This window comes from Gorilla gorilla, chromosome 5 (genome assembly GCF_029281585.2).
Source record: "Gorilla gorilla gorilla isolate KB3781 chromosome 5, NHGRI_mGorGor1-v2.1_pri, whole genome shotgun sequence".
NCBI lineage: Eukaryota > Metazoa > Chordata > Mammalia > Primates > Hominidae > Gorilla > Gorilla gorilla.
In genome coordinates, this window is record NC_073229.2 from 44,803,863 (window position 1) to 44,946,530 (window position 142,668).

The 142,668-nt window shown below is 43.1% G+C and overlaps 3 protein-coding genes, 1 long non-coding RNA gene, 15 other non-coding genes and 2 pseudogenes across 19 annotated transcripts; 11 read left to right on the forward strand and 10 right to left on the reverse strand.

Moving 5' to 3' along the window:
* Window positions 1–5,021: 5,021 nt before the first annotated feature.
* TRNAV-CAC (transfer RNA valine (anticodon CAC)) lies at window positions 5,022–5,094 on the reverse strand. The gene has a single exon. It is a non-coding gene; the product is annotated as a tRNA-Val (tRNA).
* Window positions 5,095–8,783: 3,689 nt separating this feature from the next.
* On the forward strand, window positions 8,784–8,865 carry TRNAS-CGA (transfer RNA serine (anticodon CGA)). The gene has a single exon. It is a non-coding gene; the product is annotated as a tRNA-Ser (tRNA).
* Window positions 8,866–10,198: 1,333 nt separating this feature from the next.
* Window positions 10,199–10,644, forward strand: LOC109027304 (large ribosomal subunit protein uL16-like; annotated as a pseudogene).
* Window positions 10,645–12,835: 2,191 nt separating this feature from the next.
* On the reverse strand, window positions 12,836–12,908 carry TRNAR-ACG (transfer RNA arginine (anticodon ACG)). The gene has a single exon. It is a non-coding gene; the product is annotated as a tRNA-Arg (tRNA).
* A 1,290-nt stretch (window positions 12,909–14,198) lies between these two features.
* On the forward strand, window positions 14,199–14,271 carry TRNAR-ACG (transfer RNA arginine (anticodon ACG)). Its single transcript has one exon. It is a non-coding gene; the product is annotated as a tRNA-Arg (tRNA).
* Window positions 14,272–32,388: 18,117 nt separating this feature from the next.
* Window positions 32,389–32,472, reverse strand: TRNAL-UAA (transfer RNA leucine (anticodon UAA)). Its single transcript has one exon. It is a non-coding gene; the product is annotated as a tRNA-Leu (tRNA).
* A 4,549-nt stretch (window positions 32,473–37,021) lies between these two features.
* TRNAV-AAC (transfer RNA valine (anticodon AAC)) lies at window positions 37,022–37,094 on the forward strand. The gene has a single exon. It is a non-coding gene; the product is annotated as a tRNA-Val (tRNA).
* Window positions 37,095–39,062: 1,968 nt separating this feature from the next.
* TRNAI-AAU (transfer RNA isoleucine (anticodon AAU)) lies at window positions 39,063–39,136 on the reverse strand. The gene has a single exon. It is a non-coding gene; the product is annotated as a tRNA-Ile (tRNA).
* Window positions 39,137–51,225: 12,089 nt separating this feature from the next.
* Window positions 51,226–59,883, forward strand: PRSS16 (serine protease 16). Its single transcript, XM_004043448.4, has 12 exons — window positions 51,226–51,295; window positions 51,370–51,536; window positions 52,335–52,434; window positions 52,591–52,720; window positions 54,142–54,265; window positions 54,501–54,578; window positions 54,676–54,723; window positions 55,233–55,523; window positions 56,291–56,432; window positions 58,174–58,353; window positions 58,467–58,612; window positions 58,729–59,883. The coding sequence occupies exons 1-12, from the start codon at window positions 51,226–51,228 to the stop codon at window positions 58,795–58,797; spliced, it is 1,545 nt and encodes a 514-aa protein (XP_004043496.1). The 3' UTR covers window positions 58,798–59,883.
* An 11,685-nt stretch (window positions 59,884–71,568) lies between these two features.
* Window positions 71,569–72,719, forward strand: LOC101144337 (cell division cycle-associated protein 7-like; annotated as a pseudogene).
* Window positions 72,720–77,280: 4,561 nt separating this feature from the next.
* LOC134758722 (uncharacterized) lies at window positions 77,281–79,807 on the reverse strand. The gene is made up of 2 exons (XR_010134215.1): window positions 79,125–79,807; window positions 77,281–77,759 (listed from the first exon to the last, which is right to left on the reverse strand). It is a non-coding gene; the product is annotated as an uncharacterized lncRNA (long non-coding RNA).
* TRNAI-AAU (transfer RNA isoleucine (anticodon AAU)) lies at window positions 77,377–77,450 on the forward strand. Its single transcript has one exon. It is a non-coding gene; the product is annotated as a tRNA-Ile (tRNA).
* Window positions 79,808–80,244: 437 nt separating the features above from the next.
* On the reverse strand, window positions 80,245–80,318 carry TRNAI-AAU (transfer RNA isoleucine (anticodon AAU)). The gene has a single exon. It is a non-coding gene; the product is annotated as a tRNA-Ile (tRNA).
* Window positions 80,319–85,371: 5,053 nt separating this feature from the next.
* TRNAV-CAC (transfer RNA valine (anticodon CAC)) lies at window positions 85,372–85,444 on the reverse strand. Its single transcript has one exon. It is a non-coding gene; the product is annotated as a tRNA-Val (tRNA).
* A 10,277-nt stretch (window positions 85,445–95,721) lies between these two features.
* Window positions 95,722–95,794, forward strand: TRNAV-UAC (transfer RNA valine (anticodon UAC)). The gene has a single exon. It is a non-coding gene; the product is annotated as a tRNA-Val (tRNA).
* A 4,751-nt stretch (window positions 95,795–100,545) lies between these two features.
* On the forward strand, window positions 100,546–100,617 carry TRNAQ-CUG (transfer RNA glutamine (anticodon CUG)). Its single transcript has one exon. It is a non-coding gene; the product is annotated as a tRNA-Gln (tRNA).
* Window positions 100,618–103,107: 2,490 nt separating this feature from the next.
* TRNAS-GCU (transfer RNA serine (anticodon GCU)) lies at window positions 103,108–103,189 on the forward strand. Its single transcript has one exon. It is a non-coding gene; the product is annotated as a tRNA-Ser (tRNA).
* Window positions 103,190–113,503: 10,314 nt separating this feature from the next.
* Window positions 113,504–117,406, reverse strand: POM121L2 (POM121 transmembrane nucleoporin like 2). The gene has a single exon (XM_004043449.5). The coding sequence runs from the start codon at window positions 117,284–117,286 to the stop codon at window positions 114,188–114,190; it is 3,099 nt and encodes a 1,032-aa protein (XP_004043497.4). The 5' UTR covers window positions 117,287–117,406; the 3' UTR covers window positions 113,504–114,187.
* A 12,933-nt stretch (window positions 117,407–130,339) lies between these two features.
* Window positions 130,340–130,991, forward strand: LOC101136992 (vomeronasal type-1 receptor 51-like). The gene has a single exon (XM_004043450.3). It carries the CDS (start codon window positions 130,422–130,424, stop codon window positions 130,989–130,991), a length of 570 nt encoding a protein of 189 aa, XP_004043498.1. The 5' UTR covers window positions 130,340–130,421.
* A 7,674-nt stretch (window positions 130,992–138,665) lies between these two features.
* On the reverse strand, window positions 138,666–138,737 carry TRNAM-CAU (transfer RNA methionine (anticodon CAU)). Its single transcript has one exon. It is a non-coding gene; the product is annotated as a tRNA-Met (tRNA).
* A 1,933-nt stretch (window positions 138,738–140,670) lies between these two features.
* Window positions 140,671–140,743, reverse strand: TRNAK-UUU (transfer RNA lysine (anticodon UUU)). The gene has a single exon. It is a non-coding gene; the product is annotated as a tRNA-Lys (tRNA).
* Window positions 140,744–142,668: the final 1,925 nt, after the last annotated feature.

Consider the following 142,668-nt stretch of genomic DNA (forward strand, 5'->3'; position numbering starts at 1 on the left):
TCTCTTTTTTTTTTTTTTTTTGGAGACTGAGTGTCGCTCTGTCGCCCAGGCTGGAGTGCAGTGGCGCAATCTCGGCTCACTGCAACCTCTGCCTCCCGCTCAGCCTCCTACCTTCCTGTCTCAGCCTCTCGAGTAGCTGGGATTACAGGCGTGCGCTAATTTTGTCAGGCCTGGCTGAATCTTGTATTTTTTTTTTAAAGTAGAGACAGGGTTTCGCCATTTTGGCCAGGCTGGTCTCGAACTACTGACCTCAGGTAGTCTGCCCGCCTCGGCCTTCCAAAGCGCTAGGATTACAGGCATGAGCCACTGCGCCCGGCCCCTAATCTCTTCTTATAAAGACACCAGTAATATTGTATTAGAGCTCATCCATATTCCCTCATTTTACTTTAATAACTTCTTTAAAGATCTTATCTCCACATATAGTCACATTCTAAGGAACTGGGAGTTAGGACTTCAGAATATACATTTTGGGAGAACACAGTTCAGCCAATAACAGTCATAGTGTATAATTCTTTTTCTCTATTACTGTATTCTATTTGATAATATTGTGTTAAAAATTGTTGTATCCGTGTTGATGAGATGTATTGGTCTGCAGTTTTCTTTTTTGTGCTGCCTTTGTCTGCCTTTATTTATTTATTTATTTATTTATTTATTTATTTATTTGAGACGGAGTCTCTCTCTGTCACTCAGGCTGGAGTGCAGTGGCGCGATCTTGGCTCACTGCAAGCTCCGCCTCCTGGGTTCACGCCATTCTCCTACCTCAGCCTCCCAAGTAACTGGGACTACAGGCGCCCACCACCAAGCCCGGCTAATTTTTTTTGTATTTTTATTAGAGAAGGGGTTTCACCATGTTAGCCAGAATGGTCTCCATCTCCTGACCTCGTGATCCGGCCACCTCGGCCTCCCAAAGTGCTCGGATTACAGGCGTGACCCACCGCGCCTGGCCTATTTTTATTTTTTTGAGACGGAGTTTCGCTCGTGTTGCCCAGGCTTGAGTGCAATGGAAAGATCTCGGCTCGCTGCAACCTCCATTTCCTGGGTTCAAGCGATTCTCCTGCTCAGCCTCCCGAGGAGCTGGGATTAAAGGCGTCCGCCACCATGCCCAGCTAATTTTTGTATATTTAGCAGAGACGGGCTTTATCCATGTTGGCCAGGCTGGTCTCGAAACCGCAGGTTATCAGCCCGCCTCGCCCTCCCAAAGTGCTGGCATTACAGGCGCAAGCCACCTAGCCTGGCCTTAAACAAGTTCTTATAAGAAGAGAGAGGAAAAGTCTCAGGATTCATACTCTTGGGATGTAAATAAATGTCTCCAGAGTGGAAGATAAGATAAGCATCTCCGTGTTTATAAGCCTTAAAATGTCTCCATGGTTCCAGGAGAGAGAAATTGTATTATCCTTCAAATGACATAACACTTTTGAAATGTGAGAAGCAAATTGGTCTAGGGAAACCAGAACATTCACTAATGTGTCAATTTCCCTTGCCCAGAAAGCCAAACCATGCAGAACATGAAAATATTCACTTCCTGACAACACCTTTCAAAAAGAGAGATTTAAGGTAGTCTGATGTCTCATTCTATTTTCACTAATTATTTAAATATGAAGGCTTTTTCTTTTTTTCTTTTCTTCCTTTTTTTTTTTTCCAGATAGGGCCTTATTCTGTCACCCAGGCTGGAGTGCAGTGGAGTGATCTTGGCTCACTGCAACCTCCATCTCCCAGGTTTAAGTGATCTTTCCTCCTCAGCCTCCCAAGTAGCTGGGACTACAGGAGTGCTCCACCACACTCAGCTAATTTTTTGTAGAGATAGGGTTTCACCATGTGGCCCAGGCTGGTGTTAAACTCCTGAGCTCAAACGATCTGCCGGCCTCGACTTCCAAAGCATGCTGGGATTATAGGTGTAAGCCACCATGCCCAGCCTTGAGAACATATTTTCAAATGTATTTTACATTTTACATTTGCCCAGTTTTCCAATTTTTAGGCAAAACATTTACCAAACAAAAGATGGCATCTTAAGCAGTTTTTTCTTTCTTATTTTATTGGTCCTTAAGGCTGATTACTCCTTTTGTGAGCTATTTCTGAAGACAGTTATTTGTCAGAAGACTGTGGGGATTTTTCTCTTATACTTATTCATTTATACAATCCAGAAATTAGCAGGATCAAAACCAGTGGAAACACATAGACACTTACAGCTTTTTATTTTAAGGTCAAAGTACTTACAACATTTTAATTTTAATTTTAATTTTTTGAGATGGAGTCTCACTCTGTTGCCTAGGCTGGAGTGCAGTGTCATAATCTCAGCTCACTGCAACCTCCACCTCCCAGGTTCAAGCAATTCTTTTGCCTCAGCCTCCTGAGTAGCTGGGATTACAGGCATCTACCACCACATCCAGCTAATTTTTGTATTTTAAGTAGAGACGAGGTTTCATCATGCTGGCCAGCCAGGCTGGTCTTGAACTCCTGACCTCAGGTGATCCTGACCTCAGCCTCCCAAAGTGCTGGGATTACAGGCGTGAGCCACCGTGCCCGGCCTTAAAACATTTTTAATAAGCCCACAGAGTCATTTAGCAAAGGAAGCCCACTCTTCCTTCACCCTGCAAAGTTAGTATACCGCTGCCAGAAAGAAAGACGGCTAAACTTCATCCTCTGCAAGCTATCTGTTTTTTAAACATTATCCTTATGGCCTAAGCAAGGGAGAAAAACAACATCTTTTCTCACCAAGTTCATGGCTGAGGCCTCTATAACAAAATACAGATTAAACAAGAGAAAAGCATACAAGTGTATTTAACATAAGTTTTGTGTGATATGAGAGACTAGAAATGAAGACCTAAAGAAACAGGGAAACATTTGTAGTTTTATGATAGGTTGACGAAAAGAAGATAGTTATGCAGAAGTATAATTGTACAAAGAGGGTGTGATGTAAGGATAATAAACTGGGGGAATTTAGCAAGGCTTACTTGTTCAGGTTCTTCTGTGTGTCCCTGTGTCTTCAGAGAAAAACATGTTCCTTTCCTCCAGTTATAGGAAGGGCACCTCTGGAATGAAGATCTCCTGACCTGCTTTAGGGCAGAAGGGCTACAGAAAAGTGAGAGTGACCTACTTGCTTCTGTGGTTTTGTCAAATGTCAAGATGTCATATCTCGGGGTAGCATGTTCTGAACTCCATCATCTGAATTATCTTATTTAGTTATTTACTTGGTGGTTGCAAGAAAGCTCCCCAAAACAGGAACTCTGTTTTATTCATGACTATATCTCCAGAGCTTTTTGCCACAAATTCCTATGTAGTGTTTGCATTTCTGACCATTTGCTTGAATTACCTCTACTATTGTTTATTCCATAACTACTCTTTTGGCTTCTGTGATGTCAGTTGTCCTGACTTTCTTTCTATTCCTCTGATACTTGTCATAGTCTTCTTCATAGGACCCTCTTCTCATAAAACTGCAGGATCGAAACTCTTTTTTTTTTTTTTTTTTTTTTTTGAGACAGCATCTTGCTCTGTCACCCAGGCTAAAGAGTGTAGTCGTGCGATCTCGGCTCATTGCAACCTCTGCCCCTCAGGTTCATGCGATTCTCCTGCCTCAGCATCCTGAGTAGCTAGGATTACAGGCACGCACCATGACGCTTGGCTGATTTTTTGTATTTTTAGTAGAGACAGGGTTTCACCATGTTGGTCAGGCTGGTCTCCAACTTCTGGCCTCAGGTAATTCACCCACCTGGGCCTCCCAAAGTGCTGGGATTACAGGCGTGAGCCAAGGCACCCGGCTGAAACTCCTTTTAAACCACTTAGATTGGAATGCTGCTGTTGAAATTGAATTGGGTGATCTTTACTATCTCTTGAAGAGCTACTTTTAAAAAATAGTAACAGTTGTATTAATCAGGGTTCTCCAGAGAAACAGAACCAATAGGAGGTGTGTATATACAGAAAGATATTTATTTTAAGGCATAGGTTCACACAACTGTGGAGGTTGACAAAGATTATTTGTTTGGTCAAACTTTAGTCAGGCTCCTGAACTGTCTCCAGGGCCCATCTGTGTTCTTCCTTGTAAAACCAGTTTTAGCAAGTACCCTGATAAATCAGTTTAACAAGAATCCCCTACCCTTGATATCTGCTCCCCCTCGATAGCTGATCAGGTTCCTCATCCTCCACCATCCCCCAGGTAAGGTCTGATGGCCCTGGCCTGTCTTCAGCAAGAATCCTGTTAGGTCTGTTCAGCCAGAATCCCCTTACCCCTGATGCTTCCTCTTAGTAATTTTCCATCCACTGACCACCCACCACCCTGATCCTTGGCTATAAATTCCCACTTGTCCATGCAGTATTCAGAGTTGAGCCCAATCTCTTCTCTACTGCAAGACTCCTTTGTGGACCCTATTACCTACCATGGTGGTCCTGAATAAAGTCTCTCTTACCATGATTTAATAAGTGTCCTTAACTGAAGAGCCTCAGATCGCAGCCCGCTGCCACCTGCGTCCTGGGCTAAGAGGCAGCATCAAGGATAAGGGGGATTCCGGCTAAACAGACTTAACAGGATTCTTGTTACTTGCCCGAGGTCCTTGTCAGTTCTTAAGGACAGGTGCTTTGCATTATCCTCCAGCACTCTCCCACCCACTGCAACATTCCCCTCTCACCATGCAGGTGGTAAGTAAATTTTGGTTGAAAATATTTATCCAGCAAGAGATAAATTGCCGGGCTAATGTCACCGCCGGACGCCCGGGTAGTCGCCACTTGGTTTAAAGGCGGAGCTGTTCTTGCATTTCAAAGAAATCCAGATTCCGAAAGTAAGTAACAACCATGCCCGTGGCCCGGTTCCTTTCTCTTACACTCTTCCAAGGACCCCTTTTAGACGTAGAGGAAACCCCGCAGAAGTGATAGGGAGAGGGGGAAAGCTCTTTTACAGTGGCGAAACCACGTGGCTGCGAGGGCTTCTCAGGGAGAGCTCCTGTTTTCAAAGTCTGGCAAATTTATCAGTTTGATTTTTCTTAAACATTTATATTTTTATGGAGTAGAAAATCTACCAAACGAGTAAAGAATGTTTCCGCCCGGTTTCAAACCGGGGACCTTTCGCGTGTGAGGCGAACGAGATAACCACTCCACTACGGAAACAACTGTGGGAAAGGGTTACCCACATCCCCCCCGCCCCCATCCCCACCCCCTCGCTTAACTAAGAGGGCTTTGCCTGAAGGGCCTGGACTGCCTTATACGTCTGTTTAGAAAATGATCGTTGTGGTGCAGTTCTCTCCTTTTACTGTTTTCGAAAACAAAAGCAATTCATAACCAAGCTTCCCCAGGGCTCCAATTCCCGCACAAATTTCAAACACGGAAAGCTAGAACGGAATGCTAGAGAATTTTATTTCAAGACCTCCCTATGCTGTCTATGCACGTTTGTTTATCTGCAAAACCCGCCCCGATAGTCATATCTTGGTGACTTTTGGGAAAACCATGAAGGAGCGACCTGAGACCAGGAGATAATTGGAGGCCATCAGCACTTTCTGCCATAGCTGCTCTCATCATTTTGTTTGCAGTCAAATAACTAGAAGTAGTCATGGCTTCTGGGAAATATAGGGAAGCAGATGAAACATGCAAAGAACACCACCAACTCTGCTACAGAAAGCAAATGCAAAAAGATACAGTCTTTGCCCCCAAGGAAATCAGAGTCTAGTAATGTCTTCCTTATAAGATCATGATGATATATTTTTTCTATTGTCTTATTGCCCAAAGGTATAGCCATTGAAGACAAGAATCAAAACAAGATTATAGTTCATCTAACTTTTGAATCTTATGCTCTTTCTAGCATAATTGTACTGGACACATTATATTAAGGCAAAATATTTTAAGTCATCTTGGACTTGTAGCCTCTAGAACTGTGAGAAAAGTAATTTTTGTTCAATCCACCCAGTCTGTGGTATCTTATGGCAGCTCAAGTTTACTAATACAGGTGTGTTTACTATAATGAGTACAAGCAGTAATCAGAATAGTCTGACTCAGAGATCTTTGACATTGATGACTATACTATATAACATCCCTAGAATTAAAATAAGTATGCAACTTATTAATATCTTACTTGATCTGTATAAGCAGAAAAGTCTAGTAGATAGAAGTCTGACCTGAATCAGCAAAACAGAGAATCATGGCCTCCCAACCAATTCCCAGATATGAGCCAGCTTTGACTGAGGAGAAGGTAAGCTTCTCTTGAAAAAGAATACTCATAGCTTAGTACAAATTTATACTGTCATTCTTCCTCCCTTCTCTAAAGGGGCCTGTGTCCATTTACCAGAGTGACTGTGCTTTGGGAAAGGGGAAATAGGCAGACTTTTCAGGAATTACTAAACAAAGATCCTGAACTGACATTAATTCCTAGAGATACTAAGCATCACTATTGTCCACCTGGCAAATTAGGGACTCAGAGAGGTCAGACAATCAATGAAATTTTGCCTCTGGTGCATTTCACTATAGGCACAGCAGATCCCTGAACCTACTCTGTAGTTATTTTCCCAATTCCAAACAGAATATTTATATTGTTTCTATGAGTGATAGAGTGCAGGCTATTATGGTATAAAAGGCCAAGAGGAAGCCACTGGAAATTCCTCTACCTATGAAAATTATAAACCGAAAGGAATATTGTACTCCTGGAGGGATTGCAGAAAGGATGGCACCATCAAGGACTTGAAAGATGCAGGGCTGGTGGTTCTTACCATATCTCTATTCAACTCATTATTCAACTGCGGAAGACAAATGGATTATGGAGAATGATGGTGAATTATTGAAAATTTGGTCAGGTAAATATTCCAATTGCATCTGCTATTCCAGATGTGGTTTCATTAATGGAAATATTAACACATCTCCTGGTACCTGCTATGCTGTTATTGATATGGTTAGTTCTTTTTTCTCTATACTTAATCATTAAGACCATCAGAAGCAGTGGTCTTTTAGCTGGCAAGGCCAGCAGTACACCTTATCTGCCCTACTGTTGCAGGACTTTTCCTTAGTTCAGCTAAAGATGGGGTTCTTTGTCCCACGGCCATGAAAATTCAGGGTTGCAGACAATTTGGTGAGTAAGACAGGGTTTTATTGGGTGAAAAGGGAAAAAGGGGGAAACAGGGACTCTCGCAAGGCCAGAGTCCCTCCACTAGAGCGCTTCTACTTCCCGCCCAGGAGTTGGAATCCCAGGTTCCACATAGGAAGAGGAAGGGCCAGGATCCTCCCAGCTGCAAACATCATGAACTTCCTGAGGCTCCACCTCAGTGGGTAGGCTGGTTGGAATCCAGGGACCCCCTCCCACCTGGCTGTCTCACTACCTTGGGGATATATTGAGTCTCTAACCCTGTGTCACCAACTAGTCCACAGGGAGGTTTATCACCTTACCATTCCATAGAACATCATACTGGTCTCTTACATTAATTATATTTTTAGTGACAAGAAGGTAGCAACTACTCTATAACATTGGTAAGACATTTGTATGCCAGACGGTGGGAAATAAACCTCACAAAGAATCAGAGCCTTACTACCTCAGTGAAATTTCTAGGTGTCCAATTGTCAGAAACATTATGAGTTGCTGCATCTGATACCTTTTCTTATTAAGAAAGCAGTGGCCGGGCGCGGTGGCTCACTCCTCTAATCCCAGCACTTTGGGAGGTCGAGGCGGGCGGATCACGAGGTCAGGAGATCGAGACCATCCTAGCTAACACAGTGAAACCCCGTCACTAATAAAAAAAAAAAATACAAAAAATTCGCCAGGCGTGGCGGGCCCCTGTAGTCCCAGCTACTCGGGAGGCTGAGCCAGGAGAATGGCGTGAACCCGGGAGGCGGAGCTTGCATTGAGCCGAGATCGTGCCACTGCACTCCAGCCTGGGCGACAGAGCGAGACTCTGTCTCAAAAAAAAAAAAAAAAAAAAAAAGAAAGAAAGTGGTACAATACTGAGTAGAACATACTGAGTAGAACTCTTTGGATTTGGGAGGCAACATTTGGGCACGCTGCACCAAACCATTTATCAAGTAACCTGAAAATATCCCAGTTTTGAGTGGGGGCCTAGAACAGGAAATGGTTCTGCAACAGGACCACGTTGCAGCTCAAGCGACTCTGCCACTGGGACCATAAGAACCAGAAGAGTTGATCTTTCTTCAAGTGTCAGAGAAGAGGGATGTTATCTGGAGGCTTTGGCAAATTTCTACAGGTGAATCACGGCAGAGAACTTTAGAATTTCAGAGCAAAGTTATGCCATCCTCTGTGGGTAACTACTCTTCTTTAGACAAATAGCTTTTACCAGCTTTTTTTTTTTTTAAACCAGGTTCTTAGTACAGTCTGAATGCTTGACCACATACCACCACATTACCATATGGCCTCAGATGCAGATCTTGAACTGGATAGTGTGTGTTACCAAGCCATAAATTTAGACATGCACAGCAGCGTTCCATTATCAAATGGAAATGGGATGTATTAAATAAAGCTTGAGCAGCTCCTAAAGGCACAAGTAGGTTGCATGAGGAAGTGGCACAGCTGTTCATGGCATCTACTCTTGCTATATTGCCTTCTCTTTATTTGTGTGTGTGTGTGTGTGTGTACATCTACATCTATGGCCTCATAAGAGTTCTAAATTACCAGTTGACTGAAGAAGAAAAAACTCAAGAATGGTTTATAGATGTTCTGTACAATATGCAGGCACCACTTGAAAGTAAACAGCTGCAGCCCCACAGCCCCACATACAAATAAACAAGAGAGGCTAGCAGTGAGAATTACAGCATGCCGGGACCTATGCGTATGTGTTTTTGATGCATAAATAGTAACCATTCAGAGGGCTGTGATGGCCGAGTGGTTAAGGCGTTGGACTCGAAATCCAATGGGGTCTTCCCGCGCAGGTTCAAATCCTGCTCACAGTGCTTTTCGGTATCTCTCTCTCTCTCTCTCTCTCTTTTTTTGTTTTTCTAAATCACAAATCGCTGTGACTCTCAGTCTTTCATCTTATTTCACATACAAACTGAGAAGAGGGCCGCGTCCTATCTCGAGCTCTGTGTTGGACCGCGCACCTTTACCCTAAGCACCCGGACCCGCTCCTCCCAGCTGAGCCTCAGTGAACCCTTGAGCCCCGGGCGGTGCTTCCATCAAAGATCTACCTACTCCTCAGAGTCCACAGGAAGCCTGGGGCTTCTTGGGCTTTCACAATAGTTGCTCACTTTGTTTTGAGATTGCTAAATGGGAAAGCAGCGACAGATCCTAATGGCAAAGAGTAAATTTTGCTTTAAAAATACAACTCCCCTCACTCAGGCGCGGTGGCTCACGCCTGTAATCCCAGCACTTTGGGAGGCTGAGGCAGGAGAATTGCTTGAACCCAGGAGGTGAAGGTTGCGGTGAGCCGAGATCAGGCCACTGCAGTCCAGCCTGGGCAACAGAGCGAGACTCCGTCTCAAAAAAATAAATAAAAAATAAAAATAAAAATACGACTCCCCAGGGCGGGCGCAGTGGCTCACACCTGTAGTCCCAGCGCTTTCGGAGGCCAGGCGTGGTGGCGGGCACCTGTAGTCCCAGCTACGCGGGAGGCTGAGGCAGAGAATTGCTTGAACCCGGGGGGCGGAGGTTGCAGTGAGCCGAGATCGCGCCACTGCACTCCAGCCTGGGGCTGGGTGACAGAAAGAGAAAAAAATAAAATAAAAATAAAATAATAATTTAAAAAAACACCAAACAAACAACAACAACAAAAACTCCCTGTACTGATAATAGAAATGTAGGTAAGCATCATTAAGTAGTTCTGTGGTATTAAAAACAAACCAGGCTGATGATAATTTAAAAGATCTAAGATCATAAATATCCATTAGTATGTGTGTGCCTGGCACTCTTAAAAAGAGTGAACAGGCTGGGCACGGTGGCTCACGCCTGTAATCCCAGCACTTTGGGAGGCCGAGGAGGGAGGATCACGAGGTCAGGAGATCGAGACCATCCTGGCTACCACGGTGAAACCCCGTCTCGACTAAAAATACAAAAAAAAAAAAAAAAATTAGCTGGGCGTGGTGGCGGGCGCCTGTAGTCCCAGCTATTCGGGAGGCTGAGGCAGGAGAATGGCGTGAACCCGGGAGGCGGAGCTTGCAGTGAGCGGAGAGCGCGCCACTGCACTCCAGCCTGGGTGACAGATCGAGACTCCGTCTCCAAAAAAAAAAAAAAAAAAAAGTGAATAGAGCTCTTTCCCTTCGGCGTGCCACTGAAGATCCTGGTGTCACCATGGGCCGCCGCCGCGCCCGTTGTTACTGGTATTGTGAAAACAAGCCGTATCCAAAGTCTTGCTTCTGCTGAGGTGTCCCTGATGCCAAGATTCGCATCTTAGACCTGGGAAGCAAGCAAAAGTGGATGAGTTTCCGCTCTGTGGTCACATGGCGTCAGATGAATATGAGCAGCTCTCCTCTGAAGCCCTGGTGGCTGCCCAAATTTGTGCCAATAAGTACATAGTAAAAAGTTGTGGCAAAAATGGCTTTCATATCCGAGTGCGGCTGCACCCCTTCCACGTCATCTGCATCAACAGGATGTTGTCCTGTGCTGGGACTGACAGGCTCCAAACAGGTATGGGAGGTGCCTTTGGAAAGCCCGCAAGGCACTGTGGCCAGGATTCTCATTGGCCAAGTTATCATGTCCATTCGCACCAAGCTGCAGAACAAGGAGCATGTGATTGAGGCCCTTCGCAGGGCCAAGTTCAAGTTCCCTGGACGCCAGAAGGTCCACATTTCAAAGAAGGGGGGCTTCACCAAGTTCAATGCAGATGAATTTGAAGACATGGTGGCTGAGAAGCGGCTCATCCCAGATGGCTGTGGGATCAAGTACATCCCCGATCGTGGCCCTCTGGACAAGGGAGGGCTTTGCGCTCATGAGGGCTTCCACTGTGCTGCCTCCTCTTAATACTCGCCGTAAATCCTACTTCCTGTCCAAAAAAAAGCAAAAACAAAAAAACAAAACCAACAAAAAAAGCAGTGAATAGAAATGAGGAAATTGAGACAAAAGGCGGATACACAACTTAGCCAAGGCTACAAGGAAGGAGTCGGGATAAAGGCTCTGTGCACTGTGGCTGTAATGGGGCCCAAAACTACCGAGCTTCTCACTTTCAGAGGAGAGGACCACCCACCCCCGTTTATAAATACTTCTGCATTTTCACGTGCCTATTTCGCCTACATTGAGTCCTTAAATAATATTTAGCCAATTTATCTAATGATGACTGTTATAATTTAACTTTATATTTATATTAACTCCAAGTTTCTAGGTTGCTAAATGAATTTTGTTGTTAAAATGTTTACCATTTTTTTTCTTTTGAGACGGGCAGGGCAGGGGAGGGGGTGGCGAGCAGCGCCGTGTCTCGCTGTGTTGCCCAGGCTGTTCTCTAAATCTTGGGCTTAAGTGATCCTCCCGCCTATGCCTCCCAAAGTGCTGGGATTACAGGTGTGAGCCACTGTGCCCAGCCAAAATGTTTACCTTTCTTGAATTATTACATCAATTTTACCTAATTTGGGGAAGGAAGATGTTTCTTTCTTTTTTCTTTCCTTTTTCTTTTCTTTTCTTTTTTTTTTTTTTTTTTTTTTTTTTTTTTTTTTTTTTTGAGACGGAGCATCATTCTTGTTGCCCAGGCTGGAGTGCAACGGCGCGATCTAGGCTCACTGCAACCTCCGCCTCCCGGGGTCAAGCGATTCTCCTGCGTCAGCCTCCCGAGCTGGATTACAGGCATGTGCCACCACGCCCGGCTAATTTTTGTGTGTGTTTTTAGTAGAGACGAGGCTTCACCATGTTCGCCAGGCTGGTGTCGAACTCCTGACCTCAGGTGATCCACCCACCTCGGCCTCCTGGAGTGCTGGGATTACAGGCATTAGCCATCGCACCCAGCCTGAGAGATGTTTCTTAAAATCTTTTCTGTTGCATAGAGTCTTATAACTACAGAAGAAATTACTTCCTCTGTAATGGTTTTGTGGTTATGGTTCTTTTGTTATGATTCTTTGGAGAATGAGATGGAAAACATATGATGTATACCCCAAGAATGTATTTTATTCCATTTTCTTTTTCATTATCTCAAAATTTTAAAGTATTTTGATCTCTACTGTTCCACACAAAGCATCAGTATCCAACATAAGTATATTAAAAAATGGAATTATTTAATGAATGAACAGATGAACCGACTGCATAAATTAATGAAGCTTTCGCAAGTGCAATAGACACAAGGGGGCGGTGGCTCACGCTTCTAATCTCAGCACTTTGGGAGGCTGAGGTGGGCGGATCACCTGAGATCGGGAGTTCGAATCCAGCCTGACCAACATGGAGAAACTCTGTCTCTACTAAAAATACAAAATTAGACGGGCGTGGGTGGCGCATGCCTGTAATCCCAGCTACTCGGGAGGCTGAGTCAGGAGAATCGCTTGACCCCGGTAGACAAAGGTTGTGGTGAGCCGAAATTGCCCCATTGAACTCCAGCCTGGTCATCAAGAGCGAAACTCCATTTCAAAAAAAAAGAAAAAAAGGAAAACACACAGGATGATATTTTTCTTTAAAAATTAAAAAAAAAAAAAAAAAAAAAAAAGACCGGGCGCGGTGGCTCACGTCTGTAATCCAAGTACTTTGGGAGGCCGAGGCGCTCTGATCACCTTAGGTCAGGAGTTCGAGACCAGCCTGGCCGACATGGTGAAACCCCGTCTCTACTTAAAATACAAAAATTATCCGAGCGTGGTGGCAGGCGCCTGTATTACTAGCTACTCGGGAGGCTGAGGCAAGAGAATTGCTTGAACCCGGGAAGCGGAGGTTGCAGTGAGCCGAAATCGCGCCATTGCCCTCCAGCCTGGGGGACAAGAGCGATAATTCGTGTGGAGGGGTGGAAAAGAAGTAAGGCTCCGAGCCAGCCAGGAGTCGAACCTAGAATCTTCTGATCCGTAGTCAGACGCGTTATCCATTGCGCCACTGGCCCGTCGTCGTGGGCCTGTCGATTATCTGTTTTTCATTAGGATCACTAAGAAAATAGTTGGTTTGCAATGCAACCAGGCGTACATTGAACAAGACTGTGGATTCTAGCAAAGCGCGATAGTCTTTGTGGTCAATTTAAATAAGTTTCACTCCCTTCAGATATTTATATTTATAAAGAAATTTTCTGCTTTGGAACATCATGTACATAATAGAGTTACTGTCGTTGACATTTGTTTCCTTGATGTGCCCGCTTCTTTCTTTTTTTCTTTTCTTTTCTTTTTTTTTCTTTATGAGACGGAGTCTCCTTCTGTCACCAAGGCTGGAGTGGAGTGGCGCGATCTCGGCTGACTGCAACCTCCGCCTCCCCGGCTCAAGCGATTCTCCTGCCTCAGCCTCTCGATGAGCTGGGATTACAGGCGCGCGCCACCACGCCAGGCTAATTTTTTGTGTTTTTAATAGAGACAGAGTTTCACCATGTTGGCCAGGCTGGTGTCGAACTCCTGACCTCAAGTGATCAACCTGCCTCCCAAAGTGCTGGGATTACAGGCGTAAGCCACGGCGCCCGGCCTGGGAGATGTTTCTTAATGTCTTTTCTGTTGCATAAAGTATGAAATTATTTTCTCTGTAATGATTCTTTGGTTATGTTTCTTTTGTTATGGTTCTTCGGAGAATGAAATGGAAAACATATGATGTATACCTCAAGAAAGTATTTTATTCCATTTTCTTTTTCATTATCTCAAAATTTTTAAAGTATTTGGATCTCTGATCACTGTTCCACACAAAGCATCAGTATTCAACACAAGTATGTTTAAAAAATGAAATTATTTAATGAATGAGCAGATGCACCGACTGCATAAATTAATGAAGCTTTCACAAGTGCAACAGACACAAGGGGGCGGTGGCTCACGCTTGTAATCCCCGCACTTTGGGAGGCGGAGGCGGGCGGATCACCTGATGTCAGGAGCTGGAGACCAGCCTGGCCGACATGGTGAAACCCCGTCTCTACTAAAAATACAAAAATCAGCCGGGAGTGGTGGCGCGCGCCTGTAATCCCAGATACTCAAGAGGCTGGGGCAGGAGAATCGCTTGAACCCGAGAGGCGGAGGTTGCAGTGAGCCGAGATCGCGCCAGTGCACTCTAGACTGGGCGAGAGAGCGGGACTCTGTCTCATTAAAAAACAAAAACAAAAACAAAAACAAAAACAAAAACAAAAACAAAAACAAAAAGCGGGTACATCAATGATAGATAATCGACAGATGCAGACTGACTGGCCAGTAGTCAAAAGCGCAACCGAGGGCCAGTGGCGCAATGGATAACGCGTCTGACTACGGATCAGAAGATTCTAGGTTCGACTCCTAGCTGGCTCGGGTGTCAGTTTTGGCTCTTTTTTTTTTTTTTTTTTTTTTTTAAGAAAAATATCCTGTGTGTTTTCAAACTGATGACAGAAACCGGTTCTTAAAGTCCTTTGAAAGAAAATTCATCTGATCTGGCTCTTCACCTTGCACCGTACTGCTGCACATCACAATCCTGACCTTTAAGTCTGGTTTAAAGTTAAGTATCAAACTGAAATTTGAGACCTTAAGTCTCTTCGGAAATTGCTTTTTTTCTTTTTTTTTTTGAGACAGAGTCTCGCTCTGTCGCCCAGGCTGGAGCGCACTGGCTGCATCTCGGCACACTGCAACCTCTGCCTCCCGGGTTCAAGCAATTCTCCTGCCTCAGCCTCCCAAATAGCTGGTACTACAGGCTGACGCCGCCAGGCCTGGCTAATTTTTTGTATTTTAGTAGAGACAGGGGTTTCACCGTGTTGCCCAGGCTGGTCGCAAACTCCAGATCTCAGGCAATTCGCCCTCCTTGGCCTCCCCGAAGTGCTGGGATTACAGGCGTGAGCCACCGCGCCCGGCCTGGAAATTGCATTTTTTAAATCTCCCCTTTCCTTTTTTTTCCCAACTGATACTGAGAAATGGGTTGGTTCAAAGAGATCTCTGGAAAGACAACTCAAAAAATTCAAACATTCGACAACAAAAAGAAGTAAAGTTCTAGGCCGGGCATGGTGGCTCAAGTCTGTAATCCCAGTACTTTGAGAGGCCGAGGAGGGCGGATCACCTGGGGTCAGGAGTTCGAGACCAGCCTGGCCAACACAGCTCTACTAAGCATGGCTCTACTAAAAATACAAAAATTAGCCAGACATGGTAATGCGCTCCTGTAATCCCAGCTACTCGGAAAGTTGAGGCAGGAGAATCTCTTGAACCCGGGAGGTGGAGGTTGTAGTTAGCCGAGATGGCGCCACTGCACTCCAGCCTGGGCTGTAGAGCGAGACACTGTCTCAAAATAAATAAATAAAATAAAATAAAATAAAGTTACAATACGTGCTACAAAGTGAATGAACCTTGAAAATACTATGCTAAGGAAAAGAAGCCAAACACGGAAAGCTACATATTGTATGATTCAATTTATAGAAAATGTCTAGAATAGAAAAATCTGTAAAGGTAGAAAGTGTTAATATTTGCCAGGGGCTGGAGAAAGAGGGGAATGAGTAGGGAGTTTGTTTGGGATGATGAGAATGGTTTGAAATTAGATAATGGTGATAGTTGCACAAGTCTGTGAATACACTAAAAAGCAGTGAATTGTACACCTTCAAAAGTTGGATTTTATGTTATGTTAATTATATCTTAATTTTTTAAATCCAAATTAAAAAAACAATATTGACCTACCGACTTTTTTTCTTTTCTTTTGAGTCTGGATCTCCCTTTGTCGCCCAGGCTGGAGTGCAGTGGCTCCATCTCGGCTTACTGCAACGTCCGCCTCCAGGTGTAAGCCCTTCTCATGCCTCAGCCTCCGGAATAGCTGTGACTACAGGTGTCCGCCGCCACCCCCGGCTAATTTTTGTATTTTTAGGCGGAGCGTGGTGGCTCACGCCTGTAATGCCAGCACTTTGGGAGGCCGAGGCGGGCGGATCACTTGAGGTCAGGAGTTTGAGACCAGCCTGACCAACGTGGTGAAACCCTGTCTCTGTTAAAAATACAAAAATTAGCCAAGCGTGGTTGTGGGCGCCAGTAATCCCAGCTACCCGGGAGGCTGAGGCAGGAGAATCGCTTGAACCCGGGAGGCAGAGGTTGCAGGGAGCCGAGATCGCGCGACTGCACTCCAGCTCGGCCCACAAGAGCGAAACCCGCCAAAAACAAAACAAAAGAAAACAAAACAAAAAAGTAGAAAGGAAGGAAGGAAATTTTTAGTAGAGACGGGGTTTCGCCATGTTGGTCAGGTTAGTCTCGAACTCCTGAACTGAAGTGATCCGCCCGCCTCAGCCTCCCAAAGTACAGGGGTTACAGGCCTGAGCTACCGCGACCGACCGACATTTTTCTTTATTCTTTTTTTTACTTTGTTTTTGTTTTTGTTTTTTTTGGTTTTTTGTTTTTTTCAGACGGAGTGTTGCCCTGTTGCCCAGGCTGGACTGGAGTGCAGTAGCAGGATGTCAGCTCACTGCAGCCTCTGTCTCCCGAGTTCCAGCGATTCTCCTGCCTCAGCCTCCCGGGTAGATGGGATTACAGCAGTATGCCACCGCGCTCGGCTAATTTCTTTTTTATTTATTTATTTATTTATTTTTGGTATATTTAGTAGAGATGGGGTTTCGCCATTTTGGCCATGCTGGTCTCGAACTCCTGACCTCAGGTGATCCGTCCGCCTCGGCCTCCCAAAGTTCTGGGATTACAGGCATGAGCCGCCGCCCGACCACTTTTTTTAGTATTTTAAATCAAGTATCTTTTTGTTTGTTTGTTTCTTCTGTGCCTATGCTTACCCAGACAGTTTCTTCATTTATTTTCCCCCGCCTTGGGCAGGCTTTCACTCTTCAGACCCTTTCCTGCGCAACTTTGTCCCTGAGCATAGGTCCTGGACGTAAAAGAAGGGACTTCGTCTGGAGAAATATTGAATCAAGAAAGGCGCGGCTGTGAAGAATAGAAATCAGTGTCTCCCTTAGGCTCTCAGTTCGGCGATCTTGGTAACGCCCTGTCCCATGCCTGCGAACGCGATTCAGCCTCGATATCCCCGTCCAGTCCCACGATCGCACCAAGAGGAGCGTGCGAGCCTCCCTGCTACATACTGACACTAAGAAACCAGACTTGAAAGGGATCCCAGACAAACGTTAAACATGCAACAAGAGGGAGAGGGTGTAAGGAAGAGACATCCTTGGGGCGGTGTCTGATAAAACAGATGGCTCGCCTCTCCCTCTCCCTCTCCCTCTCCCTCTCCCTCTCCCTCTCCCTCTCCCTCTCCCTCTCCCTCTCCCTCTCCCTCTCCCTCTCCCTCTCCCTCTCCCTCTCCCTCTCCCCACGGTCTCCCTCTCCCTCTCTTTCCACGGTCTCCCTCTCCCTCTCTTTCCACGGTCTCCCTCTGATGCCGAGCCGAAGCTGGACGGTACTGCTGCCATCTCAGCTCACTGCAACCTCCCTGCCTGATTCTCCTGCCTCAGCCTGCCGAGTGCCTGCGATTGCAGGCGCGCGCCGCCACGCCTGACTGGTTTTCGTATTTTTTTTGGTGGAGACGGGGCTTCGCTGTGTCGGCCGGGCTGGTCTCCAGCTCCTAACCACGAGTGATCTGCCAGCCTCGGCCTCCCGAGGTGCCGGGATTGCAGACGGAGTCTCATTAACTCGGTGCTCAATGGCGCCCATGCTGGAGTGCAGTGGCGTGATCTCGGCTCGCTGCAACCACCTCCCAGCCGCCTGCCTTGGCCTCCCAAAGAGCCGAGATTGCAGCCTCTGCCCGGCCGACCCCCCGTCTGGGAAGCGTGGAGCGTCTCCGCCTGGCCGCCCATTGTCTGGGATGTGAGGAGCCCCTCTGCCTGGCTGCCCAGTCTGGAAAGTGAGGAGCGTCTCTGCCCGGCCGCCATCCCATCTGGGAAGTGAGGAGTGCCTCTTCCCGGCCGCCATCCCATCTAGGAAGTGAGGAACGTCTCTGCCCGGCCGCCCATCGTCTGAGATGTGAGGAGCGTCTCTGCCCGGCCGCCCCGTCTGAGAAGTGAGGAGACCCTCTGCCTGGCAACCGCCCCGTCTGAGAAGTGAGCAGCCCCTCCGCCCCGCAGCCGCCCCGTCTGAGAAGTGAGGAGCCCCTCCGCCCAGCAGCCACCCCGTCTGGGAAGTGAGGAGCGTCTCCGCCCGGCAGCCACCCCGTCCGGGAGGGAGGTGGGGGGATCAGCCCCCCGCCCGGCCAGCCGCCCTGTCCGGGAGGTGAGGGGCGCCTCTGCCCGGCCACCCCTACTGGGAAGTGAGGAGCCCCTCTGCCCGGCCAGCCGCTCCGTCCGGGAGGGAGGTGGGGGGGTCAGCCCCCCGCCCGGCCAGCCGCCCCGTCCGGGAGGGAGGTGGGGGGGTCAGCCCCCCGCCCGGCCAGCCGCCCCGTCCGGGAGGGAGGTGGGGGGGTCAGCCCCCTGCCCGGCCAGCCGCCCCGTCCGGGAGGGAGGTGAGGGGGTTACCCCCCCGCCTGGCCAGCCGCCCCCGTTCGGGAGGTGAGGGGCGCCTCTGCCTGGCCGCCCCTACTGGGAAGTGAGGAGCCACTCTGCCCGGCCAGCCGCCCCGTCCGGGAGGGAGGTGGGGGGGTCAGCCCCCCACCCGGCCAACCGCCCCGTCCGGGAGGGAGGTGGGGGGGGTCAGCCCCCCGCCCGGCCAGCCGCCCCGTCCGGGAGGGAGGTGGGGGGGTCAGCCCCCTGCCCGGCCAGCCGCCGCATCCGGGAGGGAGGTGGGGGGGTTACCCCCCCGCCTGGCCAGCCGCCCCCGTCCGGGAGGTGAGGGGCGCCTCTGCCCGGCCGCCCCTACTGGGAAGTGAGGAGCCCCTCTGCCCGGCCAGCCGCCCCGTCCGGGAGGGAGGTGGGGGGGTCAGCCCCCCACCCGGCCAGCCGCCCCGTCCGGGAGGGAGGTGGGGGTGTCAGCCCCCCGCCCGGCCAGCTGCCCCATCTGGGAGGGAGGTGGGGGGGTTAGCCCCCCGCCTGGCCAGCCGCCCCGTCCGGGAGGTGAGGGGCGCCTCTGCCCGGCCGCCCCTACTGGGAAGTGAGGAGCCCCTCTGCCCGGCCAGCCGCCCCGTCCGGGAGGGAGGTGGGGGGGTCAGCCCCCCGCCTGGCCAGCCGCCCCCGTTCGGGAGGTGAGGGGCGCCTCTGCCCGGCCACCCCTACTGGGAAGTGAGGAGCCCCTCTGCCCGGCCAGCCGCCCCGTCCGGGAGGGAGGTGGGGGGTCAGCCCCCCGCCCGGCCAGCCGCCCCGTCTGGGTGGGAGGTGGGGGGGTCAGCCCTCCCGCCCGGCCAGCCGCCCTGTCCGGGAGGGAGGTGGGGGGGTCAGCCCCCCGCCCGGCCAGCCACCCCGTCCGGGAGGTGAGGGGCGCCTCTGCCCGGCCGCCCCTACTGGGAAGGGAGGAGCCCCTCTGCCCGGCCACCACCCCGTCTGGGAGGTGTACCCAACAGCTCATTGAGAACGGGCCATGAAGACAATGGCAGTTTTGTGGAATAGAAAGGGGAGAAAGGTGGGGAAAAGATTGGGAAATCGGATGGTTGCCGTGTCTGTGTAGAAAGAGGTAGACATGGGAGACTTCATTTTGTTCTGTACAAAGAAAAATTCTTCTGCCTTGGGATCCTGTTGATCTGTGACCTTACCCCCAACCCTGTGCTCTCTGAAACATGTGCTGTATCCACTCAGGGTTGAATGGATTAAGGGCGGTGCAAGATGTGCTTTGTTAACCAGATGCTTAAAGGCAGCATGCTCGTTAAGAGTCATCACCACTCCCTAATCTCAAGTACCCAGGGACACAAACACTGCGGAAGGCCGCAAGGTCCTCTGCCTAGGAAAACCAGAGAACTTTGTTCACTTGTTTATCTGCTGACCTTCCCTCCACTATTGTCCTGTGACCCTGCCAAATCCCCCTCTGCAAGAAACACCTAAGAATGATCAATAAAAAATAAAAATAAATAAATAAATAAATAAATAAATAAAAATAAAAATTATATAATAAAAAAAATCTTAAGCATTTCACCTGTGCAGCAAAAAAAAAAAAAAAAAAAACAAAAAAAAACAGATGGCTCTCCTTTCCAGGTGTTTCTGAATTTGATCCCCGACGCCTGGGGCATCGTGGAGGAACTTGCATAGGAAATCAAGGTGTCACAGGAAAGAGAACACGCACAAGCAAAAGATACCTTAATTTGTAGTATACTCAATATTTATCGTACAGAAGTGTACCGACGATAGGCAATGTGCGATGTGATGGGTGCTGGGAACTTAACGAACCCTCCACGCGCCTAGACCTCATTGGATCCACTTTCTCTTGGGTTGTGAGCTGGTAAAAAAAAAAAGGGGTGGATGTGGAGGACGGTCCAAAGAATTCGGAGCTCCGTAAAATGCTACTCAAACTTTATTTAGCGCGCTGGAGAATCCCTGAGAAGGAGTATTATACCCAGTTTTCCGGGACTTACCTCCAGTGATTCTACGTCGATTCTTTGATGAGGCCCATTAATTTTTAGCTGGGTGTTGCCTACCAGACTGTAAGTAGCACTGTATTCGTGCATTTTCTTTTATCGCCCGCTTTTTGCAACTAACACCAACAGAGAACTTCCACGGTAGAAGGTGAAAAATTGAGCGTCTACCGGGAGTGGGACTCACAATCTTATGTTACTGGGCTTTAACCAACCGAGGTAATTCACTTCTACTTTCAAGATTTTTATTTTTGTTTTGGTGTTTTATAAACGTGTAGATTTCGTCGCATTGTTTTGTTCTGTTCTGTGGCGGCTTTTTCATAGAAAGACAACACCAACCTGGGCGTGGTGGCGTGACTCTGTAACCATACCCAGCTACTCAGAAGGCTGAGGCGGGAGAATCGCTTAAGGCCTGCAACTGAAGGCCAACTTGGACAACAGAATGAGACCCTCGTCTCTAATAAAATACATAATTTTTTTGAAAAAGACAACATCTCCCCCTTAAACAAAACATTCTCTTCTGAAATTGCATTCTCTTAATCTTTCTTTTACTGATATTGAGAAAGGGGTTGGCTGAAAGAGATCTCTGGAAAGACAACTCAAAAAAATCAAATAAAGAGTATTATTTGGCGGGGTGCGATGGCTCACGCCTGTAATGCCAGCACTTTGGGAGGCTGAGGCGGGTGGATCACCTGAGGTCAGGAGTTCGAGACCAGCCTGGCCAACATGGTGAAACCCCATCTCTACTAACAATACAATAATTAGCCTTGTGTAGTAGCAGCCACCTGTAATCCCAGCTACTTGGGAGGCTGAGGCAGGAGAATCACTTGAACCTGGGAGGCGGAGGTTGCAGTGAGCTGAGATCACCCCATTGCATTCCAGCCTGGGCCATAAGAGCAAAATTCCATCTCAAAAAAAAAAAGTATTATTTATCTATAAAAAGAAATGAAATTCTAATACAAGCTATGACATGAATGAACATTGAAAATATTATACTAAGAAAAAGAAGCCTTTGACCTTTGATATGATAAGCACATTGGGACCCCATCCCACTCCACTGAAAAAACTACAGAGATTGTATTTGAAGATAAAATACTTTCTTTTCCCCTGAGTATTCTAGAGCAGCACTGTCCACAACAGCCACTCACACATATTTCAAAAACATAGTACAAAAACAGAAAGAAAGAAAAAAGAAATCTCATATTTTCTTGATAACATGTTTAAATGATAATATTTGGAGTTAAAATATATTAGAAGTAGCTGGGCACAGTGGTATGCTGTTGTAATCCCAGCTATTCCAGAGGCTGTGGAAAGGGGAATTTCCTGAACCTATGAGTTTGAGACCATCGCGGGCAATACAGCGAGCCCCCTTCTCTTAAAAAAAAAAAATTAAATTAATTTCACTTGTTTAACTCTACTTTCTTAGTATTACTAGAAAACTTAAAATTACCCACTATATGATATTATATGTTAACTCTCACATCTTCTTGTGGTTATTGATGTGGTAACATCAGTAAAGTGCTATCAATTTACCAGGGGCACAGTCCCTTTGAGCAGACTCCAGACTCTATAATGCTGTCATATTGCATTTGTTTTTCATCAATAAATACATATTTTCTTCTCTTAAACCAATTTCTTTTTTTCTGTGTGTGTGTGTGTGTGAGAGAGAGAGAGAGAGAGAGAGACGGAGTCTTGCTGTCGCCCAGGCACTCCATGGCAAAATCTCAGCTCACTGCAACCTCCGCCTCCCGGGTTCAAGAGGTTCTCCTGCCTCAGCCTCCCGAGTAGCTGGTATTACAGGCACCCACCACCATTCCCAGCTAATGTTTGTGTTTTTTAGTAGAGATGGGGTTTCACCATGTTGATAAGGCTGGTCTCAAACTCCTGGCCTCAGGTGATCCACCCGCCTCAGCTTCCCAAATTGCTGGGATTACAGACGTGAGCCACCGTGCCCAGCCTCTCTTAAACCAATTTCTAGTGTGCAAAAATGGTAAACTCTTCATACTAAATTTCTTTTCCTGATTTTCTTTTTTCGTTCAAGAGAGATCTATGGGTTGGCTAAAGAGCTTGCTTAGTAAACTGAAAATCCTGGATTTCAGTTTGGTAGGGCTTTCTATAGGCTTTGTAATTTTTACAAGTGTAGCTCTATCTTTGTTGCATACAGTTTAAGAAATTCATTCTTGATGACATCTGTGTTATTCATTTGTTATATGCTGTGGGAAACTAAAAGGCCTGAGGTCTAGTTCATCAATTTAGTTTTTGAGGGTGGCAGGAAGTCTTTAAGGAAGAAAGGAGGAAAGACTGGATGGAATATGCTACATGATGGAAGCCGCGTGAACAATCATTCCCTACATGGCATGACTAAAGCACTGTCAATTATTTATTGGAAACAAAAAAAATTTAGAATTTTCAGGTCTGGTGCGGTGGCTCATGCCTGTAATCCCAGCACTTTGGGAGGCCGAGGCTGGTGGATCACTTGAGGTCAGGAGTTCGTGACCAGCCTGGCCAACATGGTGAAACCTGTCCCTACTAAAAATACAAAAATTAGCCAGGCATGGTGGTGGGCACCTGTAATTCCAAGCTACTCAGGAGGCTGAGGCAGGAGAATCACTTGAACCCAGGAGGCAGAGGTTGCAGTGAGCCGAGATGGCAGCCCCTGCACTCCAGCCTGGGAGCAAGACTCTGTCTCAAAAAAAAAAAAAAAAAAAAAAAAAATCAGTGTTTTCATCTGATGACAATTTCCTTGTCCTGTACAATAAGATTACCAATGATTTATTTTGCAATCATTGAATATTTTGTCTTTTATCTATGACTTTACCATTTGAGAACACGCAATAAGAACTCCAGTAGTTACTGGAAATCAATTTTGTATGATTTTCAATTACAAAATTTCAATTTTGTATGATCTCCACAAAAATTGTTTTTTTTTTGTTTGTTTTTTTTGTTTGTTTTTTGAGACGGAGTTTCGCTCTTGTTCCCCAGCCTGGAGTGCAATGGCGCGAACTCAGCTCAACCAACCTCTGCCTCCCGGATTCAAAGTGATTCTCCTGTCTCAGCCTCCCAAGTAGCTGGGATTACAGGTGCCCACCACCATACCCAGTTAATTTTTTTTTTCTGTTTTTAGTAGAGACGGGGTTTTGCCATGTTGGTCAGGCTAGTCTCGAATTCTTGTCCTCAGGTGATCCACCTGCCTCAGTCTCCCAAAGTGCTGGGATTACAGGTGTGAGCCACTGCACCCGCCTCCACTTTCTTTTCTCCACTTTCATGGAAGTCAATAGAACGGAGTTGGACACTGGAGAAGTTGAGAGGTCTGCAGGAGCTGCTGGAACCAGAAAGCAAAACTCTTTTCCTCCTGCAAAGTCTCTCCAGCACCCACAACTGACAAAATTCAGTGCCAGCTGGCACAAGAAAAAAAAAAAAAATTAAAGGGCCCAGATCCCATTTCAAAAAGCAGTCTAAAAGGATGAATTGCAGGTTGAAACGTAAAAAAAGCAATCATGGGCACAGATGGCTCCATAATGAGCAAGATTGCAGAGCAGTGCCCCCAAACAGTATCTTCCAACTCATAACACACTGAAAACTGCTAAGTAGGTACCATCAATTATGCACTTTTAAATAGTGAGTGATCCATATATGTGCTGTTGTCTTTTTCTTCTGTCCTTTTTGGGTTTTTTGTTTTTTGTTTTTGAGAGACAGAGTCTTGCTCTGTCACCCAGGCAGGAGTGCAGTGGCAGGATCTCACCTCACTGCAACCTCCGCCTTTCTGATTCAAGCGATTATCCTGCCTCGACTTCCCAAGTAGCTGGAATTACAGGCACCCGCCACCATGGCCAGCTAATTTTTGTATTTTTCTTAGTAGAGACGGGGTTTCACTATGTGTTAGCCAGGCTGGTCTTGAACTCCTGAGCTCAGGTGATCGACCTGCTTCGGCCTCCCAAAGTGCTGGGATTACGGGGGTGAACCACTGCACCCCGCTTGTTCTTTTGTGTGGTTTTTGTTTTTGTTTTTGTTGTTTGTTTGTTTGCTTTGAGACAGAGTTTTGCTCTTGCCGTCCAGGCTGGAGCGCAATGGCACAGTCTCGGCTCACTGCAACCTCCACATCCTGGGTTAAAGCAGTTCTCCTGCCTTCAGCCTCCCAAGTAGCTGGGATTACAGGTGCCTGCCACCAGGCCTGGCTGATTTTTGTATTTTTAGTAGAGATGGGGTTTCACCGTGTTGGCCAGGCTGGTGTGGAACTCCTGACCTCAAATGATCCGCCCGCCCCGGCCTCCCAACGTGCTGGGATTACAGGCATGAGCCACTGCGCCCAGCTTCTTCTGTTCTTTTCAACGCACTTTAGATATTTCTGGATGATTGGTTTATCCTTTCCTCCTCTAGTTCTCTTTTTTCAGGCTAAGCCACATATATGTCCTTTAAAGTTGCCAATCTGACTGAACCTGAAACACCACATGTAGTTTTTGTATACTTTATCGTCAAACACATTTACTTCATATTTAAATTATTTCCTATTAACATAATTTTGATTTCCAAAACCTCTTTTTTGGTTTTTCGTTTTGTTTTGTTTTTGTTTTTGTTTTTTTTGAGACAGAGTTTTGCTCTTGTTGTCCAGGCTGGAGTACAATGGCGCGATCTCGGCTCACCGCAACCTTCGCCTCCCGGATTTAAGTGATTCTCCTGCCTCGGCCTCCTGAGTAGCTGGGATTACAGGCATGTGCCACCGTGACTGGCTAATTTTGTATTTTTAGTAGAGACGGGGTTTCTCCATGTTGGTCAGGTTGGTCTCAAACTCCTGACCTCAGGTGATCCGCCTGCCTCAGCCTCCAAATGTGCTGGGATGGCTTTTTTTTTTTTTTTTTTTTTTTTTTTGGTTTTATGAAAGCTTTTCTTCATTGGATCCTAGTCCTTGTTATTGGGTACAGTATTGTTTCTCTCCCTTCTGAAGATATTAGTGAGATATGATATAATATGATACATGGTATAAAGTTTTTGCTGCAGTTTGTGTCCTTAAATTGTATTTCAAAAATCTCTTTTTATATCCTTCCTCCCTCCCTCCATCTCTCTCTCCCCCCCACCTCTCTCTATATATATATTTGGTGATCCTTGCACTATACACGTTGTATTAGTTTGTTATCACTGCCGTAACAAAGTACCACAGATTTTGTGATTTAAATAATAGACATTTATTTTCTTATATTTCTGGAGGCTAGAGGTCAGAAATTATGGTGTCAACAGGATTTGTTTGTTTGTTTATTTTATGCTTCTCTCCCTGGTTTGCAGATAGCCATCTCCTCCACGTCCTCACATCGTCTTCCTTCTGGGTGTGTCTGTGTCCTAATCTTTTCTTTCAAAGACATGTCATACTGCATTATGGTCAATTCTAAACACCTCATTCAAAGGCCCCATCTCCAAAGATAGTCACATTCTCAATTAGTACGTGTTAGGACTTCAAAATATGAATTTGGTAAAGAGAGGAGGACACAAATTAATCTTTGACACATATATTTAAGAATAGGAGACTAAAATGCTGATTGAGGCTGGGCATGGTGGCTCAAGCCTGTAATCCCAACACTTGAGAGGCCAAGGTGGGTATATCACTTGAGGCCAGGAGTTTGAGATCAGCCTGGCCAACATGGAGAAATTCCACCCCTACTAAAAATACAAAAAAAAAAAAATAGCCGGTTGTGGTGGCACGTGCCTGTAATCCCAGCTACTCAGAAAGCTGAGGCAGGAGAATTGCTTGAACCCCAGCAGGTGGAGGTTGCAGTGAGCTGAGATCCTGCCACTGCACTCCAGCCTGGGCGACAGAGTGAGACTCTGTCTCAAAAAATAAAATAAAATAAAATGCTTATTGAGAAGACAATGTAGTCATATTGTTCCTATCATTCCCACTAAACACAGTTAAAAACCCTGGACATCATATATAAAACAAACATAAGAAGACTTCGAAAAATGGAGAGAAGGCAAACTGGTGGGAGACCTTTTGACCTGAGGAAAGACACGTTGGTAAATTTCTTAATTTTTTTTTTAATTTCATGTATCCTGGACTGAGTGCTGGAGAAGCCAACAACCCATCAACACAGACAAAAAAGCCACAGGAAAAGCAAGCTTTCTCTAGCCAAATGACAAGAAAAAGAGCAGCCTAGCAAGACAAAACTTACAGACAATAATTCTCTATTCCAACAGCACACTACAGAAAACGCTGAACTCCTATATCCCTACTCCCTCATTCTCCATCTGAAAGGCCCAGTCGGGAGCCCAAACTCTCACCTTTGGCCAGCAGCTGAGGTGGTTTCAGAGAAGGCCAATTGTGGAACTGAGATCTTTAACCTCATTTGGTAGTATCACTGCCCACCTTCACACTTGCTAACCCCAGCCTGATCGGAAGCTCAGAGCACTTGAGTGTGGTTCTTAAAGAGAAAAATAACTTTTGATTTATATGGCTGGAACACCGTGGTTGGGAGAAACCTCCACTGTCAGGAGACAGTAAGTAATCTGTAAGGTTCAGTAAGAGGGTTGGGCAGATTTCCAGAAATCAACTTCCAGTCAACCCGGAGATCATAGTCCTAAAAATGAATTGGAGACAAAATAAGGTAAAGTTCCATTGCTTTGTAGGATGTTCTACACATTTCAAATTTGTTAGTCTCCTCCAGGCTAGTGAGCCTCCATATTACTCACTTAATAGAATGGTCTTCTAAATATCCTGCTATAAATTTCCTCCATATTCTGAAACAGAGCAAGGGGCTATATAACTCTAAATTTCCTCAAAATGGCATTAAAACGAGATCTATTTTCACTCTCGTATTCACTACATGTACACAAACGCCACCAATACCTGAAATTTTGGGGGCTGGCTTTCACAAGGTAAGTTATATTCTTTGGCTTTTCCCAATTCTGGCTTAAAGTGAAACTTTCCTTGTGTATCACACTAGTCCTTCTGTTATTTGGTTTTCAGAATTTTGCTACTGCTTTCTACTTTCCCATTATTGTCCTTTTGTACTTATGAACGGCTCTCTCTCCTTTTTTCTTCTTTCTTTCTTTCTTTTCTTCCTTCCTTCCCTTTCTTCTCTCTCTCTCTCTCTCTGAATTTTTGGCTAGAAAGACATCAGATGCCTGTCTTCAATACGCGATTATTGTAAACAGGTCTATTTCTAACTTACTATGATTTTTCATAATGCTTGATATTCAGAGGATTAACAAAATAATACAGTGGGCAATGAAAAGGATGCTATCCTTTATGCTCAGATTAAAATCCTAAAGGGACTCCAGCCTCCACCTAGAATATAGAAAGTTGGAAAGAATATTGCTCCTAATCTAACAATGAAAAAGTCCGCATAGGCCGGGGGCGGTGGCTCACGCCTGTAATCCCAGCACTTTGGGAGGCTGAGGTGGGCGAATCACCTATTACCTGACGTCAAGAGTTTGAGACCAGCTTGGCTAACATGGTGAAACCCTGTCTCTACTAAAAATACAACAACAAAAAAAACTAGCAGGGCATGGTGGAGCATGCCTGTAATCGCAGCTACTCGGGAGGCTGAGACAGGAGAATTGCTTCAACCCGGGAGGTGGAAGTTTCAGTGAGCCGAGATGGAGCCATTGCACTCCAGCTTGGGCGATAAGAGTGAAACTCCATCTCGAAAAAAAAAAAAAGAAAAGAAAAAAGAAAGAAAAAGTCCAGATAGTCTAGAGAAGCATAATTTTCCTTGAACCCATGAAAAAGTTCAGGTCTCAGAGCAACCACGTAGCCTGAAATCTATGGAAAAATAGGTGCTTCCAAGTAGAAATGAGAAATGAATACTGGCTCAACCATAGCAATAGGATGATGATGAGGCTTCCATGCGAGAGGGTAAGAAAAATTCAGCAAAAATTCAATATTTTATGACTTGCTGAATTTAGTCTAAGTGTTTATGTCTAAGAAGGAAATTCTAGAACCCCTAGGATCAAGTACTCAAGAAGAGTTTTCACACTTTTGCAGGCTTTTCTTCACAATTCTCATAGTACTGCTGTCCTCCATGTTGCAGGAGAATTGGTTCCAGGACCCGCAAGAATACCAAAATCCACTGATGCTCAAGTCCCTTATATAAAATAACCTATGCACACCTTCCTGTATACTTTAAATCATCTCTAGATTATTTATAATACCGAATATAATGTAAATCCTATGTAAATTGTTGCTATACTGTATTTTTTTATTGTTGCATTGTTTTTATTTTTTTCAAATATTTTTGATCCTTGGTTGGTTGAGTCTACAGATGTAGAACCCGTGCTCATAAGAAATGATGGAGCAGGGCAAGAGATCAGAGAAAGCCCCTTTCAGTGGAACAGGACTGAGAGAATAGCCTGTCCCTAAAGAAAGAAAGCTTAAACACTTAGGGAGTAGCAGCAAACATGGTTATATCCAGAGAGCAGAAAATTCACAGGAGCTGAAGAAAGTAAAAAAGAATGAAAGTTTCTACTTCAAGGGAGTATTAGGTACAGAATATCAGAGAATGTCAACTTCTGGGAGCAGGCAGAATGACCTCAGAGACCCTGATCACAGAGTCTGCCTGTCTTAGTCTATTTTGGGTTGCTATAACAGAATACCTAAGCCTACGTAATTTGTAAAGAAAAGAGTCTTATTTGGCTTATGATTCTGGTGGCGGGAAGGTTCAACCACATGATCATCTCAACAGACATGGAAAAATATTCAATAACATTCAACACCCATTTATGATTTTAAAAAAATTAGTAAACTGGGAATAGAGAGGAGCTTCTTCAACTTGATAAAAAGCATCTGCAAAAAAAATGTAATATCATACTTAATGGTGAAAGACTGAATGACTTCTCAAGATAGGGAATGTCTGACAAGAATATCTGCTCTTACCACTCTTTTTTTTTTTTTTTTTTTTTTTTTTTTTTTGAGACAGAGTCTCACTCTGTCGCCCAGGCTAGAGTGCGATCTGGGCTTACTGCAACCTCCGCCTCCCGGGTTCACGCTATTCTCCTGCCTCAGCCTCCGGATTAGCTGGGACTACAGGCGCCCGCCACAACGCCCGGCTACCGGCTAATTTTTTGTATTTTTAGTAGAGACGGGGTTTCTAGTAGAGACGGGGTTTCACTGTATTAGCCAGGATGGTCTAGATCTCCTGACCTCGTGATCCGCCCGCCTCGGCCTCCCAAAGTGCTGGGATTACAGGCGTGAGCCACCGCGCCCGGCCTCTTACCACTCTTATTCAACATTGTTTTAGAAGTCCTATTTAATGTAATTACACAAGACAAATAAATAAAAACACACAGATTAAATTGCAAAGGAAGAAATAAAACTCTAGTCATAGGCAACATGATTGTCTATACAGAGAATGCAAAATAATCTAAAATAAAAAATAAATATAACCTAAAATAAATAAAAATAAATAAATATAACCTAAAAATAAAATATCTGAAATAGAATAATAAAAGAATATAGTAAGACTGTGAGATAAAAGGTAAATAAATAAAAATCTATTGTATTTCTATGTACAGAGGTACCTCCACTTACGGTGGGGCTACATTCCAACGAACCTATTTCAAGTTAAGAATATAAATCAAGGCCGGGCGCGGTGGCTCACGCCTGTAATCCCAGAACTTTGGGAGGCCAAGACGGGCGGATCACGAGGTCAGGAGATCGAGACCATCCTGACTAACACGGTGAGACCCCCCCCATCTCTACTAAAAATACAAAAGAATTAGCCGGGCGTTGTGGCGGGCGCCTGTATTCCAGCTACTCCGGAGGCTGAGCCGGGAGAATGGCGTGAACCCGGGAGGCGGAGCTTGCAGTGAGCCGAGATCGTGCCACTGCACTCTATCCCAGCCTGGACGACTGAGCGAGACTCCGTCTCCAAAAAAAAAAAAAAAAAAAAAAGAGTATAAGTCAAAAATGCATTTAGTACCTCCCCCCTAAAAAAACCCATCACAAAGTTTAGAAAATTAAGGCAAACCATGGTAAGTCAGTTACTGTATTAGAAATGAACAATTAGGGCCCGGTGCCATGGCTCACGCTCACGCCTGTAATCCTGGCTAGATCACCTGAGGTCAGGAGTTTGAGACCAGCCTGGCCAACATGGCAAAACCCCGTCTCTACCAAAATTGCAAAAAAATTAGCCAGGCGTGGTGGCAGGCGCCTGTAATCCCAGCTACTCGGGAGGCTGAGGCAGGAGAATCGCTTGAACCCAGGAGGCGGAGGCTGCAGTGAGCTGAGATTGCGCCATTGCACTCCAGCCTGGGCGACAGAGCGAGACTCTGTCTCAAAAAAAAAAATGTCTGATTATTGTAGTTTGCTCAGAAAATATAAGCAGCTCTCAGAACTCAATAATAAGAAAACCAAACAATAACGAATATTTAAGCACACACTTTGCCAAAGATTATATATGGCCAACAGATAAACACATATACATTACGAAAATATACTTTAATCTTTAGGGAAATGCAAATCAAAATCACAGTAAGATACTAATATATTTTTGCTAGAATGGCTAAAAAATTAAAAGATAATTTAAAACAAGCATTGGTGAGAATGAGGGGGAACATAAACTCTAATATATGGTTCCTGGGAATTTAAAACGGTATGAATTGTTGCTGGAAATTTAAGACAGTATGACTGCTTTGGAAAGCAAGTCAGCAGTTTCTCATGAAACTTGTAATACAAAAGTGATAAACACTACATGAAGGTCCAATATCACTGTGAAGAAGGACAGGAGAGAATTCTAAAAATAGCAGGGCTCAAACAACAATTGGTTGCAGTCATCGGATGCAAGGATAGTCTCTCACTAAGTATATACAGCAGTCGGATTACACATATTTTTCTTATATAAAACTATAACCACACCGAGGATCATTTCCTTTCATTTTCCTGTCAAGATTGATTTAGGTTAGCCAACGATCTCCTGCTCGTTGAAATAAATTTAAAAGCACATTATTTACTTATTGATGCTTTCCTATAATGTCTTAGCTGAACATTTCTAGTCTGAAAGACTATTTGCATTCGACAATCTTGCTCGCATTTGGGATAATTTCTCCTACTTGAGTCTGATTTTTGTAAGGAATATTGAGAGCCTTAATAGTGGAGTTGGGCTTCTCTGAGTCCCGCTCTCTGGCAACAAAAAAAAGCAGTGCTTGTGGGATTCGCTTTTGCCTGCCTCAGAGCCAAAGAGAACCTAAACGCAAAATATTTCACAATTTCCTTTCTTTTGGAACAGAATCGCCTGCAGAATTCAGGTCTCTTTAGGTAGAACATCCACTTAGGCTCTCCTCTTCCCACAATTCCTTTTTTTTGAGACAGAGTCTCACTCTGTTGCCCAGGCTGGAGGGCGGTGGTGCGATCTCAGTTCACTGCAACCTCCGCCTCCCTGGTTCCGGCGACTCTCATGTCTCAGCCTTCGGAGTAGCTGGGCTTACAGGCGTGCACCGCCACACTCCGCTGATTTTTTTTTTTTTTTTTTTTTTTTTTTTTTTTTTTTGAGACGGAGTCTCGCTCTTGTCGCTCGGGCTGGAGTGCAATGGTGCGATCTCGGCTCACTGCAACCTCCACCTCCCGAGTTCAAGCGATTCTCCTGCCTCAGCCTCCCGAGTAGCTGGGATTACAGGCGCCCGTCACCACCCTTGGCTAATTTTTGTATTATTAGTAGAGACAGGGTTTCGCTATGTTGGCCAGACTGGTCTTGAACTCCTGACCTCAAGTGATCCGCTCGCCTCAGCCTCCCAATGTGCTAGGATTACAGGCTTGTCAATGTACTTGAATACATCCCACAGTGATAGGAATGTATTCAAGACTTGAATACACTGTGCTATTAGGCCATAGGAATTGTGGGAAGAGGCGTCTCCTACTTAATACTGCTCACCGAAACAATTTCGTTGAAGATTAAAAAAAAAAAAATTAGTGTTGGGCAGAATTTCGTTTAATAACCTTCGTTATTATTTGAAGCGTTTACACTCAACGTGAGAGGGTTGTCATATTAGTTTTTATGTAAGCATGTCTGGCTTCCAACTCTGCGGCAGAAATCGCAAACGTCAAAATACACACGAATGCTTACCGGGAGTGGGGCTGGAACCCACAGCGGACACCTGTCCATTGGATCTTAAGTCCAACGCCTTAACTACTCAGCCATCCCGGTGATAACGGGCGGTTTTGGTTGTCAACGTTTACTAGGCTAGAATTTGTAGTTTCTGGAAGATTATGAGTAATTTTATATCCGCGAAAACTAGGACCATGTTTAAAAGAGTGTACAAAGTTAATAAATCTTTCTAATATTGCTTGGAAATAAACAAATGAAAAGATATATTTCCAAAAGTATGACTTAATCACTAATTTGCGACAGGCATTATGCTAGGTGTTAGGGAAAGACGAACCATCCCTGATTCCTTGGACTTCCATTAAAATGAGGCGTGTTGAGGGAAATCCACGCCTGTCAATGCTGGGATCAGAGCTGAATCCTAAAGATTCAGCAACCTCCGCCTCCCGGGTTCAGGCGATTGCTGGGTGTAGGAAAGAACATGTCAGAAAAAAGAGTCTCCCATACATTGACATACAGAAGAGTTTTTAATTATTCTATTGTTGTGATTTTTTTAAACATGGACTATACAGTATAATCATCTGTGGATTTTGTAAAATATACTTATCTAGATAGTTTAAATTCCTACATATGACAGACAAAAAAATAATAGAAACATGTAGAAAAATAGCTTTATTATCTAGGGGACAGAATAACATTAAACAAACAAACAAAACTAAAAACACAAACAATAGGCAGAGCGTGGTGGCTCACGGCTGTAATGCCAGCACTTTGGGAGCCCGAGGAGGGCGGATAACCTGAGGTCAGGAGTTCGAGGCCAGTCTGGTCAAGATGGTGAAACCCCGTATCTACTAAAAAATACAAAAATTAGCCGAGGGTGGTGGCATGCGCCTGTAATCCCAGCTACTCGGGAGGCTGAGGCAGGAGAATCGCTTGAACCTGTGAGGCGGAGGTTGCAGTGAGCCGAGATCGTGCCACTGCATTCCAGCCTGAGCAACAGAGCAAGACTCCGTCTCAAAAAAAAAAAACAAAAACACAAATAGTAAAGCAAAACACTGATATAGTCTGCTGCACCCAAATCAAAGAAAGCCACAATGGAACAGTAAATAGACAAATACAACCAAAGTAGAAGATACTTGAAATATTTACAAATGAAAATAACTTAATCTACATGATATAGTAAGAAGCCATTAAAATCAGCAAGATCAAACAGCAAGCTCAATAGAAAATTTGTAAAGAAGCTGGGCGCGGAGTCTCAAGCCTGTAATCCTAGCACTTCGAAAGACCGAAGCTGGCGGATCACCAGGTCAGGAGTTCGAGACCAGCCTGGCCAATACGGTGAAACCCCGTTTCCACTAAAAATACAAAAATTAGCAGGGCGTGGTGGCAGGCGCCTGTAGTCGCAGCTGCTCGGGAGGCTGAGGCAGCAGAATCGCTTGAACCCAGGAGGGAGAGGTTGCAGTGAGCCGAGATTGTGCCACTGCACTCCAGTCTCGGTGACAGAGCAGGACTCTGTCTCAAAAAAAAAAAAAAAAAAAAAAAAAAGAAAATATATAAAGACTAGGGACAGGGTTCTCATCAAACCCATGATAAGAAGAACCTGAAAAGATTAACATTTTAAATATTTAATATTATTATCAATATAAAATGCAAGATAAAATAAGTTATTACTCAACCTACCTTACATTGGAAGAATTAGAAAGCTTGATGTGTCCATTATTGCAGAAATGGGAATATGGAAGCCCTCATATCCTGCTGGTGGAAGTTTATATTAATGCAGCCATTTTGGAAAGCAGTCTAATACTTTTTACTCAAGTTAAGATTGACACACCCAATGACCTAGGTATTCGGCTCCTAGGTGTATATTCCCCCTCATGTCACAAAGTTACCGATTGTATCATATGTGGATGTTAATTGCCTCACTATTTTTCCTCTTCCAGAATCAGATTCAGCCTTGAAGCCAACATTGAACAGTAGATACGTGAAGTGTGGTAAACACATAATATTAAATATTATGCAACTATGAGATGTACTAGAGTATATGTAAATGTACCAATCTTTTTTTTTTTTTTTTTTTTTTTTTTTGAGATGGAGTCTCTGTCACCCAGGCTGGAATGCAATGGCATGATCTTGGCTCACTGCAACCTCCACCTCCCTGGTTCAAGGAATTCCCCTGCCTCATTCTCCCGAGTAGCTGGGATTACAGGCACACGCCACCACGCCCGGCTAATTTTTTTTGCATTTTTAGTAGAGATGGAGTTTCACCATGTTGGCCAGGCTGGTCTCGAGCTCCTGACCTTGTGATCTGCCTGCCTTGGCCTCCCAAAGTGCTGGGATTACAGGCCTGAGCCATAGCGCCTGGCCGCATGTACCAATCTTAAAAAAAAATTTTTTTAAAAAAAGATACTTAACACAATAAGATTTTCCCTTCTATTAGCACTAATCATTCTGCTCTCTGGCATTCAAAATCTTGCTACTTGCTACTGCTCATCATTTTCTTATCTTTTTGTCCCTGTGTATTTATGTCTTTAAACACCCTTAATGCTTTGTATAAGTGTAGTTTGGAACAAAGAGAAAGCAAAAGCTGTGCTTAATTTGCCATCATTATAATTAGGTCTATCTGTGACTTACTATGATTTTTTATCACCATGGAATCCTAAGGATTGGTAAAATAGTGTGTGGTGATATCCACTTGTGGTGATAGGGAACCATCATTTTATTGGGATCAAATACCAAAGAGTCTAGAAAATAAAATTTTATGTCAAATTTTCTTGTCTCTCATTTCACCACTTTAGTCTATTGAGGTTAAGCTGAAAGAACAAATATCACATCCAGGACAGAACCTCATTTGCAAGCTGCTTGCTATTTTTCTGACCACTTTCCCTAAGTTCTGACAAATGCTGGCTCAGTTACTACTATTCTGCCTTCCTTACCGCTCCAACTTTTCAGAATATAGAGCTAAAAGCCAGATCCACATGAGCTGCCCTAGAAAGACACAAATGCCTTTCTATCCTGGGCATTTTCTATCCCTGGGGTTCTGGACTCAAGACCTTCTCAGGCCATCTGAATCCCTGGCCTACTCTTTGTTGGCTGAAGCTGGCAGCTTTCCACATTTTTCACAGCTTCCATGCTAGTCTCAGAAATCAGCTGTTAATTCTGTATTCTGAATGTTTGGCAATTGTAAGCACTTGGGCTTTGTGGAGGGCCCTTTATGGAAGCCAGAAAAAAATGAGGAAATGTTAGCCAGACCCCAGAACCCTGTAGTCTGCTGGAGCAGGCAACCAGATGATAACAATTGTAAAATAATTCATTGGTCTCTCTATTATGAAATTTAAAAAGCGATAAAGGGATCAGTCCTTGGTTTATTTTGGATCTCCTGCAGAGCAAAACCATGACCTTCTGCATATAACACACAGTGATAATCACTACACTAACACAAAATGTCATAGCTGAGGACAGGTACAAATGCTAGAAAAAAATGGCTACAGTAAAATCCAAGGATAGTCTCACTACAAGATAAAGTAAGGAGAGTATTTCAAGTGCTAAACAATTTTATATTCATCTCAATTGGCACAAGTTTGAAAGACCCATCAATTACAATACACTGAAAAAAGGTAAGTTTAGATATCCAAAACTGAACTCTTGATTGTTACTTGTTCTCATTCATTCATTCACTAAAGGAATGTTAATTAATTCTCTACTAAAAGTCCTAAGCCAGAGACTATTAAGTAGCTGGGAATAAAGCAGTGGACACGACAGACAAAATATCCTTTTCCTCATGGAATTTATGTTTTAATTCCTATCAAATAGCTGTTGATGATCAAATATGCTATCTTTTGATGAAAATTTTTACCATAGTTAGCAGAACTCTTTATCACTTCTTTAGGATTTATAAAATCTAGCCTACTAGATGCTTTTCACTATGCTAAGGATGAGATAATTATGGATGAGGAAGCTTATCCTCATGTTCATATATATATATATAAAACAGCAAAAAATACGTAGTGTGAGAAGCATATATACATATATATACATATGTGTAAATATACATATGTATTTATTACCAATTACCATGTATGATATATAGATATTTGCTCATTGGTAACTGATCCTAATGAATACGGTTGTTCTGTCTTGATTTTAAACTTCCCCTTACACACCCAAGCTATTTATTTCTTGTTATACGCCTTTGCATGAACACTGCTCCTGCCTTTTGTTTCAAACCTCAAGAAATAGTCTCATTTAGGAGTAAGAGGGACTTTGAATGAATCTCAGTGACAGGCTGCTAGCATGAAGAAAAAAATACTCGAGGTCACCGATATCCTGCTTAATTTTCAGTCATCGAGAAATGAACATTAGAGCGTCTTATGAGAGCAGAGAGCATAGAACATACCAAAAAAAAAAATGAATTGAAATAAAATTTCCTGAGAGACTGCCTGATATTTCCCCGCCCCGTGCTTCTGAAGGAATTGAAGCTTCAGGAGAAGCATTTGCTTGATTTCGAGTTGTCGGGTTTTAAACTATGGATTCTAAGAATTAGAAAGTGTAGGGGAAAATATTATCCCTCTGCCAAAGATATACCCTGACGGAACGGATAAATTTAAAGTTCATTTTAACTAATTCAAAAGTGAAAAACAACCTTACTAAGTAAGTTTCCGTAGTGTAGTGGTTATCACGTTCGCCTAACACGCGAAAGGTCCCCGGTTCGAAACCGGGCGGAAACAGAGTGTGGTTGGGTTTCTTTTTTTTTTTTCTTCTCTTGAGAAGGAGTCTCACTCTGTCTCCAGGCTGGAGTGCAGTGGCGCGATCCCGGCTCACTGCAACCTCCCACTCCCTGGTTCAAGCGATTCTTCTGCCTCAACCTCCCGAGTAGCTGGGATTAGAGGTACGCACCACCACGCCCAGCTAATATTTGTATTTTTAGTAGAGACGGAGTTTCACCATGTTGGCCAGGATAGTCTCGAGCTCCTGACCTCGTGATCCACCCGCCTCGGCCTCCCAAAGTGCCAGGATTACAGGCCTGAGCCAGCGCCCCCGGCCCATAGTTGTTTTGTGAAATTCTGAATCTGTTTATTTATATATATGTGTGTGTGTGTGTGTGTGTGTGTGTGTATACACACACACTATATATATGTTTTATATATATATAAACATTAGTTATATATATAAACATTAGTTATATATATATAAACATTATATATATATAATTTTTTTTTGAGACGGAGTTTCGCTCTTGTTGCCCAGGCTGGAGAGCAATGGCACGATCTCGGCTCACTACAACCTCCACCTTCCGGGTTCAAGCGATTCTCCTGCCTCAGCCTCCCTAGTAGCTGGGATTACAGGCATGCGCCACCACGCCCGGCTATTTTGTATTTTTAGTAGAGGCGAGGTTTCTCCATGTTGGTCAGACTGGTCTTGAACTCCCTACCTCAGGTGATCCGCCCACCTCGGCCTTCCAAAGTGCTGGGATTACAGGCGTGAGCAACCGCGTCCGGCCCAGAACTGGTTTTCATTCAGTTCAATCTGTCAGTAACAATCGCTTCTGTGAACACACTTTTGAAAACCAATCAGTGTCTGCTCCTGGCTTCCGAAAGTGAGCTGATCAGGGATGGACTCACTCCAATAAACATACCTATGAGTGCCGACAAAACAATGGCAGTCTCTGACAAGTAACCATGCTCCCATAGATTATATCAACCTAATGAAAAAAAGATCAGCCATCTGTTCTGTTTTCAGGGACTGTGTTTTACAATATAGCTCTCCCTTGAATGAGCTTTGATTTTGTCTTTTTAAAGTATTGAGCGGTGGTTTCGTCATCCTTTGAAAATGACCCTTTGTCAGAGCTGAAATGTCTAAGTTTCGTTTCTTGCTGGGATTATTTTTACCATTTATTTTTCACATCTGTAATTCTGTGTATTCTATAAAATGATATAATCTTTACAACCACTTTGTTTTGCTGTAAATGTAGACCTTGGCAGGCTTTTGCTCCTTTATACATGTTTATCAGTCAGACTGGGCAAACAAAATCCCAATGTTTCAAAACACACTGTAATGGCGAGTCTTCAACAGTCACTCCACAAATATTTACCGAATGCCTACTCTCTTCAGAGCCATTCTGAGACCTGGTGATCTGGAAGAAAAAAGAAAAAAATTATGTCCTCAAAGACGAAAATTCTGATGAGAACAGACTGAGAATTTAATATGAAAAAAAGGAAAGCAAAATATGTATGCATTGTTTCCCATTGTGGTTATCTTAATAAAAAATATCAATTTCAACAGTGTCCAAAGATAGCGCCAGGGGTGAGCAGACCATCAGGTAGAGGAAGCACGTGACAGGCACAAGCAGACTCCATAGGCTGGATCCTGAGAAAGGGACCAAAAAAACATGGAGTTCAGATGGACAGCGGGCATCAGACACACATCCAACCCCAGTGCTACCCCCCTCTCTAACACCCTCATTTTCTTCACTAAAATTTCTGTCTTAGGGCGTCATGTCACTTGTTCCGTAAGATTTTCTTTTTTCTTTCCCAAGCGCCTTTAGAGGAGTGCAAGACTGAAATGGGTAGGTGTGACTGCTGAAGAAGAAATGACATCATTTAATTCCGACTGTAAGTTGAAGAGGCTGTTATTTCCGATGTATAGCTGGATGTGAAGTGACTGCGGCAAAATTGGTGACAAGGTGAGAACCCTTGTGGCCCGTACGGGGATCGAACCCGCGACCTTGGCGTTATTAGCACCACGCTCTAACCAACTGAGCTAACCGGCCACCCGGAAAGTAGTCGTTCTTTTAATTTTAAAAAAGCAAAATGTTGGTTGTTTTTGTATTTCTTTAAAACTAAAGGAAATTCTTTTCCTCTCCTCAAAGAGATGTCTTTTAAAATAATTTTAATTGCGACTACGTAATATTGTTTCTTCAAACTTCTGTTGGTGTTTTGCATTTTCCCTTCCTGCACTCCCGCAGGGAAGAAGGAAAACAAAAACAAGGACAAGGCCAAAAACTCTACCTCCAGCAGAAAGGAACTTCGCCTCTCCCGTGGGAAATGAGATTTTCTCAAACTCACCTATTCCGCCCGGAGAAAATACTACAGAGAACCATTCACGAGAGGGGCTTCCTTCTGACCTTGGGAAGGGTCCAGAGACCCGGGGGACGATCTGGAAGCAGAAGCTGGTCGTTCTGAGTTTTCCATCCAAATGGTTTGCTTATGAAATTGACTCACCACGCGGAATGGCTGGTGGATTTAGCTCGCGGCATGAGGAATCCGCTCCATAATGGAAGGAAGAAAATCTCCGGCAGCTATGCCTCGCGGGTTCATAAGGACTGGAGTTACTCCTTCTCTCTGGCCCCCTCAAAACGCCCGGTGGTATGTCTGTTGCTCCACTACGCGTTATTATAATTAACTGCTTGTGTTACTCTTTGTGCTGTCTTGCTCTTCATTCTCCTGGTACCTCGGGTGCCCGCACAGCATGGTAGGCTGCTCAGTAGTTTAATGAATGGGGAAAAGGTGTGCAGAGGTCATTTCTGCTGATTATCAAGACTTCAATTCTTCGAAGTGGAGCACGAGGATCCTCTAGGCGTCAGGCAAATGTCATCAGGAGTCTCAACGTCTTCCCCCCAAAAAACAATATTTTCAACAGAAATCAATTTACCTCCTCATTGGTGGTGGAATGGGAAGATGGTGGAGAAAGCTGTCCTTTAATAACAGCTCGGAGGTCTCCGTTCTCCAACAAAGGACTTTGTGCATACCTTTTCTCTCCCAGTTCCCGCCGCTATGGCTGTTGGAAGACTAAGGACTTCCACTCAGCCGGGCTTCGGCGCCTCTTCCTGTCCGGGCGCGGCTACGGTTGCTGGTACACATTCGCTGCGCCTCGGGCAGCCTAAGGGTTCTCAAGTTCAACAAGGTCAGCACCCAGTTCTTTTCAGACAGGGAACACACTGGCGATGCAAACAGGGTTGAGCTGGTTCAGGTATGCATGTGTTGAAATCGACAAGTCTGCGTCCTAGAGCCCTAGCAAAGATCCCGAACAGGCAGCTCTTTTTCCTGGACAATTTCCCAGGAATTAAGTCTGGCTCAGCTCTAGTTTGGTGTCAGGCTCAGTTTGGTGCCCAGCAAATAAATTTCGAGAGGAAAGAGGAATTCAAACCATTTCTGGAGTGACAATGGTATCCACGAGCGAGTGCTCTAAATTTTCGGGCCGCTTGGAGGTTTCTCGGATTTCTATTTTGAGGACAAAGACGATAACGCTAGCCTCCATGACCCTGCTGAGTATCTAGGAAAACCCAAGAATTCGAGGGAGGCCGTGTTGTAATATCTGGTCTGAGTGGCCCTCTTTGGATTTGGAGGCTGTTTCCAATAGACACAAGATAAAAACTGAAGATTTAACAGAGCTTAGTCGTTAGCCAAGCTGGGCCCTTAGGCTTCAAAATATTGTTACCCACCGTCCTCCCCAATTTTTTAAAACTATGTCCCCCCATACACATTTTTGACAAATTAATATGTATCTTAAGATTAAGCAGATGTTTTTCTTTGTATTATAATTATTGACATTTTTAAAAATTAAAGTGTTGCATCTTTCTTGAATACGTTGAAGATTATAAATTTTGAATAATGTAATAGTTTTATGCTTAAAATTATTTTAAGTTTTCCATAGCCTACTTACCTGCAACAACAACAAAAATATATATGTACATTACAATCAATTTGGGGGATGGCACAGGCTTTTTTTTTTTTTTTTTTTTTTAGACAGAGTCTGGCTCTGTCATCCAGGCTGGAGTCCAGTGACGCGATCTCAGCCCACTGCAACCTCTGCCTCCCGGGTTCAAGCGATTCTCCTGCCTCAGCCTCCTGAGTAGTTGGGATTACAGGTGCGCGCCACCATGCCCTACTAATTTTTGTATTTTTTTTAAATTTTTTTATTTTTTATTGATCATTCTTGGGTGTTTCTCGCAGAGGGGGATTTGGCAGGGTTACAGGACAATAGTGGAGGGAAGGTCAGCAGATAAACAAGTGAACAAAGTTCTCTGGTTTTCCTAGGCAGAGGACCCTGCGGCCTTCCGCAGTGTTTGTGTCCCTGGGTACTTGAGATTAGGGAGTGGTGATGGCTCTTAACGAGCATGCTGCCTTCAAGCATCTGTTTAGCAAAGCACATCTTGCACCGCCCTTAATCCATTCAACCCTGAGTGGATACAGCACATGTTTCAGAGAGCACAGGGTTGGGGGTAGGGTCACAGATCAACAGGATCCCAAGGCAGAAGAATTTTTTCTTAGTACAGAACAAAATGAAAAGTCTCCCATGTCTACCTCTTTCTACACAGACACGGCAACCATCCGATTTCTCAATCTTTTCCCCACCTTTCCCCCCTTTCCATTCCACAAAACCGCCATTGTCATCATGGCCCGTTCTCAATGAGCTGTTGGGTACACCTCCCAGACGGGGTGGTGGCCGGGCAGAGGGGCTCCTCACTTCCCAGTAGGGGCGGCCGGGCAGAGGCGCCCCTCACCTCCCGGACGGGGTGGCTGGCCAGGCGGGGGGCTAACCCCCCACCTCCCTCCCGGACGGGGCGGCTGGCCGGGCGGGGGGCTGACCCCCCCACCTCCCTCCCGGACGGGGCGGCTGGCCGGGCGGGGGGTTGACCCCCCCACCTCCCTTCCGGACGGGGCGGCTGGCCGGGCGGGGGGCTGACCCCCCCACCTCCCTCCCGGACGGAGCGGCTGGCCGGGCAGAGGGGCTCCTCACTTCCCAGTAGGGGCGGCCGGGCAGAGGCGCCCCTCACCTCTCGGACCGGGTGGCCGGCCAGGCGTAACCCCCCCACCTCCCTCCCGGACCGGGCGGCCGGCCGGGCGGGGGGCTGACACCCCGCCACCTCCCTCCCGGACGGGGCGGCTGGCCAGGCGGGGTGCTGACCCCCCCACCTCCCTCCCGGACGGGGCGGCTGGCCGGGCGGGGGGCTGACCCCCCCACCTCCCTCCCGGACGGGGCGGCTGGCCGGGCGGGGGGCTGATCCCCCCACCTCCCTCCCGGACGAGGTGGCTGCCGGGCGGAGACGCTCATCACTTCCCAGACGGGGTGGCTGCTGGGCGGAGGGGCTCCTCACTTCTCGGGCGGGGCGGCTGCCGGGCGGAGGGGCTCCTCACTTCTCAGACGGGGCGGTTGCCAGGCAGAGGGTCTCCTCACTTCTCAGACGGGGCGGCAGGGCAGAGGTGCTCCCCACATCTCAGACGATGGGCGGCCGGGCAGAGACGCTCCTCACTTCCCAGATGTGATGGCGGCCGGGAAGAGGCGCTCCTCGTTTCCTAGATGGGATGGTGGCCGGGCAGAGACGCTCCTCACTTTCCAGACTGGGCAGCCAGGCAGAGGGGCTCCTCACATCCCGGATGATGGGCGGCCAGGCGGAGACTCTCCTCACTTCCCAGACGGGGCGGCAGCCGGGCAGAGGCTGCAATCTCGGCACTTTGGGAGGCCAAGGCAGGCGGCTGGGAGGTGGTTGTAGCGGGCCGAGATCACGCCACTGCACTCCAGCCTGGACACCATTGAGCACCGAGTGAACGAGACTCCGTCTGCAAACCCGGCACCTCGGGAGGCCGAGGCTGGCCGATCACTCGCGGTTAGGAGCTGGAGACCAGCCCGGCCAACACAGCGAAACCCCGTCTCCACAAAAAAATACGAAAACCAGTCAGCCGTGGCGGCGTGCGCCTGCAATCGCAGGCACTCGGCAGGCTGAGGCAGGAGAATCAGGCAGGGAGGTTGTAGTGAGCTGAGATGGCAGCAGTACCGTCCAGCTTCGGTTCGGCATCAGAGGGAGACCGTGGAAAGAGCGGGAGAGGGAGACCGTGGGGAGAGGGAGAGGGAGAGGGAGAGGGCTAATTTTTGTATTTTTAATAGAGACGGGGTTTCACCATGTTGGTCAGGCTGGTCTCGAACTCCTGACCTCGTGATCCACCCGCCTCAGCCTCCCAAAGTGCTGGGATTACAGGCGTGAGCCACTGCGCCTGGCCGGCTTTCATTTTTATGAGTTCTTCTGCATTGAATTATCATTAAAATTATTACTTATATACAATCAAGCATAACAATAAAAATATTATGAATTTGGAAACTAATCAATGAGTATAAACGTGAAAGTAATTGGATATTTATCGAAATTACACGATTGGGCTTTTATAATTAGTTCATGTAATTGTTGATAAATAAATGTACACATTGCCATGATAAGTCATTTCAACATTAGTTTTATGCCCAATTTATAACTACTGAGAAAATGCATTTTAGTATACAAATAAATGAAAATAGATCAGATTTTGTTACACAAATGTCTCAGAATTATTTAACAGTAAGTTATTTGCCAAAAATCACATAGTAACCCACAGTAAATAATTACATTTTACACTCTATGCTAGTTGAGAACTTGACTAGATTCTCCCTTAATTTGTTTAAACCAAGTAATCGGAAACTTCCTGACTTGCTAAAGGATAGTTACTTAGCAATTAGAACAATTCAGTTACCCAGGAAAGACTCTTCCCACCCAGGTCTTTCCAATCGTCCCTGTGTTGAAGCCCAGAGTGTTTTGCACTTTGAGCTAAAGAACCTTGGTCATATTGAGAAGAGTGAGAGAAACACGGGATTTTTTCTGTTTGTTTGTTTGTTTTTGTTGTTGTTTGTTTTGTTTTTGAATATAAGAAAGGCCATTGAGAAAATGCACACCTTGATATCAGGAGTGTTCTCAGACGGATCAATTTTAGAAAAAAATCTATATGGTGGTTGATGATAGCGCAGTGGTGCCATCTCGGCTCACTGCATCTTCCGCCTCTCGGGTTCAAGCAATTTTCCTGCCTCAACCTCCTGAGTAGCTGGGATTACAGGCGCGCCCTGCCACGCCTGGCTAAATTTTTTTTTGTATTTTTTGTAGAGATGAGGTTTCACCATGTTCGTCAGGCTGATCTCGAACTCCTGGCCTTGTGATCCGCCCGCCTCGGCCTCCCAAAGTGCTGGGATTACAGGCGTGAGCCACCGTGCCCGGCCGGATCTTGCACTTTTTAAAATTAGGTCCTCTTGTGTTCCCAAGGGTAAAATTACCCTAATTTGATAACTGCTGCAGTAGACCACTGGACCTCATTCTCTGAAAAGATACCCACCATCTATCATGTCCCACTACTTTGTGGTACCCATACTCCTTAAGGACAGGTATTATTGAGTGTTTAAGTAATTTCAGCATGGCACTTGGTTAATAAGTAGCCAAGGCATATGAAAGTCACCCCGTTATTGCCTTTGGAAATCAGAATTGAAACATGTTTGAATTTGTGCCTTTGTAATCAGTGGAGAGAACGGGACAGATGTGACTAAACTCCGAGTAACACTAGGAAGTGGAGAGAGCGGGACAGATGTAACGAAACTCTGAGTAACACTAGGAAATATATTAAGCATGCGCATTAACAGGGTAAAAGAAACCTGCTATATGAACTACATATATGTAGGATTTCGGTCAGGGTGGTGGGAGAAGTTATAAGAAAAAATTATAGGAAAAACGCAAACCTTCTTGGAACGCCAGGAGGTTTTGTAAAAGCTTTAGGAAAGGCTTATGGCTGAAGGCAGCCTGATCCTCTTACCTTGAGCTAATAGTATAAAGCAAATAACAAGGAGATGTAAAGAAACTGATCTAGGTAAGTTAGTTTACTTAGGCCTCCAACCCTGGCCTTTAATCACCCGCAGGACTGCTCTCTCCGGGGAGGGTGACCATATTAATTAGCCACAAGTGTGTTGACTCAAAGCCTTTGCCATTAAATCTGTACTGAATAAATGCCCGCAGGGCCAGCTTGTCAGGGCCGGGCTGCGTAATCTTTAGAACACCCTCCTCTGTGTGTGCAAGCAGGATGCAACAACTCCTTCTGTGAACGCCCGGTCCCCTAGCCTGCTCTTTCATTGGATATCTGTGTCTGAGTGCATTTTTTCATCCGATGTTCGGTCAGGGTCTGCGGGTGGGACCCGGCACATATACAGTGTTATGTGAAAAGGCTTTTCATGATATCCCAAATCATTTCGAATTTGTGAGAAAAAAACAAAAGTCTTACTTCTGAGCACCTTTGTGAGCGTCTGCCCTGCCATGAAAATAAGTTTCAGTTAGAAGCAAGAAAATGGAGCTAACTTCTAGCTAAACATTTTAAAAGAAAAAGGACAGTAATGCATGTCAGTTGATTTGGGACTATATATATATAATTTTTTTTTTGAGATGCAGTCTCACTCTGTCGCCAGACTGGAGTGCAGTTGCATGATCTCGACTCACTGCAACCTCCGCCTCTCGGGTTCAAGCAATTCTCCTGCCTCAGCCTCCCGAGTAGCTGGGACTACAGGCGCACACCACCACGTCCAGCTATTTTTTGTATTTTTAGTAGAGACGGGATTTCACCATGTTGGCCAAGATGGTCTCGATCTCTTGACCTCGTGATCTACCCACCTCGGCCTCCCAAAGTGCTGGGATTAAAGGCACGAGCCACCACGCCTGGCGAGTCAACTATATTTTTTAAAAACCAGATTAATCAATAATGAAATTTTCACATATACAGCATAGACCTGAAACAAACATATGACTGACTCAGAACAGAAAGGCATTTAAAGACCTATTCTATCCTCACTGGGCATTCACTCCACGGCCCCAGTACGCTACCCGTCATTACCACCTGCACACCTGGACCTGTCTCAACCTCACAGTCTCTCCCAGACAGAAGCTAACCTAGCAGAGACGTCATGAGAGTTCCAAGGTTCATTTTGGGGAGCCTTGATTCCTTTTCAGGTCACTTGTAGGCACTAGAAAGATGCAGACCAGAAACAGCGAGATAACCAGGAGTTTCTTGAATTCAAATTCCTTCCACTAGTGCCTGAGGTTCTGGAGAAGAAGGCAACAGCTTCATAGCGAAAGGGAGTGACTAAGAAAGTGGCCCCAAGGAGAGGGCAGGAGATCTCTGAAAAAAGTTAAACTCCCAAAGGAAAAGGCAAGGATGGAGGGAAGATATGGGAAATATCTTTTGGACAGTGTCACTTTAAACAGATGGGTCTCCTTTCTCTGTGTAGCGCCAGGAACTCCAGACGCTTGAGACAGAGTGAAGGGCTGAGAGGAAATCAAGATCACGTGGAAACTCGCTCACACAAATCAAAAGATGCCCTTAGTTATCAGGTGGATTTCGCAAATAGTTTATAGCGGTTGATTGAAGTTCATGAAAGCGCGCTGGATGGGGCGCGGGGGATTGAAATGAGTGAGCGCCCTAGTGTCCTGCCTGCGGATGATCATGAATCTGTTGGGCTGCGAATGGTTTAAAAAGGCAAAACAATCTAGGGGATGGATTTAAAGCTTCCTGGAGCATGATAATTTATCCCTTGTTTTACTGCTGAAATTGAGATGACTTCTGCTAAGAACAGTTCAGAGGAACAAAAACCATAGAGAAGTTACGGGTACTGGAAGCAAACCCACAATTTTTTGGGCGCTAGAACCACACTCAAGCCCAGCTAAGCTACCAATCATTCCACTGACTTGTCTTTGCTTTGAAAACATTAACTTCATCAACATTCTTCTCGTAGATAATCTTAGACCGGAAAGAAGTCCCTTCCCACCTTCCACCGCTGCCTCAATAAAAAGAATAATCTATTTTCGATTAAAACAAACAAACTTGGTTTTAAATCTTACTCATGGAGTAGACAAAGGATGCAGATGTTTTCAAACCTGCAGCTTCTGACTGGGGAATCCTCGGGAATTTCTGACCCTCCTGAAGGACATCATGTCTATGCTCACCAGGGGTCTGACCCGCTGAACTTCAGGCAGCAGGCCCCACTGCCCACAATAAAAAGATTCAGTTTCATGCCTGAAGGGATAATCTGGCAGCCTCTGGTCCTCTCTATTCAATGATTTTTCCTGGCGTATTTCAGTTCTCACTTTTCCAGCGTGTTCATGTTCGAAATTGGAGACTTTCTACCTGTTTGGTTCAGGTTTCTGGAGTCTAAGAAATTATATGAACAAATGGTACAGCCACTTTGGAAAACAGTTCAGTTCAATTTCTTTAAAAGTTAAATTTGATTTTAATATATGCTCTGGTAATTCCACATCTAGGTATCTACCCAAGAGAAATGAAAATGTATCTCAACAAAAAGACTAATACACAAATGTTCATAGTGGCATTAGCCATAATAGCAAAAAGAGGAAATAAACCAAATGCACATTAACCAATTAATAGATAGCTCAAACATAGTATATCCATAAAACAGAATATTATTCAGCCATAAAAGGAAATGAAATGCTGATACCTGCTATAAAATGGATGAACCTCAAAAACATTATGCTAAGTGGAAGAAGCCAGACATAAAAAAGCATGTATTGTAGAATTCCTTTTATATGGAATGTTCAAAAAAGGAAAATAAATATATAGAGAAAATAGATTAATGGTTGTCTATGGCTAGGGATAGAAATGGGAATTCACTGCAAATAGGAATGAAGAGACTTTTTGGGGGTTACTGAAAATGTTCTAAAACTGGATTCTGCTAATAGTTAAACAAATCTGTAAATCTACTAAAAAAATTAAAATTTACACTTAAAAACAGGTGAGTATTATGGTATGTAAATTATACCTAACAAAAGTGATTTTTTTTAAAAAAAGAGTTCAAGAGTCTTCTACAGTGGTTGTTTCCTTTTACATTTCCAATGCTTGTATTGCTTATCTTTATCAGAGCCATTTTTGTCAGTATGAAGGATTATCTCATAGTTTTAATTTGCATTTTAGTGGCCGGGTGCAGTGGCTCACACCTGTAATCACAGCACTTTGGGAGGCCGAGGTGGGTGGATCTCTTGAGGTCAGGAGATCGAGACCAGCCTGGCCAACATGGTGAAACCCCATCTCTACTAAAAATACAAAATAGCCGGGCACGGTGGCGTGCACCTGTAATTCCAGCTGCTCGGGAGGCTGAGGCAGGAGAATCACTTGAACCCAGGAGGCAGAGGTTTTAGTGAGCCAAGATCATGCCACTGCATTCCAGCCTGGGCGACAGAGCAAGACTCTGTCTCCAAAAATAAATAAATAAGTAAATAAATAATAATTGCATTTTAGTAACGACTAATGATGTTGAGCATCTTGTCATGTGCTTATTGGCCATTGGTATATTTTCTTTGGAGAAATGCCTATTCAAACCCTTTTTCCATTTCCAATTGTGCTATTTGTCTTATTATTGAGTTGGGATAAACATCCCTGTCTTTCCAGTCTAGCAATTAAAACAACTAAGTAAATTCGTATTTATCAAAAAATAAATTTAGAAATTTATTAATACATTTTTTTAAATATAGGTTCTTACTGTGTTGCCCAATATGGAGTGCAGTGGCTATTCACAGGCTCGATCACAGTGTACTGCAGCTTTGAACTCCCAGCCCTCTCGTCCCAGCCTCCCAAGTAGCTGAGAATACAGGCATGCACCACCACACCCAACTTTAAATTTACTTATGTATTAATGTTTTAAAAGACCCTTATGGCAACATATCTGTCTTTTTTTTTTTTTTTTTTTTTTTTTTTTTTTTTTTTTTGAGATGGAGTCTAGATCTGTTGCCCAGGCTAGAGTGCAGTGGCATGATCTCGGCTCACTGCAAGCTCCACCTCCCGGGTTCAAGCGATTCTCCTGCCTCAGCCTCCTGAGTAGCTGGGATTACAGGCGCCTCCCCACCATGCCCAGCTAATTTTTGTAATTTTACTAGAGACAGGGTTTCACCATGTTGGCCAGGCTGGTCTCGAACTCATGACCTTGTGATCCAGCTGCCTCGGCCTCCCAAAGTGCTGGGATTACGAGCGTGAGCAACTGCGCCCGGCCATATATCAGTCTTTAAATAAAAGCCAAAGCCCTTTCTATGGCTTGCCAGCAGGGTTGAATCTCTGATTACTTCTCTCTTCTCATCTAATTCAAATTCCTTCATTGACTTTCCAGCCCACTAACTGTTGATGTTCCTTGGTGGTGCCAAGCAGGTTTGTGACTCAGAGTCTTTGCACCTGCTCTTTCTTGGGCCAGAAACCCTCTGACTCCAGATAACCTCATGCTCCCCCCAGCTCCTCATTCTTACCTCAAGAATTTTTTTTCCCTGCCTTCCTCCCTCCCCACTCACTCCCTTGCCTCAACTCTTAGGTCACATTCTTAGGGAATTCTTTCCTGAGCAGAAAACTAACTCATTAATTAATCAATTTATCCATATAGCCTTTTGCTCATTGCATATTCATTGAGAACCTATCAAGTGCCTTGAAGTAGTTTGGGTGTTATGGGTACGCCAGTGAACAAAACAGACAAAATTGCTTCCCACAATAAGCTTACTTCCTGGGGAATGGTTTGGGAGAGAAATGCAACAAAATGTCATCACTATCAGGGAGTGACAACAGAAGGATCAGGGGACAGGGTCTCAGGGGTTGTGCCATTTATAAGGGTGGTCAGGTAAAACCCATTTGGTAAGATAAAATATATGAATGGGGAACTATAGGAAGTGATAAAATAAGACTTGCAGATATTTGGAGGAAAAGCATCCTAATGAGAGCAAAAATTCTAAGGAAGGAGTGAGTCTTGTGAAATATGAAATAGCCCACTGCAGTTGGAGCAGTGAACCCAGGAGGGGTAGGAGATGAAATCATGACAGTATATACAACAGGGGGCCAGGTCATACAGAGTTTTAAAAACTGTTTTCAAAACTTTAGATTTACTTTGAGTAAGATGGGGCATCAGGGAAGTGTTCTAAACCAGGGAGTGAATGATTGTGAATGATTGGGCTAATATTTAATTCTGTCTCTCTGTCTGCTGAGTGTAGAATAAATCATGAGGCAGAAACAGGGAGACCAGCTAAAAGTCTTCCATGATATCCCAAGTGAGAGATGATGGTGGCTCAGCAGTGGTAGCACTGAAGGTAGTGAGAAGTCATCAGATTCTGGATATATTTTTTAAATTTATGGGAATAATTTTTTAAATCTACAATATTTCTCATAGTGATAAGTCCCATGAAAAAGAATTAGGAATAAAGTTTGAAAAGGAATAGAAGAGGGCCATAAGTTTGGCAATTTTTAAAAAGCTGACCACGGAAGACCTTTCTGAATGAATGACCTTTGAATAAAGATCCAATTGAAGTGAGGGAGCAAACCACATGGGTATATGGGGAAATCACAATCCATAGGGTGGGAACAACAAGAATAAGAACCCTAAGGCAGAAGCAAGCCTGGTATGTTCAAAGAACTGTAAGGAGTCTATGGACAGTGTGAGATTGTGGGTCAGAGAAGCTCGGGACAGTGAAGCAGAGCAGAAAGTGAGGGGGCTGGAAAATAGACAAGGTGAGATTGGGGGACAAAGAGATGAGTATGGAGAGAAAGACTGAAAAAGAGATGGGGGACTGAGAAAAAAGAGACGGAAAGACTGAGTGTGGGAACAACTGAGGGGTACTGAAGATATGCTGAGGGACAGAAAGAAAAGACTGAGAATAAGTGGGCAACTGGGGTTCCAGAGGAGGTGCTGAGGTGGGGAGAGACAGAGGTTGAAGGACAATAAGGCATGCAAAGGAGGAATCTGAGATAAAGAGAAGGTAGACCGAAGAGCGGAGAGGAGGAGACTGAGACAGCGAGGGCTACGGAGAGCTGAGGGAAGAACAGACTGAGAGGCCCAGAGAGAAGAAACTGGGAGTTCCGATGCTGCATCAGCAGCCTCTGTGTACAGACTCTGGCGTCCCTGCCCCGCTTTAGCAGTTCCTACAGACGCTTGACCTGCCAGGAAAGGAAAGAAACCCGAGCCTCTGCTGAAAGGTGATGGATTTAAGGCCCGGCTGCTGAGGATAAGATAAAGGTCCTTCTGGGGGAGAACAGAGTCCCGAACACCATGGCCGTCTGGCTTGCCCAGTGGCTGGGCCCTCTGCTCTTGGTTTCCCTCTGGGGACTCTCGGCTCCAGGTAAGAGGAGGCTGAGGGTCAAGCAGGGCATCCTAAGGGGGCCAGCCTGACTTCCTTCCCTCCATGTCCCACAGCCTCCCTTCTTAGGCGCCTGGGTGAGCACATTCAGCAGTTTCAGGAGAGCTCTGCCCAGGGCCTGGGCCTGAGCCTGGGGCCAGGTGCTGCAGCCCTCCCAAAAGTGGGGTGGCTGGAGCAACTGCTGGACCCCTTCAACGTGTCCGACAGACGATCCTTCCTACAGGTGAGGCCGGGAGACAGGGAGTCCACTGCCCATCCTGCCCTCTCCTCAGTCTCCCTCATCTCTTCCTCAGTCTGCACTTTTTTCTCTCTCCACACCTCAGCTCTCCCCATCCCTCTGCTTGAATCTCATGTTATGCTTGCTGTCAGTATCCCTTTTCCTGCCCTTTGTAGATTTGGCCTTACTCTCCCCTCTCCTCGGGGTCCCACTCGTTTTGTCCCTCAGATCTTGCCCTTCACCATCGCTTTCTCTCTGTCATTCACATTCACTGCTCCTCCCTACCCCCTTGTCCCTGTCCAGACTGGACAAAAAACCTACCACCAGGTCTCAGTAGGTAGCAGAAATTTGAACCAGCTTTGGAATCAGACCTAGCTCACAACAGGCACTCAAAGATATCTATCGAAAGAAGGAACAAATTCGCCATTTTTCAGTGCTTCCTCTGTATTTAGTCTCCAAATATCATCCCACTTGGATCTTATTCCTAAATCCATCTGCATTTATTTCTTATTTTACAATTATTACTTCAAGAAATAGCAAGTTCCTTCAATGTGAGAGCCACTCCCTCAGTTCTGGGGATATAAGAGTGAAAAACCAGGCCAAAAATTTGCTTTTGTATATTTTGCATTCTAGATGAGGAGATGAACAGGGGAAAAGTGAGCAAGTAAATAAACAAGCTCATTTCAGACACTGTTAAGTACATAAGGAAAGATCCATTAGGGAGAGAGACTGGAACAAATGAGGAATTGAGAATAAGTCAGGACTCTCACAGTGCCATTTCTTCTTCCCCATCCCACCTCTCAGCGTTACTGGGTGAATGACCAACATTGGGTTGGCCAGGATGGACCCATATTCCTGCATCTGGGGGGTGAGGGCAGCCTTGGGCCTGGCTCAGTGATGAGAGGTAAGAGGCAATGTTGGGGAAAAGAAGGAGTTGGGATGCTGGTGGGGACCAGGAAGGGCAGCTGCATATTGCAATGCTGTGAGACCTGAGGAGTGCAAGGGCTTAAACTCAACTTGCATCTCACCCCCCCACCCCCCACCCATACACTCTTCACAGGCCATCCCGCAGCCCTGGCCCCAGCCTGGGGCGCCCTGGTGATAAGCCTGGAACACAGATTTTATGGCCTGAGTATACCTGCTGGAGGCCTGGAAATGGCCCAGCTCCGCTTCTTGTCCAGCCGCCTTGCGTGAGTGGAGGAAGGGAAAGTGTTTATGGTCAAAGGACAGGAATGTCTGTGCTTTGGCATCTCTGCAACTGTGTCTCTCTCCTCCACTGTCTGAAGTCAACCTCTGAGTCTCTGGTTCCCTCTGTTTTCTTCTGTCTTTCATAGGGTCTTGTTTTTTCTCTTTCCATTTCTGGGTCTCTGACTCTCCCTATCTGTCTTTCTCTTATCCTGTGTTCTTTCTATTTCTGTGTCTGTCTGAAGTAAGCCACTGTATCACTGTGCAGACCACCAGCATTCCTTACCTGGATTACAGCCACAGCATTCTCACCATTTTCCCTGCTCTGCCCTTGACTTCCAGGTGGAAATCAGAGTAATTCTGTTAGAGCATAAACCAGGTCATGATCCTCCCTGGCTTAAGTCCCTCAGACGTCTTCTGTATTGCTCAGAGTAAAGTCAAAGCTTTCACAGTCGCCATGGAGTCCAATGGGTTTTGGCCTCTAGTTAACTCTGACCTATACTCTCTCACTTTCACTGGGCTCCAGCTACACTGAAGTCCTCACTGTCCTCCAGACTTACACGCACATTCCTGCCTTGAGCCTTTGAACTCATCCCTCTGCATGGCGTGGCCTTCCCCTAGATGTTTTTATGCCTCTCACCCCAGCCTCCTTCAGTGCACCTCACTCCTATTAACGACCCCCACCATTTTTCCAACTTTACTTCACCTGCTTTTTGTTTCTTTCATCTGCTTTATTCTTACAGAACTTAGCTTTTTCTTTCCTCATTGGTATCTCTGTCTGTGTCTGTAACAGTCTGTTTGCCTGTCTGTCTCATTTTCTCCGTCTCTGTATCTACATCTGTGCCTCTTTGTCTCCATCTCTGTCTCTCTGCATCTTAATCTTTTCTACAAGCGAAACGGTTTTCTAACTGCAACAGGATGGTACCAACTGCAAGCCATTCAGAAAGGTTAGGGAAGAAAGAAAGCCCTTGGGAGGAGAAAGAGGATGTTAGACATATCCAAACTTCACTCTCCATTTCTCTTTGTGTCTGTTCGCTCTCCCAATACCTTGCAACTCATCAGGTTAGGACCCCTCCTTCTCCTCTTAGTAGCCCTCCTTGAGTGCCCTCAACCCTTCCCTACATTTGTCAGGTTTTCATCTAAACTGACTTGGAAATTTTTCCTCTCCTACCTAAAACGAGAAGGGAAAGAGGGTGATGGCTTTCTAGAAAGTGGACGAGGACAGGGTCTCCCTTGGCCTAGGCACACATGTTCTGGGAAGTGTATGTGGCTTGGAGAACACTTGGAAACACGTCATGAGAAAACGGCCCTGGTTTCTGGCCAGATTCACCCATTCATGTCTCTGGATCCGGGTTTCCCCCAGAATGGGGAAATCTTCAGGGATTCCCAGCGATGAGGACCGACCGAGTCCCCCCTTTGACCCTAGGCTGGCTGATGTGGTCTCTGCTCGCCTGGCACTTTCCCGCCTCTTTAACATCTCCTCCTCCAGCCCCTGGATCTGCTTCGGAGGCTCCTATGCCGGCTCCTTGGCCGCCTGGGCCCGGCTGAAGGTCCTGCGACTCCTCCGGGTGGGCTGGGGGGAGGGAACTCGGACTCCAGGGCCCCAGTCTCAGATAATAGGAATACCCTCCCACCACGCCCCTACCTTCCTCCCGCCCCCAGAGAATTTTGCACAAGCTGTCCTCACAAAAGCCCGAGATTACACAGCCAGTAAGTGACACAGAGGCAGAAAGATATGCGATTCCAACCCCTCAGTCCGTAGGCTGACGGCGTCTCCTCCCTTAGTTCCCCCATCTCATTTTCGCGTCGGTCGCCTCCTCCGCCCCGGTGCGGGCCGTGCTGGATTTCTCCGAGTATAATGACGTAAGGATGGCGGGCAGCAGGTGCGGGACGGGGAGGGGTCCCAGTGGGCGGAGTCCCTTGACACTTCCGGATACCTTCCGCTGCGGTCCGCCCACAGGTGGTATCCCGAAGCCTAATGAGCACCGCGATCGGCGGGTCCCTGGAGGTAGGAGGTGGGGCCTAGTCCGAGGGGGACTGGGAGGGTAAAGAGGCCTCGGATGCCAGGGAAGAGGAGGCCAGAGAAGGGCGAAACCTGCAACGTGGCGGGGTCTAAGGAAGGTCGGAGCTCGGGGGAATACGCAGGTTTTGGAAGAAGGCGGGAGCTGACGAAGAGGCGGGGCACCAGGAAAAGAGGCGCTCCCCAGAGAGGGCGGGGTTTGGGCAGGGACAATCCTATCCGGAGGTGAGGCTCAAGGTGGGGCGGGGCCACAATGGAGGGCGGGGCCTGCAGGGACGACCCGAGAAGGAGGGCTGCGAGGCAGGGGCTTGGGGGCGGGGGCGGGGGCGGGGGCGGGGGCGGGGGCCTGGGGGCGGGGGCCTGGGCCAAGAGCTAGGTCTGCACCCTCTGAGTCCCGCTAGGGGAAAGTGGGGAACCCAAGGTGGACGCAGGTCCTGGGTAGGGAAAGCCGCGGCCCAGCCTAAGTCTTGGCGGACATCGCCTCTTGCTTCCCACAGTGCCGGGCGGCGGTGTCCGTCGCCTTCGCTGAAGTGGAGCGGCGGCTGCGCTCTGGTGGGGCGGCTCAAGCAGCGTTGCGGACGGAGCTGAGCGCTTGCGGGCCCCTGGGCCGCGCTGAAAACCAGGCGGAGCTGTTGGGGGCGCTGCAGGCACTGGTGGGAGGTGTAGTGCAGTATGATGGGCAGGCGGGAGCGCCGCTAAGCGTGCGACAGCTCTGCGGACTTCTCCTCGGGGGCGGGGGCAACCGCAGCCACTCCACGCCCTACTGCGGGCTTCGTCGGGCGGTGCAGGTGAGCACTCCCTGGCACAGCTGGGAGGAGTTAGCGGACAAAGATTCCTGCCCCACTTCCGTTGTGTGATCTTGGGCAAGCGAGAACCTTCTCTGAAACTTCGTCTTCTCATCTGTAAAATGGGGATAACACTTCACAGGGCCGATGGGAAGATGAAATGAGGCGGGTCATGTAGAGCAATCAGCTGGGAGCCTGGCACACAGTGTGCGAATGTTAGAGACTGCGATTATTACCTATTTTGCCTATCTTGTCCTGTCCTCTTTTGGGGGGCCTGCAGGAGTGCCTGGCACATGGCAAATTCTCACTTCGTATTTTTAGAATGAATGAAAAAATGTTATCTCTGGGGATAGGGTTCTCCTAGGTACCTGGGACTGCAGCCTCTAAATCCACAACTGCAATCCAGCTGTCGCTTTTCCAGCACTGTCTGGACCAAGTGCTGTATAAAGTGCTTCACATACATTATTTCATTAAGTTCTCAAGAGATAGGCACTATTATTATCGCCACTTACAGAAAAGGAAACTGAAGTCTGAAAGATTATCACTTGCCCAAGCTCTCACAGGTAATAAGGTCTCAGTCTTCTAGTGCCTTGATCTCTAACTCACAAGGACCCAGGCATCCACCTCCTCTGACCACTGACTCCCAGGAGAACTCAGGAACTCACCCTTCTATTTCTGACTTTTGACCTCTGGGGACATAGGCCTCTGCACCCTGGCTTGCTGGGAAGAGAGGAGGAATTTATGTCTTATGTATGTACATTGTTCCCTAGATTGTCTTGCACAGCCTGGGCCAGAAGTGTTTAAGCTTTTCCCGAGCAGAGACAGTGGCACAGCTGAGGAGCACAGAACCTCAACTGTCTGGTGTGGGTGACCGGCAGTGGTTGTATCAGACATGTACCGAGTTCGGCTTCTGTAAGTGACTGGCCTAACCCTAACTTTGTCCCCTCAAACAACCTTTTTACTATGCCCAGAGAAGTCATCTTACAGGTGGTCTGGACTCATTTAGACCCAGCTCTCAGGCACTGTGTAACCTGCAGATGTTGGGCTGGAGAAGGTGGAAGCCATATTAGTGTGCGCATGTGCTTGGCCCTCACATGCCTCCTCACGCACACACTGAGGTCTCCACTTGAGTGATCTTCCCTTCAACCTGTTCTTTCTCTGTGTCCCCATTCCAGGGATGGCCCCCTTTCCCCATCCACCAGACTAGAAACTTGAGCCTTGTTTTAGTTGCTTCCTTCCCATTTTCTAGCTAGCCTGTCAATTACTGAGTCCTCCTCACTCTGCATGGACAACTCTGTAGTCCATCCCTTCTGCTTTCTATGCCTACCTCTGCTGTCCTGCTGGGAACCTCCATTCTTTCTTGCCTGGATCCCTTCCCAGCCGCTTCTCTGGTCTCATGGTTTTCACTTCCTCTGTACAATCCAACTTTTTCATAGCATCCACAGAGATCCTTGTAAATATAACCTTGTCCCTCCTGTACTCAAAACCACAGCTCCTCAAAGACCCCAGGGTAGTGTTGCCAGATACAATACAGGATGCCTAGTTAAATTTGAATTTCAGATATACAACAGATTTTTTTTAGTATAACCATGTCCCAAATACTACATATGGCAAATTAAATGTTCAAATTCCAGCTCCATTTTCTACTCGTAATCTTGGGCAAACTTGGGCAAGTGACTTACTTCTCTATGCCTGTTTCCACATCTATAAAGTGGGAATACAAGCAGTATTTCTCTCATAGGGTTGTTTCAAGGACTAAAGGAGGTAATATTTGTAGCATTCTAAGAATAATGCAGGTCTACAGTAAGTATTCCATAAACCCCTTGCTATTGTTATTATTATAAGGCTTTACATATTTTAACCCTCTTAATACATTAGTCTTCCTAACATCTTAGGAACTTTGTACATGCTGTTCACTTTGCTTGGATTATTCATCTTCAAGTCTCAATAGGGTGGCCTCCCTCAGGAAGCCATGATCCCTCAAGATAGTCAGCCTTGCCACCTCCGACTTCGATAGCTCTGTGTTCTCCTTAGCATTTTACACAGCCTGTCATAATACATTTTTTATTGCCTGTCTTCCCCTCTGGACTGAGTCCTGTGACAGCAGAGCCTGGAGCTGTCTTGGTTGCCACCATGTGCCCAACATTGTACAACATTTATCTGAGCACCTGGTAGGTGGTCAACAAATAGGGAGGGAAGGGATGAATTAATCTGATGTTATAGAAGTTAGCTTTACCCTGAAAGCACAGTGAGCTATGGGTTTTAAGCAGGGGAGACATAATACAATTTGAGCTCCGAGCATTCCAGACCTTTGCACGTGCTATTTCCTCTATTTACTATGCCTTCCTTCTCTATCTTTGTTTGGCTCAGTTCTACTAATTTCTCAAGGTCTTATCCTTTGCAGGGTGCTTTCCCTGAGCCCATCATGTTTCCTCTGGGATCCCTGCCTTCTGGCCTTTTTCCATCACAGCCCTGATCACTGTGGGCTATCACTGTCAGGGGACTGTGTGAGTCTGTCTGCCAGGACTGTAAACTCCTCGAAGGGAGTGTTAGAAATGTTCTGGTCATCACTGAGGAAAGCTTTGAAAATGATTATTGAAGGAGAGTGGTGGGCTGCCTGTATACCCACACTTACAGGTATCTCCCTACACAGATGTCACCTGTGAGAATCCCAGATGTCCTTTCTCCCAGCTCCCAGCACTGCCCTCCCAGCTAGACCTATGTGAGCAGGTGTTTGGGCTCTCAGCCTTGTCAGTAGCCCAGGCTGTGGCTCAGACGAACTCCTACTACGGTGGCCAGACCCCTGGGGCTAACCAAGTGCTATTTGTTAATGGTGAGCATGCTATCAAAACCTGGCTGCTAAGCCTCCACCTAGCCCCAGCTCAACATAGCCTCATCCTCTCCCAGCACCCGTCTACCTAGCCCCATCCTATCCTTTCTTTCCAGGGGACACAGACCCCTGGCATGTGCTAAGTGTGACACAGGCTTTAGGATCCTCAGAATCAACTCTTCTTATCCGCACTGGCTCCCACTGCTTGGACATGGCACCTGAGAGGCCTTCAGACTCCCCCAGCCTCCGCCTAGGGCGCCAGGTAAGAGAAAAAAGGCTCTGAATCATTTGCATTCTCATTTGAATAATCACTTGCATGTTCCCTCCTTCTGCTGATGCTGAAATCTGACTTTCAAAATTCTTCCCACCTCCCCACAGAACATCTTCCAGCAGCTACAGACCTGGCTCAAGCTGGCAAAGGAGAGCCAGATTAAGGGTGAAGTCTGAATCTCATACCCTTTCCACTCCCTGCATGGTCACCTCAGTCCTGGACATACTTGTTCACTGAACAAAAGAAAGCAGCTTGTTTTGAAAGAAGAAACTCCCAGGAATTGGAATTCAGCACCTGTTCCGCACGTAATTGGCATGTGTCTGCAAACATCCTTATTCCCAACTTAAAGTGCTTTATTGCAGAGAGTTATGGAAATATAAGTGGATGATTATTCTCATTGTAAATATTGGTATTTTGAATGTTAAATGTCAAACAAATGTGACTTATGCTGGTGCCCTCGCCCTGCTGATCAGATTCTGGTTCAAATTCTGCCACTCCAGCTCCTGGGTTAGGGGCTTTGCTGTTAAGTTTCTTTTTCTGGACTTTAGATCCTGAACCTGTCCTTGCTTCTCAGTTTCTCTCACTGTACCCCTTTCCCTCAGTCTCTTCCTCTCTCTTTCCCCTGTCACTATTTGTCTTTCTAATCTCCTTCTGTTTCTCTGAATATCTTCATTTCTATCTCTGTGTTTCTGTCTATTTCTCTGTTTATCTTTCTGTCCTTCAATCTGTGTTTTTGTTTCTGGCTCTCCATCAGTGTCTTTGTCTCTCCTCTCTCTCTTGCTCTGCCCTGGCTATTTCCACTGCTCTATTTCTGACTCTCATTTTTGGTCTCTGTGTGTCTCCTAGTCACTTTCTCTCTCACTCTGTCTCTGTCTCTATTTCTGTCTCTCCTCTGCTGTGTCCTCAATCTCTCTGTCTCCCTGAGGCTCTATTTCTGTCTCTGATGCTCTTCTTCTGTGTCTCTATTTCTTTTCCTGTCACTTAATCTTTTCCTTCTCTATCTCTCTTATTTAGTCTTCCTTCCACACCCTTCACTCACCATCTTTTCCCACAATCAAATATCACTCCCTGGTACTTCCAGCTTCCAACTCTAGGGATTCATGATTCTGGTGGAGATTCCTTCTTCCAGGGCCTGGGAGGATAGGGCTAATCCCAAGGGTGCCTGCTTAGGCTATGTTAGCTGTGACAAGAACCTGCCATAGATTTGCACTGTTCTTTCCTAAAGATCAATTGTTTTCAGCAATAAATACTTCTCAGCTTTTTGTATGTCTTTGTATGCACAGAGATGGTAGTTTTAGAGTTTTATCCAGTTTCATATTTCCTTGTGGGTAAGAGGCAACCTCCTCATGCTGTCATACCAGAGTCAATCTCCACTACACATTAGTTCTGCCTGTTCTTGATCTTTATATAAATGGAAACTTGCAGTATATATTATAGGTTTTTGTGTCTAGAAGTTTGAAATCAAGGTGTCAGCAGAGCCATTCTCTTTCTCACAGCTCTAGGGGAGAATCCTTCCTTGCCTTCTAATCCTTCCTTGACCAAAAATGAGAGTCAAAAATAGAGCAGTGGAAATAGCCAGGGCAGAGCAAAAGAGAGAGGAGAAACAAAGACACTGACGGAGAGCCAGAAACGAAAACACAGATTGAAGGACAGAAAGATAAACAGAGAAACAGACAAAAACACAGAGATAGAAATGAAGATATTCAGAGAAACAGAAGGAGATTAGAAAGACAAATAGAAAATGCTTCTGTGCTTCTTCTGGCTTCTGGTGTTTGCCAGCATTCCTGTGTTCCTTGGCCTGTAGATGCATTACTCCAGTCACATGGCCATTTTCCCTGTGTGCCTTCACATCACCTTCCTTCTGCATGTGCCTATCCATGTGTCCAAATTTCCCCTTTTATGAGGATACCAGTTATCTTGGGCTAGGCCCAGCCTGTTGATCTGATTTTAAGTTGGTTACCTCTGTGAATACCCTGATTCCAAATATGATCACAGATTGAGGTACTGGGGATAAGGAGTTCAATATATCTTTTTTGGGGAGAAGGAGGGACACAGTTCAACCCATACCACCACCAACATGATAACAAGTGAAGGCTATTTATTCAGAACTCGCTATACCAAGAGAATCCACCATCATCACTTGTGTTTGGCAGAGACTCACAACAGGCAGAGGAGTGGGAAAGCGCTATAGTGGAAAAAAGAGAAGGTTCTAGGTATGCCTTAACTGGAGGCTGTGGCATGGGGAAGCTGTGGGCAGGCTAACTAGAAGAGGGGCATCATATGTGATTGGTTGGGAGTACATGTATGGCTTTCCCTCGTTGGTCCTAAGTTGAAAGCAAGAACAAAAATTAAGGAATTGTGAGTTATTATATTTAGTAAGTGCTGGCCATTTGGAGCCAATCGGTACAGGGGTATTATTGTTTGTCTTCCTCTACTGTTTGCTACAGATAGCAGCTTGACTTCCTGGACTGGTTACTGTAATAGTAGGTTGGCTTTCTGGGCTGGTTACTGCAGGTTGTAGGTCAGAAGTCTATTTTTACTTTTAGTTTGGCCATTATCCATTTGTATATTCAATCTCTCAACCTTTGTCTCTTGGATCTCATGTGGCTTGGGGATTGCTGTCTAAGTTCAGGGAGTTTACAAGTCTACTGTGCATTCAGCCACAGACAGTAACCTTTCTGGTCTTTTCTGAGCAAGCCCACCCTTATGCATGTATTCAGTCTTCCAGACCGCCAGAGATGAGTGGGTGGGCTCGATGACTGTGCACATGCACAAGGGTAGGGTGCCCTTCAGCCATCCCTAGATGTCATTTTTAAATTTCTGGTAGATTTCTAAATTAAATATATTAACTTGCATGCTTCTGTTAGTATCCTTGAGCTGTCAGCTTTCCCTGATTACTCTTCACTGTGACCTCTATTTTCAGCATTGCCCTTAGGCCAGATTTTTCCATGTTCTACTCCAAATAAAGTCAACCCCTTCACGCAGGGGCCCCGAGCAGCCAGTCGTCAAGGTTTGCCATACCTACTAGGGCAGAGCCTCTTTAACACAGAGTTGGAGCTTTAGGGAAGTGGGAATAGAAGCCACCAGTCCTTCCTGTCCTCATGGCCTACTCTGGCCCTCTTGGAGTGGAACTGCCTTGCCAAGGAGTAGGAGTGGGGCTCACAGGAGCAATGAGAGTTACTGGTCCTCACAGACTACCCTTCATGTCTAGAGTGAGACTTCTACAACATGTTGGGAAGGGGAGAGATGGGCGCAACCCCTGGCTTAAGTGCCGCAGACTTCCATGGTCTCTACCAATACTCACTAAGTGATTTTCAATATTTTGTAGAAATTTGGTCAATTTCCAGAGACTTTAAATGGAAATCCTACCTGTACCTGGGATAAGTGAGTTACCGTACTTGTAGAATGTGGGAAGTTACTTTTAAGAGAGAGTCTGGAGTATTTTTAAGTAAACAGCACAGTTAAAACAAGAAGATCTCGGCCGGGCATGGTAGCTCATGCCTGTAATCCCAGCACTTTGGGAGGCCAAGGTGGGTGGATCACCTGAAGTCAGGAGCAAGACCAGCCTGGCCAACATGGTGAAACCCCATCTCTACTACAGATAGAAAATTAGCCAGGTGTAGTGCCCAGCGCTGTAATACCAGCTACTTGGGAGGCCGAGGCAGGAGAATTGCTTGAACTCGGGAGGTGGAGGTTGCAGTGAGCTGAGACCATGCCACTGGACTCCAGCCTGGGTGACAAGAGCAAAATTCCTTCTCAAAAAAAAAAAAAAATGCAAAACTAGACTCTTATAGCTTGCAGACGAGAACGATGAAATCTCAAGAGATGACTGAGCATCTCACAGAAACAAAGGCAATAAAACTCATATTTAAACCTACTCATCTAAATTTATGTTCAAAGCTTTTATTTCACTACCAGGGCTGTAATGTGGCCTGGAACACATGGCATGTATGTGTGTGCATATGTGTGTGTGTTGGCCAAAGAGGTTGGAGGAAGTTTTTGATACAAGGTCAAGCACTCTCAAAAATTAAAATTCCTAACTAATGCTGTAGTTATGGGTCTTCTGCCAACCAAATTCAAGACTATCATTTTTCCTTAGGAAAACCTGCCTGGTGGTACATGCCTTTGTTAACATCAAATTCGTTAAAATTAAAATTACACACACACACACACACACACACACACACACACTCGCGTCCCTCCTGAATTAAACATTTTTCTGCAGCCACTGGGAATCAACTCCAACCATCCCCAGGAGCAGTTTTGTTTTTGTTTTTTGAGACGGAGTCTCAATCACCCAGGCTGGAGTGCAGTAGTGGATCTCAGGTCACTGCAACCTCTGCCGCCAGGGTTCAAGCAATTCTGCCTCAGCCTCCCGAGTAACTGGGATTACAGGGGCCTGCCGCCATGCCCAGGTAATTTTTGTATTTTTTAGTAGAGACGGGGTTTCACCTTGTTGGCCAGGCTGGTCTTGAACTCCTGGACCTCGTAATCCACCCACCTGGCCTCCCAAAGTGCTAGGATTACAGGTGTGAGCCACCGTGCCCGGCCCGGGGGCAGTTTTAAACATTATCTCCATAGCCAGAGTAAAAGGGCAGGCTGCTCTGCACCTGGCAGGGCCAAGGTGTCTCCTGCCTCCCTCCTCTGAATTTGCCCAACTTGAGCCTCAATGCCTACACCTTTTCCCAAATCTTGATGTTTCTCTTAAGGGAAATGCCCCTGACTCTGGATGCGCCCTGGCCTCGAGTTCCTCCTGGCATTGATTTGGGGGTCTTGGTCGTGCCCGGAGATGGGGAGAACTCAGAGTTCTGGAGACAGGCCGTCTCCACCTGCTGGATTACCTGAGGTCAGGAGTTCAGGACCAGCCTGGCCAACATGGTGAAACCCCGTCTCTACTAAAAAATACAAAAATTAGCTGGGCCGTGGTGGCGGGCGCCTGTAATCCCAGCTACTCGGGAGTCTGAGACAGGAGAATTGCTTGAACCCAGGAGGCGGAGGTTCAGTGAGCGAGGTCGCGCCATTGCACTCCAGCCTGGGCGACAAGAGCAAAATTCCGTCTCAAAAAATAAATAAATAAATAAATACAAAAAACAAAAACAAAAATAAAACCCATCCGCCCAGGACCATTCAGGGTCGCGGTGACCGGAGAACCACCCCGAGTCCAGGCGGCGAGAGGCTGCAAATTCCCTGGTTCCGAGGCCTCAGGGAAGAGCCCACCTGCCGGGCAAGCGTCTCCAAGAGTGAAAAGGAATCCGCACCCCGCGCGAGGGAGCCGGGTCCTGTGAACTCTGCGGTGGCTTCGTGGTTGCTTCCCTGATCCATTCGCTGCAGTCTCAGAGTTGGAGCAGCTTGGCGTTTACTCCCGGGCCTTTCCCGGATGGGAGAAGGAAGCCTGCGAGGGAACTTGAATTTTTTCGAGTCAGAATCAGCAAGTTGTTGTTGTTTGAGACCAAGTGAGCCCCCGCACCCAGCCAAGAATCGGCTGTTTAAGAAAGACTAGGTTTCCACGTAAGAAGCAGGGTTCTCTGGGCCAAATGTTGACCTTTTCTCTTTTCTTTTTTCTATCTTCTTGATGAAGAGAATGCAATAGGAAGAATGTGAAGATTTTTAAAAATTGTTTTTGGTTGTTTCACGTTTGGGGATTTTTTTTTCCCTGCAAGGAAAAAAAGAGTTAAAGAGAACAGAGAAAAAAATCATTTTGTTATCCTTTGCATATAGCGAAGGGGCCACAATTCTCGTCCCGCCGGCCAGTTAGCTCGGTTGCTTAGAGTGTTGTGTTAATTACGCTGAAGGTCGTGGGTTTGATCCTCTTACCGGCCACATGAGGAGAATTAGTTCTTTACCACTTTTGTTGATCACATCTCCTGTGAATTCTGCTTCCAGTTTCTCCGAAAGTAAGCTCTATATCGCCACTACTGAACTGGAAACACAGTCTTTCAAAAGAAGAAATGTGGGCGAGGGCGGTGGCTCACGCCCGTAATCCCAGCCCTTTGGGAGACCGAGGTGGGCGGATCACTTCAGTTCAGGAGTTCGAGACCAGCCTAGCTAACACGGTAAAACCCCCGTCTCTACTAGAAATACAAAAATTAGCCGGGCGTGGTTGCGAGCGCCTGTAATCCCAGCTACTCGGGAGGCTGAGACAGGAGAATCGCTTGAACCCGCGGGGGGGGGAGTGGGGGGCGGCGCGCGGAGGTTGCAGAAAGCCAACATCGTGCCACTGCACTCCAGCCTAGCTGATAAGAGCGAAAAAAAAAAAAAAAAAAAGAAGAAGAGGTAACATGTGAGAGCTAAGATGGAGGCCTTCATTTTTGTTTTTAAGTAAAATTGAGTAAGCTAAGGCGTGTGTGCTAAGGGAAGGGGAACTAGCGTTAAACAATTTCCAGTTTTGTTTTACACAAAACTTTCTGAAACATCGTTTCACATTAAACTTGTGAAAGACAAAAAAAGATTCTATTTGCTGTGGCTGGTTAGCTCAACTGGTTAGAATTCGGTCATAGATACCCGTTTGTCCCGGCTAAGAACACTTCGTGGTCTCGCAAGTCCTCTCCAAGATTTAACAACGTCCCCAATAAATCTGTAGAATCCGATGGCTGTTCCCTCACAATTTAGGTCTTTCCTTTTATTTCCATCTTCATACATAGAAAATTGGCCTATGTGAATTGTCTCCATCTGAGAAGAAATTGTAAAGCCATCTGCACTTCCAATCACTTCCACACTTGGGTTTTCACCGGATCACATGAAATAGGATTTTTAAATGACATATGTGAACAATTTTCATTAACATCAACACACTAGGAAAAAAAAAAAGAAACCAAAAACTTCATTTTAAACTGAAATGACATGTAAAAGACATTATTTTGTAAACGTCTAATTAAAGTTTAATCTTGGGGTAAGAAATACGGTGGGCACAGTGGCTCACGCCTGTAATCCCAGCACTTTGGGAAACCGAGACAAGTGGATCACTTGAGGTCAGGAGTTCGAGACCAGCCTGGCCAACATGGCGAAACCCCGCCTCTACTAAAGATATAAAAATTAGCTGGGTGTGGTGGCACACACCTGTAGTCCCAACTACGCGGGAGGCTGGGGCACGAGAATCGCTTGAACCTGGGAGGCGGAGGTTGCAGTGAACCGAGATCACGACACTGCACTTCAGCCTGGGCGACAGAGCGAGATTCTGTCTCAAAAAGTAAAGAAAAGAAATATATTCATATTGCAAAGTTAAAAAGCATAAAAAGATACAGTAAAAAGTCTCTTATATCTCATCCACCCAGAAATCATTTCCAATGTCCACAGGTAAACTCTATGCATAGTTGCTTATGTATCCTTTCCAATATTTATACAAATTCTTGTTTTCTGTCTTGTTTTCTATTTATTTATTTATTTAGACAGAGTCTGTCTCTGTGGCCTAGACTGGTGTGCAGTGGCACCGTCTCGGCTCACTGCAACCTCTGCCTCCTAGGTTCAAGCGATTCTTGTGCCTCAGCCTCCCTAGTAGCTGGGACTACAGGTATATGCCACCATGTCTAGCTAATTTTTTGTATTTTTAGTAGAGACAGGGTTTCACCATGTTGGCCAAGCTGGTCTTGAACTCCTGGCCTCAAGTGATCCACCCACCTTGGCCTCCCAAAATGCTGGGATTACAGGCGTTGAGTTACTGTGACCGTCTCTTTTTATAAAAGAACATATCGTGTTGCAATTTGCCTTCATCACTTCACAATGTAACTTGGAATCACTATTTTATCAGTATTTAAAAATCTAGCTAATAACACTTTACAGTTGGCAAAATCAGAGCTCATTTTCGAAAGAGTTGGCATATTAAGCAGAAGTTGAACCTGAAATGTTCTGTTTGCATCATTGAAGGAGGGAATGCATACAAGAAGGAGACTTTGAGAAACTTGAAAGTCGGAGAGATGATGATAGCTATAGTTTTCTGCTACAAAGGAGGACAACGCATTTTCTGCCTAACAGCATAAAATAGTACATGAATATGTATTAATTTAGCAAATATTTACTGATTTCTCCACTCTTTAGAATGCAATAATTAGTTGTTATTCTATGTCTGGTAGTTGCTGATGAGATATTGTTATGTGGAAAAAACAGAATCCAAAACAGTTTTGCAAGATTATGATTTTTAGTTTTAAAAAAACTGTATTATGGGATGATTTATATATGATAACGTGTACAATTTGATGTTTTGGCATATTTATACATACATGTAACAACTACCACAATCAAAGTAGAGAACATTTCCATGATCCTAAAAAGTTCCCTTGTGGCCTGTGATAGTGAAACCTGTGAATATGTTATCTTTCACAGCAAAAGGAACTTTGCAACTGTGATTAAATTAAGGATTATGAAATGAGGTGATTATCCTCAATTACCTGGATTGGGCGTTGTAATCACAAGGATCCTTTTAAGAGGGATCATTGTCAGAGAAGGAGATGTGACAGTGGAAGCAAAAGTTGGAATGATGAGGCCGGGCACGGTGGCTCACGCCTATAATCCCAGCACTTTGGGAGGCCGAGGTGGGCAGATTGCCTGAGCTCAGGAGTTTGAGACCAGCACCACCAACATGGTGAAACCTCATCTCTACTAAAAATACAAAAATTAGTCAGTAATCCTGACTAAATGCTCCTGTAATCCTCGCTACTCAGGAGGCTGAGGCAGGAGAATTGCTTGAACCCGGAAGGCGGAGGTCGCAATGAGCAGAGATCGTGCCACTGCACTCCAGCTTGGGCGACAGAGTGAGACTCCGTCTTAAAAAAAGAAAAAAAAGTTGGAGTGCTGCAGGGCGATGAGCCAAGTAATGCCAGCAGCCTCTTCTAGCTGGCGAAGGCAAGGAAACAGATTCTCCTCTAGAACTTACAGAAGGAAGATAGCCCTGCTGACTCACTCTAGACCCCTGACATCCAGAGCTGTGAGATAATAAATTTGTGTTGTTTTAAGCTATTAAGTTTGTGGTAATTTTTCACAGCAGTAATAGGAAACTAATGCATGCCCTTTCCCAGTCAGTCACACTCCGACCACACAATTTCCAGGCAACTATAGGCCCTTTCCATCATGATGGTTTTGCCTTTTCTGGAATTTAATCTAAATGGAATTATATGCTATGTACTCTAGTTCCTGGTTTTTGCTCAAAACATTTTTGAGATTCATTCATGTTGTTGCACATATCAGTTATTTATTCCATTTATTAGCACTTTATTGGTAAAATGTATTCTATTTGTACAGACATGCCACCATTTGTTTTTCCATTCATGTGTGGGTGAACATTTTTATTATTTTCACATTCCAGCTATTATAAATAGGGCTGCTGTGCAAATTTGTGTAGCAAGTCTTTGTGTAGACATATATAAGCCAGAGTTCTTCAGAAACAGACAACCAATAGTGTGTGTGTGTGTGTGTGCATGTGTGTGTGTAGACAGTGATTTTAAGGAATGGACTTACATGATTGTAGAGTCTGGCCAGTTCAGATTCTGCATGGTATGCCAGCAGGCTGGAGACCCAGGAAAAAGTTAATGTGGCAGCTAAAACTCAAAGGCTGTCTGCTGGCAAAAGTCCCTCTTCCTAGGGAGAGAAGTTAGTCTTTTTTCTCTTAAGTATTTTTCAACTGGTAGGAAGCAATCTGCTTCACTCAAAGTGTACTGAATTAAATGTTAATCTCATCCAGAAGTACCTTCACATCAGCGTCTAAACTAGTGTTCGATCAAATATCTGAATACTATGAGCTAGCCATGTTGACACGAAAAATTAACCATTGCATATGTTTTCACATCTTTTCCAGGAAATACCTAGGAATGGAATTGCTGGTCATTTAGTAAGTGGGTGTTTAACTTTATAAGAAGCTACCAGTGTTTTCCAAAGTGGTGGTTCACTTTACATTCCAAAAAGCATTATATGAGAGTTCCAGTTGTACAACCTCCTCAGCATTTGTTATTGTCAGACTTAATGTTTATGCAAAGATATCCTATGACATCTTTGCCTATTTCATAATCATGATTTTCTCCCATATTTCCTTCTCAGAGATTTATAAATTAGCACTTTTGTTTAGGCCTATGATCTATTTTCAGTTAATTTTTTTATGCATTCTAAAATAAGGATCAAAGTTAATTTTTTTTCCATATGGCTATCTCCTTGTTTCTGCACCATTTTTGAAAAGACTATCCTTTCCTCATAAAGTACATAGGCACTTATGTTGAAAGTAAATTTATTGTACATGTACATCTATTTTTGGAGTCCCTATTTTATTCCATTAATCTATATGACTTTCCTAATTATACTTTAATTTGCAGTCCAGTTAGGATGGCTATTATCAAAAAACAGAAAATAAATTGGTAAGGATTTATTGGTAAGGAACTTTGTGTATTGCTGGTGGAAATGAAAAGCAGAGCAGCCACTGTGGAAAACAGTAAGATTCCTCAAAATTTTCTTTTCTTTTTTCTTTTTTTCTTTTGACAGAGTCTTGCTCTGTCCCCCAGGCTGGAGTGCATGGCGCGATCTCAGCTCACTGCAACCTCCACCTCCTGAGTTGAAGCAATTCTCCTGCCTCAGCCTCCCCAGTAGCTGGGACTACAGGCGCATGCCGCCATACCTGGCTAATTTTTTTCGTATTTTAGTAGAGACCAGGTTTCACTGTGTTGCCCAGGCTGGTCGCAAACTCCTGAGCTCAGGCAATCTGCCCACCTTGGCCTCCCAAAGTGCTGGGATTACAGGCATGAGCCACTGCACCCTGCCAATCCTCAAACTATTAAATGTAGAATTACCATATGATCCAGCAATTCCATTTTTGCGTATATATCCAAAAGAAATTAAAACATGGGCTCAGATTCATAGCAGTGTTATTCACAATAGCCAAATATCTATCAACAGATTAATGGATAAACAAAATGTGGTATACACATACAATGGAATATTATTCAGCCTTGAAAGGAAATTCTGGCTGGGCACAGTGGCTCACGCCTATAATCCCAGCACTATGGGAGGCCCAGGTGGGTGGATCACCTGAGGTCAGGAGTTCAAGACCAGCCTCACCAACATGGTGAAACCCCGTCTCTACTAAAAATACAAAATTAGCGGGGTGTGGGGGCTCATGCCTGTAATCCCAGCTGGAGGCTGAAGCAGGAGAATCGCTTGGACCCGGGAGGCGGAGGTTGCAGTGAGCCAAGATAACACCATTGCATTGCACTCCAGCCTGGGCAACAAGAGCAAAACTCAGTCTCAAGAAAAAAAAAAAGGAAATTCTGACACATGCTAAAACATGGATGAACCTTGAAGACACTATGCTAAGTGAAATAAACCAATCACAAAAAGATGAATATTTTATATTCCATTTATATAACGTACCAAAGTAGTACAATTTGTAGAGAGATAAAGTGGAATGGTGGTTTCCAGGGGACTAGAAAGAGGCAAGGATGTGGAGTTAGTGTTTAATAAGTACAGAGTTTCACTTGGAAAAGATGGAAAAGTTCTGGAGACAAATGGTGATAATGGTTGCACAACAATGTAAATGTACTTAATGCCACAGAACTGAGCACTTAAAAATGGCTAAGATGGTAAATTTTATGTTATGGTTGCTTACATAATAAAATAATTACACACCAGAGACCTGTGACATATGTATTAGCCACATTTTTAAAAATGACAAAACTGTAACACCTTATTAGAGACTGACTCAGGTACCTACAGCAAGTAATAGGTGGAGTTGTCAGTAGCCTCTCAAACTCAGGTGTTTGATGGTCCCTGGCTAACACCCAAGGGTTACCTCTGTATTTATAACACATCATCACTCTAGTTATGGATAGAAAAATGCTTAAACTGTCTCCATATGTCTCTCATTTTCTACCCTCTCTTTTTTGCACTGCACTTGGCCTGTGGTCTGGGTGTGAGGTCCACATTCCTTCTGAGAACTCATAGACCAGCACTCTGAGCTCTTCCAACCCCCTTCTCCTATATTTCAGCCTCCAGGCTCAAATCCTCATTTACTAATCTTTATTTATTTATTTATTTATTTATTTATTTATTTATTTATTTATTTTTGGAGACAGAGTCTTGCTCTATTCCCCAGGCTGGAGTGCAGTGGCCCAATCTCGGCTCACCGCAACCTCTGCCTCCTGGGTTCAAGCGATTCTCATACCTCAGCCCCATGAGTAGCTGGGATTACAGGCGCTCACCACCACACCCGGCTATCTTTTGTATTTTTAGTAGGGACGGGATTTCTCCATGTTGGCCAGGCTGGTCTCGAACTCCTAACCTCAAGGTGATCCGCCCGCCTCGGCCTCCCAAAGTGCTGGGATTACAGGCATCAGCCACCGCACCCGGCCGCTGACCTTTCTTTAATCATTCTTTTAAAAATGATGGATATCTTGATGGTTTCCTTCTTTTCTTTCCTTTCCTCCTTTCTTTGGTTTTATTTTATTTTATTTTATTATTTTATATTTTGAGACAGGATCTCTGTCACCCAGGCTGAAGTGGTTTCTTATAGGAAATAATCTTTGGAGCCTCTCCGAACCCACTCCACTACCATACAGAGATAATTTTATTAAGTTTGGATTATATCCTTTCAACCTTTATCTACATCTATGTGAAATTATCTACATATTTGTAATTATATTTTTGCATAAATAAAGCCCAATAGACATGATGTTATGTGTTCCTTAAACTTAATATGTCTTGGACACATTTCAAACAGACTTATACCTAAAGGTCTGCCTTATCTTAGCTATTTGATTCTATAGCGTAGCATAATTTATTTAACTAGACCTCATTTGTTGGGCATTCAGGTGGTTCCTACTTTCTCTCTCTCATAAAGAAGTTTCACATCGCCTCCCGCTCCTCCTGTTGTGTGACCGCTACGCGCGCCGCTGCTGTGCTCTCCTGGCTCCAAGCGCAGACCAAGAGGTCCGCTGCCAGCAAGGCTGCTCTCCGCGTGCCGCAAAAGGATCTCAGAGTAAAGACGATCTTAAATTCGATATGTGAAGTTGATTTCCATGGAAACCTCGTCATCCTCTCATGACAATTGTGACAGCTTTACTTCTGATAATTTTGCAAACACGAGGCTTCAGTCAATCCAGGAAGGCTGCGGTACCAGCAGCCAGTGCAGACACTCTGGACCTCTCAGGCAGGCGATGAAGTTTCCAGGGCGAAACACCAGGGGAGCAGCCAATAAAAAAGCAGAGTACCCCAAACCCTCAAGGAATTCTATGACCGGTTCCAATTCCGATTCAGAAGATGAAAGTGCCATGAATTTGTTTTGTTTTGTTTTGTTTTGTTTTGTTTGAGGAAAGGGCTTGAAATATAAAGCAAAACAAAGCAATGCTTGCAAAACTCATGTCAGTATTAGAAGCTTCCCTGGTTTGTTCCCTGGAAGACATTCCCCGCCAGGCCCCAACTCACAATCAAGGAGACCCCAAGGTAAACATTCCTGGATGTTGCTTCAAGGAGACATTCTGAATGGAGAGAGCTCGGCCTCTCAGAGGTCAAGGTCAGGATCCTCGGGTCCCTTGGCGCTCTACCTACGGAAGAGAAGGAAGAAAAGACAGGCGCTAAGTACACGTTGGTGAGAAAGAGGAAGATTGTGGACGGCTACATGAACGAAGTTGAGATGCCCAGAAATCGTCCCGCCAGATCACCCATGATCCTTCCACACATAATTCGCCCACCGGAAGAAATTACAGAGGAAGGTTTGGAGAACATCTGCAGCAACTCTCAAGAGAGGATATATAACCGTTCGCTGGGTTCTATTTGTCATCAATGCCGCCAGAAAACTATTGTTATCAAACAAACTGCAGAAACCCAGACTGTTGGGGCTTTCAAGGCCTGTTCTGCGGCCCCGACCTTAGAAACCATTGTGGTGAAGAGGTCAGGAATGCTCTGCTGGATGCGAACTGGCACTGTCCGCCTTGTCGAGGCCGTGCAACTGCAGTTTCCGCCCGCAGCGAGATAGACTGTGGGGAACTGGGGTCCTTGTATATTTAGCCAAATACAATGGCTTTGGGAATGTGCATGCTTACTTAAAAAGTCTGAAACAGGAATTTGAAATGCAAGCATAATATTGGAAAATTCTCTGCCTGTCTTCCACTTCTCAAATCTCTCTTGCTGAAGTTTTCAATTTTGTCATTGCTTGAAACCTGAATTAAGAATCTTGGTGATCAGTCTGTTTTATAAGAAACTTCCATCAAGAAGCAAAACAAGAACAAAAACAAAAACAAAACCTTCCATCAAGAATCTTGACAATCAGCCTGTTTATAAGAAGCTCCAATCAAGATAAATCTCAGTAGAGACATGTGTTTCTGGAGCATCACTAAACGAATATTGCTGGCTATACTTTCCCCTCCTACAGTTTTCTCCTCTGCTCCCCAGAACCTCCAATTCATAGCACCCCTTTCTGTTTCCAATGGTCCTCTCCCCCTGCTTAGTTTCTGAAGTCTTTTTAAATGACAATTTTATGAAAGCATATTTGATTTAGTTGCAGTTGAAATAGCCCTGCAGTCCACTCATGAAACCTAAGCACTTAAAAACACAGTAGTAGTATTAATTAACTATATCTATTGAATTTCAGAGAACAGCCCTCTAACTTGTTTATGCAAAAACAATGGGTATGTGGGTTGGGAGCCATGGCTCATGCCTGTAATCCCGGCACTTGGGAGGCAGAGGAGGGCAGATCACCTCAGGTCAGGAGTTCAAGACCAGCCTGGCCAACATGGTGAAACCCAGGCTCTAGTAAAAACATAAAAATTAGCTGGGCCTGGTGGTGGGTGACTGTAATCCCAGCTACTCAGGAGGCTGATGCAGGAGAAACGCTTGAAACTAGGAGGCGGTGTTTGCAGTGAGCAGAGACGGTGCCATTGCACTTCAGCCTGGGTGACAAGAGGGAAACTCCATGTCAAAAAGAAACAAAAAACAAAAAACCAATGGATATGATTTAGTGTTTATACTAGTTGATATTTTTAACAGAATTGAGGCACAAAAGTCTTAAAACCACGTGGGAAACGTAGGTAATTGTTGCAGAGTGTAGCATATTACTTCAGATGCCTCTCATGAGTATATTCCATGTACTGTGCTTATGATACAAGTTGTCACATGTGAGTCCTAGTTGCTGCTAATTTCTTCTGCCTTAAAGTTAAGTGTAGCATCTCCCTTACACAATCATGATCCAAAGGTTTGTGGGCAGTGTTATACTTACAATATAGATATATATAGATATATATGTCTATCATATTTATAGCCTATGTATGACTATATATGATATATATCGTATATGAGATATATATGATATATATCGTATATGAGATATATATGATATATATAATATATATCGTATATGAGATATATATGATATATGATATATATGATATGAGATATATATGATATATGATATATATGATATATGAGATATATATGATATATGATATATATGATATATGAGATATATATGATATATATGATATATATCATATATAGCCTATATAGACTATCATATATATAGTCTATATATGATAGACATATGTCTATCATATATGTCATATAAAGTACTACCATTGTAATTTCCCAGGATATCTTTCGATGTCTTTCCTATATCACATAGGAAAGACATCCTGGGAAATTACAATGGTGAAACTTTAGGAGTAGGCTCATTGAATTCTTGGTATAAAACTTCATCATGGCCGGGCGCGGTGGCTCACGCCTGTAATCCTAGCACTTTGGGAGGCTGAGGCGGGCGGATCACAAGGTCAGGAGATTGAGACCATCCTGACTAACACGGTGAAACCCTGTCTCTACTAAAAAATAGAAAAAAATTAGCCGGGCTTAGTGGTGGGCACCTGTAGTCCCAGCTACTCGGGAGGCTGAGGCAGGAGAATGGCGTGAACCCGGGAGGCAGAGATTGCAGTGAGCCGAGATTGTGCCACTGCACTCCAGCCTGGGCGGCAGAGCGAGACTCTGTCTCAAAAAAAAAAAAAAAAAAAAAAAAAAAATTCATCATAATTGTAGTATGCCAAGTTTATTTCAGTTCACATGTTAAGTATTTCAAACAAATTCTTGGGCCATTTTGGGTGGAAACTTGATATTAATAACTAGTGTAGGGTTCTTTGCAGTTTCTTGAAAAAATTGTAGGCTAGGCACAGGGTTCATGTTTAGATTTTATGCACCTTTATAACAATGAGAAGTTCTTTTTTGGAGGTGGGTAACTGTCAACAGTTTGTTAACCTGACATCTCTGCTGATTTGGTTTCTGGGCAGAGTTCCTGTGTTGGCATTCTCCTTTTCTTTTGCATTAATCAAGTTCTTTGGTAGAGGTGGAATCTAAGTGTTTTTGTCTCAACCACCTGGGAAAATAGTTGTAAGTTGATCACTGTCTGATTTACAGAATATAATTTCTCTAAATCCACTCACATATTTTTCTTTCTTTCTTTCTTTCTTTCTTTCTTTCTTTCTTTCTTTCTTTCTTTCTTTCTCTCTCTCTCTCTTTCTTTCTTTCTTTCTTTTTTTTTTTTTTTGAGATGGAGTCTTGCTCTGTCGCCCACGCTGGAGTGGTGGAATGGAAAGTGGAGTGGCCTATCTCACTGCAACCTCCGCCTCCCGGGTTCAAGCAATTCTCCTGCCTCAGCCTTCCGACTAGCTGGGACTACAGCCGCACGCCACCACGGCCCGCTAATTTTTGTATTTTTAGTAGAGACGGGGTTTCACCATGCTGGTCAGGCTGGTCTCAACCTCTGACCTCGTGATCCGCCCGCCTCGGCCTCTCAACGTGCTGGGATTACAGGCGTGAGCCACCTCTCCCGGCCCACATATTTCTTATATAGATTTATTTCTGTTCTCTCTTTTTAAAATTTTCACTGAAAAAAAATGCAAGTGTGCTTGGAATATGGATTTATACCTAAAAGGAAACTTTATATTACTTCCAATAAATAAGACGTATTAGCTAGTTCACAGAGAAAATAACGAAAAAGAAAAATACAGTGAAAAATTGTTATTTTTTTAAAGGGTAACTGATTTACAAAATCAGATACATGAAATGATTCTCAGTGAAACTAAAGAAGTTCTCGGAGAATATAATAAAAATGCTAAATTCAATTTCTCCAAATACACTTTAAAATTAGAACGTTAACTATTTGAAATGGTGAACAAAAGCCTTCTTATCTCTATACAATTGTAGGGTTACTAGGATTTTATAATTTTAGTATAAATAACATAAGATATAATTGAATTAGTGGCTAAATATTTATGCCATAATAAAAGCAACTAGGATACTCAATCTCCTGAGAATTTCAAACAAAACAGCTTTTAAAGATGTACACAAGCAACTCTTTCTAACACCACCACCGATAGAGGTAGAATGTAACTTTTACAAGAAAGGTAATTTAAAGGTCATCGGCGAACAACTTATCAAAAATCATCTAGTCCACAAGCGAGTTCACACAGATCACTGGTCTCCGTACCCTCTGTTGTGGGGAAGGACAGGGATGGCTTAAGACAGGGACTGAGCGGACTCGCTGTGGGGAACTCAGGTTCTGGGCGGGTCCCATTCATCCACTCGCAATCCCCTAGGCTGTGCCAGATGGCAATCACCCTTGGGACTCCTAGGTACAGACGCTGGGAGGACCGCCCAGATTCGCTTACCAGAAGATGCCCATAGAGCCCCGAGGCGAAGGTGTTCCAATTTCCTCAGGTGAAGGATATCTACTTGTGGCTACAGGGCACAAATAAAGAAAAAGTGCGTGGATGCCACGTACCAGTTCATGTCCAGCAGAGATCCGAATGCCCATTTTAGTTACATTTGACCCTCCAGACCCCTAGTCCCAGAACCTGCCCTCCCCCAAGCTCTCTCTCTACCTCTGTGCCCACTCCAATCAGTCAAACAGAGCATTCCAGGGCAAACCCAAAAGAAGAGCAGGCAATTTAGCCACCCTGGGGCTTGTAGCCTGAACTCTTCAGACATGTTGTCCCAGTCGGAGCCTGGAGACGCAGCTCAATATCTGCTTGCCCCAAGAACCCTGAGGCTCCAAGATCTCCGGACAGCCCTGGAAGACAGGCCGCTGCACTTATAAAATAACAGGGTCCTCTCTGGTGCCAAAAGCCTGCAACCCATAGCAGAAAATAGCTCCTCCAAATAGCTCTTCATCCTCCAAATAACTGGGAGATGATTCCAGTCAAGTTGGAATAACAGGGATCAGATTTACATTCCTGCTGTAAAGAACCAAAACCTAACAAAAAAGATGAAATGACACTTTTCAAGACATACAGTATTTGGTAAGGAAGAATAGTAACCCCTGAATCACAGGGGAAAAAATGAATGATTGGAGAGAGGGGGAGGTGAACACTAGGATTAGCCCCTAACTAAGGCCTTGAGTTTCCAGGCCCCAATGCAGAAAGGCAGAACCCAAGCAGAGCCTGGTGGACTCCCAGAGTTGATGAGGAGTTGATAGACTGGGAGACTGGGGCAGCTAGAGTTAATATGATAGCATACCAGAAAGAAGAGAGCTGTAATAAGAGATAACTCCTCCAGAAAGAACTTCTGCAGTATTCAGCTTAATATTCATGAGTATGCACAGGTATGGAAACTATACAGGACAGAAAAGACTACCCAGAATGATCAGAGGTAATATGATATTGAATTGTCTAAAATAACTAAGAAATTGTTTCTCCTTGTGAGACAAACAGGAATTATATTGCTGAATTTAATGCTTTCACCACAAAAAAGGATGAGTGTCTAGATTAATGGGGAGGGGGAGTGCTGTGGGGGAAGAGACCCAAAATGTTGGCCGGTTAGTTCAGTTGGTTAGAGCGTGGTGCTAATAACGCCAAGGTCGTGGGTTCGATCCCCATATTGGCCACATATTTTCCTCAGTACTTTTTCTTGGTAGTTCTAGAGAAACTCGTCGGTTTTCAGCCACCAAAGAGCTAAGGATAATTAACAATGCAACTCGTCGGTTTTTAGCCAGCGAAGAGCTGAGGGTGATTAACAGTTCTCTCAGATGGTACAAATTCCCTGCCATCATTTCTTAATCTATCTGAAACCTAACTCCATTCCCGAATCACCCGAATTTCTACATCTCCTCAGGTAAAGTTCTTATTCTTTTCTTCCAGGTGTAAGGGCTGGGGACAGAAAGCTGTTCAGGGCAGAGGGCCCAAGATCCGGAGTCCTGCCGAAGGAAAAAAAAATGAGAAATTAGAAGATTATTGGCGTCTTAAAAATTATTTAAATAAAGCTTACTTGATTTCAAGTTGTCCTTCCAAATTACTATTGAAACCAACCTTGTTTCTCAAATTGACAAGAGATACAAGATAAAGAGAAGAAATATTGAATTGCCCTTTCAAGTTGGAAGCAGTATGCAAGGTGCATGTTTATTAATCACAAGAGGCCAGATTCGACTCCTTTCTAGCTCATCCTTTCCTAAAAACAAAACAAGAAACCAAACCAAAACAAAACACACTAAGTCTGTGTTCCATGTTCAAAGCGATAGCTTCCTCTCAGGACAATCTTTTCTGTCAGTTAAATCTAAAAAAGTCTTCAGATACATATAATAACAATCTTCTAAGAATTTGTTCTCTTTATCTTGTATCTCTTGACAATTTGAGAAAGAAGGTTGGTTTCAGGAGCAATTTGGGAGGACAATTTGAAATCAAGTAAGCTTCATTTAAATAATTTTTTTTAATTTTTTATTTTTTTTTATTGATCATTCTTGGGTGTTTCTTGCAGAGGGGGATTTGGCAGGGTCACAGGACAATAGTGGAGGGAAGGTCAGCAGATAAACAAGTGAACAAAGTTCTCTGGTTTTCCTAGGCAGAGGACCCTGCGGCCTTCCGCAGTGTTTATGTCCCTGGGTACTTGAGATTAGGGAGTGGTGATGACTCTTAACGAGCATGCTGCCTTCAAGCATCTGTTTAACAAAGCACATCTTGCACCGCCCTTAATCCATTCAACCCTGAGTGGATACAGCACATGTTTCAGAGAGCACAGGGTTGGGGGTAAGGTCACAGATCAACAGGATCCCAAGGCAGAAGAATTTTTCTTAGTACAGAACAAAATGAAAAGTCTCCCATATCTACTTCTTTCTACACAGACACGGCAACCATCCAATTTCTCAATCTTTTCCCCACCTTTCCCCACTTTCTATTCCACAAAACCGCCATTGTCATCATGGCCCGTTCTCAATGAGCTGTTGGGTACACCTCCCAGACGGGGTGGTGGCCGGGCAGAGGGGCTCCTCACTTCCCAGTATGGGCGGCCGGGCAGAGGCGCCCCTCACCTCCCAGACGGGGCGGCTGGCCGGGCGGGGGGCTGACCCCCCCCCACCTCCCTCCCAGACGGGGCGGCTGGCCGGGCAGAGGGGCTCCTCACTTCCCAGTAGGGGCGGCCGGGCAGAGGCGCCCCTCACCTCCCGGACGGGGCGGCTGGCCGGGCGGGGGGCTGATCCCCCCACCTTCCTCCCGGACGAGGTGGCTGCCGGGCGGAGACGCTCATCACTTCCCAGACGGGGTGGCTGCTGGGCGGAGGGGCTCCTCACTTCTCAGACGGGGCGGTTGCCAGGCAGAGGGTCTCCTCACTTCTCAGACGGGGCGGCCGGGCAGAGACGCTCCTCACATCCCGGACGGGGCGGCAGGGCAGAGGTGCTCCCCACATCTCAGACGATGGGCGGCCGGGCAGAGACGCTCCTCACTTCCCAGATGTGATGGCGGCCGGGAAGAGGCGCTCCTCACTTCCTAGATGGGATGGCGGCCGGGCAGAGATGCTCCTCACTTTCCAGACTGGGCAGCCAGGCAGAGGGGCTCCTCACGTCCCAGACGATGGGCGGCCAGGCGGAGACGCTCCTCACTTCCCAGACGGTGGGGGGGCGGCCGGGCAGAGGCTGCAATCTCGGCTCTTTGGGAGGCCAAGGCAGGCGGCTGGGAGGTGGCTGTAGCGAGCCGAGATCACGCCACTGCACTCCAGCCTGGGCGCCATTGAGCATTGAGTTAACGAGACTCCGTCTGCAAACCCGGCACCTCGGGAGGCCGAGGCTGGCAGATCACTCGCGGTTAGGAGCTGGAGACCAGCCCGGCCGACACAGCAAAACCCCGTCTCCACCAAAAAAATACGAAAACCAGTCAGGCGTGGCGGCGCGCGCCTGCGCAGGCACTCGGCAGGCTGAGGCAGGAGAATCAGGCAGGGAGGTTGCGGTGAGCTGAGATGGCAGCAGTACCGTCCAGCTTCGGCTCCGCATCAGAGGGAGACCGTGGGGAGAGGGAGAGGGGGAGGGGGAGGGGGAGGGGGAGGGAGAGGGACTAATTTTTAAAAAGCCAGTAATTTTCTAATTTTTTTTTTCTTTCATTAGGCAGGGCTCCCAATCTTGGGTCCTCTGCCCTGAACAGCTTTCTGTCCCCAGCCCTAACACCTAGTGGAAAAAAATAAGAACTTTACCTGAGAAGATGTAGAAATTTGGGTGATTCGGGAATGGAGTTAGATTTCAGATGGATTAAGAAATGATGGCAGCGAATTTGGACCATCTGAGAGCATTGTTAATTACCCCCAGCTCTTCGCTGGCTGAAAACCGAAGATTTGCATCGTTAATTATCCGTAGCCCTTCCCTGGCTGAAAACCGACGAGTTTCTGCAGAACCGCCATGAAAAACTACTGGGGAGAATGCGTGGCCAGTACGGGGATCGAACCCGCGACCTTGGCGTTATTAGCACCACGCTCTAACCAACTGAGCTAACCGGCCGACGCTATGGAAGCTCTTCCCACCCCACCAACTGAGCTAACCGGCCGACGCTATGGAAGCTCTTCCCACCCCACCCCACCCCACCCCACCCCACCCCACCCCACCCCACCCCACCCCACCCCACCCCACCCCACCCCACCCCACCCTTAGTCTCGACCCTCATCCTTTTTTGGGAAAGCATTAAATTCAGCAATATAATTCTTGTTTGTCTCACAAGAAGAAACAATTTCTTAGTTGCTTTAGATTCTTAACAAAAAGAATGAGAAACTTTCTCTTAAAACAAAAACAAAACAAGGAAATAACATTTTTTATTTATTTATTTTTATTATTTTATTTTTTAAGCCGTGTTCCTAGAGTTGAAAGAGGACGCTTAAAAATTTCAAACTGCGGCGAATAGTCCAGGAATCCATGGAAACATTTGTTGCTTTCTAAATGTCTGGTAATCAGTACGCGCAGACAATGAATCAGACTCGGTGAAATATTAGCGAGTCCTTGTTTTCTAAGAGCCGTTCACTAACACAACCTAGAAATTGGCACCTGAAGGATATTCCCGACGAGTCTGTTTTCGATGGTCCCACCGTCGAGATCGTCCCAGGCAGGTTTCTCATGCCCGGAGCCTCCTTTTGGAAGATTCCCTACCTGTTGCCTCAGATTTCCAGAGTGACCTCAAATCAAAGCCCACTTTGAAGACCTTGGTATTGGAGAATTCTAGAAATGTGGCTCTACTCACCCTTCAGGGACGGTTAAACCGATCTTTCTACCCAGCCATTGTCTCCTAAAAATATTACCATTGTTTTTAATATCTTCTTTATCGTTCCAGAGATTTTTAACGCATAGCCAAAGTTAAACAAATGTTTTCTTTTTTCTCTTCACAAATAGTGGCATTTTATCTACTTTTTAAATCCTTTGCTTTTTTTTAACTCAGAATATATTTTTGCAATTCTTTCATATCACAACAGAAAAGTGTTCATTCTCTTTTAAATATGCATAGTATTCAGTTATATGAGTATATACCATAGTTTAATAGGCATAGCTTAGACTTCCATCCTCCTATCGCAAATTTTTCGTATCTATGAGCATACACCGTATCTGATGTATGCCATGATACTTTGCACATGTGGAAAGGCTGCATCAAAGAACATGTACATTGGCAATTTTGATGGCCATTGTCACACTGTGCTTTAGAGGGTTGATCCCAATACTCTTTTTGCTTGCTTGTTTGTTTTAACTATACTGAGCACAAATACGATCCTGAACACATTTCTTTTCTTTTGTTTTTTTTTTTCGGTGAGACGGAGATTTACTTTTGTTGCTCAGGCTGGAGTGCAATGGCGCGATCTCGGCTCACTGCCTCTCAGGTTCAAGCGGATACAGGCATGTGTCACCACTCCCGGCTAATTTTGTATTTTTAATACAGACGGGGTTTCACCGTGTTGCCCAGGCTGTTCTCGAACTCCTGACCTCAGGTTATCCACCCCCTTGGCCTCCCAAAGTGCTGGGATTACAGGCGTGAGCCACTGCGCCCGGCCAATCCTGGACACATTTCTACACCTTCTTCCTGAATTCCCTGCTACAAATTCGAAGCGAAACTAGGCAATCAGTATGTAGATTTTCTAGTTGGGGCATACTAGATTCTGGAACATTGTTTTGGGGGTACAAGTAATGATGTAAAGGGAATATGATAGAATCAGGCGGGAGAAGGAAGGGGCTGAGGGGACAGCACGGAGAAGGAGCCAACAGTGGCCTTATTTTGTGCACCTAGGAGAGTACAACACGGGTAGAAACACCTGAGGGACAGGAACTAAGACACGTCAGTCTGTCTGGAGATTAAGAATGAGCTGCAGAGTGGTACAGGGCGAGTAGTAGGAGATGAAGTCTGAGGAAGAAAGAACATTTATCAATATATGATGCAAAACCCTCTAGTAGATTACTATAAATGAATCAGAATACTTGATGGTAAGTGGATGGGGCACTAAAAATAAATTGGCCGGGCGCGGTGGCTCACGCCTGTAATCCCAGCACTTTGGGAGGCCGAGGTGGGCGGATCACCTGAGGTCAGGAGTTAGAGGCCAGCCTGGCTAACATGGTGAAACGCCATCTCTACTAAAAATGCAAAAATTAGCTGGGCTTGGTGGTGGGCGCCTGTAGTCCCAGCTACTCGGGAGGCTGAGGCAGGAGAATGGCGTGAACCTGGGAGGCGGAGCTTGCAGTGAGCCAAGATAGCGCCACTGCACTCTAGCCTGGGCGACAGAGCAGGACTCCGTCTAAAATAAATAAATAAAAATAAAAACGAATTATCAGGTGTTAATTGATCTACATTAAGTCTAAACTAAGAACTATGATCACTATAGGCCAAGTTAAGGATTTTTGAATTGGTCCTAACAACTATGGGAAACTATGCAAGGATTTTAGGCAGAAAAGTCACATGGACGGATTCACATTTTTAAAATTTGTTTATTATTTATTTTTGAGACGGAGTCTGACTCTGTCTCCCAGGCTGGAGTACAGTGGCGCGATCTCAGCTCACTGCAACCTCCACCTCCCGGGTTCAAGCGATTCTCCTGCCTCAGGCTCCTCAGTAGCTGGGATTACAGGCATGCGCCACCACACTCAGCCATTTTTTTTTTTTTTTCGTATTTTTAGTAGAGACGGAATTTCGCCATGTTGGCCAGACTGGTCTGGAACTCCTGACCTCAAATGTTCCACCCGCCTCGGCCTCCCAAAGTGCCGGGATTACAGGTGAGAGCCACCGCGCCCAGCCAGATTCACCTTTTAAAAAGATCTCTTTAACTTTGTGTAACAACAGCACAGGTCCAGTTCTAGACACTTGACAGGCATCAGGGAACTATAGCAACACATCACTAGTACCGGGCCAATGAAATATCTGCCCTCATAGAGGATGGAAACAGATATAAATAACAAACATAATAAAAATGTGAATTATAAAATGTGTAAGAAGGTGTTAAATGTGATTGGTAAATAGAGGCAGGTAGGAAGAACTGGAGTGATGAGAGTAGGTTGGAAAGCTAGAGTTGTTAGTATAGCCTTAATAAGATTGTGACTGGAAGAAAAGGAGCAATCAAGCCACCTGACATGTGAGGTGTCACAAGCAGAGTACAACCACTATAAAAGTCTAAAGGTGGGTACTTGCATGGAATGTTTGAGGAAGAGTAAAAGGGTTCATGTGGCCAGAGTACAAGAGAGGGAGACAGTAATAGAGATGAGATCAGAGAGAAATGGAGGATCGGAGTATATAGGATCTTGTAGGAGATCTTAGGAATTTGGCTTTAATTCAAGTAGAACGGGAAGCTATTGTATAATTCTGATTTTAGGAGAGGCAAATCTGATACATGCTTTAAAATACTGCTTTTAGTAGGTTTTCTGTAAATAGACTATAGGGGACTATATTCGGTTTTTATATTCAGATTGCATTAGCCGGGCGCGGTGGCTCACGCCTGTAATCCCAGCACTTTGGGAGGCCGAGGCGGGCGGATCACGAGGTCAGGAGATTGAGACCATCCTGCCTAACATGGTGAAACCCCGTCTCTACTAAAAATACAAAAAATTAGGTGGGCGTGGTGGCAGGCGCCTGTAGTCCCAGCTACTCGGGAGGCTGAGGCAGGAGACTGGCGTGAACCCGGGAGGCAGAGCTTGCAGTGAGCCGAGATCGAGCCACTGCACTCCAGCCTGGGCGACAGAGCGAGACTTCGTCTCGAAAAAAAAAAAAAAAAGATTGCATTAGGTTATTATATTCTATGAGAAACAGACTCCAGGATATAGTTTTCATGAAGGAAGTCTATTGTGTATCCAGGAATGATAAACAAAAGAGGACTCAACCATTCCCATGGGGAGCTCTGGAGCTACAATGATCCTTTAGAATTGTCCTGAATTGGGGAAAAGGAGCTGGGTCATTGTACCCACTCATAGACGTGGCTTTAGATGTAGGCTGATCCCAGAGAAAAGATATAACCTTAAACAGGGTAGCTTTTTTAGCTTAGAACAATTCCTGGGAAGAGCTGAGCTTTGAGTTAGCAGCAGCAAACAGCACTCCAGGATGTTGGGTGTCTGAGTACCTTGCTCCACAAAACATTGGGCAATGTAGAAAACCATTGGGTTCTAGGTAGAACACCATCATATCCGTTACAGTCTACCACTTGCTCTACTCAGAGCCGCTTCCTTCATATAATGAATTCATCCCACCTGGGAATAACTTTTCTAGGATTCTGGTTGATCTCTTCGTGACTAAATCGTAAAAGAGGCAAGTGGCTGTTTGGCTCCTTCTATACCTCAAAAAAAAAAAAAAAAAAAAATGTCCGCAAACGGTTCCATATATCTAGAGCCGGCAGGCTCCATTTACCCACAGGGGCTGGCCTTGGCCTGAGTGCAGTAATCTCCGAGCTGGACTCTGAGTCCCGGTAGGGAGGAAAGCTCAGCAAGAACATCTGCCAGCCCAGGTTCCTTTCGAGGACCTCAGTACATGTACACACAGGAAAACACCCTAATCCCACTCCAAATCTTCCTGGAGCGTCCTGAGTCTCAGTGGAACCTTGTGATGATCCCATGGAGCGAGGCTTACGAGCAGCGAGTGAGCGACTGGAGCCCAGCCTGCACCTGGAGGGGCGGTTCTGGCCCAGTGCTCCCGGAAACGGTGGCTTTCGGCAAAGTCTCCGCCTCGCCTTGACCCTCCAGGAAAAATGTTCCTGAGCGGAAAGATCGTTCAAGTTACCTGCGAACCAAGTCCTTGAGGTCTTTGTGGGGATCAGGCGATGAGAGCATCAATTATAATAATAATAATTTGTTCGGCAAAAAATTGCTTGGGTCTGTTCATGTCCACCCGAGTAGCCACGGACACTTGGCTTTGAAGAGGGCTTTTTCCTTGTCGAAAACCGGAAGGGCTCTGGTGGGAGAAAGGCGGCAGGTGCACTTCGGTTTATATGCACACCACAGGTGACAAGGAGAACCTTCTCTCCTAAACGGCTAAAGATGGTGCGGGGGTGCAATTCTAAAAACGTGCACTGAGAAATTCAGCTAAGGATTCCTCAAATATACAGCTTACTTCTGCCCGGTTTCGAACCGGGGACCTTTCGCGTGTGAGGCGAACGTGATAACCACTACACTACAGAAACCCTGACGTTTGATAATTTTTCTCCTAGGAGGAGAAGAAAATTTTTCTGGATATCCCAGATTTGGTAACATCGAATTGATCTTTTCTTTCAGGAAATTATCAAGGTTGATAAGCTTTCCTATTTATTAAAATCAGTAATATCGGAGTTCACGAGTCATACAAAGAAAATACTACGACTTGGGGAAAATTTTCTTTTCAAACACAGCACAGAAATTTTACATAGCCCCCCAGTAGAGTACTTTTTTTTAAAGTACTCCCTCTGTTAGGCTTTCTCCAACAGCAGAAGACTCTGTGATCTCCATCTCTTGGGAAGCAGAAAATTACCACAAGAAAATAGCCGGGAGGCAGCGGATTGAACCCTGGAAACAGCCCGCTCTTTGTGCTGGGCAGTGCTCGAAGGGAAGAAACTGAGGGCCCGGGAGTCGAGTGTGTCCAGTTGTCTGCCAGGCAGGATAAGGACTGGGAAAAATGAAAAAAAGTCCTAGACATACACAACCTACCAAGCCTGAATCATGAAGACACAGAAAATCTGAACATACCAATAGTAGATAAGGAAATTGAATCAGCAATAAAAACATCTCCCATCAAAGAAAAGCCCAGGACCTGTAGCGTCTCTAGTGAATTCTACCAACTATTTAAAGAACTAATACCATTTATTATGGAAAACAGTATTGTGGTTCCTCAAAAAATTAAAAATAGAGATACCATATGATCCAGCAAACTCTCTAGTGGGTATATAGCTAAAGGAAGTGAAATCAGTATGTCCAAGAGATTATCTGCATACCACCAAGATATGGAATTCTTTTTTTTTTTTTTTTTGGTGGCACAGAGTCTCTCTGTCGCCCAGGGTGCGATTTTGACTCACTGCAACCTCTGTCTCCCGGGCTGAAACGATTCTTGTGCCTCAGTCTCCCGAGTAGCTGGGATTACAAGCCTATGCCAATATACCCCGCTGATTTTTTTTTTTCTTTTTTGTATTTTTAGTAGGGGCGCGTTTTCACCATGTTGCCCAGGCTGGTCTTGAACTTCTGGGCTCGCCTCGGCCTCCCAGAGTGCTGGGACTGCAGGCGTGAGCAACCGCGCCCAGCCAAGATATGGAATTCTTGTGTTCACCAATGGATGAATGGATAGAGAAATGCGTTTAGCTTCCCTGTGCCTTGGAAGTATCATTTCCAATTTATCATGGGTGTGTACATTTTTATTGGTGTACTTGTGAGCTCATCACTAATTTTTGCAGTCTGTTAATCTACCATAGTTTCAGTTTCATTGTATTTTCTTATATATTTATATTGTGTACTGATGTGTGCATGGATTAGTAATGAGTACTCTATTATTTTTAATGTCATAATTATTTATTATTTATTAAAAATAATATTTAATATTAAATATTATTTATTACTTATATTATTTATTATTATAATAATTTATAATATGTCATATTATAAAATATTATTTAATTAAAATTTAATGTCACTCTATTATTTTAATGTCATAAAATACATGAAAATATATTTTTCTGTAGAATCACGTTTTCCTCCTGCTGTGAATAAAGACATAACTCACTAAGGGGAAGAATCTTGGCCAAAATGTGTGATAAATCATGCAGCAGTTAAAAGTGTGCAAAAACAAACAGTAAAGGTGAAAGGAGGCACAAATTTAATAAAGTTACTCCATAAATCATAATTGACATTAAATGTTGGAATGTAGGAACTGATTTATTAACCATATAAATTTAAAACACACATGTTATCTTTTGACAAATTGTTTACCTATTTTAGTTTTCAAAGTGGGCAAAATTAACACCTCAAAACATAAAAGTGTTTTCAGAGAAGGATCACAGAGTGTGTGTGTGTGTGTGTGTTTGTGTGTGTGTGTGTATAATGGTAATATGTAGACTTAACAGCACCTTTTGCCTAAATGACAAAATGGCCTAGACCCAATCTGGCAGAGTCCTTTTTCCAGAAAAACTGGGAAAACTTTTCATATTTAAGTTTGGAACAACAGAGAGAACGGGAAGACTTTGGCATTTAGAGAATGTGAATATTTGTATTTCTCGATAAAGTGAGAAATCTTTTTGGAAAAGCTATGGCTTTAATCAGTTTCAAATCTGAGACCCCTTTCTTGTAGGCAGATGTGCTAACCAGTACACCCCAAAAAACTTTCTCTTCTGTGCAGCAATCCATAGCAGAATGAAAGGAGGATTCTTTGGATATACTCAAACCTAATAACTTTTAATATGTTTTTCTTTTTAGTATATTTTTATCCACAGTGTGTTTCTTCCTTCATACTTTCAATTCGTTAAAATTAACATTTAGGTTGGTGCAAAAGTAGTTGCAGTTTCGGACCATGAATTTTTAAATCATTATAAATAGGCTCAAACACATCTTTATTAATCAAAATAGGAACCATTACAATCAACACATTTTTGCCAACAAGAAATAAGTTTGTTTATTCCTGGAGGGTAAAAATCTGTGCTTCGGGATTGGACAGAAAATGCTTGCATCCCCTCGTTGTGGAAGCGTTTTACCTGCAAAAAGTTGTGGAGATGTTTGAAGAAGTGGTAGTCGATTGGTGAGAGGTCAGATGAATATGATGGATTAGGAAAATCTTCGTAGCCCAATTCGCTCAACTTCAGAAGTGTTATTTGTGTGACGTGCAGTCGAGTCAACGTTGTTGTGAAGAATTGGGCCCTTCCTGTTAACCAATGCTGGCTGCAGGCATTGCAGTTTTCGATGTATCTCATTGATTTGCTGAGCATACTTCTCAGATGTAATGGTTTCACGGGTATTCAGAAAGCTACAGTGAATCAGACAAGCAGCAGACCACCAAACAGCGAATATGACCTGTTTTTGGTACAAGTTTGGCTTTGGGAAGTGCTTTGGAGCTTCTTCTCGGTCCAACCACTGAACTAGTCGTCGCCGGTTGTCGTATAAAATCCACTTTTCATCGCACGTCACAATCCGATAGATAAATGATTCTTTGTTGCGTAGGATAAAGGAAGAAGACACTTCAGAACGGCCCTTTTTTTTTTTTTTTCGCTCAGCTCATGAGGTACCCATTTACCAAGCTTTTTCATCTTTCCAATTTGCTTCAAATGCCGCACGGTAAAATGGTCGACGTTGAATTATTTGGCAACTTCTCTTGTAGTTGTAAGAGAATCAGCTTCGCTGATTGCTCTCAATTAGTCTTGTCAACTTCCCATGGCCCGCCACTGCAACTCTTCATCTTCAAGGCTCTTCTCACCTTTGCAAAACTTCTGGAACCACCACTGCACTGTACGTTCATTAGCAGTTCCTGGGCCAAAGTGCGTTGTTGATATTGCGAGTTGTCTTCGCTGCTTTATGACCCATTTTGAACTCGAATGAGAAAATTGCTTGAGGCCGGGCGCGGTGGCTCACCCCTATAATGCCAGCAATTTGGAAGGCCAAGGCGGGCGGATCACCCGAGGTTGGGAGTTCGTAGACTAGCCTGACCAACAAGAAGAAACCGTCTCTACTAAAAATACAAAATTAGCCGGGTATAGTGGCGCATGCCTGTAATCCCAGCTACTCGGGAGGCTGAGGCAGGAGAATCGCTTGAACCCGGGAGGCAGAGGTTGCGGTGAGCCGAGATCGCGCCATTGCACTCCAGCCTGGGCAACAAGAGCGAAATTCCGTCTCAAAAAAAAAAAAAGTTGAAGAGGGAAAAAATCGTTTATTTTTTTATATCTTGTTAAGAGGGAAGTGAACTTCGCGTCGTGGCCGGTTAACTTAATTGGTTAGAGCGTGGTGCTAATAATGTCAAGGTTGCGGGTTGGATCCCCGAATGGGCCACAGTGGGTGTTAGCTTTTCATCATTTATATCGATCATCTGTGAACGCTGTGAACGCAACCAATATGTCTGAATACAAACTGTAGATCGTCACCGCTGAACCCAAGCAGTCATCAAGATAATTCCACCTGCTAGAGGGGGTATTAAGTAACACTTAATACCTTAATTTGAAAAAAGGATATTGTTTAGTTGTCGTCCTATCTTTTTTTTTTTTTTTTTTTTTTTTTTTTTTTTTTTTTTTGAGACGGAGTCTCTCTCTTGATGCCCAGGCTGGAGTGCAATCGCACAACTGGGCTCACGGCAACTTCATCCTCCTGAGTTCAACCGATTCTCCTGCCTCAGCCTCCCTAGTTATTTTCCATAATCTTGATTCTTGAAGATTAGCTTGGCTTGTTATGTAATTCTTGGTTCACACTTTATTTTTATTTTTTAATGCTGATCTAATTTTTTATATTACTGCTCAGAAGTCTGATACTAGGCTTCTGTTTATAGAAACTTTCCTTGGATAATCGTTTCAATGATTACATCTACTCTATTGACTTTTCTTTCTTTGAGGTAATCCAATTAAAGTATTAGGTTTTCTGAGGCCTTACCTTAACCGTATGCAGAAAAGCCTTCCTTGCTCCTTTGTCTCCATATTTGTTTCCCTAAATTTCTTATTTGCATAGCAGCCATTGAGACTTTAGCTTGAAATGGAAAATATAATTTTTCTTCTTCAAACTTTCCCAACTCTCCACAGCACATCACACCAAAGTGTTAAGTGAAAGATCGTCCTCTTTATTCCTGGTCTAACCCTTATTTTCTCATTTTGTCTTATTTTCTCCTACTCCCTGCCTCAAATTTAGAATTCCTTGGAGTTTCCCCAAACACTGACTTATTTCTCCATGCTGCCTCTAATTCCAGATTCCCCTATCCCCTCCGTCTCTCATCAGCCGATTTCTTACTTTTCATCTATTAAGTCTTGGATTGAGGGAAGAGAGAGACCCTCTCATATTGTTTTATACTCAGTACCTGTTTTAAGAAAAAAAGAAGGAAGCGAAATCAAAGACAGGTAGCCCGGCGCCAGGCCCAAAACCAGAGCTGGGCCTGCCTGCCCTAAACCTAGTAGTTAAAAATCAACTCATGACTTAGAAACCGATGTTTTTCATAGAGTCCAGACATTGTAGAGAAAAACATTGTGAAACTCCCTGCCCTGTTCTCTTTCTCTCTGACCACCGGTGCATGCAGCCCCTGTCAAGTACCCCTTGCTTGCTCAAATCAATCACGACCCTGTCATGTGAAATCTTCAGTGTTGTGAGCCCTTAAAAGGGACACAAATTGTGCACTTGAGGAGTTCAGATTTTAAGGCAGTAGCTTGCCGATGCTCCCAGCTGAATAAAGCCCTTCCTTCTACAACTCAGTGTCTGAGAGGTTTTGTCTGCGGCTCATACTGCTACAGGATCAGTTATCACTTCTTCTGAAAGCTTTTCCTCATTATTTGGAGTGACAGTTGCTCCTTTTCTATGTTTCCGTGATAGTGCATGAGTATTTATCTCTGTGGTTTCATTTGTCAATTTAAAATATAACCACCCTGTTTTGGGTAATTTTATTATGAAAAATCAGTGTTGAGCCCTTTGTTACCTCAGGCATGTCCATTTTTTCAGGATATCTGTTACCGCTAGAGCCTAGCTCAGGACGGGGCACATTGTAGGCTACTCATTAATTTCTTTGAAATAAATATCTAATCAAATTGTTGAAAATAATAAACTCATGCCATTTATGCTGCAGATTTAATGTCAGAAAAAAATCATAAGACTCAAGATCTTGCTAACTGGGAAATACTGTCTTTCTTCTCTGTTTCCTGAAATATTGTGATCAATCCAAGTTTTAGCTGCCAAGAGCAGGAATTTTCCACTTTGCTATTTGTCAGAGATTCATAAGCGGCACTGTCCTGTCATGTCAACAGATTTGGAGGAAGAGCACCATCTCACTGTTGAGCACCTTCCAGATACCCGGGAAATGCTGGAAAAGGAAAAAAGACAGTGACAATTGTCAGTTGACATAGGAAAAGAAATAAAAAATAGACAAATGTTGTACATCATCTGTCCATTAAACAGATTGACATAATCACTGAGCATGTGCTTTCCAGACCAGTAAGAGTGACACAAACAATAGAATGACCGATGACTCCAAGATACACTCACCACACATGAATTCCCAGTCACATGAATTCCCAGATACCACCTCTTTTGTCATCACCTTCTGACAGTCTACTGGGCACAGCTCACCCCTCCCCCATCACATCCCCTGCTCAACACTGTCCTCCAGACAAGCATTGACTTTGCAGAAGCTTGAGTGGTCTCCATATCTCAGTGTGTTGGATCCTCCTGGCTCCTCAAGGTCAAGAAGAGAGTTGGAAATCAAAGCCATAGGAAAACATCAAAGAGTTCCTTGAAATCAAATCCCTGTGTTTACTCTGCCTAGCTTTGGGGGAGAAATTTAGACTCTAGTTATGAGCAGTATTTGGTTATGAATCATGGAGTTTCTACAGCATTAATTTTAACAAATAGAAAGTATGAAGGAAAGGGCCGGGTGGGGTGCAGTGGCTCACGCCTGTAATCCTAGCACTTTGGGAGGCCGAGGCCGGTGGATCACGAGGTCAGGAGTACGAGACCAGCCTGGCCAACATGGTGAAACCTTGTCTCTACTAAAAATACAAAAATTAGCCAGGCATGGTGGCGCACGCCTGTAATCCCAGTACTCAGGAGGCTGAGGCAGAAGAATTGCTTGAACCTGGGAGGCGGATGTTGCAGTGAGCCGAGATCGTGCCACTGCATTACAGCCAGGGAGAGAGTGAGACTCCATCCCGGGGGGGGGGGGGGGCAGGGGAAGAAAAAGGGGGGGGGGGGAAGAAAGTATGAAGGAAAGAAACACACTGTGGATAAAAATATAAAGAAAAACATGACTGGGGGCAGTGGCTCATGCCTGTAATCCCAACACTTTTTGAGGCCAAGGCGGGTGGATCACCTGAGGTCAGGTATTCGAGACCAGCCTTACCAACATGGTGAAACCCTGTCTCTATTAGAAATACAAAATTAACCAGGCGTGTCAGCACCTGCCTATAATCCCAGCTGCTTGGGAGACTGAGGCAGGATACTTGCTTGAATCAGGACCGGGAGGTTGCAGTGAGCTGAGATCGCAGCACTGCACTCCAGCCTGGGCAACAAGAGCGAAACTCCGTCTCAAAAAAAAAAAAAAAAAAAAAAGAGAGAGAGAAAAAGAAAAAAGAAAAACATTAAAAGTTATTAGGTTTGAGTATATCCAAAGAATCACCATCTCATTCTGTTGTGAAAGGCCTGATTGTAGCAGGGAGTTTCTGTAATGTAATAATTAGCATGTCCGCCTAGCATGTGAAAGGATTCTGGTTTTTAAATCCAGTGGAAACAACAGCTTTTCCAAAAAATTTGTCTCATGAATACCTTCTTCCAGTCTGAGGCTGGCGTTTTCTCTCTCAATAGCCTTTTGATGAAGATAATGTTTAGTTTGGATGAAGTCCATAGTTTCAATCTTTTTAAAAATGCTTACTTGTTTTGTCAAATCTACAAAACATTTGACTATCGCAAAGGCAAAAAGGATTTTTCTAAATTTTCTTTAATAGGCTTTGTTTTCATTTTCACTTTAAGGTGTATGGGTGAAAAATTTGAACAAGCGCTTCACAAAGACGGCCAAATGGCAACTGAACAATTTGCAATCAGACAAAAAAAAAAAAAAAAAGAAAGAAAGAGGGAAGAGGGTCTAAACAAGCAAATAAACGAAAAACGAGAGGCGAGGCTACCAGGTTTCTTCCATTTCTGGCAAACATTTATTGTTGTTGTTTTTTCCTTCACCGAATTATTTTCAGAAACCTTCCACAGGAGATTCGTGCGTGGAGGGGGTGGGGTGGAAAGTCGTAGGGAATGGAGAAGATTACTAAGAAAATTTTCCTGTATGGAACTGCGGCAGATCTCTTTGGATAAAGATGACTACTTAACCTCACTCTGCTTTCCTTCGCCGCGGTTGCGGCCGCGACCCTGTTCTTACCACCAGCAATTCCTCCAGGGACTTGGTCAGCAGCCCAACTTGATCTGCGTCTCTCTGCTAAGGTGTTTCCGCAACAGGGTCAACTCCAAGCCTCACCTTTCTAGGAATCCCGGGCGCCGCGCGGAGGTCGGGACTCCGACCTGCATTTCCAGGCGGAGGTTTCCCTGGGTCAGGCGGCCACTCTGCCAGAGATTGTCAGTTATCCAACTGTCAATAGAGCCGCCTCTCCAGCGAGTTTAATTTAGGCACAGAAAAGTCCTGCCTGGGTTGAGGTGGGCTTAGGATGAGTTTACTTGAGTGTGTGATTTAGAAATAGATCTATGGGACAGACAGACACGAAATCGGGCATTGGGGCCCTCGCAGGCAGGGTATCTAGACTGGCAGCTGCCGGTGCAGGATATTGCCAAGGACTCGGCATCCGGCTCAGCTCAAGGTGGGGACGAAGACGTCCCGGTTGCAAGGAGGAGCCCTACTCCCCCCGGAATCAGAACTGTGCATAGCGGGCTCTGGATTTGCCGGGATGTTTGAGGAATTTGAAATGAGAAAGGAGAGGAGGAAATGGTTTAATGGTATATTGAGTTACTGGAGTGTATTTTAGTCACAGATTTTGGTTTTTAAAAATGAGAAATATGGAGTGCAGGATTTCTGCCTGGTTGAGTACAAGGCTAGAAAATAAGTGCTACAACCTCCCTAGTCCACCTACACTTCAATGTCTTAAATCCTAGTGCATCTGCAGAGCCCAGCACCGGATGGGGGAGGGGAGTGGGGGCGGAGAGAGAACAGAACTGGAATTCTAGGTAGGGGAGTCAAATTTGCTAGGCTCTCAACTGAGACCATCGCATTTGTTCTTAGTTGGCTAAGGGTATACACATGATCTGAATCTCTCTGAGTATTCCCAAATTGTTTGGGGGAAAATTTAGCTGGTTTTAACTTAGAGATTAGGTCACACTAGGTCTCACATCCCGTGTACTTTGAGAGGACAAAAGGATAAAGGGTAGAAACTGGCATTTTAAAAGAACCGATTATCACACATTTTATAGGTATTTAATAAGGTAATCCTTAATATTATGACCTGAAATCCTCTCCATGGCTGACTCTCATGTGTTCAGCTTTATTTCATACCCCACTGCCCCTTTCTCTCCAACCACACTGTCCTACTTGCAAATCGGTCCCTCTTATTTACCATGGGTTTGGGTACATATGATTTCTTTTGCCTTTAACACCCTTTTAAACCTAGTTAACATCTCCCCAACCTTTAAATTGAGCATCATTATTTTCTCAGAGAAATCTTCCCCTAAACTTTCTAAATTAATCTTCATATATATTAAATGAGAGCACTATATGTCTCTCTTTTCTTGGAAATGCTGCATTAATTTGGATGATAACTTGATTACTGTCTGTCTCTCACAAGAATATAATTTCCAAGAAGACAGGTGTAGTGCCTGGTTTCGTTTACTAATAAAACCCTACAGTCCATTGCAACGCCCATATATGCAATGGACACACAATAAATATTAGTTGACTAATATGTGAACCCATACCATTCTACAAAGTAAATGTTAATCTTATTTTGAGACAAGGAACTGAGGTTAATAGTTAATTGCCCAAATTGCAGAATTAGTAAAAGAGTTATTTCCTATTTTTCTCGGATTTGAGACTCAATTGCAGAAACTGTGTAATCAGTAGGGAAAGAGGAATTGAATTCTTCCCTTCAAAAATAACAGATAATAACAATGGCCTTCATGGTCAGCATCTTTAAGGAAAAATGCAGACTGGTGTCTTTGAACAGGATTTTCACAATCATCACAGTGAGACACTAATTAACCACACAAATTGAATGCTGTATAGAGAGGTATTTGGTAGACAATAGAACCTTTCCACTTTCCTGATAGTCCTCTGCCCTTCCCAAATTCTGTAAACATGCTTACCCTCGTGATATATCCAGAACAATATGAAGATCTCCAGACAGGAAACGCAGACATCTGGTCATCAAGATAGGAGATACATTCACTTTGAGCCTCAACTTAAGTTCGCAATATTCTGGCCACCTCAACCCTTCCTTTTACACTATGTAGACTCTTGTCTACTACATTACATCTCTTTACATTTTTATCCATAAACTTCGACAACAACGAAATCACACTCTTCTGAATTCCTGCCTCTGCCCCGTGAAAAGAAAAAAAAATGTGAACGTCCACAGTAACGAGCCTCGCATCTGAGGGGAAATTTTCTTAAATTCTCCAGTCACGTCTGAAAAAAAAAAAGTTTTAATGGAGGACTTTGTAGTAAAGAAAAGCATGGTAACCTTGATAATTTACTGAAAGGAAAGGCCAATCAACTCGATGTTACCAAAGGTGAAACAGAAAAATTTAATTCTCCCTTAACGAAGGAAGCCAACGCAGCACGCAGGTTTCCGTGGTGTAGTGGTTATCACATTCGCCTTACACGCGAAAAGTCCTCGGGTCGAAACCGAGCGGAAACAACTTGCAATTTTTCGGGGTGTTTCTGTTTTCCAAGATTCCCTTAGCTGACCTTGACAGTGGACGTCTTTACAATGGCACCATCGCACGATCTCTCGAACACTCTCAGCTTTCAAAAGCAGAATACTGTTCTATTAGGTATTTCTCTCTGCATGTTGTCGGCAGTGTTCTGAATAGGAGGAGATCCCTGCCTTTGAGGGGGCGAGATTGGGGTGGAGGGGTCTCTGCTCTCTTCCTGATGCGAACTGTCGCCTGCTGGCTTTATTCAAGGAGAGGCTCTTGGGGATTTCCGTAAGTAAAGTCTCCGCTTCTAGACCAAGAGTCCCTGACCACTTGAGTGAACATTACCAGTCTCCAGCAATTCATTTATTGTCAGACAATATTTTCAAACATCACATGACTTTTAGAGAAGACAAGAAGAGAAAATGGGGAGGGAATATGTGTAAGACAAGATTCTGCAGGGAGAGCTCAATTAGGGCAGAAGTTACTGCGTCGCCTGTTTCTCCACGATCATTTCCCTTGATGGTCCTATCTCCCGATCGCCACAAAGACCTCAGAGGTTAGGGTCGCAGGCGCCTTGTTTAATGGCCTTTTGGCTTGGAGCATTTCCAATGCGGGTCAATGCGTAGTAGCACTTTTGCGGGAAGTTAGCGTTGCATGGAACATTGGGCCGCACCCGCCTCTCCAGGTCCCGGCTGGGCTCTGGTTGCTCACTCACTGCTGTGAACCTGGCTCCCTCCGAAGCATGGCAAAGTTCCACTTAAGGACGCTCCAGGTGGATATGGGGTAAAGCTAGGGTGTTTCCCGGCATGTACATACACTGGGGTCCTCGAAAGGAACCTAGACGAGGAGATGTGTGGGCACAAAGTGTGAAGATGTTTGTGTCACATGTTAAGTTAACCAGAGTGCGTCCACCACAGAAGAACTAAATAACTAACTAACTGGAATGATTCTACCAGTTTTTGTCAGCTAGCTTTAATAATTAGCCACTACACTGCTGGCAGATTGATTACATGAATTGAATAGCCTAATGTCAGCGATGGAAGCTAAGCATGGGCCCAGTAACAATGGGCTTGTCTGTTACAGGAACTTAAAAAGATCTTTTCAAAATTCAAATCTGTTCATGAGACTTCTCTGCCTAAAATCCTTCCATGGATTCCCATTGTTGGTAGGGCCAATTCAAAAATCTTTAACTTGGCCTATACATAGTAATCATAGTTCTTAGTTTAGACTCAATATAGATCAATTCATGCCTGTTAATTTTAGTGCGCCATCCTCTTTACCATCAAGTAAAGTATCCTGATTTATTTATAACAATATACTAGAGGGTCCTGCACCATGCACATGTTCTCTCCTCCTCAGGCCTCATCTCCTATTACTTGCACATCACTCCGCAGCTCAGTCTTAATCACCAGACACACTGACGCTGTCTCAGCTCTTCTCCCCTCAGGTGTTTTGGCCATGTTGTTCTCTCTGAGGTGCAGAAAAGAAGGCCTCTGCTGGCCCTTCTCCTTGCTCTCCATTCAGCCTCTTCCTTTTCCCACCTGATTCTATCACATTCCCAAAGTCTTGCCTAACTGAGAGAAGGTGATATTCCAGAAAGAAACATTCCCCAGTATGAATTTCTCTACATTTTCACTGATTGTAATTCAGGAAGAAGGAGGGGTAGAAATGTGCCCAGGGTCCTATTTATGCTCAATATAGTTAAAACAAACAAGCAAGGAAAAAGAATATTGGGATCAACCCTCTTAAGCACAGGTGGACAATGGCCGTCAAAATTGCCAATGCACTACTCTTTGATGCAGCTTTTCCACATGAATGCAAGGTATCATGGCAGATATCAGAGATGGTGTATGTTCATAGATATAAAGAGTTTGCAATAGCCGATGGAAAACTAAACTAACTGCTCATTAAACTATGATATATACTAACATAATTGAATACTATACTTGTTTATTTATTTATTTATTTTTTTGAGATGAAGTCTCACTGTGTCGCCCAGGCTGGAGTGCAGTGGCACAATCTCCACTCATTGCAACCTCCACCTCCCAAGTTCAAGACATTCTCCTGTCTCAGCCTCCTGAGTAGCTGGGATTACAGGCATGCACCACCATGCCAGGATAATTTTTGTATTTTTAGTAGAGATGGGGTTTCACCATGTTGGCCAGGCTGGTCTCCAACTACTGACCCAGATGATCCGCCCACCTCGGCCTCCCAAAGTGCGGTGATTACAGGCGTGAGCCACTGCTCCTGGCCAACTACTACACATATATTTTTTAAATTATCATACTTTAAATTCTGGGGTACATATACAGAACATGCAGGTTTGTTACATAGGTATACACGTGTATAGTATATGTAATACTATACATATTTTTGAAAGAATGAAGAAAACTTGTCTATTCTAATATGGAAAGGTTGCAAAAGTACATTGTAAGTAAAAATTTAAAAAGGCAAGGGACTTAAAAAGTGTATAAAATGCCACTATTCATGAAGAGAAAAAGGAAAACACTTGTGTAACTTTGTCTATGTATTCAAAATCTCTGGAACGATAAACAAGATATTAAAAACAGTGGTAAAGCTTTTGGGAAACAATGACTGAGTAGACAACGATTGGGTTTAACGGCCCCTGGAATGGTGACTAGAACCACATTTCTACCATTTTTCAATACCAAGGTCTTCGAAGCGACCTTTGATTTGAGGTCACTTTAGGAATCTGAGGGAACACATAGGAAGACTCCCAAATTGAGGATCTGGACATAAGAAACCTGGGACGATCTCGATCATGGGACCATCGAGAATCAGACTCGTTGGGAATATCCTTCAGGAACCAATTTGTATGTTGTATTAGTGAGCGGCTTTTACGAAGCAAAGACTCATTAATATTTCACCGAATCTGATTCATTGTCTGCATGTATTGACTAGACATTCAGAAGGCAGCAAATATTTCCATAAATTCCTGGGCCATTAGCCACAGTTTGAAATGTTTAAGCGTCCTCTTTCAAGTCTACGAATACAGCCATTTTGCTTTGTTTTTGCGTTAAGAGGAAATTTCTCGTTATTTCTATTAAGACTCTAAAGCAACTAAGAAATTGTTCCTCCCTGTAAGACAAACAGGAATTACGTTGAAGAATTTAATACTTTCGAGGAGAAGGGGCGGGGATGCGGGTGAGATGAATAACAAAAGCACGGGTTTGCAGTCGGCTGGTTAGCTCAGTTAGTTAGAGCGTGGTGGTAATAACACCAAGGTCGCGGTTTCGATCCCCCAATGGGCTATTGGCTTTTTTCCCCTCTCGAGAAATTTGGTTTTCGTGCTCTTAGATGATTCAAATTCACCGTCCCCATTTCTTAACGAACCTAGAACCTAAGTTCGTTTCCGAATCATCTGAAAATCTACATCTCCCCAGGTAATAATCTTCTTCTTCTTCTTCTTTTTTTTTTTAAATGTTCTTTCTGTTTCCTCCAGGAATAAGGATTGGGGACAGAAAGCTGTTCAGAGCAGAGACCTCCAAGACTGGGAGCCTGCTTAACGAAAGGGGGGGGGGGCGGGGAAGAGTTCAAGGAGTGGAAAAATAACTGGCATTTTTTTTAAAAAAATAAAGCTTATTTGATTTCAGATTTTCCTTCCAAATTAGTCCTGAAACCTACCTTCTTTCTCAAATTGTCGAGACACAAGATAAAGAGAATAAATCTTTAGAAGGTTGTGGATATGTGTCTCTGAAAACCCTTTCAAATTTAACTGACAGACAACATTGTCCTGTGAGGAAGCTATCTCTTTAAACAAGGAACACAGACTTTTTGTTTTGTTTTGTTCACAGAAACCGATTCTGTGTGTGTATGTGTGTGTGTGTGTGTATGTGTGTGTCTGTGTTTGTGTTTTCACATGGGCTTCTGTGTGTGTCACAAAGGGATATGCGAGGGAGAAGCAGGGAGTTTTCTTTGTGTCCGTTTGGAAGTTTACCCTGCACATATTTCTCATTGCTGAAGGGCAGTGGAAGGACCAGGGGAGCTATGCACTGTCCTGGGAAACTCCAGAGGGATCTTTGTCTACCCTTCCCCTTCTTTCCCTGAGTTGCTATCCTAGGGTTGCTGGGATCTTCCTCTAACCCAGTAGTTCAAGTGCATTTATTTCAGCTTTCTGTAAACAGCAAAGTGGCTCCCCTGTGACTTCGGTAAAATCTTTCCATAACGTGTCCTTAAAAACGCTACATGTTACCCTGGTAACAACGATTTTTGAGAAAATAATTAGATCTATAACGAAAAGGAGTAAAGCATCTCAGGTATCTGACTCAAATTTCTCACCTGTAAAATAGAGACTATGGGTCCCATCTCACAGAGTGGTTGTGAGCCTCACAGGTAAGGTAACAATAGAAAACACTTGTCACAAAAACAGGCACACAGTAACCTGGCATACTGTGTGCCTGACACCTGGCACACAGTCTTGTTTAACAATCTCACTTGTCTTCCATTGATGAAATAGAGGCCGAGGCCCGGGGCGCCAAGCTCCTAAACCACTTGAAAGGAGTGGTTTAGGATGAGAGGACTCCTGACATTTGGAAGTCAACGTTTTCCATTAAGACTGTGGTGTAAAAGGTGTTGAATGTAGGCATGTGGCAGGTAAGCGTCTTCTTGACTTAATCCTCCAAGAGGAAAAGCAGAATGCACCCATCACCCAAACCATGGGGCGGAGGGAAGGAACCTAAGGTGGAGAAATAGGTCACCTATGACTTCAGGAAATATTAATTCATCCGCAGGTTCCATGGTGTAATGGTTAGCACTCTGGACTCTGAATCCAGTAATCCGAGTTCAAATCTCGGTGGAACCTTGGTTTTAGTCCTCTGCAGTCAAATCCCCATCTTCTCTCCACAATCTATACTGTTGCTCATACAAATCACTCGACCAAATTTTATTCTTGGTATTTCCACGTCACATCTCTTGAGCGGAGTATCTTTAGCTGCCAACCAAATAATAACTTTATTTTTGCTGCGCACAATTTGTTCTTTGGAGAAAAAAGAGAGAAACCTCAAAAGGAAATGCACAAGGCAGTCGCTCGGGTCCTGCTGGAACTGGAAATCAAAGTCTCCAGAAAAGATCTGCAAACAAGTGAGGAGACAATAGATAGGAGGCTACTGAGAAGAGAGAAAGGAAATTTGGTGATAGTCACGAACAGAGAAAAGCTGGGATGGAAACTGAGGAAAGGACTTACCCACTAAATGGGTCTGGGAGAGCTGACAGTCGCCGAAGCCGAGAGAAAACTGTACTCAGACAAGACCACAAGGGGATAGAAGCTGAACTTGTGAGGGCTGGGCAGATAGAACAGGTGACGGGAAAGATACAACTGGCGATAGTCAATAGTCAATAGAGATTGATGCTGCTTCGAGTTTGCACAAGCAAGTTTTACTTGGACAGAGAAGAGGGGGAAATGAGCTGAAAAGACTCCCTATCCCAGGATAACGGAGTTTACTCTACGCCCTCTCTCCGCCAATCTCCCCAACCACCAACATCCCGCAGCGTTTCCTAGTGAGGGTTCCCTGAGCTCATTGATGGGCGCTCAGCAACTCAGCTTTCTTGGCATTTCCGTCTGGGCATGGACCAGCTCCTGAAGAAGGGGTTTCAGAGCTCGGACCCTCTTAGATTGTAGAAGTTCAGTCACCCGGAAATTGCTGGGGCGGTTTGGTTTTGGAGAGAGGCGGGGACGAAAGAAGAAAGCTGTGAGCGAGGAGAGAAGGCAGGGAATGTGAACAGGAAAAAGCTCTTGCGCTAAGGAATGTCAGAGAAGCCAGCGCCCGGTGCAGCCGAGAAGCTTAGCGACAGGGTTGCTGGGCCGGAGACCACGAGATCCTAGAGGCTACAAAGAAACATTTCCCCAAATGTGTCTCCCCTACCGCGCACTAGCTCCCTATGGGATGTGAATGCTCCCTACTTCCATCTTCCCCTGCAAATCATTCTCGCCTTTTAGATAATATCTTACCGTGACAGAACAACTGGAAATGCTGGTGTCTCCAAAGTCTTCTGTAAACAAGACACAGAGATGTGTGTCTCAATTGCGTATTTTACACGATTTTATGAAGGAACTGACAAATTCCTCATTTACTTCCGACTAATAACATTCCATTTTTAACAAAACGGAACGTACATATTGGGCCATGGAAAGTTAGTGTTTTCATTTTTTTTACAATTATTGAGACTCGTAGGAAAATTCTTGGACTTTTATCAAATATGAATACAAATACAAATATGGATATCCGTAAAGTTATATATTTTAAGTCCTCCCAAATCTCCTGCTCGCCATCACTTTTATTTATTGCTACCATTTATTTATTAAATTTAGATAAACGTAATGAGAATGTGTTGAAGATTCCACTTTAAATAATGCACCTTAAATAATCATAAAAACACCTTTTGGAAGGCTCGGACTTATTCAAAACCACAATCTACTGATCTTTTTGTTGTTAATTCCACTGAACCTTTCTTATTCCGGCTATAAGAAGTATTTATCCGCGGACAATGAATTGATGGAGAAAAAAATATTAACAGCCATTTCACTAAAAGATGCATTTCCAATGCAACTCTACTTTTCATATATACTAAATTACTTAACAAAATTGTTGATTTGTGTTTGTTATTGTGTGCCACCATTGAATGTAAAGGTAATTCAAACCAGAAGAAAAACGGTGAAACTCTTGGGGATTTATGGTCAATGGAAATAAAAAAAAATTAGAGGTTTCAATTTATATAAGTATTTTCCGTTGCTGTCAGTTACGATAGCGTCTTTAAGCATAAAAATACATAATATTGGGATAAAATTCTGTGGCAGAAACAGAAAAGAAATACATTGGCAGTAGAAAAAGGATTCCCCCCACCCCACCCAGCCGCCTCAATTTTCAGCTGCTTAGCCTTCAGTAAGAAGGGCTGTAAGGCCTAACATGAGATCTGAGGAATGAGTAATGAACTAAGGCAGGTGAAGTGAGGGCAAAGAGAAGAGTTAAAAGAGTGCTGCGGGTGGAAAATGAGAAGAAGGAGAGCATGGAGCTTGGGGAGAAAAAAAAAATTCACTGTAGTTGGAAAGCTAGAATGGATACGGAGGAACGATGACACTCAAGACTGGACACACGGGCGCTGGGCAGGATCATTAAACTGTAAAAGGTTCTCCATATGAAGGTGGAAAGAACTTGCTTTGCGTAAGAATTCTTTAAGGAGACCACAGTTTGAAGGATATTACAATACATATCAACATATCACCATAATTAAACTGCAAGTCTTCGTCAAAAGCAAGCCTTAAAAGAGTATCCCAAAAACACAGTGTTTTCAGAAGGACGAGGTGGCCGAGTGGTTAAGGCGATGGACTGCTAATCCATTGTGCTCTGCATGCGTGGGTTCGAATCCCACCTTCGTCGACCGTTTTCTTTAAGAGGGTAACCAGGTTTCTGTCGCAGGTCTGAGTTGCTCTCAGAAAAGTTATATAGATTATCTACAGCTTTCCTCCTTTTGCTTCCTCTCATTTCTCTCGACCATCTTATCAGTTTTATTTCCTCCTGAGGTTCAAAGGAATTCTTGCGGATCTGAGTGGAATTACTCTCCATTCTTAGATTACAATTTACTACATCCGGCACGTGGGCTGCGGGCATTGTCTGCACCTGAAGGGCTCTTAGCCAAGATGTCCGCATGGTGCAATGGATCCCTTGCTCCACTCATATAGTGCCTCATGTTGCAAAGCGAAAGAATCAAAGGCGTTGGTCAGAAACTGATAACCTCTCCTTCTCCGAACAATTAACAGAAGTTTGTGTGTCACCTTCCTTTCTATTTACATATGAACGAGTAATTTGTACCTTTGCTTATTGTCCAAGTAAAGTGCTTTGGAATCTCCTGTCTTGGATTTGCTTCAAAATACTAGTTGGTGTTGGAGAGCAACAGAGAAAACAACATTACAAAATGTTAATTGTTTAAGCTGGTTGATGGGAAGTTGAATGTTCGTTATACTAAATCTTTTTACTTCCTCAAATTTTTACTAAAATGTTTTTTATATATATATTTTTTTGGACAGAATCTTACTCTGTCGACCAGGCTGGAGTGCAGTGGCGCCATCTCAGCTCACTGCAACCTCTGCCTCCCTGGTTCAAGCGATTCTTCTGCCTCAGCCTCCCGAATAGCTGGGACTACAGGCGCCCACCACCACGCCCAGCTAATTTTTGCATTTTTAGTAGAGGCGAGGGTCTCGCCTTTTTGGCCAGACTGGTCTGGAACTCCTGACCTTGGGTGATCCACCGACCTCGGCCTCCCACAGTGCTGGGATTACAGGCGTGAGCCATTGCGCTCAGCCTTTTTAAACTTTTCACCCAGAAATAATTTCAAACTTAAGGAAAAAAATCAAGAATAAGAAGAGTATAAAGACCACCCGTATACCTTTTATCAGGATTCACCTATTAACGTTCATTCTCTCTCTCTGTATGTGTTTATATCTGTGTATGTTTGTGTGTGTGTCTTCCAGAACATTTACGAGTAAATTATATATATTATGTTCTTTTGCCCTTAAATATTTAAGTGAGTATTTCCTAAAGGAATATTTTCTTGTGCTATAACCATAATATAGTTACCAATTCAGTATATTTAACATTAATATAATTTTTTGTGAATTTTCTAACCTGTATTCCATTTTTTTCAATTGGCCAGTAGTATCCTTTATAGTATTTACCCCCTCCATTTCAGGAATCTGTCTAGAATTGGGTGTTTTCTATATCCCTTTAGTCTCCTTTAACCTGGAACATTTTCACAATCTTTCTTTGTATTTTATGATATTTACTTTTTGAAGAACCTGGTAACTGCTCACATTTTTAAAACATAGAACATTTCTTATTTGGGCTTTGCGTGATTTTCTACCCTCATAATTGGGTTCACATTATGCATCCCAGAGAATAGAATGTACATGGCATGTCGTTCTCAGGACTATTAAATCTGGAGACATGCAATGTTCATTGCCCCTCATTGCTGAGGTTAATTCCAATCACACAGTCAAGTTGATGTATGTGTATAGTTTCCCCCTTGCAACTAATAAGCAATCTGCGGGAGATGCTTAAAGATCATACAAATAACTTGCTCCCTATCAAAATTTTCCTCTAGAGTTAGCATCTATTGATAATTCCTACCTGAACCATATTTACTATGATGGTTGCAAAATGGTGTTTTTTTTCAACTCCGGAATTTTCTTCACATTTACCAGTTTTTACTTTGGCATTCTATTGTAATCAAGAATCCCCCTTGGCCGGGCGCTGTGGCTCACGCCTGTAATCTCAACACTTTGGGAGGTCGAGGCTGGCAGATCTCAAGGTCAGGAGTTCAAGACAAGCCTGGCCAATATGGTGAAACCCCATCTCTACTAAAAATACAAGAAAAAAAAATTAGCCGGGTATGGTGGCGGGCGCCTGTTGTCCCAGCTACTCGGGAGGCTGATGTAGGAGAATCGCTTGAACCTGGGAGGTGGAGGTTGCAGTGAGCCGAGATTGCGCCACTGCACTCCAGCCTGGGTGGCAGAGTGAGACTCTGTCTCAAAAAAATAAAATAAAATAAAATAAATAAAAAGAGTCCCCCTTTAACATCTATTTATGTATTTATTATCAGTATGGACTTATAAAATCTTATTTTTCAGTGGTTTACAATTCCATTATTGCCTTTAATAACTTTGGTAGTCCATATAACCCAGATTTTGTCAGAGGCAGACCCTTCAAGCTGAGTACTCTGTCCTTGTGACATTCTTCCACCATATTTCTTAAACTTTCTTAATTTCTGGCATAACAAGTTGTTCTAGGCTCTACTGCATTTACCCTGTCCCAGTCCTGAAGTCTCCTGTTTCTTAGTGGTGCTCTTTTAGTGAAGAATGTATTAGAGACCAATATCCAGGGTCTAAGTGTATTTACTGTTTCTAAGGCACCTTTGCTTCTAGAACATTTTATCAACAATATCTAGGAAACACGTGTATACTCACACATACATAATATGTAAATACACACACATATATGTACATGTGCACATATACATGCCTATGCACATACATACGCGTATTTTAATAATTATGAGTACCCAACGATATTTACTTTTTTTTTTTTTTTTTTTTTGAACCGGAGTTTTTCTCTTGTTGCCCAGGCTGGAGTGCAATGGTGCGACCTCGGCTCACCGCAACCTCCACCTTCTGGGTTCAAGCGATTCTCCTGACTCAGCCTCCCGAGTAGCTGGGATTACAGGCATGTGCCACTACCCCCAGCTAATTTTGTATTTTTAGTAGAGATGGGGTTTCTCAATGTTGGTGAGGCTGGTCTTGAACTCTCGACCTCAGGTGATTCGCCCGCCTCATCCTCCCAAAGTGCTGGGATTACTGGCACCGGCGTGAGCCGCCGCGCCGGGCCGGATGTTTACAATTCTAATGTATCCCCTGAGGAGATTTTTTTTTTTTTTTTTTTTTTTTTTTGCCTTCCCACCATCACCTATTTGTATAATCCTCTTCTGCAATTAGAATAGTGGCTGAAATGATTTACTCAAACGAGTAAATCAACACATTTAGTAATGTGCCCTATCCTATAATACACCTAAAATTGCTTCAAAATTGCTTTGTCCACATTACAACAGAAAACAAAATCAATTAAAAAGAGTCCAAGATTTGTTTGTAATTCTCGTCCTGCCCCAAGTTAAAAGTAACATGGTCTGATTCTTTCTTTTTGTATACTATGGTTTGGTATTCACTTGAGTATGAGCCCAGGCTAGAATATAGTGGCGTGATCTCAGTTCACTGCAATCTCCACCTCTCGGAGGCTCAAGTCACACTCCCACCTCTCCAGAATAGCTCATTTTTTGTATTTTTTTGTAGAGACAGGATTTTGCCCTTTCTCTCAGACTGGTCTCAAACTCCTGATCTCAGGGATCCGCCTCGGCCTCCCAAAGGGCTGGGATTAAAAGTGTGAGCCACTGCGTCCGGCAACCACTACACTTCTAGGTAACTGACTTCATTGCTTCCTGATTTATCCTCCTTCTACATGTCTGCCTTCTTATTTTCCCTTTTTTCTTGCACTTCAGAAAGTAATATAGTACTATAAATACTCCTTTGCATTTTGCTTTTTCTTCACTTAATGTCTTCTAGAAATTGCTCCGTATAAGTTAATAGATATCGTCCCTATTCACTCTGTTTCACAGTATCCCAATGTGTACACGCACTGTAGGTATAAACTAATCTCCTATGACTGGACATTTAGTCAAAATGCTTTTGGGAGTCAGTGGGTAAAAATAAATTGAAGATTGTAGGCCTACGGGGTCTCCAGATAAGAACATCTTCAAAGCAGCAAGATTAAAGGAACAAAACATTTTCCCCTTATCATCTTATTTCCGTTTGTCCGATTCATTTTTTTGTGTGTAAATTCCCATTAATTAGGGTGCTCATTGTTTAGAATAATTTATATACTTTTTTTGTTTTTTTGTTTGTTTGTTTTTGCCATATGTAACGACTCACTAAAGAGGGCTTTAATTTAAATTTTTTTCTTAGGGCCGGGCGCGGGGGTTTTATTCCTGCAATCGCCAGCACTTTGAGAGACCGAGGCGGGCGGATCGCTTGAGTCCATGAGTTCGAGACCAACATAGCGAAGCCCTGTCTCTACAGAAAGTACAAAACATAGGCCTGGCGCGGTAGCTCACGCCTGTCATCCCAGCACTTTGGAAGGCCGAGATGGGCGGATCACCTGAGGTCAGGAGTTGGAGACTAGACTGACCAACATGGTGAAACTCCGTCTCTGCTAAAAATACAAAATTAGCCAGGCGTGGTGGCACATGCCTGTAATCCCATCTACTCGGGAGGCTGAGGCAGGAGAATTGCTTAAATCCGGGAGGCGTAGGTTGCAGTGAGCCGAGATCGCGCCATTGCACTCCAGCCTAGGCAACAAGAGCTAAATTCCGTCTCAAAAAAAAAAAAAAAAAAAAAAGTTAGGTTGGCGTGGCAGTGCGCTCCTGTAGTCCCACATACCCCATTTCCTCAACAACAACAACGCAAATTGCAAATATCTTACCAAGACTCCCCTCTCCGATTTTGCTATTGAATCCTGAAGCATAAACTTAAAAAAATTTTTACTGCATTCCATTTTCCCTCCTAGCATTTCAAATTTAACTTATTTGTTTCTGTTTTCCCCATAAAGTCCAAATGACTCTAGTTTATGTATATGGGGATAAAAATGGTGTCTTCATGATTAACATATATTGCTTTAGAGAAGAATTCACAAAGCTTTCTCATTAACTTTATCTAAAGTTTACAAATCATGTGCGGAAGCGTATAAAGGAGTGACAGTGAGCAAGAGAGTCTAACCCAAGTAAAAATGCAGAACAGCTGGCCCTTCGTAACCGTGGGTTCTGCATGCAACGGATTCAACCTACTGCTGATCTAAAATACTTGAAAAACCCTGCGACTATACCGAACATGTACAGAAATTTTCTTGTCGTTATTCCCTAAACAGTGCAATATAACAACTATTTACATAGCATTTGCATCATGTAAGACAGCGGTCCCCAACCTTTTTGGCACTAGGGACTGGTTTAGTAGAAGACAATTTTTCCACGGACGGGACCGGTACCGATCCGCGGCCGGGAGGTTGTGGACCCCTGATATAAGGTGTGATAAATAATCTAGAAATGGTTTAAAGTATGCCGGAAGGTGTACATAGGTTATAAGCAAATACTCGATCATTTTATATCAAGGACTTGAGCACTGGTAGATTTTACTATTCGCAGGAGGTCCTGAAACCAACCTTTCACAGATACCAAAGGACGACTGTATAGTTATTGAGCAGAAGTAAAAAATGCTTTTCCTTCGCGTGTACGAAAATTATAAAACCGTAACATACCAAAGATAGGTGTGTATTCTATTCACTGGAAGACAGAACGCGAATCCGTTGGAAATTAAATTTGTCATCTCTCTTTTGAAATGAGTGATAAGGGAAGGTATTGCAAGAACAGATGAGAAAAGAAAACGATTAGCGCCTTTATAAAAGTTGGGCGGTGGAGTAGTAACTAATTTTAAGAGGTTAAGTAAGGAGACGTTGAGAATCTGATTTTCTTAATTATATCATGGTACCGGGAAACGGTGATCATTAAGAAAAACACCGTAACAGAGGATGGCTTCGATCCATTGATCTCTGGGTTATGGGCCCAGCACGCTTCCGCTGCGCCATTCTGCTCGCAGGTGGAGAAAACACTCTACTTTTCTTCACTAAGATGATAATCAATAAGCTCATATTTCCTCATACCAACAAATTCTGGTTTATTTATAAAATGGAATCTTATTTAGCTGTAAGAATGAATTTCTGTGACAATACAAGTACTCTTTTAATACAAATAAATGTTTTTATTTATTATTATTATTATTATTGAGACATGGTCTCACTTTCACCCAGGTTGGAGGGCAGCTACGCCATCTAGGCTCACTGCAACCTCTGCCTCCGCTTCCCAGGCTCAAGCTATCCTCCCGCCTCAGCTTCCCGAGTAGCTGGGGCTACAGGCGCGCTCCACCACACCCAGCTAATTTTTTTTTTTTTAAGTTTTTGTATTTTTTATAGAGAGGAGATTTCTCTGTGTTGCCCAGGCTGGTCTTGAACTCCTGAGCTCAAGCAATCCTTCCGTCTCGGCCTCCAAATGTGCTGGGATTACAGGCATGAGCCACCGCACTCGACCCAAATAAACCTTAAAATGACATACATACATCTCAAAACCATAATGTTGTGCAAAAATGCCACACTATGGGATATACTCTATGATTTCACTTCTGTCGAGTTCAAGAACAGGCAAACTAACATCTGGTGGTAGAAGTCAGAATAGTACTTAGCTTACAGGATGCAGTATTGACTTGATAAGGTAACACAACGCAATTTGGAAATTTTCTCAATCTTGATCTGGATGGTGTAATTTCATAATTACATGAAATTATACATATATAAAATTCATTGAGCTCTATCTATACTTTTTTTTACATTTTATTGTGTGTAAAGTATACTTCAATAAAGTACTGAAAAAAGTGAAAGCAGAAATGAAGAAAGGAAAGAAAGAAGGCAGGAAAAAGGAAGTATGTTCTAATATACTTCAGGGAGCTAAGGCAAAAGTGACCAGAGGACAACTTCCTAAACAAAGTTGTAGAGCCATGAAGTGGTCCGTAGGAGCAGGAGGAAATTCCTAGCACTGTTTGGAAAAAGTACCTGAGCTCTGCCTCCTGCAGATAACACTCCCTCAATGCAAAACACTATTTCGCCGAGCCTTGCTCTCCTCCCAGGAAGGCAGGATTGTTTATAACCCCTAATGTATGAAAGAATGATAGACCTAATAGGGGTACTGGCTCTGATAGATTTTGAAAGCATTCTCCCAAATAAGAAGAAAGTTTCCTTTTAATGTATTAATTCCAAAAGAAAAAAGTAGAAATTAAAAGGAGCTCCAGAAAACTAAGAAATATTTCTTGTTTAATTGAGGTGCTAATTCATTCAATATTCAGGAAAACGTGTCTGTTTGAACCATGGGTCTGGACTTCAGAGGCAAAGAAAGATCTCCCCAGTGGGCACAGGTCTCTTCTGTGGCTGGCTGCATCTACTGCATGAAGACCACATGCTTTTCTTTTTTTTTCTTTTTGAGACGGAGTCTCACTCTGTCGCCCAGGCTGGAGTGCAGTGGTGCGATCTCGGCTCACTGCTAGCTCTTCCTCCTGGGTTCACGTCATTCTCCTGCCTCAGCCTCCCGAGTACCTGGGACTACAGGCGCCCGCCACCACTCCCGGCTAATTTTTTGTATTTTTAGTAGAGACGGGGTTTCACCGTGTTAGCCAGGATGGTTTCGATCTCCTGACCTCGTGATCCGCCCGCCTTGGCCTCCCACAGTGCTGGGATTACAGGCGTGAGCCACCGCGCCCGGCCAACCACATGCTTTCCTTTTTGGCTTCCTTTTATGCATTGTTGTCAGTGGTTGGGCAAGTGCAGTACTAACTATGAGAGTCCAGGAGTGGAGCAGAGACTATACCTTGAGGTCCCTGGAAAATGAGTAAAGAGAGTCAGGCTATTTCCGGGGCAATGGTGGGGAAGTCAGTTAAAACTACTGGTGGGGAAATCAACACATAAAGGCAGATGCTCACGCACAAACGCACAGATAGGTAGACATATAGACACACATACAAAGGCACCAAACAATTTATAGCTATTCTTTAACCAGTCCTTTAATTTTATTAAATTCCAGCATTCTCTCTTTTAGAGAATCCAGTCATATCTTGCTTGAAACTTTCACTTGAAGTAAACACAACAACATTCAAGGGGAGTTATTCTGTTTCCTTATGCTAGGGTACCAGCCAATAAGAAGACTTGTAATATAATTGCTGAACACAGAATCTTTGAGGATTGAACCTGGGGTGCCCTCCTTAAGGGAGCAAGCTGTAAGTCTTGCCATATTCTTATGCTGTGCTGATGCAGGATAAGAAGCATCTCTAAAACATTTAGACCTGCACTATTCATGTACTCATTATCGACAGTGGCTATTGAGCACATGAAATGTGGCTGGACTTAGCCTGGGCAACATGGTGAAACCCCGTTTCTACAAAAAATTAGTTGTGTATGGTGGAGCATGCCTGTAATCCCAGCTACTTGGGAGGCTGAGGTGGGAGGATCACCTGAGCGTGGGAGGTCGAGGCTGCAGTGAGCCAAGATCACACCACTGCACTCCAATCTGGATGACAGAGTGAGACCCTGTCTCTAACCAAAAAAAGAGAAGGAAAGAAATGTGGCTGGACTTAATTGAGATGTGATGTAAATGTGAAATACATAACAGATTTTGCACATATTATGTAAAAAAAACTCAACGATAATTTTTTTCAAATTAATTAAATGTTAAAATAATATTTTGAGTATATTAAATAATACATATCACCCATTTATTTACTCTTTAATGTGGCTTCTAGACTATTTAAAATTATATACCTGGCTCACATTTGTGGCTTGTGTTATATTTTGTTGGACTATGGCTGGTGTAGCTAGCCCGCATCTTGTATACCATATATTTTTATCATAACCTGTTTTCAATGTCCATTGATTAATATATCACTAATTTGACCGTTGTAAACACATTTTTGACATTCTTTAGACTAACTAGCTAGTGTCTGCTATTGATCCAGAAAAGAGAGCTGAAGCAATTGGACCATTCCTAGATTATGAACTCTTGACTAGGAAAATGACTGCCTTCCAGGTGTAGATTGAAAATCATCCACAATTATATCACACTTTCTACACTGAGGAAAGTTAAAGACATCACAGGTGTTGGGTGTCCAGAAAGAGGACCGTGGAATGTACTATCAGCTAAGAGGCATTGTCTCCTCCCTGTGTACAAGTACTAGTCTAAGGGCTTAACATGCTTAATTTTCCTATGAGCTATTCTCTATTATTGTCTTCATAATTAGGTAAAAGTCATAGAGTGGTTGAGAAACTTTCCTATGTGAGGTGAGTTACATGTCAGCCTAGATTTGGACTATATTATACTTTTACCACTATCCTGCACTCCAGGAAAGTCCCATAGTGAGGGGTGAGGAGCACAGTCTTTGGAGCCAAACTACCTAGCAACAATTCTTTTTACAAAATTTAATATTATTTTTCATCGACAAATCATAATTATCTACATTTATGAGGTACAGTGTGATGTTTTGATGTTTTGATATATGTGTACAGTATGGAAGATTAAATCAAGCTAGTTAATTAAATTAAATCACATGCTGGATATATTCCCTTGCCTATCTTTTATTTTTTCATACCCAAATGAGCTGAATTACCTATCATTTTTTATGGTGGAACATTTGAAATTTACCCTCTTATTTTGAAATAGGCAATTCATTTTTGTTGACTTATAGTCACTTTGCTGTGCAATATATTTCAAAACTTATTCCTCCTATCTGAAACTTTGTACCCTTTGACCAACAGCTCATTCCCTTCCTCTCCCCCAACCCCAGCAACCACATTCTACTTTTTAGTTCTACGAGTTCAACTACATTAGATTCCACAAGTAAGTGAGATCATGTGGTATTTGCTTTCTGTGCTTGTCTTGTTTCACTTAGCATGATGTCCTCCAGGTTCATCTTACACATTTTTGCAAATGACAGAATTCCCTTCTTGTTAAGGCTGAATAATATTTCATTGTGTATCTATATCACATTTTCTTTGTCCATTCAGTCATTGATGGACACTTAGGTTGATGCCATATCTTGGCTGTTGTGAATAATGCTGCAATAAACATGGGAGTGCAGATATCCCTTCAACACATTGACTTCAATTTCCTTGAATATATATCCAGAAGTGAGATTGGGGCATTATATGGCCATTCTATTTTTAGTTTTTGGAGGAACTTTCATACCATTTTCCATAATGGGTGTACTAATTTACATTTCTACCACCAACGTACAATGTTTTCTCTGCATCCTTGCCAACACCCTAGACACAATTCATGCCTCTGTCACTTTCTCACTGTGTGTCTTTAGGCAAGCTACTTGGCTTCTTCATTGTTCTGTCCCCATCTGCAAAATAATGACTGAAACAGTGCCTACCTCATAGAATTGTCATTAACTCAATAGTTTGACAGTTTCTCATAAGGTTAAATATACACTTATTATATGACCCAGTAATACCACTCCCAGAAATTTTCCTAGAGAAATGAAAACATATGTTCACACAAAAACCTGAACATGAATGTTTATGGTGACTTTATTTATTTTTGAGAAAAAATGGAAATAAATGTTCTTCAACAGGTGAATGGATAAATGAACTGTGGTATACTCATACAATTGAACACAATTAAAAATGGATTTTTAATCAGCAATAAAAGAAATAAATATTGATATAAGTAACAACTTGGATAAATCTCAGTGGCATTATGCTGAGTGAAGGAAGCCAGTCTCCAAAGGTTACATACTGTTTGATTCCATTTAAGTGACACTCTCTAAAAGACAACCTATAGTGAGTAACAGAGAACATGTTAGTGTTTACCAGCAGTAGGGATGGTGGGATGTACGAAAAAATGTTCTAATTGATAGACATTCAACTTATTTGGAAAGTCTGGATATTATAGATCCTGCTGCTGTGCACACTGCACACCTGACACAGAGAAGAGTGGACAGGAAGGGGAAGGCGAGGTTCTGTTCAAGTCCAATGTGTTTGGTTCCACCTGGCCTCAATCTGCAATCAGCACTAGATGGTTTAGTCCTTCACTTTCTTCAAGGATGTAGATTAGGACACACAGTGTGAACATCTAAAGCTCCAGTTTTAGATCTGGAGTATGTTTACTTTAGAAAATTGGAAGACACTGAGGTTTTTCAAAAACAATACTGAGGTCCAAATCAGGGTGCAAGTGACAGGGAACACAGGCTACTTCTTGTAGGCATGATGCCTTCGGGAATGCCCTTTCTCCCGATTCTTTGGGGTTTTTGATTTTGCGCCAATGGAAAATGAAGAGGCTGATGATCTAAAAGGTCCTCTCCCAACAGAGCCCTGAGCAGGTGGAAAAGGCATCCCAAAGCCAACACTGCTGCCTGCCTTAGCTTGTCCAGGGACTGGGGTGTTTTGAGCAATGGGGGCCATAGTCTTTCTTGCAGAAATGCTGCCTCTCCCCAAGGAAAAAGCTGTGCGGTGGCTGGGCAGGCCTTCAGTGTTCTGGCTCCAGCCTTTTCCAAAGGGGATCATGGTGCTAGTGGTCCCACTAGGCAATGCTCCAATGCTGAAAGCTCCAGAGGTGGGGCTCACGTCTGGACCAGTCATTCTGATCCCAGACTCATCACAGTCCATAGGGGTCACGAATCCCCCAAAAGTGAAAGGTTGTGGGGCTCTGCTGCCAAACACTGAGCCAAAAGCCCCACTTTGGTGGGTCTGAATTACAATTCTAAACCCAGTTGTACTAGCTTGACTAATGGGAAAACCTGCTGGCATGCTGCCAATGCCTGACCAGGTGCTGGCAGGGGTTTGAGAGGTGGAGCCTGAGGGTGTCAAACACCCCAAGGCTGACTGTGTGGTACTAATGAAGGCTGGCTGAGCTGGAGTTGGCATGGGGGTTGGCAATGCCACTGCTGAGCTCCCAAAAAGAAAAGAACTACTGACACTTGGCATAAGGGCTGGCTGGGAAGGCCCTTGTTTCTGTCCATTTGTGGCACCAAATGCAGGCTGGGGATTAGCTCCTTGGGATAGTGGGAAAGGTGGCCTTGAGCTTGATCCCAAGGGAATTGTGATTGCTGGAGTCAAGTTGGAGATGCTGGGGGTTGATACAAGCCAGTTTGTGGATACTAGGGCAGAGGCAGGCAGAGGGCTGCCCATACCCCTGAAATTAGCAGTGCTGCTTCTAGGGGATATCTGTACAACACTGGAAAGGACCTGGGTAAACATGGTGACTGTATGCACAGTAGGAATTGTAGGATGGTGGTGTGGTGGGAAAATGAATCCTGTGGCTGGGGTGATGTCGGCCCTGAAGGCCTGAGCAGTCCCAAGCAGGAAAGTGTCGCAAGTGGAAGGGACAGAATAAGTGTTGCCTACGGCACTGGTGACATTCACTACACCAAAATCCAAAGGTGGCTTAAAAACAGAGTCTTTAGATGTGCTGGCTAGGGTGGTGGACATGACCACAGAGGTGGCCTTGACCAGGCCATGGAAATGATGGGTAGAAGCATGAGTAAATGGAGGAGGGGTCTGCTTGGAGGAGAAAGGAGCTATCATGGGCATAGTTTTAAGTGGATCTATGCTGCCAAAGATAGGCTTGAAGGTAGGAGTTAAGGTACCCTGAGTTGTGGAAAGGGAAGAGATTGAAGATGCTGCAGCTGTGACTGAAATTCTGGAATATGAGGAGCTTCCAATCTCGCTGTTGTGCAGGGGCCCCAAAATCGGTTTTAACATGAGGTGAGCAGAAGTTGCATCAGGAGGTGCAGATGCAGAAAGATGGGATGTTGGGCTACTCACCATTCCAAGCAAAGTACTTTGGATGGTGGGTGGTGCAGGTGGGTCTGGGGGCATGGGAGACCTGTCAGCCTGAGAGGTTGAAGGCGGCCAGGTGGTGTCAGTAACTGGTAATGTGGGAGAGGTGGGGGTCAGCAGGATGAAAGTAGCTGTGGGCTTTGAGTCTGGAGAGGTGCCTGGAAGGAGCTCTGACTGTGAGCACCCAGGTGGGGTCAGTAGGCTGGGTGTCTTCAAAGGAGAATGGGCCACACTGGTTGCCTCTCCCGTGGACTGTGGAGAGGCCAGTGGACCTAGAGACTTCTGCATTTTTCTAAAGTTTTCCAACTGAGGATTTGTTCCCTGGGTTAGATCTGTTTCTGAAGAAGGCAGAGCAAGAGATAAAGAAGGCTGAATAGCAAGCCAAGTCTCAGGGAAAGGGTCTGTGTTGACCTCAGTTGTATCTTCTCCTGCGTTGTTGCTTACCTGTAGCTCAGCTTTCTTCCCCAAAGTCAAGTTCTCATCAGAGACTGCATAACCAAGCTGGGGAGGTGGGATCTCTGACACCAGGTTCTCAGGGCTAGACGGCAGCTGTGGAATCTTCTGGTTTTGCTGCCCAGAACTTTCAGATGCTCCTAGGGACTCAAAATCTGATACCAGTGGGACTGGAGAGTAAGGCCGATGACAACTTTTTTCCTTTTTTATTGGCCACTCTGGTGTCTCGAATGATACACTGAGAATCCTTCTCTTCCAAGGGTCTGAGAAATTTCTGGAAGAGCTGTAAGAGCTGGAAATAGCATTCCTTTTGGAGCTGAGGGTGCCACCTCTGTATATGCTGGCCAAGGAGCTCATGGAGGAGCAATTGGGCCTCTTAGTCAAGCTGTGATCTGAGCCCCAGGAGTGGAGACTTCTCTTCAGCGGCCCAGGCCTGGGCACAAAAGAAGTGAGGGTTCCATTTTTCATCAGGGGCTTAAATGCCGATGGTCTGGTCTCTGGACTCCTTCTCTTACTGTCCAGACTCTTAGGTTCTTCCAACCTCCCTTTCCCTTTTCTGCACTCTCTGAGGGCCCTCAACACTGTCTCCTTTGAACATGGATCTGCGAGCTCCTCAGAGGGTGGGAGTCCTGCAAGGGCAATTACATCTTCAGGAGAAGTGGAAGGGGGCACTCTCTGGTCAGGAGGAGTGATCCTGATGGTCACTGGGCTCCAGATTGGCCTGGGATGTCGAAGAGACCAAATAGTCCGCTTTAAGTAACTTTCCCACCAGTCTGAAGGGAGAGGCCCCAGGGGGGAATTCTGGGACTTCTTCATGGGAAAGCGCCTCCAAGCCTCGTTGGCCAGCCACGTGGTTGGATTGGCAGGATCCAGGTTTGGCCGCCTCCTCACAGGTCTATACCGTGGGGCAGGGTGGGCGCGGTGGACGAACTGAACCCGATGAACTTGGTGAAGGTGCTGAGGTGGCCGGCGTTTCGTGGGCCTCTCGGGCAAGTCGGTGCGCACCTGGGCTGGGGACGAGGGCGAAAGTTCCAGTTTGCTCAGGAAACTGCCCATGAGGAGAGATGAGGCGCGGGCAGTGAGTTCAAGCACGGTTTTGGCTTCCGAGGTTTCGGACGTCTGCAGAATCGGACAGAGTCGAAGAGCGCAGTGTTAGGTTGACGGTTGGGATTCACGCGCTAGGAAAGCGCGAGTCTCAGGGCGCTTAGCACTCTCCAGGCCCGGCACCCGCGGGAACGGGGGACACGCGGGACTTCGGCAGTCCCAGTAACTTGCTTTGCTCTTCTGAGACCTCAGCGGGGCGGTCAGACCTCTGCTGTCTCCGCAGCGAGTTGCAGTACTTGGCGCGGGGAGAGGAACTCGAGAGGAAACTCACTGCCCTTCGCCCCTGGCGTCGGCAGCGGCTGTTTGGGACCCTGTGGTCCGGATTCACCAAGTGGCGCAGAGCTGGAATCGAGTGGGTGCACAGTTTCCAAGCTCCGACTATTACTGGCCTCGAAGGTACAGGCTCAGGGGGCTCAGGGCCCCGGCGCAGATCTGTCGGCCCGCGGGATCCCCGGAGTCTGAGTGGGGAGCACTATCCGCACCCCGCAGAGTGAGTGCGGGCGGCTTTCGCAAGGTGCTCAGGACTGGAGATCTGGACCGGTGGCCGTGCCGCCCCGATGGCATTTGTGGCACTAGCAGTCGGGAAGGCAGCTGGTTGAGGATTTCCGCGTTTCTCTTTTTTTGCAGATCGTGACGCCGCCAGTAGGCGTCAGTCATTTGCCGCGCAGCCACCTTTGAGAACCACCTGTGTCTCCCAGCGGCCGAATCCAGGTTTCCTTCCTATTCGCACTTGGAGAACTCATGGAGATTGCCGTCAGGAGTGGCCTCAGAGATCCGGAGTGGGCGAATGGGAAATCGCATCTTACGGCCCAGAACCTGAGCCCTCCACAAGCACTTGGCTCAGTCCCTTGCTCAGGCCACCTCCTGTTCTCTTCTGCTCTGTGAAAGACACTGTTAAGAGAATGAAAAGACAAGCCACAGACTGGAGAAAATATTTGCATAATACGTATGTATCTGCTGAAGCACTGGTATACAAAATATACATAGAATGTTAAAACTCATAATAAGGTAAAAAATTAATGGGCAAAATATTTAAACAGAAACCCCGCCAAAGAAGATATGCAGATGGTAAACAGTATAAAAAGATGCCAAACATCATTGACATATGCTATATGTCAATATTTAGCTATATATAACTAAACATCAGTAAATACTTCTGATTGCAATTTAAACATCAGTAAGATACCATAATTGCAAATTAAACATCAGTAAGATATTACTACACACCATTCAATTGGCTAAAATTCAAAACACCACATGCTAAGGAGGAGGTGGAGTAACAGGTACTCTCATTCATTACTGATGAGAATGCAAAATGATACAGCCACTTTGGAAAACAGTATGGCAATTTCTTACAAAGCTAAAACACAGTCCTACAATACAATTCAACCACCACAATCCACGTGTTTATCCAAATGAGCTTAAAGTGAATGTCCACATAAGGACCTGCATGTGAATGTTTATAGAAGTTTTATTCATAGTTGCCAAAAATTGGAAACAACCAAGAAGTCCTTCAACAGGCAAATGAATAAACTGTGGCATAACCATACAATGGAATATTATTCAACACTAAAAAGAAATGCACTATCAAGTCACGAAAAGATATAGAGGAACCTAAAATCCATATTGCTAAGTGAATGGAACCATCTGAAAAGGCTACATATGACTTCAAATATACAACAATCTGGAAAAGGCAAAACAACAGAGATAGCAAACAGAGTGCAACCGTGGTTGCAGGAGAGGTGGTAAAGAAGTGTGGGATACCATTAAGCACACCAACATACACAAAATGAAAGCACTAGGAAAGGAAAGAGAGAAAGGAGTAGAAAAAATTGTCAAAGAGAGTGGCTGAAAACTTCCCAATCTAATTGAAAAACATTAATCTACATGTCCAGAAAGCGCAACAAATTCTACATAGGATTATACAAAGAGTTCCACAAACAGACATGTCAAGTAAAAGCGCTGAAAGACAAAGACAAAGAGAAAATCTTGAAAGTAACAAGAGAAAAATGACTCATCACTTACAGAAGAACCCTAAACAAATTAACAACTGACTTCTCATGTGAAACAATGGAGGCCAGAGGCAGTGGGATAAGATATTTAGTGTTCAACAAAAAATACTGTCACCCCAAAGTTCTACATCTAACAAAGCTACCTTTCAAAAATGAAAGCAAAATAAAGACATTGCCACATAAACAAAAACAGAGAATTTGTTGTTAGAAGACCTGCCTTAGAAATACTAAAGGAAATTATTCAGACTGAAGGTGACACCATCTGGTAATTCAAATACACATTTAAAACAAGAGCAGTGGTAAAGGTAATCACGCAATTATAAAAGACAGTATAAATGTGTTCTTATCTTAACTGATTCAAAAAGTAATTGTACAAAACAATATGCATATTATGTACAAAACCATATGCTATGAGGGCCTATAGCATATAGAAATGTAATATATCTGCTAATAACAGCACAAAGGAGGTGGGTGAGAAGAAAGCTGCACTGGGCTAAGGAAATAACTCCTGATAGTAAGACAAATTTATAGGAATAAATAAAGAAACCAGAAATGATAAATAATAAGATTAATATAGAATAAGCTATATATATATATACACACACACACAATTTTTTCTCCTTTTGTTTCTCTCACCTTATTTAAAACACATAAAATTATATAAATTAATAATTGTAATAATGTTAGGTTTGTAATATTTATAGTTGTAATATTTATAACAATAATATGATTAAAAGGGAGAAATAGGAGAAAGAGCTATATGGGATTGAGATTTTTATATCTCACTGGAATTAAGTTAGTATAAATCTGAAAGTGTTCTGATAAGGTATATGACAAATAAGTCCTAGGAATTATTGAATTATTTCCTCTGAAGAAATAATTCAAAATTTATAGTGGAAAAATCATCAAAGAAATTAAATGCTACAGTATAAAATATTTGCTTAATGCAAAAATGGAATATAGGAGGAATGGAAGAACCAAAAAGGCATGAGACATACAGAAAATAAAAAGTTAAATACCAGACAAATCCAAATATATCAGTAATAATAATGTTATATGTAAATATATTAACCAATTGAATCAAAAGGCAGAGACTGTCAGGGTGGATAAAGAAACAGTATTCAGCTATCTTTTGTCTAGAGAAGACACCATTTACATTTAAAGATACAAGTAAATTGAAAGTAAAAGGATGGAAAACATATGTCATGCAAACTTCATCCAAAAAAAGCTGTAATGACTATACGAGTAGACAAAGTAGACTTTAAAACAAATAATGTTACTAGGGACAAATAAGGACAAAAAGGGCTAATCCATCAGGAAGATATCACAATTATAAACATCTATGCAATTAATAAGAGTACCAAAATACATAACGACAAAAGTGACAGAAATGAAGAGAAAAATAGACAATGCAAAAATAATAGTTGGAGTCCTCAGTGCCCCACTTTCAGTTATGAACAGAACAACTAAGAAATAGATCAGGAGGGAAATACAAGACTTGAAGAATGCTATAAACCAACTAGACCTAACAAATATTTATAGAATCTCCATTAAACAGCAGCAGAATGTACATTCTTGTCAAGAGCATATGGAACATTCTCTGAGATAGATCCTATGCTAGGTCATAAAACAAATCCAAATAAATTGAAAAGGATAGAAATAATGCAAAGTATGTTTGTCTGATCACAATGGAATGAAATCAGAAATCAAACACAGAGAGAAATTTAAAAATCCACAAATAAGTGGAAATTAAATTTCTAAATAGCCAGTGGGTTAAAGAAGAAATACTAAGATAAATTAGAAAATATTTGAGATAAATGAAAATAAAGAAACGACATACCAAAACTTATGGGATTCAGGTAAATTAGTGTTTAGAGGAAAATTTATAGCTATAAATGCCCATATTAAAAAAGAAGAAAAATATAAAATGAGTAAACTAAGTTTTTACCTTAAGACACTGGAAAAAGACCAAACTAAACAGAAGCAAAATTCAGGATAACAGTGAAATTAATGAAGTTAATAATAGAAAAATGTCAAGAAAATCAATGAAATGAAAAACTAGCTCTTCAAAAAGATCAACAAAATTAACAAACCTTTAAATAGAGTGACCAAGAAAAAAAGAGAACTGAAATTATTGGAATCCAAAATGAAAGAGTGAACATTACTACTAACCATATAGAAATAAAAAGACTGTAAAGGACAGCTGCGAAAAACTGTATGCCAAAACATTAGATAACTTAGATGGAATAAACAAATCCCTGTAATGATGCTAACTACTGAAACTGACTCAAGAAGAAATAGACAATCTGAATAGACCTGTAATAAGTAAAGAGATAAATTAGTAATAAAAAAAACTATATACAAATAAATGTCCAGACTTAGATGGCTTCAGTGTTGAATTCTACCAAACACTTAAAAGAATTAATACCAACTCTTCACAAACTCTTCCAAAAAACAGAAGAGGAGGAAACACTTCTCAATTCATTCTACAAGGCCAGTACCAGTATCCTTATACCAAAACCAGGCAAAGCCATCACAAGAAAAGAAAACTACAGACCAATATTTCTTATGAATACAGACATAAAAATACTCAACAAAACACCAGCAAGATGAATCCAACAACATATAAAAAGAACTAGATATCATTACCAAGTGGGATTTATCCCAGAAGTGCAAGATTGTTTTAAATTCTGAAAATCAGTTAATATGATACACCATGTCAACAGAATAAAAAACAAAAACCACATGATCATCTCAAAAGATCTCTTTCATGTTAAAAAGTCTCAACAAACTAGAAATAGAAGGGAACTTCTTCAACCCTAAAAATGCACCTACAATTGCATGGAACCCTTGAAAAACTAGAACAAAGTTGAAAGACTCACACTTCCTGATTTCAAAATTTACTATAGAGCAACAGTAATTAAAACAATGTTGTACTGCCATAAGCATAAACATATAGATGAATGGAATCTACAGTTGAGAGGCCAGAAATAAACCCATATGTCTATGGTCAACTGACTTTTTCCAAGAGTCTGAGACTATTCAGTAGGAAAAGAATAGTCTTTCCAACAAATGGTGCTGGGACAAATTGACAGACATGTGCAAATGAATAAAGCTTGACACTTACCTCACACCATATACAAAAATTGACTCAATGGATTAAAGAGCTAAATATAAGAGCTAAAACTATAAAACCCAATATTTGGGAAACCACTGCCTTATAGAAAGCTTATACATTTGTACTACAAGGCAAATACATGAATGTTTATAGCAGTATTATTTAGAATATAAAAAATCTGGAAGGTATCTGAATGTGTATTCACAAAAACGAACACCAGAGAATTTAATTGTGATATACCTGTGCAGGGGAATACAATACCACAACGTAAACTGAATGGTCTCCAGGTACATTCAATAACATGGATGAATATCACAAACCAAAAGTTGTGCAAAAGAAGGCAGGCAAAGAATAAAAAGACAGTATATATATAAAGTTCAAAAACTGGAAAATACATTTTGTCTCTTGATTCATACACATGAGGTGTATTAGTATCAAGTAAGGAAAACAGAGATCACACTGATTATTTTAACAGGATTATTAGATGGAATTGGTAAAATGGGTGTTGGAAGACTAAAAAGGCAAAAAGAAACAGTAGTGACAGCATGAAACAGCTACTACCCCAAGAGCTGAGGAAACACACGTGCAAGAGGTGGGGTTATTAGAAGCTAGAAGCTTAGAGAAAGAGACTCAGTGCTGAAGCCAGATCTCTGAGGAGGGGTCACTGGCCAGCTGGTGCTGTGATCTCTGAGAGGATATGATGAGGCTGGTTCTGGGAGTGTGGAAAACAACCCTGAAAACGTGAACTAATTGCTGCTGGAACTTACTGCTACTGCAGCGTGAAGTGCTGCTGGGATGATGCTAACAGGAAGAGAACAACAGAATTGAGAGTTTCTTCTCTCTTTTCCAGCCTTCCAGTGTCCTTCTAGAGTCCTCCACTGCCAGAGTCTAAGAGAGGGTACAGGGTGAGGTTTGCAGTCCCAGCCCCAGCTTCACAAAGCAGAATGTAGAAGTGTGAACAACATTAATATAAAGTTCAGAAACATGCAAACTTAACATATTCTCTCATAATGCATAGATATGTGGCAAATCAATTGAGAACAGCAAAAAGAAAGATAAATATAAAATAATTATTCTGCAGAGGAAGAAAGGAAGAAGAGATTGGGAAGGGCAGATTTAGGGCTTCAAAGTATTGGCAATATTTTATTTCTTCAGTTTTATTGGGTAAATTTGTGTTTGCAAAAAAGTATTTTTACTTTTATATATTGCATTTTTGTGTGTATGTCATTTGAATGTACATTCAAATTTTCACAGTAAAATATACTTTATAACATTTAACACAAGTTGTTGGAAGCAATTAAAATGCAGTAAAAATTTTAAATCTTAGGAAAATCACTTTGTACATACCAACTAATATAGGTACTGAGAATTCAATTAAAAATTGAATTGACTCATTAAACAGAACAGTATTAAGTTTGTTTTTTAAGGAAACTTCAGAAATATAAACCTGCTCCAAATGAAAAAAGTCATAGCAGCATCTTAAGGGAAAAAATATTCTGTGGGAAGATGCAACAAGGCCTAAGCAATAGCAAAACTCGTGGTAATTTTATTGACTGAGTGAAATTAAACGATTAATTTCTCCCATCACAGTCCTAGAGCCTTGGGGAATGCAGCAGAATATTCTATTGCATTGTTCAGGCAGGAAAAAGTGTGTGTTTCCAGGTGGTGGCTTTGCACCTTCAGTTAATAATTCTAATAAATTCACCATGATGATACTTGGCATCTGGAAGAGCTATTTGCAGCTTCTCTGGACACATCAGAGCAATCCACCCTCCACAAAGGCAGATGCACTAAGGATGACAAGTCAAAATGCAGATGAGCCTTCCTTATAAGTGAAGGAGCCAGCCTTGGCCTCTCTGCACAGCACGAGAGCATCTGCCTGCAGTTGTGGGCAGCAGAAATCTCCTGTGGTAAATATTCTTCAAAGGTCGCTGCTCTGAGAATTCCAAGGAGGTTTAAGGATTCTTGAAAGTTTTTCCTTGTCTTATTTCTCCATGTATAGAAGGGCCCCATATGCGATTTAATGTTCTGCTGTCATTGTCTTGAAATTCTTAGTAATTTATTAACAAGAGGCCCCTCGTGTTTTCATTTTGCATTGGTCCCCCCAAATTTAATAGCCAGTACAACTCCTATTCTTTCTCTTCCAAAATTAATGTAATTCAACCTTAGTATTTTCCTTCCTCTATTTCAGTCTTATTTCATTAATTTTGGTTACCAAATACTGACTCTTTACATTTTGTTCTTTTTTAAATTTTTTTCTCTCTTCTTTCATTTCTCTTTTTCTTCTCTGCTACTTATTTTCTCAGTAGTGGTTAACAGGATGGGCTCCACTGCCTGGGTCAAGTACAATTTTGCAACATATGAGCTGTGAGAACCTGGGCAAGTTACTCAATCTCTTCTTGTCCTCATCTGTAAATTTGGAACAATAATTTTACCTACCTCACAGGATTTTGTGAGGTTTAGTTATGTTAAGTATCTGTAAAGTGTTAGAACATTGCTTGACACATAAGTCCTCAGCGAGTATTTATTAAATAAGTAACCGTATCTTTATATTCTTTCTCTATATATTTCATTTTCTACTTTGATATTCTTTATTTTAAAAATTCTCTCCATACTTTATATACTATTTTGATATCATTTAATCAAGCTTTAGTTAATTTCATGTGTTACATCTCCTCGGCATTTTTATTCTTCCATCATTTTTCTCTATACTTTATACCTTACGTAATTTTTTAAAAATCCAATTATGGATTTCTCTTTACTGCTCCTTTCTGGATAACCTCTTCTTTACTGTTATAACTTCCCTTATTTTTCTCTGTTTTATATTGTATTGGTCTATGTTTTCACATTTGAAATGCTTTCAAATTTATATTTGAAATGCTTTGCATAGTTTCCAGATATTTTATATTTTTTTCTTACAACCACTTCTCTACAAAGCTCTTCTTTCTATGATTAAAGCTCACAACATTCCTCAGGTGGTTTTGCGTTTCTCTAACTTCAGAAGTGGATTTACATGACTTTTATTCTTTTGCTGTCCTTTAACAATTTTTCACACAAAACTCTCCAAATTCTAGCATTCTTTTTTTCTAATTCTGTATCTTCTTTTAGTATTGTTTCTTTCATTACTATAGTGTCTATTTCTTTTTTTTTTTTTTTTTTTTTTTGAGACAGAGTCTCGCTCGGTCGCCCAGGCTGGAGTGCAGTGGCACAATCTCGGCTCACTGCAAGCTCTGCCTCCCCGGTTCACGCCATTCTCCTGCCTCAGCCTCCCGAGTAGCTGGGACTACAGGCGCCCGCCACCACGCCCGGCTAATTTTTTGTATTTTTAGTAGAAAGGAGGTTTCACCGTGTTAGCCAGGATGGTCTTGATCTCCTGACCTCGTGGTCCGCCCGCCTCGGCCTCCCAAAGTGCTGGGATTACAGGCGTGAGCCACTGCGCCCGGCCTATAGTGTCTATGTCTTATTGTACACTTTCTTTTCACTGATTTTCATATCTTATTTTTCTTTTTTCTCTCTCTTCATTCTTTTTCTTTTTCTACTGCTCCCCCTCAATTTCTATTCCCTCTCTATTCATATTGTCTTATTTTATTAAATGTTTTATATTCTTTTAAAAATCATCTTTATATTTAAGTTCAAAACGTTTTATATTCTTTTTATATTTTATTTTATTTTTTGAGATGGAGTCTTGCTCTTGTCACCCAGGTTGGAGTGCAATGACGCGATCTCGGCTCACTGCAACCTGCGCCTCCTGGGTTCAAGCGATTCTGCTGCCTCAGCCTCCGGAGCAGCTGGAATTACAGGCGTGTGCCACCACGCCCGGCTAATTTTTGTATTTTTAGTAAAGACGGGGTTTCATCAAGTTGGCCAGGCTGATCTTGAACTCCTGACCTCAGGTTTATATTCTTTTTAAATCCTCTTCTGTTAAACAATATTTCCGATTTTATTTTAACACTGCTTTTAATTATTTTTTTAATTTTTAGTATCTATAATTTAGAAATATATTTAACAATTCAGGTATCATTTTAAAAAATATATTTTCCCTCCTTGATGTCTTTGCTTAATTTTTCTATTTTTTTAAACTCTTTGATATTTTAGACTGCCTTAAAGTAAAATCATTTTCCTTTTGTAAACATTGCTATTTTCATATTGGTTTATTACTTTACTTTCTTCTTCCCAAACTTTCCTTTGTAGGATTTTACATAACATGCTGTAAATAAAATGTCATACTAATTTGTGTTCTCTTTCCTCTTTCACTGCATATCTGGATATTAATTTATAACCTTTCTCTCTTCTTCAAGTACTTTCTCTGACTCACTTATTGGTTGCTGTTTATTCTAAAAGTGTGTTCACAACTTTTCTATATTTTAGCCATCACCAATACTTTTCTTATCTTTCAGTAATTTAATTATTTTTCTTTCTAATATTTCCTTTTTGATTTTCTTTTTATTTATACTAATTCTTCATCTTATTCCTTCTTTACCTACTTTTTCTCGCTTCCCTTTTTGTTGTTTATCGCATCTAATATATTTTTAATCTTCTTTCTATTTAATTCAATATACTTTGAATTTTCTATCTTACTAATCCTATTTTTCTTGTTTTGTGTATGTGTGTGCATAAACTTTATTGAGGTATAACTTATGTACAAAAGAGTCATTTTAAGTTATACAGTTTCATCATTTTGACACACACACACAACACACACACACACAACACACACACACAATGTCACAACCACCTCAACCAGAACATTTTCTTCTCCCCAAATTTCCCACATGTTCTTTTGCAATCAGTGCACCCACGACCTGGGCCTAGTCAACCAACGGCTCTAATTTCTATTACATTAGTTGTGACTCATAAGATTTATTATAAATGGAGTAATAGAGTAACTTTTCTTTTCTGTCTGGCTTCTTTCTTTCTGTTTTGTTTTGTGTTTTTGAGACACTCTTTCACCCAGGCTGGAATGCAGTGGCACGATCTCAGCTCACAGCAACCTCCACCTCCTGGGTTCAAGCGATTCTCCTGCCTTAGCCTCCTAAGTAGCTGGGATTACAGGTGCGCACCATCATGCCTGGCTAATTTTTATATTTTTAGTAGAGATAGGGTTTCACTATGTTGGCCAGGCTGGTCTCGAACTCCTGACCTCAAATGATTCCCCCGCCTCGGTCTCCCTAAGTGCTGGGATTACAGGCGTGAGCCACCGCACCCAGCTGCTCCTTATTTTATAGGTATTATGTTGTTGTGATGTTGTGAGGTAAATTATATCCTAGATACAAGTTCATTGTCAGATATATGTATTACAGATATTTTCTACCAATTTTTGGCTGCCCTTTTTCATCTTATTAATGGTGTTTTTGAAGAGCAGATTTTAATTTTAATGAAATTGCATTTAACATTTTTTATTGTTAGTGTTTTCTATGTCCTAAGAAAATTTTTCTTACCACAAGATTGTGAAGAGTTTTTTTTTATTTTTTGAGACGGAGTCTCACTGTCGCCCAGGCCGGAGTACAGTGGCATGATCTTGGCTCACTGCAACTTCCATCTCCCTAGTTCAAACGATTCTCCTGCCTCAGCCACCCGAGAAGCTGGGACTACAGGTGCGCACCACCACACCTGGCTAATTTTTGTATTTTTAGTAGAGATGGGGTTTCACCATATTGGTCAGGCTGGTCTCGAACTCCTGGGCTCAAGCGATCTGCCTTCCTCTGCCTCCCAAAGTGCTGGGATTGCAGGCATGAGCAGACTGGATATTTTCAATTGTCCTATCTTCAAGCTCAATGGTTCCTTCTTTTTCATCCTCATATCTGCTGTTGAGCACCTCTAGTAAATTTTTAAACTATGATACTTTTCAACTCTATAATTTCTATTTGGCTCCATTTTAACATTCTATCTTTTTATTCTCTTTCTATGTTTATATTCTCTTTACTTGCTTATACACCATTCTTTTGGTTTCATTTTGTTCTTTGTTCATGGTTTCCTTTAGCTCTTTGAGCATATTTAAGACAGTTGATTTAAAGTCTTTATCTAGCAAACCCAATGTCTGGGCTTCCTCAGGGATAGTTTCTCTCCATTTCTTTTTTTCCCTGTGAATGAGCCACATATTTCTGTTTCTTTATGCCCTGTAGTTTTTTGTTGAAAAGTGGACATTTTGAATATTATAATCTGGAAACTCTGGATATCAGATGTTTTCTCCTCCACAGGGTTTACTATAGTTGATTTTTGATGTTTGAGGATTTCAGTCATCTCTTTCTTTAGTGAGTTTCGCAAACTATTTTTGCAAAGACTATATTGCTTGTCATGTGTTGTCACTGAAGTTCTGTTACCTTAGCAGTCAGCCAGTGACTTGACAAAGATTTTCATAAATACCTAGAGGGAGAAAAAACCCAACACTCTGGTCTCTTCAGATGGGCTCTGAGCTGGCGTACTCCTTATCTCTAAGCCAGGCCACCTGCAACTCTGCCTTAGCTATCATCTTCTGCTTGCACGGACTCCAAAGATCAATCAGGGGTACAAGCCAAAGGTACTCTTAGGACTTTCTGGAGCATGCATCTGGCCCTGGGCATGCAGGTTGCATTTCCACTTCCCTGGTGTCTAAGTCTGAGGTCTCCAGAGAAACAGAATCAATAGGATGTGTGTGCATGTGTACAGTAATCTGAATACTGCAGGGCAAGCTGGAGACCAAGTTTATAATATACCTTGCTGTAAGGAAACATAAAAAGTTATGTAATAACTAGATGGTAATTCAGTGTCAGGAGAAGGGCTGTTTATCTGTTAAATGAAAAAGACTTCATCAACCCTGTTGGCTAATTGGAAAGTAAATTGATTTAATACCTTATTACATTTGATCACTTTGTCAACTTCAATTAAACCTTTACTACATTTGTAAAAATATTAAATATGCTTCCTAAGTGAAGAATGTTCTTCAGAACAAGCAAACTTAGCATTTAATGACAGAAATTACTCAGTAGTTAACCATATTCTATAAATACATTTCATTATTCATAAAATAACAGTGTGGTACAATTAGCACTCCAAAAAGTGATTCATATTCATATATTACTATTTATAGGTTATAAATATTACCTGTGTATAAAAAGTAAAAAATATTTCAAGTTATAAGTTTATAATTAAAATACAATACTAGAATTTGAAATAAAATTGTTTTTTATTACATGGGAAATTGTCTTTAAAATCGAACAGACTACTCCTGAAAAACGGGCTAGAACAAATGGTAAAAATGTGTATGCAAATCTCAACTGCCACGTAAACTTACTCTGTTCTCTAGATATTTGAACAATACATGGCATCCAGCCTCTGGAAATCCCACAAAAATGTAATGAATTCATGTATAGTTGAGTATTTGTCCCTCTTTCATGATAGATTTGTCCCTCGTTCATGATCATTTTCATGTCAAAACTGAAATTTCTTTCTAAGAATTCAGTGATTGCTAAACTTTCATATGTGGAATATATTTATGCTGCTGTTTAGGCTGTGCTGGCTTCAATCAAAAGATCCAAGAAAACCATGAATATTTTGTATTCAAGTGACACAACACTGGGAATCTTCCCTGTCTTTCAAAGTGGCATTGGGCTCATGGGGAACTTATTGCTATTCATTACATATATGTACATCTTCTTATTTTGGCCCCATCAGAAGAACCCCTTAGATGTGATTCTCATGCACCTAACTTTGGCTAATGTTATAACAGTTATCATCAGGGGTGTTCCATATATAATGTCATCCTTCAGACTTAGAAGTACTTTTGTTGATACTGGTTGTAAAACAGGGCTATATATTTATAAAATGACACGGGGCATTTGTGTATGTACTTCTTCTCTCCTGAGTACATTTCAGGCTGTTATTATCAGTCCTTGTCATTCCAAGTGGGCATGGCTCAAACCTCAAATCTCCCCATAAATTTTCCCTTATTGATTTATTCCTAAACAACAGGCTAATCAATATGTGGGTCATTATAAGCACTGTAGCCACCAGCAAATCCACTAATGTTGGACTTGTATATTCTCTGATATACTGTAAAACAAGACAGTTTATATACTACCATGCAATGATATTTCAAAGTGCCATGTTTACTCAAGGTTTCCTCTTCTTGTTCCTCATGATTTGGACTAGTTTCTACATGGTGACTATTTTCTTAAGGCATCAAAAGACGGTCTTTCATATTCACAGTATCAGTCTGTCTCCACAATCTTTTCCTGAAACAGAAGCCAGTCATGTTTTCTTCTTGCTGGTGAGCCGCTTTGTTTTCTTTTATGGGACTAACGTGTGTCTTTCCACTTATATTAGCTCCATGTATGAGAACAGCCTAATCCTGGAGAACATTACTAGTTTTTTTTCATCTTCCTACCCAATTATCTGCACTTTGATATTGATTAATTATGATAATAAAGTTTCCAGATTAACCTGTGCCATTTTAAATATGATTATTTCCCCCTGCTTACCACACAGCTTTCTATTGCATCAAAGAAATCCTGATAAAAATTATTTTAACGACAAGAGAATGTGTTTTTAAACTTTCCTGAGTTTAGAAATTTAGTCCTTTGGCCTGGGAGGTCCAGGCTGCAATGAGCCAAGATCACGCCACTGAACTCCAGCCTGGGAGACAGCAAGACCCTGTCTGAAAAAAAAAAAGAAAAAGAAAAGAAAAAGAAAAAGAAATTTATTCATTTGGCTGTCATACTTGAAGAGAAACAATATATAATAAAATAAAAAATAAATTTAGTCCTGATTACACCTAGGCAAAAATTTGAGAAAAAATAATCCATTGTGACTCAATCTATGAAAGTTTCTTCAAGCATAAATGTCCACATTGCAGATGAATACGTAAAGTGTAAAATACATACAGATTCTAAAAACATGAAAAGTTATATCAATGCAAATTCTAATGTAGTAAAAATAAAGAAATGTAAGGACATGGTAAAATTCAAATTCAAAGTAGTGGTTATCTTTAAGGGGTTTGGAAGAACATGTGAAAAGATTTGGGAATATAGATGACTTCACCTTCATTTGTAATCTTTTATTTCCTGAATTGACTTATATGTTTATTAGTACTTCACATCTGTATATTTCCAAAATGCCCTGTAAATAAGTTTAAAATAAACAATATTTGCTCTTATTTCTATAATTTTTTGGTATATTTCTCAAATTTGTAAACCATTTATTTGCACAAATTTTGCATTGGATTTATAGAGTTGATTAGATTCATGGATTCCCAAAAGATGCTTGGCATGGAACACAATTTATTTCTGTTTCTAAATAGACACATGGACATAAGATTATGCAAATTTCAAAGGATTCAAATATAGGGAGATTACAGGATGGGAAGTTAGATACACCTCGTCATACTTCCTCTATTTTGTAATTTAGACACAACAACTGACCAGCATTAAAGTTAAAATAGAAATCATAAGACTAATGAAATGAAATTAGCCGGGCGTGGTGGTGGACGCCTGTAATCCCAGCTACTCAGGAGGCTGAAGCAGGAGAATCGCTTGAACCCGGGAGATGGAGGTTGCAGTGAGCCGAGAACGTGCTACCGCAGCCTCAGCTACAGAGCAAGACTCTGTCTCGAAAGAAAGAAAGAAAGAAAGAAAGAAAGAAAGAAAGAAAGAAAGAAAGAAAGAAAGAAAGAAAGAAAGAAAGAAAGAAAGAGAGAGAGAAAGAGAGAGAGACTGTTTGTGGCAATATGATAGCAAATTATAAACAACACCTAAGGCCATGCCAGACAAGAGTTAAGTCACACACCCATACACTTAAAAAATAAACTGTATTCTAACTGCCACAAGGTTAATTTTTTTCCGTTTTCTCTAACAGCTAAACAAACACTGGCTTCAAGATAAATAATACTTAAAAAAAAGTTACAGCTCACCACCCATCAAACACTGACTAACTGATCCCTCCATTTCACAAGCCATAACTACAGCTTTGATTAGGCAACAGACTAGTTTCAGTAACTTCTCCTAATAAAAAGACCACCAACCACAGACTGGTTCTGGCCAGTTTACAGAGGCTACTTCATGTCCCTGCTTTACCTCCGTGTCCCTGCTTCACCTTTTGACATATAGGGGCTAATTGTAATTTTTTAAATATCAAGTCTCAACCCCATAGTAACATAGTAAACATAAGTGACATGTAACTTACATGTTTACTTATCATGTATATGCACATTCCCCCTTTGAAAATATTCATAACTCCTCCTATAACCTGTTAAATATGTATGTTTAGCAAACCTGTTCAGCATAAAACTCCTGCCCAAACCCTCCTCCCTCAAAGTGTCTCCTTCTGGCTTTGGCTGGAAGCTACACTTTCCAACCTGTCAGTATAGCCAGCTTACAGGCTGTAACTATTTTTAAAAAGTAAAGTATTCTTTCCAAATTTATACATCTCATGATTTTTCAGTTGACAACAGTATAGTCTTGAATACATTTAAAAAAACAAAATGCTAAAAAAAAATAAACTTTTAAGGGCTTTTAGAAAGAACAGGAAACCATAATGTTCTAGGTCATAAAAGAAGAAAGCAAGAGAGTTAAAAGCAGAAAAATGAAATGGAAAACAAACATAAAGAAAATAAACAAAGCCAAGGGCTGGTTACTTGAAAATACTAACAAAATTGATAACTACCTAGCAAGTCTGATTAGGTGTATTCTTATATATAAGAGTTCACATAAATTACTAATATCAGAAACAAAAAAAGGACATCACTATACATCCCGGCACACAGTAAAAAGTATATGAGAGAATATTATAAATAGGCTGGGCGTGGTGGCTCATGCCTATAAACCCAGCACTTTGGGAGGCTGAGGCAGGCGGATCACCTGAGGTCAGGGGTTTGAAACCATCCTGGCCAACATGGCGAAACCCCATCTCCATTAAAAATACAAAATTAGCCGGGCATGGTGGCTCACGCCTGTAATCCCACCTACTTGGGAGGCTGAGGCAGGAGAATTGCTTGAACCCGGGAGGCAGAGGTTGCAGTGAGCCGAGATCGTGCCATTGCACTCTAGCCTGTGCAACAAAAACGAAACTCTATCTCAAAAAAATAAAATAAAATAAAAATTAAAAAATAAAAAATAAATAAAAAAGGACATCACTATACATCCCTGCACACAGTAAAAAGTGTATGAGAGAATATTATAAATAATAACATGGCAATGCATTTGAAAATGTAGATGAAATGAAAAAATTCCTAGGAAGACACAGGTTATAAAAACTGATACAGGAAGTAATAGAAAATTTAAATAGTGCTATTAAACAAATGAATCAGCAATTTAAAAACCTTCTTACAGAGAAAACTCCAGGCCTATACTGCTTCAAAGGTGAATTCTTCCAAATATTTATGAAACAAATAACATGAATCTTGCACAAACTCTCAAGCAATAGAGAGAAAGGAACACTTCCTAAAATATTTTGTAAGACAAGCATACTCTTGGGTATCAGATATATCTTATGTGCCACCACTGATTCTCTTGCCATCTTACCTTGCAACTTGTTTTACCCCAATAGTCATGGCAATCAATTTCCTCTGAGTGCAGAAAACAACAGGACTTCACTGTTCACCTCTGTTGAACTTCTCGTCTTCTGCTATAAGGCTTCTCTGCTGCTGTTGAAACATGAGCTGCTGAGCGATCTTTGATATCTGCACATGCCCAACTTCTATATGTAGGGCTATTAATGCTCTATGGAGCAAAACTTTGATCAGTTGGATATAGTAGCTGACCAATAATTTTTTTTTTTTTTTTTGAGATGTGTCTTGCTCTGTCACCCAGGCTGGAATGCAGTGGCATGATCTTGGCTCACTGTAAGCTCTGCCTACCCAGTTCAAGCAATTCTCCTGCCTCAGCCTCCCAAGTAGCTAGGATTACAGGTGTGCACCACCATATCCAGCTAATTTTTGTATTTTTAGTAGAGATGGGTATCACTGTGTTAGCCAGGCTAGTCCTGAACTCCTGAGCTCAACTGATCCTCCCACTTCGGCCTCCTAAAGTGCTGGGATTACAGGTATGAGCCACCATGTCCGGCCGTGACCAATAAATTTTTCCCACTTTCTTCCCCTAAATAGCCTTCCCTGAGATTACACTCCTTAATACATTAATAATACATTATAATTTGATTCAGTGGATGCTGTTTACATGAGTGTGTTCAGTTTGTGAAACTTCATCAAGGTTTACACTTACAGGTGGAGTTTTATGTGTGTATGTTATGCCTCGATAACATGTTTAAGATGATATTTTTTTTTTATGGCAAAATTATATATGTTCATGTATTCAGTTTAACCCAACAACTGAACACTGACATTCATTTCAAGTGCACACTGAGTGTTTGCCACGAATATGTGTGGTCTTAGAGAGAACTCATTAGCTTTAAAATTGAAATACTATACACCCTCTCCTATGACGGCAACAGAGTCGAATTGGAAATCAATAACAGGAAGAAATCCATAAATTCTCCACATACATGCAAATTAACCACTTCTAAATAAAATGATCAAATATGAAAATACAATGGAAATTACAGCTATCCTGAGTTGAATGAAAAGCACACATTTACAAAATTTCTAGATGCGGTTGAAGCTCACTGAGAAACTCCTAATAGGAAGAAAATACCGTAATCAATCACCTTAATTTCTACGTGAACTTACTTCACTAAGAGCAATTCAATTGTCAGCATTTTGATCAAAACCATCTGACAAGTATCTGGGAAGTTCCAGACATTCTCACATCTTTCTGTCTTCTTCTGAGCAATATCTCCAAAAAACATTTTCGACCTAGAAATAACTCTTATAAAACTGTGCAGGACCTCTATTCAGAAAACAATAAAACGTTGCCAAAAGAATGTAAAGAATACCTAAATTATTCTAACGATATACTGTATTAATTGAATGCAAGAATAAAAGATTACAATTCTCCTTAAAATAAATTATAAAGTCTATGCAACTAAATTAAAAGACACTATTGTTGTGAAAATTGACAAGCTCATTCTGAACATTCTATAACCAGGCAAAGATCCAAGAATAGCCAAGACAACCTTGAAAAGCATAGAATGAGAGGATGTACATAGATAGATATCAAAGTTTATTATAATGCTATGATAATTAAGATAGTAGGCAATTTTCATAATGATATAAAAATAGAACAGTGTAACTAAATACAGCATCCAGAAACAGAACCAAATATTTGTACACACAATTTATGAAAAAAAACAATGTATAGTAGTGAGGGAATTGGTGGTCTTTTTAATATGTTGTACTACATTCTTTGGATATCGAATGGGGAAAAATAAGTTTTGACCTATAAATTATGTAAACAAAAATTAATATTGATGGATTTTAAATGTAAATGTGAAAGGTGAAAGTATTTCACTCCTGTGTATAAATCTAACAAAATGAATACATATGTGCACTGTGACATATACAAAAATGTTCCTGTTTTTTGATTTTTATTTGTAATAGCCCCCAAATAGAAACAGCATAAGTGTCTATCAGCAATAGAATAAATTGGTTAGTAAAAATACAATGAACATTGTACTGCCATGAAAATGAAATTACTGCTACATTTAGTAACAATGATTAATTTACAGGCATACTTGAGTAAAAGAAAACAAATACAAAAGAGGGAAAACAATACGACTCCATTTACGTAAGTTGTAAGGATAGGAAGAAGTGAACTCTGCTGTTAGAAGTTGGGATGGTTGTTACCTTAGAGGAAGAAGGCAAAAGTGACTGAAAGGCAGCATAAAGGGAGTCTCTGAGGTGCTGGTAATATTTTATTTCTTGATCTAGATGGAGGTTACTCATAGGCTTCCTGTGTGAAAAGTCATTTACCTATATCCATATGATTTGTACTTTTATTAAAATATGTTCTAAATCAATTCTTTAAAGGTTTGTTTTAGACAATGAAGTGATAAAACATTAAAGAAACCTAAGAGACATGTAAAACAAATGTAAAAGGAAATGAGAACACAGATAAGCAGAGCACCACAACAACCAGTTGCTTATGCTTTTAGAGCTCTTGCTCATGGAGGCAAATTTGGGCTTATGCTTTGGCAGCTTCTAAATTGAGGAAAACTGAAGTCACTAGGACCTGCTGAAAATGGAGAACCACTCTACACGTCCTCAGTGTCATACATGCAGATTAATAATAATCTAGAGAGAAAACTCAACTATCATCCCTAGTGAACTGCCCGAAAAGTAGTCTTGTCACTTAGGAATGCACCAAATAAAGAAAAGAAGTAGAAAATATCTTCATCTTGATAAATCAAAGCCACAAAAGTGACCTACAGTAGATCGGCATCCTGGAAGTGCATTTCCTGAATAGTCCAGGAAGCCTTAAGTTATAAACTTAATTTATTTGAGATTTGTACTGCTTATCAATTGCTGTAACAAATAACTCCAAATGTAGTGGTTTAAAACAACACATTTATTATCTTACTGTGTCTGTAACTTGAAAATCAAAGTGTTGTATTTGGGTAGTTCCAGCTTAGGGTTCCTCCTGGGGTTGCAATCAAGATGCCAGGCTAGGGCTCTAGTCATCGTAAGGCTTGACTGTGTCTGGAGGATCTTCTTCCAATCTCCCTAGTGGGTGTTGGCAGGAAGGCTCACTCCCTCCCCAAATAGGCTACTAAACAGGACTGCTGGTGACATAGTAACTGGCTTCCCTCTAGAGCTTATCTATCACTTACATTAGACACAAAGACCACCCCTGGTACATAGGGAACTACACCAGGGCAAGAATATCAGGAGGTAGAGATTATTGGGGGTCATCTTAGAGGCTGCCTACTAGATAGGCCCTCTGTCCCCCTATGACCCCAGTCTCTCTCACAAAATACACTTGTCACCTTCCAAAAGGGCCTAAGGGTTCCAGAATTTAGCATTTAAATCACATCCAAGTATGTATGAGACACTTCGGGTATGGTTTCTTAAGTATGCCCACTCAAATACACAGAGAGAAACCTTACTGCACAAACCGGAAAACACCACTACATCGTTTTGTTTTGTTTTTTGAGACGGAGTTTTGCTTTTGTCGCCCAGGCTGGAGTGCGGTAGCATTATCTCGGCTCACTGCAACCTGTGCCTCCCTGGTTCTAGCGATTCTCATGCCTCAGCCTCCTGAGTGGCAAGGACTACAGGCATGCACCACCATACCTGGCTAATTTCGTATTTTTAGTAGAGACAGGGTTTCATGATGTTGGCCAGACTGGTCTCGAACTCCTGACCTCAAGTGATCCACCTGCCTCCGCCTCCCAAAATGCTGGAATTACCGGTGTAAGACACTGCACTTGGCCTGCCACTACATTTGGGCAACAGGTTGACCCCTTTACTCTCAAAGTAAAAGTCTGGTATTGTACCAACCAAGCCACATAGGTCCTAAGAAGATATGCTTATTCATATTGAGAAATGATTTTAGCACATATTACTAATGTTGACTGGTATTGTAAATGAATTATTGGACTCAGAAAAGACAGCTAAGGAGGTGGTTTGAATTCCATGGAGTCAATTCATTGAACAGAAGTGTATTCATGTACTCTGAACATTACTTGTATTCGCTAGTGAGCTGTTACCCGCTTGTTTTTCTTTCTTTTTTTTTTTTTGCACTAAGTCTAAGAAATCAAACTGGTCTATATAGGATTAATGTAAATAGGATCAATACAACAGTCCTTACTCATTTACCTAAGATTTGTAAAAGGTAAGACTGAAGAGGTGGAACCAACTGATTGCCTTCAGCAAATAGTTATTGAACTTAACATTCGCACCCAAAAAAAGACTTTTCTGGTGACCAAGAAAAACAACAAAACTAATGACAAAGGCAGAGAGGTGGAGAGCAACTAGTTTAAAACAATAAAGTTATTATATGTTGTCAAATACTTATTAAAGCAAATAATTAATAAAGGAAGAGAATGTCCTGGCAATTAACAGAAATAAATGTGGGTTTATACAACGTAGTAATAAAAAAGCATCTCAGCTGAGCGTATGCTTTTGTTTGTCCGACACCTGGGAGGAAAGGAATTTTCCAATGTAGGACGGTGTGGATCAGTGAAGTAGGTGACTTTTGGGAGAATGGTGAGATTTCAAAGATGGGAAAGAAACACATAACAAAGAGCAGAAATGAGGGTTTTCAGAAACTGTTGAATGCATGAAAACCTAGGGACTTGGTTTTTGTTTTTTTGCGTGTCCATTTAGCTGTAAAACTCATAGCAGAGGATGGTTTCGATCCATCGACCTCTGGGTTATGGGCCCAGCACGCTTCCGCTGCGCCACTCTGCTAAGCAGTTTCTGAAAACCACTGAACTTAATTTCAATCATCAAAATCACCTTTCTGTACCGACAAAATTTTCATTGTCTAATTATTTCATTTTGTATCTGATCGTTTACACTGTCCCTATCTCTGCCAAGCAAGTCGAAGATTCGCTACTCGATAATCAGATGGCCTCAGGTCATAACCTCCAGATCTGTGCTTTTCCAACCTGCCAAAGATCGTCTGAGCCTCTTAGCAAGCACTCGTTTATCATAGCGAGCCTAGGAGGAGGGCGCCAAGCAAAACACTAGGTGTAGTCTTCTCGAGTAGAATCCAGGCAGTCGTGGAGCGAACGCAGCTGCCACCGGAGAGGAATCGTGTTAACAGTCTTATTTGTTTCTGTCAAAAAATTTCATAGACAACCGTAGAAGAGATGTTTTCCCCTTGATGCAGTAAAAATGATTAATTTTATTAAAGTTCAACTCGAGTTGTGTGTGTTCTGTGTGACGAAATGGGAAGTATACATAAAGGACTTCTGTTGCATACCTCAGCACAATGTTATCTCCCGAAAAAGCACTCCTCCAACTTATTCCGTTACAAGCATAACTAGTGGCTTTTTCAGAAAACACCATTTTTATTTGAAAGAATGATTAAGAAGCTATGGTTATTAAGACTTGGTATTTGACAGACATGATTTTTTTTTTTTATTTTTAATTAACCAAGTGAGCCTGCCACTTCAAGGAAAACAACTGACAGTATTTGTGACCAATGATAAGATTGGGGCTTTCTAGCAAAAAAATCTGAATGTTGCAAAACTTTTGTATCCATTATCATGAGCTTGACAACTTCCAACTTCTGACTTTAATGAAATTGTTAGTGATAGCAGTGTAATTTTAAGATGCTTAGTTGACAGTAAGTATTGTACGTATATATGGGGTATAGAGTGATATTTCGATACATGTATAAATATGTAATGATCAAATGAGAGTTTTTTCATTTGCTTGCAAAGGCACAAGATTTTAAGCAAAACAAAAACGGTGCCCCTGAAATAAAGAGGATAATCCTGATGTGTAGCTCAAATTATTACATGACAGCTACAATTTCGATTGGATCCCTTTTGGGGCCGTTTTGACAGAAACACGAAAAAATAATAGTAAACTAATAAAGATAAGATCTTCCTCTTCTTGTAGCTTATACCAATCAGGGAACAGAGCTTTTAGGAAGTCCCTGAACACCAGCTCTCGTTTGTAGCTTCCTTTATGATGACGCTAGACAGGGTCATTCTGGAATATTGCAAATGTTTTATCATTAGTAATGTAAGCTTTTGGATGATGATGGAACATGGGCTAAGGCTAGCATGCTCGTATTTTTTTTTCTCATTTACTCTATCTCCCTGTCCACACTAAGACTGAAGGACTGCCCTCTTTGATTTTCCTTGGTAAAGTGCTCGCCACTCGGGCTTGGAGCCCGAGGACTCTCATCGAATTGCTAGTCACATACACAATTAACCAACTTTTCTTTCACGAATTATTTCTGATGTCATGTCTAAGAACTCTTCAGGCAAGGAGCGATGTCTCACGCCTGTAATCCCAGCACTTTGGGAGGCCGAGGCGGGTGGATCGCCTGAGCTCAGGAGCTGGAGACCACCGAGGTCAATATGGTGAAACCCCGTCTCTACTAAAAATACAAAAAAATTAACCGGGTATGGTGGCGCGCGCCTGTAGTCCCAGCTACTTGGGAGGCTGAGGCAGGAGAATCGCTTGAGCCCCAGAGGCGAAGGCTGCAATGAGCCGAGATGGTGCCACTGCACTCCAGCTTGGGCTACAGAGTGAGACTCTGTCCCAAAAAAAGATAACTCTTCACCTAGCCCTCTGTCCTCAAATCTTTGCTACTGGCTAAGGTCAAACTCAATTGATTTCTTGATGTTTCCTCACTCTAAGCAAGTAAAAGTTACATTCTTAGCGCCTGGACAGGGACTTGAACCCTGGACCCTCAGATTAAAAGTCTGATGCTCTACCTACTGAGCTACCCAGGCTCCTTAAGGAGCTGTTTCATACAGTTCTGCAAATAGGATCAATGATTATCACGGTTCAGTGATCTTACATGCGAAAAGAGTAATTCAGTGGAAGTTCCACAGAATCAGTTCAACCACCATTCGTTTATGTTTTCTTCAGGTTGATAGAAAAGAAATGTAAGTAACATCAAAAAACCAAATTCTTATTTGTGTGGTTCGTGGAAAGAAAAATAAACAAGAAAACAACTGATTGCCCCTAATAAATATTTACGTAATGTTTAGTTAAATCCGTCAGCAGTGTCATATTTACTGCGCAACAAGAAATAACCAAAAAAGACACAAAGAGGAACAAAGAAACAATTAAAAAACAAAAACAAGAGAAGTGGGAAGTTGGCCGGGAGCGGTGGCTCACGCCTGTAATCCCAGCACTTTGGGAGGCCAAGGCGGGCGGATCAGCTGAGGTCGGGAGTTCGAGACCGGCCTGGCCAACATGGTGAAAACCACCTCTACTAAAAATACAAAAGAAAAAAAAAAAAAGTAGCCAGACGTGGTGGTGCATGCCTGTAATCCCAGCTACTCAGGAGGCTGAGGCAGTAGAATTGCTCGAAGCTGGGGGGGCGGAGATTGCAGTGAGCCAAGATCGCGCCACTGCACTGCAGCCTGGGTGATAGGGCGAGACTCCGTCTCAAAAAAAAAAAAAAAAAAAAAAAAAGAAGTGGGAAGCAACCAGTGGAAAGCAATGGTAAGAGCCTGACAAATCTCATAAAATCTCCCATTATTTTTTTCTTGGTGCAAGAAAAATGCAAGTCATTAAAAAGGAAGAGAATGTCGTGGTGACTGTGATGGGCCTACTTTGTACTTTTCACTGCTCTGGGGTGTTCTTGCCTGTCTAAAAGAATTTTGACAAACGTGATACCTACCACATTTTTTTTCAGTGGACATCTAACATTTTTCATTAAGTTTAAATTTTTCTGAAGGATATAGTGACTTGTATCATAGGAATCTAAAAACCACAGTAATTTAATACTTACCAGCAACCTTTTAAAAGAGAAAGGTGAACATTGCTACCTCTTTAATTGTGGAAGATTTTACATTGATCCTTTATTTCTCTGCATTCATAGTGCCATTGCCTGTCTCTTCTAGAATTTTTATCCTAGTACAATGTCATTTTGTAGTTTTTTTCTTGATCTTTCTATGATACTTCTTTGGACCAAATATAGGTATAAATATTGAAGTCCATTGTTATTTCCTGTTACCCAAAATGTGTGTTAAAAATAGTTTTTCTGGATTGTGTTATATTTGCATCTACTGCTAGTACATAATCAAAACATAATAGGTAAATAACAATTTTAAAGCCGCTTTACTGAAAGGTGTAATGGAAGTCAATGTGGAATTTGTCATCCCCTTTCCTCCATGAAATTGTACACAATATGCAAGTCCACCTCGATGAATGGAGGCTCTAACTTAGTATTCCCAATTGTTTCCATGTTGGGAGCTCGAGAGGAGAGAATTTTTAGGCCTGGAGCAATGTGTCATAGGCAAACAACTACCAGAAATTTATCAAGTGATATCTTTCCATGGAGTGCCATCACTGATTTGATTATCAGACTTTTAGGGAAAATACAGAAGTAGATTTAAACTCTGAGTTGCCTGTAGGCCAGGATGGTTTTGATCTCTCAGTCTCTGAGGTCATGAGCCCAGCAGGCTTCTACTGTGCTACGCTGCTTACAAATAGGTAGCACTGCTAATATTCCGTTCAATTTTTACAGTTTTTCCAACATGAAGATGGTTTCATTGTTTTCCTGAGTCTTTTTCATTCCTTCCTCCTTCCTCACTCCTCCCTTTTTCTGCCTCTTTAAAATTGGCCCCCTTAAGAAGCAGGTGTCTTCAGTCCCTCCATCTCTACGCAGTCCCAATCTGTCAAATATTTAACCTTTGAAGTCCTT

Coding starts and splice junctions, on each gene's coding strand:
- PRSS16 (XM_004043448.4), top strand. CDS start 51,226: ATGGCCGTCTGGCTTGCCCAGTGGCTGGGCCCTCTGCTCTTGGTTTCC. Junction 56,433..58,173: donor ATGTACCGAGTTCGGCTTCT/GTAAGTGACTGG, acceptor CTCCCTACACAG/ATGTCACCTGTGAGAATCCC. Junction 58,354..58,466: donor CCAAGTGCTATTTGTTAATG/GTGAGCATGCTA, acceptor CTTTCTTTCCAG/GGGACACAGACCCCTGGCAT.
- POM121L2 (XM_004043449.5), bottom strand. CDS start 117,286: ATGGGCAGTTTCCTGAGCAAACTGGAACTTTCGCCCTCGTCCCCAGCC.
- LOC101136992 (XM_004043450.3), top strand. CDS start 130,422: ATGTGGGTCATTATAAGCACTGTAGCCACCAGCAAATCCACTAATGTT.